Source organism: Semicossyphus pulcher, unplaced genomic scaffold (genome assembly GCF_022749685.1).
Source record: "Semicossyphus pulcher isolate SPU_LCO1_2020_fin unplaced genomic scaffold, fSemPul1.0.p SCAF_2, whole genome shotgun sequence".
NCBI classification, from domain to species: Eukaryota; Metazoa; Chordata; class Actinopteri; order Labriformes; family Labridae; genus Semicossyphus; species Semicossyphus pulcher.
In genome coordinates this window covers 25,616,815-25,750,013 of record NW_027211693.1, presented here as the reverse complement: position 1 = coordinate 25,750,013, position 133,199 = coordinate 25,616,815, and the positions used below count along the sequence as shown (strand labels likewise).

Here is a 133,199-nt window from a genome sequence, read left to right as displayed (position 1 = left end):
AACAACATGACTGGGTGTAACGTGTAGGAACAGGTATCTTAAAGGGAAACAGTTCATTTAATGTTCATTGAAAGCAACTTTTAAGTTAGAGCACCTAAAGCAGCAGATTGGTAAAGAGTTTATGGAAATGCAGCGGAACACTAAGTTGTGTTTGCATGTATGTCCACCTCTGGCATTAGTAACTCAGTGACATCTTGCAACCGCATCGACAGAATACCTCGCGATCACACTATAGGTCTGTTAATAACGCCAGCATCCTCCTTCTCAAGTCCCTCTGCGTTTTCATTACTTTGCAGATCTCTGGGGGTCAAAGTGTAAATCAATGGGAAATTAATTGCTTGCTTTTGTCCTGTTGGAGAGGTTTTCACACATGGCTGATCTGGATAGATAATCAATCCATGGGAAGACTGGACTCCTTGTATAGTGGCCACTTAGCGGACATCGCAGGCCGGAATATTAAACAAACGCAAGCATGTTGCATATGTCAGTGAGTGTATAAATAGTGTGCTGTGGGTGATGAATATATGATCCATATACTGACATTAGCACTGACGTATTGATTATTTTTGCACTTTTATTCCGTCCTATGGGGGAATTCTTTGATGCACTATTGACGTGAGACGTAGGATTTGGCTTTGCGGGTAAAACAGACTGAAAGTTAATTGTTTCATCTTCCAGAGCTTTTTACTAGCCTCACATACACCTGGATATTGTACATGCTTACATTACATGTACTGTACCCTGCGCTGCTATCATCATCCTCACACTTACATACTGACTCATTTCCATTTTAATAAGGCCCACTAGTACATGCAGAGAGCATTACAACTCCGACAGTTTGTATTGAATAAAGCTACTCAACTGTGACCACACCAGAGCAGGAATAAATGAATCTATTTTGCACACGACAATCGCCAAATCAGAATATATTTTCCCAAGACGCAAAACCACCAGGGACTCCCGCGCACACCTAAGTAGACTGCCAGCCAATACACTGTTCAAACAGCGTCCTGACCTCAAAAAGAATATTTACAGAGTCTCACACAAATCCCTTAAACAGTCAAAAGATATGCAGCCGAAAGTGGCTACACACATTTACACATGTTGTTCATTTATGTGGGATTATCCCAATCTAAGAAAATCTGTACTAAATCCTGTCTGCTATCATACTGGACTGGAATTTCAAATGATTACATGAAGAAACTACTAATGAGACAAAACAACAGATACAATATATTTTTCTTCTTCTTCTAATGTTTTAAAACACTTTATACGTTGTCTCTCTGTAGAAAACTACTTTAAAAAACAGTGTTGAGATCATTGTTGTTTTACCAATAGAAAAATGTCACAAAAGATTGAAAATGTAAGCAGAGTTCGTCTTCCTGAACAGCTGCAGAGATCTTTGAAAACCTAATCAGACCACACATATGTGCAGCTGTCAAAGAGAAAATAACGCTGTCAGGGTTAATTCCTGAAAAGCTAGCATTTCGTGAACATGGCGGGGATAATGCATCACCCGAATGACATGGAATTTACATATTCAGCACATTGATGCAGAAGAACCAGCAAGGGAAAATGAATTTGCTCTTTCATCTCTGCGTCCACGGAAAAGGGATAGTGCCCACAAAGGGTTGCACAAAGAGAAAAGGAACCATGCCTGGGACTATTTGAGCTTTAATGTCCATTACCCAGTAATTGGCTATTTAGCTGAAATTCCCTCAAAAGTCATTACACATTGAAGAAACAACCGTGTTCCTAATTATTCTGACTGCAGTGTAACTGTAATGTATGCCAGAGCAAGACGCACAGGCTTGGCCTTCTGAACCTTGATCTCCCCCTTGGGCTTTTATTCAATTCCTGAGTAAATCAACTTGTGCATACTAATTGGTGTCTTTATCCCTGTGGCAATGCATGCATGTGTGCATATGTGTTGGTGTGTAGGAATGGAGAAGTCTCTACTGGACCGTGCAGATGAGTATGGTCCTGCAATTGCAGTAGAAACAAATCCTTCCTTGAAAGCTCATATAGGTACTTCAAGGAAGCCAATCCTATGTTCTTTATTTGGATAAATTCAAACACACTTGCATATCAGTTTTAGTCTACCATGGACAATCAGTTTCCAATAATCAAATAGTATGCTTCACACTTATCATGCCCAGAAAGGATGCACATGGAAGTTTGCATAGCAGTTTAAACAGGAAAAGCCGTTTCTGAGAAATAAAACAAAAAAACTGACACATCATTGTATTGTATCAACCATCCGCCGTCAGTGCAGGTAAACTTGTGCTTGCTAGTAGTTCTGACGAACCAACTTTGAGTGTCTTCCAACTCTCTTTCATCACTTGTATTGTGGTGATGGCAATAAAACAACGCAGGTGTTGCCAAACACATTTCCTTCTCTGTTTTAAATATTATGTCATTGAGTGTCAATTGCAGCAACCTAGAAATTATCAGTAACCGTCAGTTGGAGGTACCGTTTATGATCATGCATCAGGCTATTATCATGGACAGCAGCTGTGTAGCTAGATTGAAACTAAGATGAAGTGATCACAGGGAGAATAAACAATAACACATTTGAAATAAGCTTTACCCTTCAAACCTAGAAAGTGTGTTGTAAGCTTTGTTTTGTTATTCACCCTGTTGAACATTGGAAATGCACATAATTACTTTTATGGCAAGAGTAAAATGAGGACATTGATACCACCCTCATATCCCTCGTACAGCCTACACACTGCAAGGAGGGAACAGCTAGCCTGCCCAAATAAAGGTCACTAATTAACATGTTTTAGTCTATTTTACACTGTTAATAAAGTACAAAAACGTTAATGTTGTATGGCAAACACAGAGTTTTGCTACAAGTTTGCCTATTTCCAGGTTTTATTTTAAGCTAGGCAAACTAGCTAGTGCCTATAACTGCATATCAAAGGGAAAGATAATAGACAAGTATAGGGTTTTTCTCTAGGAAGCAAATTAAGTATTTTTGTTAAGCTGGAGCCATGAGGTAGTTAGCTTAGCATAGGACTGTATGTAGAGGTTAACAGCCTTTCTTTCATCAAAACTTCATTCCAAGTCATTGAACAATTCTAACCACATGTTGTATCTTTACGTTCAGCCAATACACATTCAGATTGCTTTGGGAAGCCTCTTGCCATTATTAATACGCAACAGAAATAAAGACCCATAACCTGACATAAAGACCTGACAATGCACATAAACTACTTTAATCACAGTGTGTTTTTTCCACATTTAACTAACCACATTTTATGTCTCAATTGGTGAGCTGAAAACATGCTGGTATGTTGATTTTGTTACCTTCGACAGAGCAAAGCAAGCTGTTTCCTCTTATTCCATTCTTGGTGTTAAGCTAAGCTAATGCAGGCGGTATGCTAGATAAGCTGTACAGACATGGCAGTTGTCTCAAATCTTCTCTTCCAGTTACCCATCGCAGCAACACCATAAAGAACATTTGCCGAAAAAATAAGTGTTCTGTTGAGCTTAGTTAACACCAAAATCGACACACAGACACAAGACGAAGACACTGACTACGGATCTTTCCGAGCTGGCAGGATGAAGGTGACAGGGGATCGCATTCCCTGTGGAGTTAAAAGAGATACCACCCGGGTCCAGACGATAACCACTCCTGACAATCCACTCATCTGAATTTCAAGTAGAAAGGCAAAAGGGACAGGACTTGCTCCAGGGAAAGGAGGTAATTCTAGCAGGAGAGACTATGGGTCAGTGGGCTGATTTGATAAAGGTAAGAAGTGCCATGATAAGCACAATGCAGCCAGGAAATTACATGAGAGATGCTAATGATAAATGCATATGTAGATTAGGGCCCAAAGAAAATAGAATGTAGAATAAAGTGTTGAGAAAATTAGCCATAACAGTATTTTCCTAGTTGACCTTCTAAACATGTTAATCGATAAGGTGAACACAATACAACAGTTCTTTGTAGCAGACTGGGAGTGTTTGCACGTCCTTACACCCCTGGCCTGTCCTTTCCACAGCTGCTCCGAGGTTCTGACCGATTAGATGACCTGAAGTAGCATGAGATCTCCTGGGATCCGCCAGGCCGGTTAATGGATTCACACTTCAGTTAATCCATAGAACAGAGGGAAGCACTCAGGGCAAAGGGGATAAAACATTCACTTGATAGGCAAAAGGAGGTGCGATGGAAAGACGAACTAAAGAAAGAGACAGCAATAGATGGAATTAGAAATTAAGGTTTGATAAGATGTTTAAAACTAACCTGCAGCTGAGGAGCAACTGTGATGTTGGTTATAGTGGGTTAGCTTAGCGTGGGAAAAACTAGACTGGAAACAACTAACCTGGATCCAACTGAAAATAACACACACTCCAGCCTACTAGCATCTACAACACCCCATGTATTGTCATTTTATCCATCCAAAAACAAAAATCTAAGAAACATTGGCATTAAACAAGATTGGAAAGGTCTTACTTAGACAGTAGTGAGCTTCAGGGGAGCCGGAATGTGAGTTATGTTACAGAGGTATAGACAGAGCCAAATGCTTCACCCAAGATGCTCTGTAATAAAGGATGATGTATGAGAAGCTAGAGTTCAGCCGTATAATGGTACCATTGCCATTGGAAATTACAACCACAAAGCCCTCTACCATCATAGGATCTTAATTGAAACCCCAACCCCCACCGCAACACCTATCTATGGTCCTCTAATTAGTTTGTTTTTATTCTCACCAGCGCACTGAACCCCCTCGTCATCCTTAAAGAGTCTTATGTCTAACCTCATATTTGAACACCTTTCTTTTCTATCTCGCCTGTGACAAATAATATTTACTCACAGTCAGAGTAACTAAAAGTGTCCTGCTCATATTTAGGTGGAAAATCCTGAAGCAACAAGGTGTCTCAGACGGCGGCAGACTCACCACTGTCTGGTTCGAAAATGGGTTTAGCCAATTTAACCGAAAGTAATCTCTGTAGCAGAGTGTCGGAGCAGACGAAAGATTGGAGTCACGCTGCCTTGGCTCCTAATGTTGTGCGTCATGCCACCCTCCATTTCTTCTAAAACTGTTATTGTAGTTTGTGGACATTTTGAGACTAAATTTGAAAGTTTAGCCTGCATGCCGTTACTTCTGCATCGCTCTGTGAAAAACGACTTTGCTAAAAAAGCAAATGCGCATCCCCCAAAACATGGATATCATCTTCCATCGTGATCTTTCACTCACAACATTGTCAGTGTGAGGGGATATGTTAGGCAGCAAGTGAACATTTTATCCTCGAAGTGTTGGGCAAAATGGGCAAGCGTAAGGATGGGAGCTACTTTGACAAAGGCCAAATTGTGATGGCTATTCTACTGGGCCAGAGCATCTCCAAAAATGCAGCTCTTGTGGGGTGTTTCAGGTCTGCAGTGGTCAGTGCCTACCAGGAGTGGTCCAGGGAAGGAAAACCGGCGACAGGGTCATGCACGGCCAAGGCACATTGATGCACGGGGGGAGCGAAGGCGTGCCCATGTGGTCCGATCCAACAGAAGGACAACTGTAGCTCAAATTGCTAAAAAAGTGAATGCTGCTTTTGACAGAAAGGTGTTAGAACACACAGTGCATCACAGTTTGATGCGTTTGGGGCTGTGTCGGCGGTTTGAGGAGCACAACAACGAGTTGAAGGTGTTGACTTGGCTCAATCCAATCGAGCATCTGTGGGATGTGCTGGACAAACAAGTCTGATCCATGGAGGCCTCACCTCGCAACTTACAGGACTTAAAGGATCTGCTGTTAATGTCTTGGTGCTAGAAAGGGCGGCTGTGGCTCAGTGGTAGAGTTGATCGTCTTTCAATCGGAAGGTCAGAAGTTCGATCCCCACCTCCCTCCCTCGCTACATGTCGAAGTGTCCTTGGGCAAGACAGTTGGGCACTTTATGTAGCAGTCTCTGCTACATAAAGTGTAGCAGAGACTGCTACATAAAGACTAAATAATAAGTGTGCCTACACTTTATGTAGCAGTCTCTGCCAGTAGTGTATTAGTTCAATGTGTGTGTGAATGTGACATGTAGTGTAAAAGCAGATTTGAGTGGTCGCAAAGACTAGAAAAGTGCTATATAAGTACAGTCCATTTACCAGATACCTCAGCACACCTTCAGAGGTCTAGTGGAGGCCATGCCTCGACGGCTCAGGGCTGATGGCAAAAGGGGGGTCTACACAATATTAGGCAGGTGGTCATAATGTCATGGCTGACCAGTGTATATCTTATTTCCGGCAAGAGATTGAATCAGCACATTTATAAACAATGATGGTAAAACCAAATGGAAAAATTTAGAGAGAAAAAAAGAGTCAGGATAAAGACCGTTAGGGGTAATGAGGTGTATGTAATGACTTAGATTCCCCAGCGTGGCTAATAAAGATAGACATAATTTTACTCAAGCAGTAGCCTGAATTCATAAAGCTCCCCCACCTTGGCCTTCCATTCCTCAGAATTTAACCTCCCACCATCTCAGCTTCTCCCCTTTTCTACACACTACATCTTGTTGCTGTTAGCCCCTCTAGGTCCATGTATACAAGTGCATTTAAAAGCATTTACCTGCAAACATAGAACTCTATTGGGACATTTTATTTATGTTCTGTTTCATTGCTTGTTGAATTTCCCCCCTGATGGACAAGATTGATGGAATAAATAAAATGCTACTCTAACTGGCACCGTAGGGCCTTATATTCCCCTGTGGCTGGTTAGTGTGATGGCTTCGGGGAATATGGCTGAATAATTCCCACAGCAGTGATAGGTGCGGGAAAAATTTCTGATTTGATTTGATTTCTCTGTCCTGGTGGGTCGTGATACATCCATTTGATATTTTGTGGAAGACACAGTCTTACAGAGCTTTTACTTGAGTAAAAGTAGGGGCAGAAATAATCTTACTAATAATGTCCTGCAATTCACATTTGAATTAGGGATTCAGAAATAACAGTAATCATTCTGCAGAATAGCCCAGCAATGAATAATTGCCAGCGAGTTTCACTCACATCCTTTCCCCAACAGAGGGGCTTCGTTGCGGCACTGTAGCGGAATCTCTGTAAAAAGGGCTAGTGTTGGAAGTATTTGGGGTAATGTACATATTATAAATAGTTACTGATATATTATAAATTGATTTGTTGTTTTTCATTTGAATTTCTGAATCTAGAAAGTAACTAGCAATAAAGGCTAAAGTAACCAAAAATAAATGGTGTCGAGTAGACAAGAAAATGGAAATACTCAAGCCTAGTACAAGTAACTCAAAATGGTATTTGTAGTAGCAATTAGCTACTGATTCAGCAGTAACTTGTTAAATACTTAATTACCTTCCACTACTGCTGTCCACATAGAGAAGCTTTCCTTTTCGGCTGCTGACAGCCTTAATAACAGCCGAGTGGACCTCAGGGCAGAGCACGCAGGAGCTTCAGGGCCAGGAGACACAGACTCATTTTTCTTCCACTGAGCAAGCTCCTGGCCAAATAATTGCAGCGTTAATTAGTGTTGTAAAATAAATATTAATGTTGCATCAACACAGAATTTGGCTATTACAGAATGTGCAAGTTAATCCCTGAGGATAAAGGGATCAATGCAATTCTGACAAAGATATGATTGGAAACAGAGCGGTAAGAGTAAGATTAACAGTCTGTTTAAATCATGCACATTTGATCAGCTCTACCAGCCATCTTCAGATCAAAGACTTTAGACGTACAGGAAGATGCCTGACTTTATAGCCATTCATCACGTCAGTTTGCCTTTCTGATAATGATTAGAATTAGAATTTGCTGAACCCCCCAAAAAGTAAACTAGTTGTTGTCAGTTGTGCCACAAAGTCTTCCAATTTGGGGGATACGGGTTTGAAGCTTAAATAACCTCACAGAAACTTCAAGTTGCAGCCGGCTAAAGACAGATAATAAGATGTTAACATTGGGGGAGTAAGCAGCTTATTTCTCACTGGATTATTCTATTTTTCACTCTCTCTTGACTGAGTTTGAAGTCCCAAAGTCCTTATTGGAAAGCCATGTGGCAGCTGCTCGTCTAATGAACCCAAAAGGATTGTGGAAGGGGTCCAACCACAGGAAAAGTTGGGAAAACTTCTACTCTTCAGTGAACATCCTGCAACATTAGTAATACAATACATAATTCATTATGTGCATGGGGCATGAGAGACAAAAACAAACAGTGACCTTTAATTAATTTATTCTGAATTTCCCCAGCTCTCCTGTTTGTTCCCTTCAGGAACAAAAAGAGGATTTTCATGCTCAGCAGCACACACCTAAACCCTCAGTGTTTTTTGTCTAATCATTTGTAGGTGGAAAATTTATTCTTACTGGTAATTTTAATAAGAATGAATTGGTTGACCTAGAAAAAACATACATCAAACCCCAAATTAAGTTCCAAAACACATATATAACCTGTTTAATTAGGTCATCTCATTGAATTGTCCCTAATCACTAGGCATTTGCATTTGCACACATGATCTCCAGCCTGAAAAAAATACACGAAAAAGGAGGGGAAACTACTGACAGAAACAGAAATGGTGCTGTGTTTGTCATTTTTTAGTATGAATGTCGAGCCATAGTGTATTCACTTATACTAGTTCTTGACACTTACTGATTCATGCGTAACGTGACAGGCAAACTTGCAAGCAAGTGCTAACATAAGATCCATTTTTAATTGCGTAGAGTTTGACTTACCATTTCAAACAGCCAGGAGCTGTATGAAGCAGAAATTTGATCCAGCTTGTCTTCCATCATATTGCGCTTTATCCTCCGGGGGTCTGTACTTTTAATAAAGTACTGAGGCAATACATTTGCAGTTAGACATCCTGTAGGTTTCTGCTCCCAGTCCCAAACAGAATGCTGCTCCATGCTCCACGAACATTGTCTTCAAAGCATTTTAATTATACATGTGTGAATATACAGATCTTGAGGTGCCAGGTGGTTAATGTCACACATGTGATCATTATGCAGGAGAGGGATTAAAAGCAAAACTTTGACAGCAAAGGGAGGAGAAGGGAAGAGGAAGGATGCACACAGGGGTTGATAATAAGAAGTTTATTTAGATATCTTTCCATGGCAGGACCTTCTTCCTTTGAGCAACTCTACGGTGAGAAGGAAGGGAGACAGGAATAAACCAGTTAATAGTGTGATCAACAAGTGCATTAGCAGGAGAATACTGAAACTGAGAAGCTGCACAAGTTTCTTAAGCTCTGCCATTGATAACAAATGACAAATGCACAAGTCAACAGAGTCTGAGTAAGTACACTGTCCCCTAAAAAGATTGGAGAGGACAGACGATTTATAATTCCATTGGCCATTGTAGCCTATCTCAAGAAATAGAACAGAGAACACTTCATCCACTTTAAGTAGATACAACAGTCATGTGAGACATGACAGCTGGCTCAGAGCAGAGGCTAGCGCACAGAGTTCAGAGTCAACGCCACATTAATTCATGCGTGTTCCTCGCGGATATGGCAGCCGTCATAGTCATTTAAGAGAGATTTATCTCTGTCCCTCTCATGGGATGTCCTGTGACATTTCCATTTGTCACATGACAGCAAATCACCCAGGCCAACGCGCGGACAGTGACGTTTCCATTTCCTGCTGCCGGAGACTTCACCTGAAACATGGCGTAGTCACAATGTATATTAAAACTGATAGAGAGGCACAGAAAGAAAATTTGAAATTCAGGTCAAGAGCCAAGAGAGGAAAAGAGATTCAGAAAAAGACGATTATGCAACACGGGATTGGTGGGAAAGAAACCAAAGTGCATGCAGTATTAAATGTTCCTGGCTGAACCGAAGCTGATGTTTTATAGAATTCATGGGTTAGTGGAAGGATGGATGGATGGATGGATGGATGGATGCATGAATGGATGCATGAGTGAGAATCTGAGAGCTATAGCGATGGGAAGATTAGATGTAGGAGGAGCAATCTGGAGGTGAGTGACACGAGTAAAGGAAGGTTAATGGTGGTATTTATGTGGATACAGGTGTCATTGGCCATGGATTGATTGAATTTAAATTGAAAATTAACTGAGGTAAATGTCAAAAGGGGCCAGTAACTGAAGATTGGACTTAAATAAGTGAGCAGTATAGCACTTAACTCACACACATAATAAAGCCGCTTTAGAAAAATACCCCTGTTCCCATTGCTAGTGGAGTATCCTCCTTTGTTCTTTTTTTCTGCTGCGTTACCGTCTGACGTCACAAATGCGCCCGAAACAGGGTTAGTAAACAGTGAATATGTTTTTATTGTATCAATTACTCATTCAGTCTGTGTATCAACTAGGCGCAGACAAATTTGGAACGATGTTCGAGCGCTGCTCGGATGGAGATGGGCGGAATTTGTAGCTGAGACGACAAGGAGTCGCAGAAGTTACCAACAGAGCATAGCATCACACCGGAGAGGGGGCGGAGATTAGCATGTTGACACAGGTTTTGTGTTCCCACCAATGCAGATCGGAGCCGAAGTGAAAATTACCCGGGTCTACTGCAGAGTCATTTGACCCGGTCTGAATACTGATTATATAACCTTTCCCATTAAGCAAAAAAGCTGTGCATTAGCGGGTTTTTTGACCAGTGGGAAAGGGGCTAAAGCTATGTGCATCCACAACACTAGTGAGTAACTGTTAGCTAGTTTTAAGCTAGCAATTAACTAAATTTGGAATACCTTAGCAAGTGAAGGCTTCAACAACAGGTCAATCGATGAAATATATGAAGGGAAAGCAAAAGCTACATGTTTTGGAAAATGTGTTTTATTATTAAATTAGCCTGCAGGCTTTTATAAAAAATACTATCAGCGTCTAGATATATTAGCTTAGAATAAAAACCTACCAGCACCCCTGAAGCTTATTCCTCATTATATCTTATTGGTGATTCTGTTCAAGAACTTCGCATAAAAAGAGGAAACGTTGATGTTTTTACATTATTATGTGCCAGAAGGGCTGTGCTTTTTTGCTTCGCTAAGCTTATGCTATCTAACTATATGCTAGCTGTTAGCTTGTATTCAACAGTCCTCGTCAGAAAAGTAAGAACAATGATTACAAACCAATTTTAACGAGTCCTTAAAACAGCTTTTAGCTTTCTATACATAAAAATGTGTGCACAGACTTCACTAGCATTTTTAGGGGGGAATTCACTAAAGGATTGTGCGTCTTTTGCAAATGCTAAACCTGTGCAAGTGACACAAAAAGACTCATTCTCCTAATTCTCAATGCATAAGAAAAGGGTTAATTGCACCCCAAAGTGCGCTACAGAGCAAACAAACTCTGTGCTCCGGTGCTGTGTGCTGTATTTAATTGAGTCATTATGAAGACATTCAGGGCAAATTTGGCCCCTTTCTATGCTCATGAACCTTGTGGCAAACAGCCCCTAATCCACAAACACCAGTGCTAGTATTATGAGGGCTGTCATGCTCTGAATTTCCACTGATCATGACAACAATTCCACCTTTTTGTGTGATCAAAAAATGCATTTGTCTGTAAATAAAGTCCATTAATTATATATTGTCATTATTATTTTAAGATCACTCGGCCCAGGGCTGTCCGAGGCCCAACCCCGGCACACGGGCACACTTTGCCCACATGTGTGGAGACGGTCTGGAGCCGTTACACAGGACGAGGATTATATGGACGCTGCGTGACAGACAGTTAAGCTAGTCAACACCTGTCGAGTCGAGACTTTACAATAAACTGTTACAAGAGCTGCTCCCTCCTCTCCCTGCTCGTCATCGATCTGTTGATGGAGTTGAGATCCGTCAGCGTGCGCTCGACTAATGCCTCAGAGCGCAGCAGAGAGTGGAGGTGCAGACAGCTTCTCTTCACAATCAGACACAAAACAAGCAAACTGCACGGATCTGCGAAACCTTATGTGTGTTTGCACTTGCATGTCATTTGCTTTGTGAATCAGACCTTGAGAAGGAGCAGATAGCAGGTGCAAATGATGCTTAATTTATGGAGCTATCAGCGGCCGCAATTCATTCTTAGTGAAATCCCCCCTTACTTATTTAACTGTTATCTTTAAAATATCAATGTTTTTAACTGCAAGGCAAATGAGTTTACTAGTTCTTATATTACATTTTATTTTTCATTGCTAATTCTGAATTCTAAAACTAGCAAGCTAACGTTAGCATTGTCAGTTGTTCAGTTGGCTAATCAAACAGTTGCACCTGTAAATAACTAATACCCTGTAAGAACTACTCTCCATGCTAGACTTTTGTGGTGTTACATCTTTTAATCTCGTGATGTATAAATCCCTCTTGAGTAATCACTTAGCTTTGTATAACTAGGCTAAGCTGCATCCTTATCCGGATCCACAGGGCCATTTGTTTGGCATCGAGGAACAAACTGGTGCCAGTTGTGTCTCAGCCAGGCTCAGGCCTCGTTAGCTTTTGGCTCATTAGTAAAGCACTTGGGAGTAGCTGCAGCCACAACAAACTTTCATTATATGGAGCTTCGTGATTTTTACAAGACATAACAGTTGAATTTACCCAGGAAAGCAGCTATAAAGGCACATGAACCTGGCAGATAAATAGTGTGAGTTGGTCGTAAAGAGGCAGAGACGGAGCGAAGAACAAGCGCATATGTCAAGTGAGATTGCTCATATACAAGTAAGACAAATGGACAGGTGGACAGATATGGATATACAAGCGTTTGGTGAAAGAAATAAAAAGGCGAACCCAATCTATCATTGTCAGATGTGGCGGAGACATTAGCATGCAGGCAGGTTGGCAGGGGCAGTCAGGTGGATGCTGAGTAACATTGACTTGTCTGACACTCTGACGTCTCTATAATTATTCATTAGCCCCTTAAGTCACAGATCAAACATTTACATCCTCTCCCTCAGGAGCTTCACAGACGTCTCCATTTGTCAGGGACTGTGCGCACTCCAGTTCGTACGATTCTCTGGGTGGATGCAAATCAGATTATCTTGTGTGCGTTTCATAGGGTTGCCCCCATCATCATTAAGGGTGAAAAGATCAGAGCATGAAATTATTTAGCGGAGCGCATTAGGACTACAGTGAGTTATCGAGCTGCTTAATAACATATCAGCTTGTTAGCAACCAGTAAATAGTCAGTAACGGAGAATGCAGGCTGAAAGCAATACACTGCAGCGAGTCGAGCGCCCGCACTGAAATCTTATCAGGTGTTATTAGGCTGTTTACCCTGAAGGCTTTCTCATATAAACTGGAGCTCCTACCAGTGGGCTCTCAGAGGTCAGGCTTTATAATTAGAGTTGAATCTGTGCTACTGAGCCACAGAACAAAGAGCTAATAGAGATTAATCACAATGTCACTGGTCCTGGGGCTGAAAGATTGACCGTTTAGCTGTAAAAGAGCTTCGGTCTTTCTGCCGTGGGTGACTGCTGCGTGGAGATAAGCCGTCACTATCAGGGGACTGTGGGGGGAAAGGGGCCTGAGTAATCAGGTCCCTCAGGTGAGGAGGGCCCTTAAAGATGCTCGAATGAAAAGCTGTGGATGCAGGGAGGGGCTCAGAGAGAGGGGCAGTGTGCAGGGTCAGGATTTTGTGCTGTAGCAGGATTCTGCTCCGGGTTATTATTTCAAGTAGGCCAGGAAGAAGGTCCAGCCCTCAGGATGTTTTTCTGCTCGTTCTGCTTTTTTAATATTATTTTCTGTTAGCCTTTACTCAGAGGAATCACATGTTAATAACAAAGCCCCAAACTTTGGGTAGTTTGGTCTTGGAGGGTGTTTCTGGCATAACCATGTAATTATATATATTAATTCACTACAATTTCATAAGTAGTAAGTTTTTTTAGATTATTTATTTTTGTTATTTTTTTTATTTTTTTTGGCCTTTATTTAGAGAGGACAGTGGATAGTGTTGGAAACAGGGGAAGAGAAAGTCGACACGCCTCTGGGGGCCGAGGGTGGGAGTTCAGCCCGGAGCTGCCGCATCGAGGATGATAGTCTCTGCACACGGAACACTCAATTTAACCGCTGAGCTAAACCGGCGTCCCATAAATAGTCATATTAGTATACAATTTGGCGGGTAATATGTTGACAGAAAAGGAAAAGTAGTAAATTGGAATTTTTTGGCTTGCTGCCATTTTTTTTTTGGCAAGACCAAAAAATGACAGTTTGCTTCCCAAATTTGCATCGTAAATGATTCTTTTGAGCACTTTATAATGAGTGTCACTGCCTCACTTCGTAAAGATAATCTCGAAGATTGTCATTGGGAGAAAACACTGGAGGTAACACAACGATGATTGAGTCTATGGCCCACTGATGAAAGCCTTTACGTTTGAAGTATTATGGACTGGGTGTCTGTGGCGACATTAGCAGTAAGCGGCGCCCAGTTAGTGACACGTTTTCCATCACCCAGCAGTGGTTGGTCTGACAGAGAGGGTAGGCGGAGCTATGTGGCTGCTTTTCCTGTCTCTGCAAGTGTTGCGAGTAAACAGTAATCTACCATGGCTGAACAAACAAAGAATCTACTATACCAAATAAAGTAGAAAAAAGGTATAACTTAGAGGGCACTTAGAGGGTATTGTTACTTCCATAATGAACACCCGGACCTGGGTACAAAACAGATTAGCATGAAGTGTCAGCAGCAGCATCCTCAAAAAGTTCAGCACGATTTCAACGTCCAAAATAAGGAATTAGCCGCTATTGTATCTATTATAGCAAATGTTCAGAGAGTATCACATCAACTGTGAGCTGCCGTAGGGAAGAAAATGAATTAAATCTTTGATGCAGTTATATGACAGACAAACAAAGGAAAGTAGGTGAAGTGGTCCTTTCATCTCATATGGGAGCCACATGGGTGTTTCACTGAAGTGAAGATAGAGACAGGAACCAAAATGTAGAGGTGACTAATCCACATGGTGACACTGATGCAAAGGAACAGAGTTGGAGGTGAGGGGGAGAGGGCATGAGGGAGCGAGACAGGGGAGCCCAGGAGGAGGTGTGGTGTCAGGGTAAATTGGAGGAGAAGGAAGCAGATAGAGATTAACGGGCAAAAGAATAAGAACGTGTGGGAGGACGAGAATTGAAAAGAAGTGGTTTGGCACATCAAGGTGGATTTATATGCTTGTTTGGGTGTGCATGCAGTATGTAGGTGTGGATGGTGGGCAGTGAGAACAGAGGGGATGGATGCAGTTCAAATGAGAGGGTGAGTGGCAGAAGCAGAGATGGAGAGAGAGAGAGGAAGAGGGAGGGAGGGAGGGGGGTGAACGGAGGCTCTGTGGGGAGATTAATACAGCTGTGCAGAGAGAACGAGGGAGATGCACAAACAGTAGAACAACCAACAGAAGCCTACACACACCAGGATCTAATAACAGAAGCGACTGTGTTTTTTACTATATAGATGGAAGAAACGCCGGGATACAGACATTAATAACCGAGGAAGGAGAGCAACCTCAGCCAGTCACACAAAAACATCTGGGACGGAGAGTGGGGGAGGAAACAAAGGAGAGAGTGGAAGGAGAAGAGGAGTGACCGGAGGTGGAAAAAAAGAGAAGCTGAAGACGGAAACAGGTAGGAGAAAGAGAGCGGCATGATGAGAACAAAGGTGAAAATGTAGAAACAATGGAAAGCTAAAGAGAGAACATTTAAAATGTAAAGAGAAATAGTTGTTTGGATGTGCATGCAGAAACAAAACAAATTTTCTCTCAAAAAAAATCTGTATTTCTATTTTGCGTTTTCGCCAATACATGTCTGAGAGGAGAAGATGAAGTGTGTAGAGGAATGAGAGAATGAGGGGGCGTCGAAAAACAACACAAATAATTAACTGAGACTTTATGTAAGCTTCAAATTCATGAAGAAGAAAGTGAATGAGAACAGGAAAATGTGGTGCCATGTATTAATCATCAAGTGGCACGATGTGTGCAAAAACAAGTAGGACCTAGTAACATCGATGGCTCTTAAATTGTCATTTATTGGACCATTAGCAATGTAGATCAATAGCGTTCATATGCGTCATCATTTACGGTGACAGTGCAGTGTGAATAATACATTGCATATTTAATAGAAGTGCTCTGCAAAGGCTCTGGCTTCATGTCTATAAAGTGTTTGCAAATATTGCTTTGGGAGCCACAGACACATGAGTGTTTGATTGAGTTTAATTTGGATCAAATTAAGAGGGGCCGAAGTCTAGTACTGACAGTGACACTGATCTGCAGGAGGAGAGAAGAGGAAAAGGATGGTGAGAAACAACTAGTGTAGACAACGCAGGGAATCCTAGATGAGTTATCTGTAAGGTTTGTGAATAAACCATGAGGTGGAGGCCACATAAATCAGAAGGTGTCCGACTATAAAACACCTGTGTGCAAAAAAGAAAAAAGCTTATAAAAGTGTAGGTGCACTCATGTCGCCTTATCTAGACGCTGATTCCATCGCTTACTGTGTTCGCAAGTGGGTGAGTGTGAGCAAAATGGAGCACCTACTAATATATTCATGAAACAAGGAGGATCGATGGACGTATCTGCTGCATTTTACAAGTTTGAGGGCAGGGAGGAAGCTCAGTTTTATAACATCAAAGAGGGGTGAGAAGGACTGCTGAGCTGCACATTTCCCCCGAGGTTTGCAATCAGAGTCGTGTAGGCGCTGCCACCTAATGGAGAAAGTGTGTTGTCCCATAAAATGTGAATGTGCAGGAGGATGATTTGTGGTTTTCTGTCGTCATAGTTTGGGTTTGTCACATCTCCCCGCAGGTCCCACCATGTCCGTCCACCTGCAGGCGCTCCTGATCCTCTGCCTGACCTTCACACAGGGGTGAGAGCTGGCCTGAGGTTCACAACACATGTACACGGTTAACACATGCTTATATTGACTTTTTAGATTGATTGAAACTGCTTGCGCCTCATTTGTTTTTCCTCTCTCTTTAATGTTTCCAGCGCTTGCATGTTTTCAAACACGCACTGGGGAGAGTGGAACGACTCTCAGCTTCTGCCAACGATTCAGAAGCTGATGAAAGGGTACAATCGCTACCTCAGACCTAATTTCAATGGTAAGAAGCTTGACAACTAATTGTTAGTCCATGCAAAACTTTAATAAACACTTTGCTTGTGTGTCTCCTTATTAAAAAGTTACTTATTTTCCACATCTCCCTTTGGCAGAGGGTCCAGTGGAGATTGGAATGAGTCTCGATATCGCCAGCATTGATGCCATCTCTGAAATCAACATGGTATACAATTTTTCTTCATGTTTCTTTCTTGCTCAGATGTTGAAATAGTGTGTTAAATTGACATTATATTACATCGTCTTTGCAGGACTACACTGCCACCATCTTCCTGCGCCAGCGGTGGCGTGATTCCCGGCTGGTGTTCCCGGGAAACGAGAGCGTCAGTGTGGACGGACGCCTGGTGTCGCTGCTCTGGATCCCGGACACCTTCATCCCGGACTCCAAGCGCTCCTTCCTGCATGACGTCACGGTGGAAAACCGCCTCATACGCATCTTCAGTAATGGAACTGTTCTCTACGCCCTACGGTATATTAATTTATAAGGTTTAGGTGGTATTGATTTGACATTTAGTGGCGTTTGAGCCTGCATTTATGTGTCATAAAAGAGGTTTTACAGATCCAGCAGAGCTTGCGTGGAGGAAATACGTGTTTTTGCAGATCTTTTTTCTTTAATATCATGCTGTTTTCTTCATTGTCGTGGTAATCAACCGTGAACTGGCCTTGGGATCTACTAAAAAAAGAAGGAAATCCACGATGTATCATCACTCAGTCATATAACTTCAGGGAATGCAGCTGAATTTTCTGTATTTCTCGTGCTCTTCAAATAGTTGTGTAAGTGAAGATTGGCAGATTCCCCCACGGCCAAATAAAAGCATTTGTCCTGACGTCTAATCTGTCATGTCACACTGATACACAACGTCATTATGACTGAACAGCTTCATTTAGGACGGAAAGGCCGGTGTCATGCGCTGCTTCCCTTTTTGTCCTTAGTAGAAGAATATGTTGATTTTATTACCTAACTAATGAATCTGTACTGAATATTCTCTGTTCTGTACATTGTGAAGCAGATCCAGGTCCATGATTGTCAGACAAAAAATCCTCACCGGTCTTATAAAATTAGCATATTTATCTATAACTACATTCAGAAAAAGGACATAATGACGTCCTAAGAGATAATTAGCTCACCTCCAACATGAATTATGCATAACTAATGCCGCAGGTACCCAATCGACTGATGCCGACACCTCACATATAAGTCCTTGTACTTCTGCGTGTTTCTAACGGGGAGACTTCTTTGTGTTCATTAATTAATAATTGCCTCGTCTTACATCAAAGAGTGTTTGAGGGGGAATTTTCTGAAGGTTTCTAATGATCTTGCTCTGAATACTCAACAGCATCACGGCTACGATCGCCTGCAACATGGACCTGACCAAGTACCCCATGGACAGACAGGTGTGCACGCTGCAGCTGGAGAGCTGTGAGTACCTGTGAGCCCCACCCTCACCTCACCATCAAACCTTCATCTCATCATCACCACCATTTTCATCATCGTCAGTGTAGTGAGTATCAGACAAGAGACGGTGTTATCTTTGGCAGGTTAGATTCATGAGATCTTAATTTAAAAAACCTGTGTGTGTATGTGTGGTCAGGGGGCTACAACCTGCAGGATGTGGTGTTTTACTGGACCAGAGGGAACGATTCAGTGAAGGGTTTGAACACACTGCGGCTGGCTCAGTACAGTGTGGAGAGCTACTACACAACAGTGTCAGAGGCTGTGTATGAGACAGGTACAGTTTATTATCAGTAATATTAAAGCGCCTTTTTTGTCTTGAAAACTTTCTATGAAGCTGTGTTGTTTTGTGTTTTTTAACAGGACAATATCCGAAGCTGGTGTTGCATTTTGCCCTGCGCAGAAACGTCTTGTTCTTCATCTTGGAGACGTACGTTCCCTCCGTTCTGCTGGTGGTTCTCTCCTGGGTCTCTTTCTGGATCAGCCAGTCCTCCGTCCCAGCCAGGACCTGCATCGGTCAGTAATCTCTAACTGCATTTTACAATATGTAAATTGTTAAATGGTAAATTGACTGTACTCATATAGCGCTTTTCTAGTCTTCCGACCACTCAAAGCACTTTTACACTACATGTCACATTCACCCTTTCACATGGCAAAGGCCTGAGTACCAATCTGACTGTAGCAGTCAGGGATCGAACCCCCAAACTTTCGATTGAGAGACGACCGACTCTACCTCTGAGCAACAGTACTAACAAAACGTACGCATGTGACGTTGGTAAACTTGAGTGCATCCATTACTAACAAAAAAACCTCTCCAATATTGATTTTCTGTGTGACCACGTCTAACTTTCCACCAGCTTTATGTTGTCAGATGTAAATATATGAAGCAAAAATAATGTCTTTAGATGTATTTAAATATAATCCAGTAATTTACAGCAGAAAACTGACAGGGAAACTAAAAACTAGATCAGGCTCCCAATTTGTGCCTTAACAATTACCACACCTAAATAAACAGCCTAAATCTTCCAATAGATACATACAATGCAAAAATGAAACCCAATTTCATTCAAAATTGAATTTCTATTTTGTTTAGTATTCATGTAAAACTATAGTTACACGTTTTGTTATTTAAGTTTTATTAGAAGTGAGGCGGAGACACTGCCAACGTGATGTTACCCATAGATTTTTGCAGCCTTGAGTTTGCCATCACCATTTTGACATTTTGGAGTCAGAAGTGAACATATGTTACCACTGAGCCACAGCCGCCCCAAAGGCCGACAAAGGCAGAACATCTTTGAGGACAACCAAACATCAGAGTTCGTCACTTTTTCAAAATCAAGGTAGCTAACTGCTACAGCAAACACTGCTTTGTGGTCTATTCTACAGCTAGCTCTACAGCTAGTGCCAGCACCAACTTGGTGAGCAAGTTGGATCTGTAGCAAACTCTCTGCCTGTAATACACAGAAACTGTGATAATGATTGGGAGGCTGATTTCGGCTAGCAAAAAAAGAGGTTTTAAATAAAATTCACCACGTGAACAAATAAAAGGTAAATGGACTGTACTTATGTAGCGCTTCTGTAGTCTTAACGACTCAAGCAGAGGCTGCGACCTAAAGTGCCCAACTGTCATATCATTATCAGTCATCACATGAAAGGACACTTTGACATGTAGCCTGAGGGAGGTGGGCATTGAGCCATCAACCTTCCGACTGAGAGTCGATTGACTCTACCGCTGAGTCACAGCCACCGATTATTTAGAGAATCTTTTAGGATGGCTAAACAACAGAGTTTGTCAAAAACAAAGTAGATATTTCTAAAGCAAGCCTCGCTTTGTGGTCTATTCTAATCTAAATGGGACCATGATTCATAAAATACAACATCATGCTGTGTAGAAAAAGACATGAAACTCGTGACTGAGACCATAAAATCCTTAATGAAATCCAAAATGTTAACTGAGGTGATTCAGACCATTCCGTCTAAATCTTTTTGCAACTATGAAGTCGCCCCCTGCTTGCCACCTAAAGGAATACAGGTTTGTGGCTATTCTGCATTGACTTCACTTTTCAGACCCTGAGACTTTAACCACTTCTTTTATACATTCTATGTGTTAATCACATTTTGTGTTGACATGGTGTTTTAGCTCGTGTCCAATAGGAAGACTCACCTTAGTAACTCCTGCAGTCTTATGTCTACCTATTATCAACAGAAGGAGTGCTCAGCAATGCTTTTGAACTGCAATACATGGTCATCACCTTGACTCCAGCTCAACACGTGTTTTGACCCTTACTATGATTAAGTGACACCGTTCCCCATCAGGTTAAAGGGCATCAGCAAAAGGATCAAGACAGCCAATGAAGAGAAGGAGGGGGGGCCGAGCTGTGGAGGATAAGACGTTAGCATTGATTACCAATATGTGGATGAGGGATTCAGCCACAGTCTGACATTATGGAAATAACAACACTGTGATGTCTTCTCCAGGGGTGACAACAGTCCTGACAATGACCACATTAATGATGGGCGCCCGCACTTCCCTACCCAACGCCAACTGCTTCATTAAGGCCATCGATGTTTATCTGGGGATCTGCTTCACCTTTATCTTCGGGGCACTGCTGGAGTACGCCTGCGCCCACTTCTACACCATGCAGAACCACACCTTAGAGGATCTGCACAGGGTGAGGGAAATATTCACTTTGAATATGTTTTTTTAAACAGAATGAAAACATAGTGATCTCTCTGTGTTTCTCTCAGGAGCTTCTGAAGGAGTTAAATGAATCCAAAGGGAACGGCTCCATCCCTGTCGTCACCTCCACCCAGCCAAACCAGTCTGTGGAGATCGGCTCCTCAGCAGACGAGCCCACGGAGCAGGCGGCCAACAGTGACACTAGGAACAATGCAGAGCCTAAAGAGAAAACAGGCAAGGGCTGCAGCCTGTCTTCTGTGAAGGATGCGTCGCGTAGGGCCGCATCCATCTTCACTGTTGAAAATCCACACAACATTGATCGCCATGCTCGCACCGTTTTCCCCACGGCGTTCCTGTTTGTCAATATCCTCTACTGGCTGTACTACCTCTTCCTCTGAGCGCTGCTTAGAAGCTGCTGCATTGTTCATTTCACCTTCCTGAAGCTACTCTACCTCCTCATTTGAGACCTAAATACCAGTTTCCACTGCCTGGATTTAAACTGATCATACAACCATTTTGTACCACATGTATAAAACCTACAGACAGGGCTATCAAGTGATGAAAAGCAGTTCAGTTAGGAGTCAGAATTCCTTCTTTGTGACACACGCTTTTATTCATCATGTTTGGATGGAACTGCTGCTGACATATTAGCATGTAAGTGACAATAAGAAGCCCCTTTCCGTCTATTTATGGACGATTCCATAGAAAAATGAGGATGAGTTCACTGGTTTAAACAACAGGCTGCCTGAGCTGCAGCACACTATACTGTGCTGCATTGAAATGCCTTCATTAAGTGACTGATGTAGATTTGTTCTTGTTTAGGTTTTCATACATTGTTTGTATGGAATCATGTTTATTTCACAGCATTTCATGTGAAATTAAAATAAATCAAAGACTGTGGATGTGTCGCATCTTTATGGGGGAGATACTGAGTGTGTGCATTGTGATAAATGACTGGAGGTGTAATGCTTGACAATAAGAAACACATTTATTATTCCCTCATCCTTGTAGGAGAACAGTAAAGTGCAAAAGTCGACCACATATTCTGGTGAAAACTTGTTAAAATGACATATAGTGAAGATTTTCCCACCACGAAACACACTGCTTTGTGTCAATGAATAGCACCACTTTGTTAGTTACTTAATTACCTCTTACACATACTGGTTCTGAATGTGTGCCGAACAGGCTCAGGTGGACGTTTGATTTAATTCCAACCAATTATGAAGCAGATGGTTTTGCTGTACAGCACAGATTGAACCTGAGAGGAGGAAGCTGCAGAGCACACTCTGCGCTCCATGGCACGTATACTGTAGCTGAATGATGATGAGAAATGTAACCTGGAACAGTATACAAACATACAAACAGTAGTCATGGCTCACTATGTACAGGCAGGAAAAACTTTATCTTATATAAAAGGCACTTTGTGGCTCTCCCTGCCCCCATCCTCCACCTTTCTCACACCTTAACAATCAAACATTACCCCGTACGCAACACTTCATGACAGCACAATCATGTGTTGCCTTTCTGCATCCCATGCACTCACTGTGATTCTCAATACACTTTTCTTGCATCTTTCTTTCACAAATTTTTCCTTTTTTTTCTGATTGCCACATTTGAATCTGTGTCTTCAAACACAAAAAACACTCATTCACAGTCAGTAAGCGGCTGTGGGATTCCTCACATTTGGCGCAGTCCTTTCTTAGGAAGACAGAAGATTAATTATTCAGACATGTACCTCCACCTAGTGGCAATTTTATTTCATTACAGTTTCCTCCTGGCTTCAGGATGTGGGTGGAAGGTAATCCTTTTGTAAGATTGAATCTCACGATAGTGTTAATAATGGCATCCATTTATTGGTTTTCCAGTGCCTTGATGATAACACTCTTAGGTTCCTTTCTTTGACTCCCATTCCTGCAGAGATAGAGGAACATGTCAGCAAGTTAGAAGATTTTAATGCACTCATTTACTAAATCACATCGACCTGGTGGTATCATTTAGGTTGAAATATTTATTTTTATTATTCTTTTCTCATTTGAAAACTCTGAAAAAATCTCTGCAAGTGACTGCACCAACATACACATACAGTTTATAGTTCATATGTGGACTGTGACTACAATGAATCCTGACGGCAGGATCTGTGCATGACGACAGGCTGAAGAAGTGTTCAGGAGGAGTTACCTTCGCCTTCTGCATGACAGTTCCTGAAGAAGAAGCATACACAGATGGAGGCCTCCTACGCATCTCCAGTGCACAGTTCACTGGCAAAGACTCGCTGTAGATATTCTGCTTCTTCTTGCTGGAGCCCTACACAAGCAGAAAAGTACATAAAAAATGTTAATGCAGGCAAATTTTATCAGGTATTTGTCTTTCCACCTACAACTACAAATCTACCTTAACAGGTGGTTTAGCATCAACAGGGGCACCCAGTGCTCCACCTGCCAGGCTCTTCTTGAGGTTTTCTTGGACCTGAGTGAGTCGGAGCTCCAGGTCCACCCTCTCTGCCTCTTTGGCTCTGCAGGCTTCTTCCAGCTGGGACACACGCTTGTTCAGGAAGGGCTTCCTCCTCTCTGCTCCACAGAAACACACAAAGTTCAACACAGTCAGACAAAGAAGGATTAGAAATATAGATTTTGTAATTTCATGCCCTATTTAAGAGTCTCAAAACGCAGTGTGACATTAACTGCACTACTGTATGGACAGTTTTAGGAACATTTACTTTTCCTGAGAGTTTCTTACTTATGCTACCATCCTACTTTACCACAGCTACAGATACCCTGTCCTTCTGAGTTTAAAATGTTACATTGAGTTTATACATTTTGATATACTTTCATAGTCAAAACTGCCCAAAAATCGTAAAAACAATCAAATAATATTGTGCATAATAATATAACAGAGTCAGGAGCCATTCTGCAGCCCAATGAGTATTTTTACTTGTGATCCATTTTGTTGCTAATGGTTTTATACTTTATATATAAAGTATGTTCATACTTTTTTCCATCTCTGCGTGCAATATGAAACTACAGGAAATTAATAAGATTAAGAAGGAATTTTCACAGACATGCCTTTGCCTTAATAATGAAAGCAATTAGTTTTTTTTATTTATCCCTGTAGGGAAAATCTCCTCTCACATGATCCTCTAATAATGGGGTCTGAGTTCAGAGTCAGATATAGATTAGGGATACAGAATTTGTACTTGACGTGCAAGCAAGTCTGTTCTGCATCTTCTCACCAGAGGCCGTCTTCAGCTCTTCCTTCAGCTCTTTCTTCTCCTGTCGCAGGGTCACCAGTGCATTTCGTATCCCATCCCTCTCTCTTTCCAGCTCCTCCTTTTCGTTCAGGTAACGCTTGGCGTCCTCTTCAGCTCGAGTTTTCCCATACCGTCCGTACTGGTTGGCATCTGGGTGGAGATGTCAGACGAGAACAAAGGTGAGGGTTCAAATGTTCAGAGGTTATGGGAAGGAGACAAAACGTCTCACGGCAATATTTCTTCCAGTCCTTGTCAGCGCCTCATGTGAGAACGATGAAGCCACCTCTACAACTCACCAGAAAGTGCAGCATACAAATATGCATTTTTTCACAATTCACACAAATAATTTAAGGACCAAAGATTGATGTGATGCATGAATAAAAGAAAAACACACACACACTCCTGCAGAGTGAGAGGTCAGGAGGCAAGACAGCGGATCCAATGCAAGTGTCCAATAAATCTCAGGTTACATCCTGAAGCCCTCAGCCCAGCAGAGCACTGCTTCTTTGATGTGTCAGGACGTCCCAGTGACGGCCTGTGAAACAGCTCTGTGGAGAGCTGAGACAACCGACCACACCGATATCACTTTCTTAAACTCAGGATGCTCTTCTTTTTTATTCGTGTGGCAGAGGCCAACAGACACATCGGAGACGATGGAAGAGGGATGAGATTATGAACGGAAAGTGAGAAGATGATGGAGAATAGAGATAAAGAAGAGGAACATTGAGCCGGAGAAAAGCTCCAATTTTATGACCACTGAAAGGATTGTAAGAAGAGTGCACGCTATAAGGGAACTTCAGTCAGACAACTCACGTTTGTGATAGTTTGAAATGTTTATTGCAGCAGCAGAACAGCGTCTCGGCTCTGACCTCATCACTCCTCCCTGATTTATTTTACATGCAGAAATTTGAGAGTGATGAGATAATGTCTTAAACCTCTCTAGGGTGGATGCTGGGGTGGTGGTGGTGTGGCGGACAGTATGAGTGCAGTACTGGTGCAGGGCAGCGGTGGCAATGACAGAGCAGAGGGCGAGTCAGGAATGTTGCAGGTTAAAAAGGCCAACAAATTGGGAGGAAGTGTTTGACAGGTGATTGTGGAGAAAGACGCGTGTCAAGTGTGAAATCAGTGCAGCTTGAGCTAGCTTGCAGGCGTCGCCCCATTTAAGCTTTGGTATCCATCTCTCGTGTGACACATAGCTTTATTAAGGGGGTGCCATGTGTGTTATTTTGGTATTCCTCAAAGGGCATTTTTTTAATGAGTAAAAACGTGCAGTAAAGTATGGTTTACAAAGTGTTACTGAAGTGCATTAAAGATATTGGCTCAGAAATTACTTGCATAACAAATCTTAGTGTAATGTGACCGCTGGTGTGCATTCTACTGGGTACATTTCTCAGCTTTAAAAAATGGGGTTCCACAGGGATCCACTTTGGATCCTCTTCTCTTTACAAACGACAGTTACATGTTGTTTCTATCTGTTTGCAGACTACACTATTTAATGAAAACAATACTGATACAATAGAGATTATTTGTTTGTATACACTGCAGAACAGTTTTGATACTATAGAGAGTCTTAGAGGACTTAGATTGGTTTTACATGAAAAACATTTTTTTTGATTTTATCAACACATTAAGTTATTGGAAAACATTTCCTTGTATATCATCTAATTTGGTTCTTCAGTAAGCTATATTTTTAGGTAAATGTAGGTTCTTTTATCGAAATAGGAAGTGTTGGTCCATCTTCATTTCTCCCAGCTGTCAAAGGGGTACCTCACTAATGTAGCTTTGCACTCATACAGTATAATACTGTAAAATCCAGAATTTAGAGTGTGTGAGTGAGAGATGTAGATGTTTTAATTGGTAGTTCAGTGATTGCTCACACAATAGTTCTCTCTTTAACAGGGTACTTCTACACACACCTTAATCTTAGTGACTTTCCACTGCATAAATAATGATTAAGTTGAATACATCAGAATAGTTTATGAGACAAGACACACTCTCACTGGAGGTACTGCAACGTTACTTTGCAAAACAGTCTGATGCACTTACTTGAGCCTGTTCGTTTGAGGGACACTAAAGGCTTGGTTCTGTCCGAGTCGCTGCTGGAGAAACTCGAGCGCCGCTTCCCCTGATTCCCAGACTGCTGTCTGCAGTTCTCCCCTGACTGGGTGGAGAAAAGAAGGAGGGGTGGGGGACATGACAGATGTGAGAGGATGCAAAAAGAAGGATGAGGACAGAGAGAAAAAAGAAAGCAACGTTTGTATATTAAGGTAAGTAATAAACTTATCTTCAGATTTATTGCTGTGAGACCACTGAGGTGTGTATGTTTGTGGCTGGAGGAGGTTGGAGGTTTGTGTTTAAGTGCATGTCATTGGGGTTAAGAGGGAGGTGTTTACTGGCGGTAAAACCGCCATGACCTCTTGCCTTCCTGTCATCAGTTGATCGCTTTGTCTTTTTTTTGTCTTTTTTTCCCTCCCTCATGCCCACACACTGCTTTTTCTTTGGCCTACAAAAAGCCGTCATTGATAGGCATGAAACAGAGCACTGTCTGTCTGTCTGAGTGAATGATATGGGGTGTCATATTCCCACAGAGACAGTCCCAAACAGCTGCACACACACAGACATGCAGCTTCTAATCTTGTCGCATCAAAGGAAAGCATTACGCGTACGGTTTTACAGAATCAGAAAGCATGAGTGTCTGAGCACATGCGTCCCACCTGCATGTCTTCATTGGGGACCTCATCATATGTTCTGCAGTCTGTAGATGTACCGCTGGAGGAAGTGGCCCACCTAGGATCAGCGAAAAAAGAGGAAAGGAAATCTGCATGAGGTCTAAACATCATCTCATTGGTCAGTGGCCTTGCTCTGACCTCGACCAAATATTCCTGCTCCCCCCGCTCTGTCTCACTCACAGGAAGGAATGCCGTGCAGCGTCGCGGATGTTAGCAATGGTTTCTACGTCAACATAGTCGTAATGCAGCGACTCTGGGTCTGTGGCAGAGCCCGTCTCTGCCAAGAGGACACCCAGCCATCTTCCAAGTTCCACAGAGCTGCTACCCTAGAAAGAGACAGGACAAGTCAGCTTTGAAGTATGAAACAATTAAACAGTACGTATCTATTATTTTAAACTTATTAGCAGCCGAACAAGGAAACAATGATTCTTTTAGCTTGCTTGGTTTCCACGGACTCCTGTGCAAAATATCTTGTTTTTGGTTGCTTAATGTTCACAATGTTAACCAGCTAGCCACTAATTTTGTTGCAGTTGAGAAAGTTGCAGTCTGTAAAATGAAAACATTGCGCTGAAAGACATTTAAAATATCAACAAGTGCAGGCTCAGTATTTTACCTCCAGAGCAGCCACCTCTGTGCTGCTCCGTAGGATTCTGAAGGCAAAGGGATGTTTGGGTCCCAGCCCCGGGACCACATCGCAGCCGTGTAGGGGAAGTGAAGGCAGAGAGGTCCGAGGGTCTCCTTTTTCATGGTAAAAGTGCAGGGAGCCTCTGCACACGCAACACCACTGCTCCCGCCACACCTGGTTCACTAGCACAGACAGGTAGCCTGCATGGCGACAAGGGAGCGAAAGAATTAGGTGCCTGCAATGTTAGAGACGTAAAATGTGACAGTGAAGTGGTTCTGACCTTGTCGGGGGTCGCTGCAGGATGTTCGTGGATCTCCTGGCTGAGGGAGCTTCTTCTTGGAAAAGCTGATGATGCGTGTGATTTTACGACCAGCAGCGAAAGCTCCCCGTTTCACCTTACCTACATCCAAAAAAAAAAAGGATCAAACACTTATGTCCAACTTTATCTTTATCCCATCTGCAATATCCATCCCACATAACACAATATTAAGTCACGTGATGACTTCAGAGCAAACTGTCTCCGCTGAAGACTGCAGCTGAAAAAAGCTGCTAAGTGTGAGCTGCTGTATTGATTTTGAGGCTGTGTGTGTCTCTGTCTCACCGTTCTCTCTGCAGTTCTCTCCAGTCGACACGCCCACACTGTCTGAATCTGATGTGTTCCTCTCTGCGGATAGTCTCTGAGGAAGAAGCACACAAACACAGGTTTAGTCTGCTAGAATCAAACTAGAACAAGGCCCGCTGCTCTTGTCTTTCACAAATTAAGAGCTAAATAACAAAACACGAGACAAGCTGACATATGTATCTGCATCATTCTCCCTGGTGCAATCTCATAACCATGAGATAATGAGATAGACTAATCCTCTGTCATTTCCTTATAAACTCCCCTCTGTCATCATACCGTGCTTTCATTGATGACAGGGCCTTGCTTAGTTTATGTTCTGACAGGTTGGTAAGCTTTAAAGACGATGTGTCTGTTCCAACACTGACTCACTACCTACACTATCATTTCTGTCTTACCATCCAATTACGCTGCTTCCCTTTGTTCTGCAAGCCAAATACAGGCATCACTCCGTGCTGCTTGGAACCAACAACTAGGAAATTCGCATTTGACAACCAACCTTTCCTCACCTCAGCTGAGGCTGTAAAAAATGTTTTCAAGGATAAAACTGACAGAGGCGTGCTGAAACAAACATCCTCTCTTCTGCTCTTACCTTGTCAAGCTCAGTTTTTCTTGGGATGACAGGAGATGCAGATTCCTCAGGCCCGGCGCTCTGACCGCTCACCTCTCTGACAACCTGTGGGGATGATGTCACTCTCAACTTGAACACTTCCTTTTGATGTGTTTTTTCCACACTGTCAAACCCACTTCAAGTGGCTGTCAGTCACAGTCGGTGTGGCCTCCATGTAATAGCAAAATGTAGCTTACCCTGAGCCACCTGTGGGCCTGCTCCTTGCTTTGTACAGCCAGCACCAGAGCGTCTCCATTGGGCAAGGTGAAGCGGAGTTCATGGTGCTTCCTCTTGCTGTCTTTAGGTGCATAGACCACAGTGCACTGGGGCAGCAGCAGGTCCACATAGGGGCATGTATCCTTAGAACTCTTATAGCACTGCAGAGGAGCACATGTGGTAAGCTCAGGAAACATAGCATGTAACCTGAATGTAAGATTGCGTGAAATCCTGAATCAATCAATCAATCAATCATTTAATTGTATCTATATAGTCTACATAGCAGTCTTTTCCTTTTTAAATAATGCTTAATCTGTTGCCGTTTTAAAGCTTGTAAAAGAGTACCATTAAAGTGTGGTTGGTAACATTATTTTCATAGACCCAACATTTATCCATCGTTAATCAATCGTAAGTACCTGTAGTCTGTTCTCCCGTATGACGGTGAGTTGTTTCGCCCACTGGCCAAAACGTTTCTTGCGCAGCAGGAAGGCACAGATGCGACAGTCCCTGGCAGGAGGCATGGAGCTCTCATCCGAGGGCCACTGATGAGTGAGTCTGACGCCCGGGCTCCTCTCTTCCTCGTCCTCCTCGTAGGACTCGTAGGAGCTGCTCAGAGCATCTGAGTCATTGTCTGGGAGAGGAACGACAGAGAGGGTAAAATGTGTTGTGAACAAAAGCTGTGTTTTCAAGTAAAGTTTGGGGGCTGTTTGATACTCACATGAGTTTTTGCGGTGTGAGTTAATGCAGGTGGTGGGGTAGTTGTTTTCAGCATCTTCATATCCATCCTCTATGGAGTTAGGAGGGCTAGGCCTGACTGAAAATGGAAGAAAAATCCTAATAAGTCCTTACAGTATGTTCCAACATGCGCTTTAATACAAGACGTTCTTAGTAATTATGTTTGAAAAAGTGCTGCATGGCTATGTTTGTATAATTAAAGTGCTGAGTACTTAAAGTCAAATGACACTAAGGGCACCGAGTTCAGCACAGCAAGAAGATGCTGACCTCGTGTGATGATGTACTCAGGCATCTTGCCAGGACTGAGCGGCACTGCCTCCTCATAGTACTCCTCAGGAGGAGGCGTTGTGGGCAGAGGGGGAGGCGAGTCAGCTGAGTGCGGGGCAGGGGAGTCTGCACAGTCCTGCTGAGGGAGAGGTACAAACACACGTCTCAAATTTCCTCCATAACCAAGAGAGATTTTAATTCACAGCTTTCAAACTACAACATCAGAGAGATACAGAATTAAACCCTCAAAATAATATCCATAAATTAGACACATGGGCTCTGGGCAGGCCCCAACATCTTAATTCTTCCAACAGCTTGCAGAGTGATGAGCATGTGTGCATGGGAAACCCCCACAACATGCAATACACTCTGTGTTTTTCTTTTTCTCTCTAATTTAGAGGAACAATTGTTCTCTGGAAAGTTGGACTTGGAAATTAAGTGCTATAAAGGACTGCATACAACAACATACATCCCTCACACTGTGTTGACCTACTTTCAGGATTTAAAGCTAATGTTTCATAATGTAGTTTTAATTTCTGGATATAAGGTGAATTTTACTGTAAATTGGCTACTTGCCTGTTTTAAAGTGTCGATCTGTGGGTTCTTTTCTTCTTTTAGATCATCTGTAACATCTTTTAGGTCTCCCAGCTCGCAGTCTGAAACAACAACAACATATATTCATTCATGCAGGTCAGACATAGAGAAAGGTTTTCATTTTACGGCAAAAAGTTTGAGCTCAAACTCACCAAATGTCTCAAAGAGCGACTCTACAAAGCTGGTGCCGTTTCTGTACACTGATGAGTTCATGTAGATGTAGTCTGTTCCTGAAACTGGAGGTGAGGAAGCAGCAAATGTAAACAATTATTGCATGGAAAGAAATATATGATATTTAAACTTCTATCTCACAGCATACACCTAAAATTGAAGTCTTCTGCATGTGTGATAAACTCTAAAGATCAGAGGTGGTAACAAATTACAAGTACTCACGTTATTGTAATTGAGTAGCTTTTTCGTGTACTTGCACTTTCCAAAGTATTTTTCAAAGTCTGTAATATTACTTTTACTTTAGTATGTTTTAAATGAAGTAAAGTAACTAGCTACATTTGTGCAACAATCTGTTACGAAGTAAAATATTAATCTTCGGATATTGCGAGCCAGAAAGAAAAACTGACTTGGACCAGGCGCAAATAAAATGCATCGCATCAAAAACAGGCCAATCAGTTCAAAGTGTCATGCATCGCATCAAATCAGAGGTGCCGAAGTTTATTGAAACCGGCGTTAGATCGCTCTCTTCAAAGCCGCCAGACTCCATTAACAAAAACAGTCATTTTACCTTGCAGAAGAACAAGGGACTTGCTGGTCTACTGCTGACTCGTTACATGTCGTAACACACATTAGTTCAGAACTGAACCAATACTTTAAAACACCACACAACAACACAAACAAACTAACCGATCGAGGCAGCCGTAGACCATCAGCAACTCCCGTGTTCTGCAGGGTAAAATTACTGTTTTTGTCAATGGAGTCTGGTGGCTATGAAGAGAGCGATATAACTGCTGTGTGTGGTTAAACAAAGGATCTTACTCTTTGGCAAAAGGTCCATCTCTCCTTTATAAAGCCATTCATGGCACTAGTTGGAACACCTGTTACTTTAACTACATAAACCCTGACATTGTTCCAACTGTGCAATCGTTTCCTCTCTTCCCTCTCAGTTCATTTGCATAGGGTGCATGTGTGAGGTAACCTTGGCAAAATTAGTTTATTATAAAAATCTGCGGGTACTTTTTAAGTGAGCAACTTAAAAAAGTACTTCTACTTCAGTACAATATTTCAGTACTCTTTACACATCTGCTAAAAACATAAAAAGGTCTCTTCCTCTGTCTTCCTTATCCTCACTGACCTGACGGCTGAATCTGCTGCAGGAGGTTCCACACGGAGGTCTTCTTCTCCTGCGTGGAGGAGCTGAGGTTCTCCTGGTCCAGCATCTTCAGCAGTGCGCCCAGCTCACTCACCAACACCTCCATTGCTAGACAGAGAGGGAGGGCAAAGGTCAGGGGGGGCACGGGTTCAGTATATCAGCGGAGAGGTCAAAGGTCAGACTGACAAGTCCAAACAAACCCGAAGGTGTATGTGAGAGAGGCTCTTTCTATTTAGCTTTGCCTGTGTCTTTCTTTCGTTTTCTGTCACTTTGCTTCACAGTTTGTCTGGATCAATCTGCCACCTTATCACACAGCTGCCCTCCTCTCCTTCTCTCTCTGATACCAGCTAGACTAAACAACAACAAAGGGCTGGACAGACAGGAAACAGGTTTGCTAATTACCAAAAATAACAACTATTACACAGAATAAGAACAGGACATCCTGCACAAGCAACAAAGTAAACCAATGTTCAGTCTTTCTGCAGCCGCTCGGAGATGTTGCTGGCTCACAGGCCGACGGGCACAAACCCAAATTTCAATCAACTGTCACTCTTAATGCTAAGAAGGTAAATTAAGTGCTCTGTAAAGATGTTGGCAGAAATATGAGAACCTGAGAAGAATAATCGAAGGACCACTTAACAGAGGCCAGAGCAGGCCAAATGTACCAGCGAGCATTGGGACCTGATCGTTATCTAACAGTCGGGAGATTCAAGTCATGCGTTCACGTAAGCCAGAGACAGACCTCCAGTAATACTTTCTCCTCACAGGGCTCTACAGGTTCTAAAACACTGTGTGGCTTAATGGGGATATATGCTTCACATCACATGTTGATCTGAGAGGTGGGACTGCTCCACTCCCTGTTTTCAGAGCAGAAATTAAATAAACCGTCTGGCTCCTGCAGCTGCTGGACATCCTGAGAACAGGTCCACAACCTGCTGCTGGGTTTGAGACCCTGGATTTTCTGCCAGACACAAGCAAGTGCCACCAATCCTCTCAGAAGCTTTGGTTTTATATTCTTTCTGTCTGTATTGTTGCATCCTAACACACATTACTCCATCTCAATAATCCTGAAATCCACATCAACTCATGAGAACTGGCTGAGTCACTGCTGGCACACTTGTCTGCCTCCTCCCCCCTCCCCTCCACCACCGCTACTTCTCACTCCCTCCATCTCTTTCACCCACTCGCTCCCCCTCGCCTCATTTTCACAGTCCAGTCACATTAGACCTGCTGAACCGTGCATCTTGCTGGAGGTCAGCCACGGGACAGACGCTGAGCCAGAAAAGTCTTTGTTCTGCAGGTGGTCATAGACCTGCTGCTAAACAAACACAAGATACACAGACACACTGACATGCACAACGTGTAAAGGAAGGCTTGCATGATGTATAGTTAGAGGGCCTGGTCAAACAAGAGGCACACAAGCCAGCCTGTTGTGTTTTCTGTGCTAGCTTGAGGAGCTAATAATCTCTTGGATGTATCACTCGGACACAAAAAGCTTGTACGTAATCACAGCTGACAAGCAGAAAGCGATGAGCTGGGAGATGTATCTGGTGCTTTTCAGTAATGTTTGCTCTACATTAAGTCGGCTGCTCCCACTCCTTAAAGACAGACATACTTTCCTGAGGTGGGTCTTCCTATGGGCCTAACAATGCCCAGCCAAGGCTGCGGTCAAAAGAGCTGCAGTTCAGTAGGTGTGTGTGTTTAACCACTTGGTCTTCTTTACAAGTGTGATTTCCGTCTATTGTATTTAGAGCGCACTCGCACTCTGAGAAGCGGGCATTAAGGACTTTATCCATGGAGGGACTTGGAATGTCTCCTCATTAAAAATCCGATTCACCCCGAGGGAAATGAGGAAGGGGAGGTCAGGGATGAAGAGGAAACTCATGAGAGTGGGAAGTCTTGGCCTGGGGAGAGCTGTCTCTCTGCCAGGGGTTCCAGCTGCTTAGAATGTGGCTCTGGTTTAACGCTGGGCTTCCCCTAATCGAGTGGAAGATAGAGTTTTATCCACTGCGTGACTCATTCACAGCAGAGAGAAAGTGAAATCTATACCAGTCAGCATTAAATCAAATATAGCACAGAAATCACAACGTTGCGTTCAAGGAGTCTGCTTCAGCCAAAAGCAGTATTTGACATGTGAGGCGTATAGGACCATCCTTAATCCCCTGGTCATGCCTTTATAATGCACACCACACTACTAAACATCTAAAGCAGCGTATGATCCTTTAAATCTCTGTGTGTTTGTGTAAGAGTGTGATGTGTCTTTGATGTCGCTAACATCAGATAAGACACTGTTTTAACCCAGAAGCCCAGGGAAGCTACACACAAGCTTGCGTAAGACAATAATGCTGCTTAAAAACAAGTTGGATATGGTTTGATTAAAGCCACACCAGGGCGAAACTGCAATATTTCCAGCTGCAAAAAGCACATACTGGTTACTCTACATCTAAATCCACAAGATGAGGGGTTTTTACAGCTGCACTGTCTGCACAAAAGATGGATGCAGGCAGTGCACCACGCCTGCAGGAATGCGTTGCACACAAACTTTTACCTCCTCACACCAGTCTGACAATTGCTGTTAAACACAGGACACATTCCTCACCTTGTTAATAGTGCCAGAGTCTGCAGAGTTTGTGTGCATTGTGTAGTGACGCAGAGTTTGTTTAACAGTGCAGACTGTTACAAGAGGCTTGCATTAGCAGAGTTTCTGTACAAAGTCTTTGAGGGAGGGAGAGAAAGGGGGAGTAAGGTGGGGGCGAGTTGAGCACCTGTGCTAACATGTCCAACAAACCCTGATATGATCAATAATGTGACCTCAAGAGGGTGCACAGGGTTTTTTTTCTTCTTCATGGTCTGCCACACATTGCACCCTCACCCACAAATAACTTCACATAATGCTGAAATAGGCAAAATTCAGTCATTCGGCACCAATCAGTTTCACAATATTGTTGCAGGCAGACGTTCCAGCTAATCACACAGGAATTTGCACCAAACAACGAGTCTCTATTGGCTTAAAAATTACAATGTTTCATTATTGAGTCTGGGTGGCAAAATGTTGCTTTCCCAACAACTCAACATTTCTGCCTTTCTTGGTATTTCAGCGAGTTGGCATGACGCTGAAGGCATGAAGTAAACATCACCTGATGTCAAAGCTCCTGTGTGATGGCTGCAGCTGTGTGCCTTCACATTGTCCTGTACATTTACATCTCTTTAGGAATCGCTCCCCCTTCTTTACCTTCAGAAAGCCAAAGACTTCCCTTTAACTCTTACCTTCGACAGCAGTGGATGAGAGTCCCACCATTTTCCAAGGTGAAGCAGGAGACAATCCGGTTCTTTCATGTACAATCAGATTCTGAAGGAGATACTCCAGAGTCAAAGGCTGCCCGTGCGCTCTGTGGAGGTGAGCTAAAGTCTGCCTACTGCTGCATTCACACCCCCCTTACCTCTCCTTCCCTCCCTCTGATCTGTTATCTCCCTGTACCTCCCTCCCACTCTGTCTCCCCTCCTCTCTTTTCTTTAAGGGGGGTTAGGTGGTGCTCTGTTTGTGTGTGTGTGTGCTATTGCAGCCCCCTCCGCTGTAATCCTAGGGATCGTATAGCACCTGGGAAAGGCTTGCTGAGTAAACACACACATGTCGACTAATAGCTTACTCACATTCTTTATTCTTTCACATTCTTTCCCTCAACACATTATTAACCTTTAACTGGATCCACATAGGGGCGGCCATACAGGAGATGCCAGTGAACCCATTCACACACCAGATACAGTAAAGCATTACACTTTACATTAGAGCATCTTCAAGACATTGACTAATAAGATACCTGTAAAATGTTTCCAGTAAAGTTCTTCTTGTTTTAACGCCTTTATTTAGAAAATATGAGGTGAAAAATAAAAGGGGGATTAAGTGAAGTCTGACAGAGTGGAGGTGGAGGCGAGTTGAGACAGTTCAGAGTTACACGTGGATGACTCGCCGCCTTGGGGCAAACTCATGTGCCCCAACATGCTGCTTTCAATCACATGGGGCACTTACACTGCACCACGGACACACACAGAACAATACACAACCATATCCACAACAATGGTGAGACTTACATGCACAGACAAAGAAAGTGTATGCTGTAACTTAATGACAGATACAGGATGAAAACACTGTCATCTGGATGCAGGGCTGCAACACGTCAAACACAAGATCACCTGTTATGGATTCTGGTTTGAACCCTTTGACCCCCTTTTTCTAATCTCAATACATTTTAGTTTAAGTACTTCATTTAAGATTTTCTGCTTATTTACTTTTGTTCAGATAGACGATGAAAACCATTCTCATTTGTTTGAAAATGATGGTTAGCTGAGCTTAGCACAGAGACTTGGAGCAAGAGGAAACAGCTAGCATGGTTCTGGTTCAGTAACAAAATCTGACTGCCAGAATTTCGAACGTCCAAAATCAAAGTGGAAACATGGCAGGCTGCAGGTTTTTCATGGGGACTCAAGTCACTGCTACTTCATATAGAGATTACACATGACAATTCTGTTAGTTCTACTCTTAGAAAGCAGACAAGGGCCGATCAAATGTAATGATCTCAATAATTGTATGTCTTTTCATCTGTCTTAATTCAGCCTTTCCTAATTTCCAATCCATACTGACGCTTTGCAACAGCCCAGCTCATAGACTCGCAAGGTGCATGAGACTTATCAGATGTTCAACTCACTCCAAAAAACTGCTCTGAGAGACTCAGTATGAGTGGTGATGATGGATGAACCCGGATGAGGTTTGACTTCTTAGTGAAGGTTTTTCACTTTTCCAAGTACCTTTTGTTGACAATCTCAATGGCTGACACTCATTGACCATGAAGCCTTCTATCACCAGGGTATTTAGAAATCCTGATGGTATGATCTGCAAGTATTATAATTAATGTTAACTTTCATATAATCCTGTGTTGTGTAGCAAGACATGTCCAAGTAAATGCATAACCATCTCATACATGTGTGACAGCGACTTCCCCCTCCAACCAGCTGCTCAGCAGTTTTCCAGCATATTGTTTCTTCACATACCTTCATATACCTTTTATATTATGGCAAAAAGGTATTAAAGTATGAAAAAATGTATACCGCCCAAGCTGATGTCTGATTGGATTTAAGGTTATTGTTTTATTATTAACTAATGTAGATGCACTCAGTGTCACTGTAAGTCTACTGGTTGTAGAAACAGCAGATTTTAGCCATAAAGGTGTATGTCCCTTTAAAATGAGCAATAAAGTGAATAAAAGTAAAGAATGACGAGTGAAATATCTTAATTACAACCTGATGATTTGCACTGAAATTCTAAATGGAAAAGTTGTTGTTTTGTTTCAGTTTAATTAGCATGAGCTAATTAGCATTACAGCAGCTTAGCACCCCTTGGACAGGTGACTTTGAGTCTTGTTTTGGAATAGAAAAAAAAAGACTAAGCAGCTATACCTACCATTTAAAACATTCAAGAGGACAATTCATCAAAAGAACCTATAGTAATAAGTAAGAGGTGATTTCTGTGAAGGACACAAAGGAACAATAAGCGACAGAACATGCACGATGGAGTCGGGGCATTCATAGGAACTGTTCACCCTCCAAAGGATGTGTAGAAAAATGGAAAATGAATGCTCTAACAAAGTGGACCGGAAGTCTTCCTACCAGCTTCCTACCAAAGACCTTCCCGGACGCATTTCTTGGATTTCCTAACATTTCTTTTTTCTTGCTGTGACAAATGTCACAGACACACCCTGTTGGCTTGGGCAAGACTTCCTCACTGTGACTAAACGTGACCTCTGACCTTTTCTGTAAAAGCGCGGATGCCAGAGGAGGGATGAGAAGGCACACTGGGTTGTGAAACACTACACTGGATACAATAGCTCTTAATTAAAACAGACATACCGGTATCCAGGTAATTGCTATAAACTGATGGATTACTTTAAAAAGAAATGCATTTTCCAGATGAGTCCACAAAAGAGGTGACTCCTGCTAGACTAAGCTGCTGTGAGAAACTCACAACGATTGTACCATCTGTGTCTCCACAAGAGATCAGAGTCTAATGAAAACCGCTGGGTTTCTCTTGGAAGTCGCCCCTTCCTTATTGTCTTTGGACATGTTGAATACACAGACATTACCCAACTGCATCCGCTGCAGGTTGAAGACTTTGAGGTGTCCAGAAACACAGTGAGGGAGTCTTTGTCTCATCTCAAAAGCCAGCAGAACAATATGACCCAGCAACTTATGAAAGCAAGAGAAAAGCTGTTTTTTTGTGCGTGAAAAAGCAAAATCTTATCTCATGTTAAGTGAGTCACAGGAGAGGATTTTCAGTAAAGAGACAGTTTGTCATCTTCATGCCGTGTGAGGGTTATCTAAATAACAACATCCAGCTCAGTCATCAAAGCTGGGACATGCATGTTAAGAGAAAGTAGCTGACTCATAATATTCAGAACGCAACATATCACACGCATTTGCTGTCTGTAGATCCAAGAGGCGTGTGCAGCCGACGCACGCTAACAAAGGTGAGGTAAACCATATGACCAGATGTGCTTGGGGTTTTTTAATAGCATTAAGAGCCGTGCCAACAATGACTTCTCTCACCAGCCTGTGTGCCCTATCATGATGAAATCTCCTCCCACTCTACTCCTCAGATTCCAGGCATTTCCCAGGTCTGACGACTCTCCTCTCCCCAGCACAAAACGTGCCTGGGCAGTCACATCTCCTGAGGTAGGATAAGCAAACAGAGACTGTATTGGTCTATCGGGAAAGAGATACAAATCAGTATGATGACTGTAACTGTGACTGTCATAGATGAGATCTACTGATTGGCCTGGGTAGTCGTTATTTCGGGAAGAATTTTCGGAGCATTGTGTCATCTTTTAATGTCATTGTCTCAGTGTTTTTAAATGGAAACGTTACTGTTTCGGTTCACTCTCTTTTCTCATTAATGAGGTTTCAAAGCCCACCACCTTGTCTGCTACTTCCCCAGCACCACACAGCCACTACATGTAACAGCCAGCTTGTAAACATAGTGGTGCATTGAGCAGCTAAAGATGAGACATGTCCCTCACACATGGGGACCAACAGAGTTAAAATGAGAAAGAAAATCTGACCTATATATTAGTCACATCCGAACTCCAACGAATGCAACTGCTTTTATCTGCTTAATACTTTAGTATCAATCTAAACTGTCAGTGTTACCATTACCGAATGTTTCCACTGACCCAAATAACAGTTTACTGGTTTGAGTGCTACTTAATATTATTACTGGCTTCTGTCAGACACACAGGGGAGGACATTAACGTTGATTTCCTTTATTCATTTGAGGGTCAGGAAAATTATATGAGATTCCCAGGATAAGCAACAAAATTAAAGTTCAGCAGAAAATGTAGAACAAACTTAGTCTGGGAACCAGACAAATCTGAGAACTGATCTGTTTTTAGATGCGTCTGGTGTGCCCTCCCATTTGGACAGATTTTAATCCGACATGATTTAGGTCAGGCCAATTATAATGGTTATCTAAGATGGGAAAAGCTTGATGAGATGATTTAGTGCTGTCGGGACATTTTTGTAAACAAGCAAGATGGCCTGCGCTGATGTGGAATGTTCAACTACAGTGGCAGTATTAAACAAATTGGACAGTGTCACGATAGGAAGGGAAGGCAGCAGGGGAAGAACCCAAATGCAGACGGAAATGGGCTAGTGCCAACCCGCTATTTATTGTGCAATAGAGAGCTCACAGGCACGTACTGGCACGAAGGCAGGAAGGCAAACTGGTAACAGATAACAAGTGGGCAGGTAGACAGAGCTGGGCTCAAGTGAACCAAAACTCCAAAGGGGAAAGAAAAAGCAAGACGTCAACAGAGATAATGGTCTGGTATGGAGTTTGGCTGATGAGGGAAGTGGAGACAGGTGAGTGGGGAAGGTCAGGCAACTGCTGGACTGATTAAAAGTGGGAACAGGTGTGTAGATGGGGAAAGGAGGCAAGTCCAAGGGCATCAAGTGGGGAAGGTCGAGTAAAGCAGGTTGAACAGGAGGACAGGCTTTGACCGACAGTATTTCAGTTTAAGTAAAATTGGTGTCAGATACTATATCATGTCATACCAAGCATCAGTGTTGAAGATTAAAATTTAATATTCAAACTAGCTACCGAGCTTTGAAAGATACATTTTTTGTTTTGTGGATTGAGGTACCACACTACTGTGGACATTGTTGTGGCGGTACCATGTTTGCCGAAACCCAGACACTCTGACAGAAGCCGAGATGGCAGGTGAGACAAAGGCCTTTTATAATGCAGAGAGATTAGATCTGAAAATGTATTAAAGCACACAGTCAGAACATGTTGGCTCTGATAAGCGTACAACTGAAGACCCTCTGAGACTGATTTCTCATTCTGCATGCTGCCAACAAAACCCTCTTCCTGTCCTACATTAGTTAATGGTCTCACCAACCGTATTGGGATGCCCCATATGCTCCCCATAGAGATGTACTTCCTCCCTCTACTGATGACATCACTTATCACCTCCGGCCTTCTGTTTCCTCTTCCTGTCAGCTGACCTAGTCCCACTTTTACTGTTCAATCTCTGGTGACCCCATTCTCAATTCACTATCTAGATCCTTCGCTAGATAGGATTGAGTGTGCCTGCTTCTACACTGTATTTCAAAGAATGACAATATAATAGAGCTCCTAATTATGGCATAATAACAAACCTTTATTTAGCTGCTGCAGGTGTCCCCCTGAGACGGAGAAGTCCTTTCTCATGGCTCTGACATGCTCGTTTATAATGTAGGTGGACGGAAAAACAATCAGCATATGCACTCTGCAACACATGCTAGGGTTGAGCAGCAGGTGAGGGGCGCATGTGGAAAAACTTTGGTTTGGCGGAGTCGTAAAGGTGTACTAATTAAGAGGAGAGGGGGGAAAAACATGCTCCCCCCACTGCTTTTATTGTACACAAGGAGATGCCTCAGGGTATCATAAAATACTGCAAGGATCCCATTCCACATGCCATGATAATCACAAATGTGCGCACAAATACAGTAAATACACAAGAGATGGAAATAGTCCAGGGAAATAGATGCTTTGATTTACTTTGTGGATACAGAAGGTATTGTTCTGTCCTAGTTGCTCGCTTTAGAAATAATTGGTTGGTACCTACAGACTGAAACTTAAGCTGACTGCAATACTTAAAATTAAATGTACACTCTCTGCAGGACATATTGGTGGGCAACAGAAAGTTGTCCCTTCCGGCTCCCATACAGTCAAGATGGCACTAAAGTTCACAAATGTGTGGTATGTAATCATGTTGTATTGTGCCTCATTTAAGAGGATCATCACCATGAAGTGTAATCAATGAATACAATTTGTGGTTATGATGATAGAAAGTCAAACATAATCACAGCAATAGTGATCAATTCTACCAAGAGAGGTGGTTGAGCATACGGACACTGGACCATTTGAAACACATACATGAAGTATTAACACTAATGTGTCCTAATGACAACGACAATAACAACATCTGAATACAGATCAGTTCAGATCACCAAAAATATCAGGTGTTAACAACAGCCCCGTTTGCACTTTCAGTTCAAGCCTTGACTGCTGCGCCTCTGTTACGCCTCGTCTTTAATGTAGAACGCACAGAGGCAGAATGTGGGGTGAAGTCGTTACGCCTCTGAGCCAGCGTCGGAGGTAGTAACAGGCGTAACAGAGTGAAACTGCGTCAGTGTAAATGGCGAAGCCGGCAGGGCAGAACAGCGCCATGTGAGTGTCTGTTCACACATTGCATGCCTTTTGCTTCTACAACGCTGGTGCGCAACTTAAAATCAGACACCGGGGTGGTTTTATGCCGCCGTTGCTTGGTTCAATGTAAATTGGTAATGGTGGCGTAATGACAGATTTGCGCTGTGGTGGAATGTAAAAAGACCTTAAGTGTCCCTCCAGGCTTCCTTACAGTCAAGTTGGCACCAAAGAAAAAAAACGTAGGTATGCATTCTTCTTGTATTTTGCCCGTGTTTACTGGATCAAAAACCACGGATTGTATTGAACTAATACAGTTTATTGTTACGTTTAAGTCTATACTATTGATGTGGTTAAGTCTACAGGCAAACATAAGCACTAAAATCACATCTGACCCCTGCTATATCAGTTAAAACACTGTTAACACTTGGTTTTAAAATATGTTTTAGGCAATGGTATCACATGTGAACAGGGCTTTGTGTAAACAATAGGCAAATACATTACGATCCGATCACTCTAACCCACGAACTTACCCACTGTATGAAAGCTAATGTGTTCTTATGACAAGTGTGTTAACAAAAATCTCAATACACGTGGTCAAATGGACTCCTTAGCAGTGCATTAAAGACACAGGTTAAAACGGTTATGTGGCAGCGTCTCGTTAACACTCTCTATACTCTGCAGAAGAGCAAGGTTTTGGTTTAATTCCCTCTATCTTTGCAAATATTTGCAAACATCCTGCAGTCAAGGTCTAACACATTTCTAGCCTGAACATGGTTCCTCACTCCCTCTAACGAGGCCACTCTAATGAGCTCGTCAGAGAGAAAGAAATCTAACTCAAAGTCATAAGGCCTCTTCAGCAGTCGAGACGTTTCCATGGTGATGGAAGGGAGGAATTACGGGTTGGTGCACTCCCACTCACCTGTTTAAGCATTAACTGGCTTTGGAAAGGGCAGCAAAGGAGCACTGAAGCTTTTGAAGTTACACATACACACACACACACACATACATAGCTTACAATGTGTTCACTGCAGCTGAGTAATCTGTGAAGCAGTGGCGATAGCAGGAAGTTGCTATCTCAGCAGTGAGCGAGTCAAGGGCTCCAGTTACAGGTCAGGTTAGTCGAGCCCTGCTGCTCATTTTTAATTCTACTGTTTTTCACTCCGGCTTTGATCCCTTTGAGCAGATTCTCTTATAAACCGCCAAATAAAGGCTGAATCTGTAGTGCATCGAACAAGTAATAATTTCATTGTGTCGTGTGACATGGCAGTAAACAAGCGATAAGAAATGTTTAACAGCTCACAAACTCCTCACACACAGAACAGTCTTTCCATTGTTTTTCTCAGTGTGACAGTATTTCCTCTACCCCCCCAAAATGATTAATGCCAGATTGGTCCATCTTCTAGTCTTTCCTCCCTTCTTTAGATGTCAAATCAATGGTGCCTGGTAACCAATGCAGTTCAACAGCAGATAATCAAATGTGTGTGTTTATAGAGATGTTCCAATACCATTTTATTGTCCCTATACATTTTCCAATATAAACACTTGAGTATTGATGGAGTTCCCCTTCAATATCACTGCAATAATAAAACAGACATTTTTATTTTATTTTTACTAGCTATAAACTACTAACTAGGGCCGGCTGTGGCTCAGTGGTAGAGTCGGTCGTCTCTCAATCGGAAGGTTGGGGGTTAGATCCATGACTGCTACAGTCACATGTCGAATGGGCACAGATCTGATTGGAGATTGGCACTTAGGCCTTTGCCATCAGTGTGTGAATGAATGGGTGAATGTTACATATAGTGTAAAATCGCTTTGAGTGGTTAGAAGACAAGAAAAGTGCTATATAAGTGCAGTCTATTTACAATTTACTACGGAAGTCCTTAGCGGAATACGTTAAACCTGTTTCTATGTTCGTTATGTGCTTTTAAAACTCTGGGGATACGACTTATGATCATCTGACCTTACGGTGGTGCAGCGTTGTTATCTCATGATAAATAAGTCGAGATCTTGAGTAAACGACCAGAAATAACACGGGAAAATGGAGTAAATATAATGTATGGATGCATGTCCGCTAATGGGCTTCCATACTTTACTAACCCTGTATGGATGTAATATTATTGCCACGATTGTTAAATAGCCTGGCTACACTGAAGGAATCCTTACATAAAACCAAGCTGAGCACCTGGAAACAAGGCTAGCTAACGTTAGCAACAGCTGGCCGTGTGTCTCCTCGAGACACTCTGTGTCCCACAGATTTTTACATTACACTGCTTTTAGGTTGTTTTTATATCAATTTCAACTATATCAACCTTAAATAAAAACAATATAGCCTTAATATGTATGTTCGGAACACAGGTTGCTGACATTTAGCTAGCTTTGGCTTACCTGCATTCACCGCTAGCAACACACCTTTGGTTTACACTATTGTCACATGACTCAAACTGTTTTCTTCCAGTATTGCATTGTAGGCTACTGCTTTGACAATGTGTGGGGGGGGGGTAATAAAGTCTGGTAACGGATTGGCTTGTGACTGGCGTACTAACCAACACCCGATACATTTGATGAAACTGATTAATCCGTATTTGTGAGACTGGTAATAGAACAACTCAACCAGTTTAGCGATGTGACAGACTGGCAAACTCTCTAGGGAATTTCCCGGTCTTTTCTCAATGCATCATGGGATTGGATGATCTTTCCACTGACCCTGAATGAAAAAAAATTATGAGAAAACGTGAAAACATCAGGCTACAGGTTGTTAAGTAGTTGCACTGGCCAGGTGGCGACAGATGCACTCGGGTATTTCTCAATATGGAGTCAGGTCAAAGGTTAAGGATCAGAGAACTGACCATGATTTAGGGGATGTCTCATGTCTGCCGAACCTCCTTCCCCTCTCTCATTTTTCATCTTGTGCTCTGTGATTTATTCAGGTCTGAGATGGCACAGAGGGCTTGACTCTGCCTGCTGCCAGACAAAGGCTCTACAGTGCGCTCGGTATTATTCAGATCCCGTATCTGCCCTGAGTCCTATGAGATCACCACAATGCTATGTCTCCCTCACAGAAAAGTATTCACACACTGAGAAAGATGCTATTCTGCAAGTGGAAGCTCTGCTGAACTGATGCTGCACAGACGAGGGTAATATACACAAAACACACATGCACGCCTGAAAACACACACACACACACGCAGAGAATCGCAGTCACACATACACAGAAAGGGAAAAGGAGCTGCTTTGTCTCCATTAGGGATTTTTGTGTTAATGGGATTTTGACCGGGGCAGAGCGCTGTCTTCAGTTGTTCACCAGAAAACTAGGACACACTCTCTGTGTCTTCATGCTGTTGTCTGAATCTAACCAAGATGTAGAGCAAAAGTTCTTATCAAGGATGATCTGAGGTGTCTTTAATGTTGTCTTTGTATTGTGTAGAGTAGTTTACATTTTTAAAGTTTAACAGGTAGATCACTGAGTAATGATATTATTGGTCTTTATTAAACATAATATGTAGCTGCACTGTATCTCAGGAGACTTACGAATGATTAACCCACGTTTATGTAGCTGCTTTGGGATATATGTCTTTTGAATAAGGGCACACCCATTTGTATTTTGGATACTTTTATTACTGGATTAACCTGAATTCTATCTTTATGCAACGTTACAATTTCCAGAATGAATCATCCCTCACATTGTCAATTTGCAAAGGAGCGTGAAGATTGGATTGACAGAGCTAAAGGAGGGTGAAATAATGGAACATTAGTTTGATGAGTAAAAAGGGGTGGCAAGTTCGATGTTTCATAAGTCTTTGTTATCATTACACAGACAGACAAGAACAACAACAGTGTCGAAAGAAAAGATTGTTGTGAAGAAGTTGTGATTGATTCATTTTTGTCATGCATTACTTGATACAAACCAATGGGCCAATCACTGACAGAATAGTCATCTTGTTTAATGAGTGCTTTTTCATGTTACATCAAGGTGTATCTGTCTGCTTTTTAACGAGGTGGCAGACCTGTAATGTGAATGTAGACATTTTCAGGGGGTTTCCATGATGTTTGATGCTCTTCATCAGAGTAATATGAAGGCCTTCCACAGCATAAGGTAAACTTTACTGTTACACGCACACGCACACGCACGCACACACACACACACACACACACACAAACACACACACACACACATATAGAGATAGAGATATGTGCCACAGCTTTCCTTTATTTCTAAAGGTTAAGGTCATAATGTTTCAGAAGCAACATTATTTCTATCATGTTCCACCAAATCCACCAAGACCCCCTCCAGTGAAAATTAAGTGTTTAACCTTGTTAACATATTCATGTGGTGTTCTTCATGTGCTACAAGACATATCAGGGACAACATCAGCAGTCATCTCCATGGCTGGGCCTGTCTGCTCTTAAACTGCAGTGTACCAAGGACAGGCTGAACAACACGTTTTTTAGATTGGCAGGTTTGTGAGGTCACAAACCTAAGGCGCTAATCCCGTTAATGGACGGGGTGACGCTATGCATATTATTGTGTGCAATCTATAGCAACCACTTCGGCGATGCTTGAGCCAGCTGTAACCGTCAATGACATACTACGTTGACGTACTACAACTAATTACTACATTCAAGCTAGCTAGGTTTCAAAGTTTTTTGTTTTTGGCTGTAATTTTACAAAAGGAGAAACGTAGCACATAGTGGGCGGGGCCTATGCAGATTCAGGAATTTTTAATGAGGGAGAAGGAGGAGATGCCTTGGGAGGATTTTTACAAGATAATTAAACATATCAGACTCAATTTATTATTTCAAGAAGAGCATTTTATATGTCTTAAAACATGACTGGAGCTTCAGGTTACTTCACAAATACCAATACTGATGTTTCAGCAGGAAGAAATGATGGCACACTATAGGTTTCTGTAAATCCTGTTCAAACTGGCTGCCTAACAGAACCAGTACTAAGACATCTGTACACTGTGAGCTGTTAGCCTGGGTTTGTCCCTACGGGCAAAACATTGAAATTTATATACCCATATATTAACATAATTCATATTTCAGTGCTCTCATAACATATAGTGACACTGATAACAGGTTAGGCAAGTCTTTCAGTAAGACTCTTATATTCTGCCAAGTTTCTACAATAAACCTGAAATTTCCCTCAGAGTATTTGGCTTGTACCTGTACGCATGCACACCCCGGGCGCTGTCACGTTTTCCCCTCTGCAACAGAAGAAAAAAATTAACTTTTCAAAGTGTGTGTCCGCATAACACACGCAACAGTCCCCTGCCGTAATGTCGTGCAGCATATCTCCATGGAAGCCCCATACAAACAGCTGTGCAGAGACTGACCAGTGCCTATAATGTGCTCGCCCACACATACACTGACATATCTCAGCCATATGATTCACAGTGATCTCCTCATCTTACAAGGGTTAAAGAGGGGAATTCCACTTCTTACAGGGCTGGTCCACAATCATGCATGATTTATAGCTCATGCATGATGGGGCATATATACATATACATATCTTACTATACTGCATGTATGAGCGTCTGCATGTCTGCACACTAACTTTATGTCAAAAGACTTCATAGGCTGATAGAGCAGATAAAAACTTATGAACCTTTCATGTACAGTATAAATAACTATTATATGGAAGGGAGATCCCCTCTCCTTATATCTCATATTATCATAGCTGGTGTTCCAATTAGTTAGAATAACACTGCGTTCATGAAGCAGTGCAGAGACAATAGACAGGAGGGCTACACTGGAAACAGCTTTATAACAGAGTGTAGTGAGGCGAGAAGTATTAAGATGTTTCAATGTAGGTGAACATTAAAACGTGTTGCCAAAACAATAACTTATGACTGTAAAAGTAGTGCTGACATCGCCCTGCACCACAGGATGAGCTTTTATTGCGAGGAAGGCTCCCGTTTCCTCGGTCCCATCGGAAAGCTGCTTCCAACTGAGCATTTGCGTCCAAAAATCAGGACTATGACACGTTATATTTTAGTGCTGATAGCTTAAACTATGAACCAGGGTTGTAAAATGAAGAAATAAACTAATCCCTTAAGAGTGATAGAATCTTTGGAGTACAAGTTACTTCCACAAACTCTGATTCTGCAATGTAAAAATGCAGATTACAGCATGATACATGAGAAAATATGGCACAGATGCACAATGAGGTCACTGACCACTGGCTAGATGACGATAGCAGACTGCATATTAATTATGCTCTTTTGCCCTCTAACCCATACCCTCCATAACCACATTTTAATTTAATTTCTAACAATTCAAACCCTTGTTTATACTCCCACAGACGTCCTCCAAAAGCCAGAAGACTTGTGTCATGACATACACAAGTTGAGACATTAGCGATTTGTACGTGATTAACAAATGTGAGGCACATTCTGACCACACAAATACAGGAAATGCAGGAAAGACATGGATGGAAAAGCAATGTTCTTTTTTTTTTTAAAGGGTCAGTTCGCCAATTTTCAACCTCAGTCCTATCACGCTATTATGAGCTAATTACATTATGGTAGGAAAAAAATGCAAGTTCGCTCTGTGCCTTTGGAGGATGCTATCCGCTTCTCCAATGGGCCCTGGGAAACCTCCGCGTCACCTGGCGGAGGCCAGGGAGCTTGCTAAACTACACTTCCTCAATCTAGAACGCCCACCTTGGATGTCATGTCTCGTTCAAAATCTTCAGGTTTGAAAAGTAGACTGCAGACCTGAAGATTTTTTAGACGATCCACTGGTATATTCTCGTCATATTTTGGATTCTGTACCGCTCTGAGCCATCGCCTGCAGCGAAAACAGTAGTATTTCACTCGAGTGTCGCAATGCACGCTGGGTGTTGTAGGAATGTAGAAGGGGGCGAAACCACGAGCTGTTTGTACAACTTCTCCACAGCTATGGCGCCAATTTGAAATATTATTGCTTCTATCGATTACAGAGAACACCAACTTTGACTGAAAGTGGCTTTTTCCAGGGGCGAACTGCTCCTTTAAGATTATTTTTGGGGCTTTTTGCCTTTATTCATAGGGTAGCTGAAGAGAGACAGAACATTTTGGGAGAAGAGAGTGGGGGATGACATGCAGCAAAGGGTCGAGGGCAGGAGTCGAATCTGTGGCTGCTTCGTCAAGGACTTTAGCCTCTGTATATGGGGCGCCTGCTCTACAGATTGAGCTTAACCCCAGCAGTGTAACATTTAGACTGAGACCAACCATATCACAAGCCCCTTTTACACTGCCAGTTTAGGGCGGGATTATTACGCCTCTGTTACGCCTTGTCTTGTGTGTGAAATGCCTGGAGGCTGAATGATGGAGCGGAGTCGTTTCACCTCTGAGCCGACATCGGCAGTAGTAACAGCGGTGAAACGGTATCAGTTTAAATGGCGGATCTGGCAGAACAGCGCCATACGTGTGTGTGTGAAGCATGCTCTGTCTGTTTGTTTACACCTTGCGCACCTTTTGCTTCCGCAAAGCCGTAACGCATTGCAAAAAGACCCACTGGGGCGGCTTTACACCAGCATTGCTTGGTCCAATGTAAAATGGCAAAGGCGGCATAACGGCGGAGCTTCGTTACGGCGCTGTGGCAGAATTGCGATATAAATGGGTTACTGTTTTGTCCACAACTACTTCCATATGCTCTAACACCACCTCACAATAGCCACGATTCATCCTATCAGCTGGGCTAAATCACAGACAAACCCACCATTTCAGTGCATCTCTGCAGGGACAGCCTCTCCCCTCTCACACCCACCTGATGCTCTGCTTTCTCACAGTGGAGACTAAACCTTTATTACTCTGCTGCTGCTCCAGCTGGCTTGGACCGTGCATATTAAGAAACTCAGAATATTCAAGCCCATACCTGCCTCTCATTAATCTCATCGAGCTTGACATCTGAACTTACATAACTCCACACAGCAACTTTTGGGGTTCAAAAAAGGGACAAAAACAACCTTTGTTGCTTTGTCAATCTCAAATATCAACTCATGGTTGGATCTTTTGGAAGGTAATTTATAGACCCATCACTTACAGCCTTTTATAGGACAAACAAAGGGAAAGTTATTTAGCAGCAGCCAATCAGAGCATTCAAATACAGCACAAACAGCAGGGTGCTCCCCAGGGATCAGTAGCCGTCACCGTGTGTTTTCTCCTGTGGTGTTTACACAAACACAGAGCTCAGACAGAAAGTCAGTCAAGCTAAATTCCTGTGTTTGTATGTTTGTAAGGGTGTGTGTGTGCATGCTGGGAGAGATGGGAGTGACAGGCGTGGATTGCTTCCAACATAGACGAGACCTGAAGACACTTCCTCCTTAAGATAGTCTGTGTACACACCAAACACGCTGGTAACATCCACATAATCCACATAGTGACAAGGTGAGGAAGGATGGAAAAGAAGTAAATCATGAATGGGGATATTTGTGGCTAAAAACAGATCTTTTTCTTGCAGGCGAAACAGCTGTGAAAAGATAGCATCATATGCAGCTTGTCCCATTTCCTTTCACCTCTAGTTAGTGGAGTTAAAGTGTCCATTAATTCTTTAATCACTGTCACATGTTTACCTGCCTGAAGGCTTGCAGCAAGTCTATGTAAACCACTCTAAAAGCAGCATAAGCAACATCAGCTGATGTGTAAAAAAGGATAGCAGAAACATAAACTACGAGCTGGGATAAAAACGTTATATTTGAAATACTGAGTTGGGTCACAACTTGATCTTTTACTGCTGTTTTTGCTGACATTGCACCAAGCCCACAAGGGGGGCTAATGTGTTTGTTTTCAATTACAATGTGGAAAATCTTGTACTGTGCAGGAGGCAACTGCACCCCTCCCAGAGAAAAACACACACAGCCAGAAACACATGCTGTATTTCTGGCTATTTAAATAAAAAGTACTTTATCACTCCAGAGCAGAAGAGCTCTCTGCTGGTGGTGTCCAATATCAAACCATGACTGCCTAATCTCTCAGCACATCCAGATATTTAACTTGACTCAGGATGAGTGAGATTCACTTTCAGTAAAAACAATCAAACTTGAGATGAGAGCTTGGTTTTCTTCCTCTCCAAGCAGCTGGAGGGAGACCAAAGCAACATTATTTGTTTTTAAAGTGAACTGCCATTGTGTCTTCTTAGAGGAACACCAGGAGGGGGAATTACAGGAGGAAAGGGAAGTGTCCCATCTATGTGGGCCTTCTCAAACAATTTACTGTGGCTGAGTCACACAGATTAGAAATTTAAAAAATACTAGCCAGGCTAGTATAGCCAGAAATAAAAACCACAGGTGTCCACAGCCAAAAGTGTGCAGAAATAGATGTGGTGGGAAGAAAACACACAAGGTGGGTAACAGGTTGCCATCGTTTTGAAGCCAATTAACACATAAAACAATCATGCATTAAATCCACTACCTGCACAAAAACACAAAACACTCGGCACTCACCGTAGCAGTCATCTCGTCTGCAGCACTGTTTCAAACTAAAAAGTAAACTTACATTTGGTGCCTTTAGTGTCCATTCCGCTGGTGGTGCTGTCCATGGGAGAGTTTTCAATGTGGGGCCATGAGTGAGTGAGTGTGTGGAGGCGTGTGGGGCCGCTGCTGACAGATACTGTCGCAACATTACAGATCTGCCGGTCAGAAACCTCACGCAGGCTGCTTCTCTGCTGGGTCCTAGCGTCAGCTGCTGCAAGGAACTGTCAATGCATCATAGATAGTTATAGTGATACTTGAAGTTCATTAAGTAGTGTCAAGGGAGGATTCGGGAGGATGCTTGCTTCTGTCGAGTTATACAGGAAGTGAGATACCGCTTTAAGTCCGTAGTTGGCGCACGCTAAATGCATTTGGCGAGCTTCAGTCAGAAGATGTTAAAGCTCCTGTGAGGAGTTTTTCACTGGTTATGAAACAGATTGAAAATAATAACTCTGTATGACCTACAGCAGACCATCAGCAACAACATTGATACTGTATCTATTTTAATGCCTGAAACTGCTGGTCTGACGAAGCGGTTAACTGCAAGCTTCCTTTATTTACATTTTCCGGGGTAAAAATTTAAAGTAAGTGATACATGTGAGTGTTAAAGAAAGCAGGATGAGATTTTTTCTTAAAAACCAACACTTGAGCGTGTAAATCAGCAAAGAGAGAATAGGTACGGCTTTGTCCACAGGGGGCGCCAAAATCAAAACAAACCAAAAGTTCCTCACAGGAGCTTTAAGCTTAGCTTTGAACAAGAGGAAACAAGGGGAAACAGCTGGCTTTGTCCAGAGGTACAAAAAACTATATATATCAAACTAGCTGTTTCCCTAAAGCACATATCAACACATTAAATTTATAAGCGGCTCAATTATACAAAAAAAGGGGGAGAAATAAAAATGTGCTGTTTTATAGGGCTCATGTGAAGAAGACAGTTAGCAGAAGCAGTCTCCACAGATTGCCTGGGAACTACTTCAGACTGAAAACTTCTTAACCTTTTCACACTTCAGTTTTGGTACTTGGTTAACCGAGATTTATAGGTGCTGGCTAAGAGCATTTTGTGTCTTTTTGACAAAGGAGGGTTAGCTGTAACAAGACCTTATGCTAAACCTTTAGCTAACTTGGGTGCTAGCTAATTTAACATTTAGTTGACAAGAAGGTGAAATACGCCTTGTAATTCCCCAAAAGTCACACACATATTTTACAAGCGGTTGATTCCCCAAATAGGCTTCATAGAAAGAAATAGGAGACTTTATTTGTTTCAAGTTGAATTTTTAGTGACAAAATCAAAAATAACAGTATTCAAAAGAAGTAAAGTCTTCAACAACCCTGGATCTTTGTCAGTGTGTTAAATACCTTGCAGAGCATCTCATCGTAAGTGAATATAATCTCTGGAGCTACAAAATTATTGGATTATCATCAAAGAATATAAATAATAGTGAATGTAGTAAATGCATGGATGACTACAGTCCACATCATGAAACATTTGTCATCGTTCTATTGCAATGAGCTGGAAAACATGAAGCTGGAGGACTCAATCTGTGTTTCTTTTATCAAGTTAATCTACTGAATTGCACATTCTTTTAGGTACACCTGCACAGTGAACTGCATCTAGTGGTGACCTTTAAATATTTAACCAGAACATTACATGGAGGTGATCTGCTAATCAGTATATTTGCATTCTCACTTTGGTTTTCATTTGCACACAAATCAATGCAGGTCACACATACAATTGAAAAACGTTCCTGTTTCATTTTGTGTGAGTGTAAACCAGAGGGACACAGTAATTATGTGAAAGAGCAAAAACAGGTAAACAAAATTCAACCTTATGAACCAAAGCAAAGTGACGCTGTATGCTCACCCATTCTTTCTCCTCATCTAATCATTCACACTGATAAAGTGTCATAAATGATATACTGTTTCTACATTCTACTCATTCAGATTGCTGGTGCTGCACACTCATAACTAAGAGAGCATAACAAATAAGGCAAAGCCAAAAATCTCCTCTTTATGTTTAAGTACTGTGGCTCTGGTCACAGACATCCCTACATGTGGCCTTGTAGGTGCACAGTCTCGCCTTCCTCCATCCTTCAGGCTTCAAAAAAGCACAGCACAACTGCACTACGGTCTCTATTGCTTACACTCTACTCCAACAGTTCATCAGTCCATCTGTGCATAATGTCTTTGCAGCCTTCCTTCGGTATCTCAGGAGTCCACAACGGTGTGACCAGAATTTGGTTCGTCTTTGAGGAGATCTAGAACAGGTTCTCAGCCATGGCAGTGAAACTGAGTAGAAGTTTTCTCATGTACCCCTCCTACAGTCAGTTAAGTCTCTTGCTCTAAATATGGCAGTTTTCAACAGACGTCCATATTAAAACAGTCGGGCCTGTTTCTTGAGCTCATTTCTCTTCCACAGAGCCAGACGGTCAAAATCCTCCACAGTCATGCCGAACACTTGGACAAACTCTTCTGGGGACAGGTGACGCTGAGAAGAGACAAAATCCAGGTATAAAATTACAATTTTTTTCAGTAGCAATAAAATCTCAAATACTTTTTTCAATTGGCCTTAGATAAAATTAAAGTCATCAAGGTTATAAAAGAGACAAATTTAGATCCAAACATGCACACAAAGTTCAAATTTTCTGTTTTCCATGAGTGATTATTGTATTTTTTTCTAAGCCAACAAAGTAAACAAATTAAATAATAAAAATGGAAAAGAAATTTCCCCACCAGAATTACATACCTGGAACACAACATAAGGTAAGGTGATAATATTTTAAAAGAAATACAGCTGAACAGTTACATTTACCATTTATTTGGTGCTAAAAAGTGCTAAAAAAATTTCATAGAGTTTGGTTGGTGGTTATTGTAGTTAATAGTCAAATGGATCAGATTCTATTGTGAAACATAGTGAAATCTTGTTAGCACTCCTACTACTTTAGGTGGACCAGGTGAAACCTCCATCTAGCATACTCAGCCTAATTGCCCATTCATAACTTACCTCCAGTCTGGCTCTGTCTACATCTTTGGGCAGCCTGTTGCGACCTCTGGTGGTGACTATGAGCGCTTCATAGGGGTAAACCTTCAGAAGGGTAGAAGCAGAAATTATGAATCAACGCTCAGACAATTACTTACAATAGCATGGGGATAATTCAACATGAAGGCTGCCTAATGTAGAATTAATTATTTAAGCGATTAAATTAAAAGCTTACCTTGTATTCTGCTGGGAGAAAAAAGGGGAGAATTAAGTCAGTACAATAGTAAAAACATTGAATTAATTGCTTCAATCTAATAAGGTACAGGTTTTTTTAAATTTGTATAAAACTACCTCTGCTTCCCCAGTTGACCTCACTGCCAGTGTCATATTGGTACTGGTAGCAGTCTGCACTCTGAGGCTGCGAGTTAAAAGAGGGACATCAACTTAAACATAATCACATCCTGCATGTTTTTAGCCTGATACATGCAAACACATGTTACACATTTGGGAATACAAATAAGCCTAATAATACTCAATTCTAGAGCCTTTTTTTAATGTCAGAACCACAACACAAATACAGGCCTCAAATACAGCAAATCATGCTTTATTGAGTCGTGTGTTCTCACCCTTTGGATGCCATTGCGTCCGTATCCAGGAAGCGACGCAGACTTACAAACAAAATCTAAAAATACAGAAGACAGTGAAAAAAGTAGGACAAGCCAAGAGTTGGTTAAAATTTGGTGCTTGTGCTTTGAAGTTTGGTGCTTTTAAATCAGTGCCAGTATAGCGCCAGAAGATGGCGCTACTGGCTAGCCAATCCTTTCCAGATGTGTGTAAAAAATCCTGGAGCTTTGTTGATGTAAGGTCATCGATTCAAGCACGAACACATCGTTAGTGGCCTAATTTCAACTTGAGTTCAAGAGCTGAATGTAAAAGCAGCTACTATTTAAATCTAACATAACCACAAGCTGAGGTGGTCTGCATTAAGCCTCATTAGAGAATATTCATGAAATAAGAAAGGTAAACTCACCACTGTCAGCACTATACTGAGATCTTGGAGCTGTGAAATAAACAGATTATATTGTTAAATAGCATTTACATGCAGTTAAAAACTGAAATGCTGCAGCATTTTTTAATCTACCCTGCTTTGAATTTCGATTAAACTCTTCAGAAAATATTCAGGGGAAATCACAGTGGAGATTTGACAGCCATCTGTCTAGTTAGAGGCGCAACAAAGAAAGAGAAAAGAAGCAAGTTGGGTACCCATCAAGGCCTGGGAGGCACACAAAACATCAAAGGGGCAAGAAGGCAGAAAGAGGCCAGGCAGGACTGGTTCAGGGAAGAAAGGGGGGAATAAAAAAAATAAAAAACAACACACAAAGACACACTGCGAGCTTCAGCATCTAATCGCTAAACCCAGCTTGTTTGGGTACAAGCCTATGTTGCTTTTCAACCGTAGCCAACGGAGTCCTGTTCAGTTTTGTCCCCTCCCATCAGAGAAACAGCTTTAATGAGAGATCTTACTGCTCATTAATAAACCAGGATATGGGACACCAGCTGTGTGAGCAAGAGAGTGAGATAGATACACAGATAGATGGATGAAAGATGGAGAAATGGAGAGTTAACAGAGTAGAATACAGGGAGGGATATCAGGAGAGAGAGGAGCTGGAATGAAGAGGCAAATTGATGAGGAAGATGGTGAAAGAGATGGAACAGGAAGTGAAAAGAAGAGGGGAATAGCTGGATATTCATGAGGGCAGGCTTGTGTCTGAATATCAGGGGATAAAATAATATTCCTAATACATTGCGTGACCAGTCAACAGAAACAGCTCTGGTAGCTTCAGGTCCGGATTTATCACATCTGGCTCCATGTGCGCCCCCTGGTTCTGAACCAGTGTGATCAGATATGCCCCAAACAACGACAGGCCACATCTGCTGCTGCTGCTGGCCCACAGCTGTTTAACTATATGAGCCTCTTTCCATCTCAATAAACCGCCTCGCCTACAGCAGCCATGACCTCTCCTGACCTGCATCCACACCCTCACTGCCCGCGCCCCAAAGCCCGGCGACAGCAGATATTGAGGCCCATAAAAAGCCCTGATGGCATCACACATGATCACACTGGGAGGGGCAAAGCAAGGCCGCTCATCTGCTTTTAGAACGAGAGACAAAGAGGGAAATGCATAGGGGGCAGGGTGGATCCTTACAGCCGTTGACAGTGTTGTTGTACGCCGTGGTGCCGTAGCCCGTAGTGAGTGTTTCTTTGCTCCCACTACGAGAATTCCTCGCACTGCCCCAGGGGTCGTTGTCATAGGAACCAGATCTGGCTTTCATCTCCTCCTTTAGGATCATCCTCCCGATGCCACTCCCAATCTGAGCGGGAGCAAAAAGGAGGCAGAAGGGAGAGGAGTCATGAGGGAGAACTGCTAATTTAATGTACAGTGAGAGCAAGATGGAGGAAGAAACAAATAAGTACAAGGCGGAGAGCTTAAGCACCATACCATAACAAGTGCATTATTCATGGCTGTTTCTGAGTAGGTGACTTCCTTCAACCAGATGTTGAAGAAGGAGAGAAAGAAGATAATGAAGCTCTTACTCTTTGAAGACTGTGACTCCAACTCTCTTCATCTCCTCCTGTCGAGAAGCGTCTTCTCTGCACCCGATAGGCTGCGAGAGAAAACAGATAAAAGAGATTCCCATGCATGAATATAGATCTCAGAGTGCAGCGCAGTAACAGCGTGGGTGTATGAGTAAATATGACAACACAGAGTTACAAAATATACTGTACTTCTACGAGTGGGCGTGTAAGCAAATATGACAACACAGAGGCACAAAAAAAGCTAAAGCTCTACAGTATGTCTGAGTGTGGCCCAGCCAAAAATGAAGAATTGCGGCTCGCTTTGCAGCTTGCTAATCTATCAATCCATCCTTTATCTATACTGCGTGCTCACCCTGTTCAGGGTCGTGGGGGTCTGGAGCCTATTCCAGCTGTCATTGGGCGAGAGGCGGGGTAAACCCTGGACTGATCGCCAGTCAATCACAGGGCTCATCAATCACACATAGAAACAGACAACCTTTCACGCTCATATTCACACCTATGGGCAATTTTTAGAGCCACCAAAGAACCTAAAGAGCATGTCTTTAGACTGTGTGAGGAAGCCGGAGTACCCAGAGAGAACCCACGCACGCACGGGGAGAACATGCAAACCTCACACAGAAAGGCCCCCTACATCCAAACCAGGATTCGAATCAGGAAACTTCTAGCTGTGAGGCGACAGCGCTAACCACTGCACCACCATGCAGCCCCTTACTAATCCAAATTAAGTTAAAGACATTATTTCCTACCCTTGGGGGAGCTGGTGTAGGGGTAGTAGTCAGACTCTGACTGGGAGTATGGCTCAGGGGAGTAGGTGGACAGTCTGGAGGATCTGAGGATGTCCTCGCTGGTCCGGCTTTTGGTTGCTGCGTCCACATGAATGTCTGTAAGGAGATGGACCAAGTTAGAAGAGAAAGGAAAGTAAGAGGTAGCTTAATCTGTTAACGAGATAGCTTTGGGATATTTTGTGAATATGCTTATGATCAAAAATGTGATGAGAAGATTGATAACACTCTTAGGTTTGTACTTTAAATACAAAGCTACGATCTGAACTCGATTAGCTTAGCGTAGCATACAGAGTTGAAACCTGGAAAACAGCTAGCCTGTTCCTGCTAGAAGGTAAAAAAATATGCCAACCCAACATAGCCCCTACATTAAGATGTAATATGACTTGTTTAATCTATACAAAAAGTGTAAAGCAAACAAGATGCAATTTTACAGGAGGCTACAGTATGTGCTAACTATTTATAGCCTGGTAGTTGTGCCTTTCTGGAGTTGCTAGCTATATGGTAACCTCACTGTCACTATGCCCACATTTTGTATGATTGAAACAATCAAGATAAATGTTGAAACTAATGACCTTTAGAGGTGATGGTAGGCAGGTAGACTATATTTAACTTTGGACGGTGCCAAGTTAACTTTTAGCGTGCCTTTAGTCTTTGTGCTTGGCTAAAGTAAATGTCTCCGGCTCCAGCTTCATCATGACCAGACAGATATGAGAGACGTATCCCATGTTCATTCCGTCCAGAGCCCATAGTGTTAAAAATGTCAGATTGAGCAGTAACTTCCTGGAGCGTCCACTGGCTAACTTGCAACCCCACAATATGATAAAGGATCATACACATAATATGCTAATGCTATGCTAGTAAGTGAGTTTTAGAGGAGCTGGTCGGCACATTTTGTTGCCTTTTTTCAGAGACAGGTTGGCTGTTTCCCCTTGCTTCAATTCTTAATGCTAACTAAGCTAACGGCCTCCTGGCTCCAGCTTTTAATAAAAAGATATGACAGAGGTATTAATCTTCTCCTGTGACTCTTGGCAAGACGTGAATAAGCATATTTGGCTAAAAGCCAAGCTATCTCTGTCGAACAGAGCACTGGGGTGTGCCCCGGGAGGAAATGTGTTATCACAATTATGAACACTGAAAGAGTACATTAGTGCTACACAATAATCATATCCACCATTCCTGTCAGAGGAGATCAATATTTCAGCCAACAGCATGAAAATAACCAGCATCAAAGTGAGTTCAGTTACAGCTCCGCCTGAAGCACGCAGTCGCCTCACGAGCGGCGTGAGGCGATGATATTGATGCCACTCCGCACTAAAGCACAGTCAATGGAAGTCAATGGTGGTGACATGCAGCGTAATGTCAGATAGATCGCTCTTCACTCTGTTAGCCATTAGCCATGCCAGCCCCAATCCATGATCCATTGAATTCCTATACACATGATACATGACTCCAATGGCAGACGTTCTCATCTTTGGGTGACACAAAGTGAGCTGCTAAAACACACATATTCTGAGTGAAATTTGACAGGAGATTGAAACTTCTGGATGATCAGTATTGACACGGGAGGACAAACACAGGCAGAGGGACAAACTGCACAAGAACAGACAGACATAGACAAATGTTATCTATCCACAGTGAGTGGTACAAAGAGAGGAGGGAGATACTTACAGTGGCAAGGTCGCCGGGTAAAGTGGAGCAGAAGGTGGAGGGAAGTGAATAAAAGTGATTGGATGCGATAAGAAAGAGGTGAAAAGAAAAGGGAAACATTATTGGAGCGTCCTCAAGGGAGACGTGAGAGCTTTGCTACCCATACAGAGAACAAGGACGAAGACAAAAAACATGGGTCTGATTCAGCCTGTTTTCTGTACAGGTAGCAAACTTGTTAACTGAATAGTACATAACGGGCCACACGGTAACACAACTTCACATGTTGGGGCTTTGGATTTACATCAATCGTGTTTAGTGCTGAAACAAGAGGAAATGATGATCAATAGCTGTTTAGGAAGACGTAAAGTACGAGGAGGATCAATGTGACTGATGTTGAAGTGTGTGCTGAATGTCAGTATTCTAACAAGGCAAGCGTAAAGGCTTTTGAACTTGTGATCCTAAATTTGCGTCCTTAAATTAAGCAAAAATGTGTCTACATAAGAAAACATTATGGCCAGTGATGTACTAATTATAGGCTAGGTGAGACACATAGGAGCTCAAAGTGTCTATACATAGCTTGGCTAATTACTCCACAAACACACACAGCACAGAGGAACATGCAGAACAAAAACAAAGATAGACTATCCTCCATTAAGAGATCTTGTGACTCTCAGCTGAAAAGCCTTTTTCCAGTCTAATTAGACAAGGGGATAGTGAATCTTTTCTTATGAATGTTAATGCTGGAGCACGCTTTCCAGATGGCTGAAGTGCATCTAAGTTTAATGACTTGTAAAAAAGGCAAAAATAGCATCTTGTGATAACCGCGCTGTCGGGACTGAGCAACCACATAAATCCACACAATTAAGAACTCAGGCCTCCCTCTCACACTCTCCCTGTTTTCACCCAGAAAGACAAGCACACAGCTGTCTCCAGATCCAAACGATTACATCTCTTTAAATCACACTGACCACTGGTTAGCACAGCCATGCTGAGAAATAAAACATGTCTCCCAAGAAAATAGAAATTCAAGCGTTGCTGCTGTGCTCGTTCCATTGCTCTGCTTTGTTCTGGTGAATTGTGTTTCCTTAGAGTCCCGTGTACTCAACGCTCGTCACGCCTGAGCACCCTGCACTTCATTCAAGGTCTATTCCGGCTCTATTTGAGAACCTGTCGTGCTGCAGGAGCTGCACGCAGAAGCAGAAGAGACGTGTGTGCTTGTGGCGTGTACGCTTAACAATTCTCTTTTGCATTCAGCCACTCACTAATGCATTTTGAAAAGAGTTATACAAGTCAACTCTATTTCCATTATGCATTTCAAGTATCTGCAATTGATGGCTTCAATTTCAATGATAATTGGAACATCAATACTGCTAAATCACAAGGGGGCTGGTGTAAAACATCAATAGGTCAGTAAAAAAAACATCTACATCGAGTACTCAAGCACAGCATGACTAAACTGACAAGAGGACAGGCAGGCTAAGGCGGGGCTAACTGCACTGTACCCGCTCTCGTATAGATGGGAGGCTTCCTGTAGATGTTGGGGTCCCCTGTGGCTGAGGAGAGAAAGAGGAGATGGAGAGGTGAAACGTGTAGGAGTAAGAGAGGAAGTGAGTCTGTAGGGATGATCTAACGGGAGTTGGGAGGGTCTAAATGAAGGTAAAAGATGGCATAAATGCAATATGAGGGGAAGAATACGCCAGAGCAATTATGTGCGGTATAAAAATACGACTTAGTCACATTTTCTCACCCCCTCGTTCCCACGAAACTCAAAATGACCTTTCTAAATGAATAACGGCTGATGAAATCCTCCCTACGGGGTAGAAAAGTCTATGAGATAATGAGAAGAGCGATGAGGAGATGAGGAGTCCTACCTGGTACATGAAAATGTTTAGGGGGCTGGTTTGTGGTGGGTGTGCTTGATCGCCCCTCTTGGCCGTAATAAGGTGAACTCCTGCCACTCTCAGAGCCTGCAGCCAGCCACAGCCAATCACAGCAAAGGAAACATGAGCATGAAGGCTTCAAGGCAAGTGTCAGTCATGTTGATGAAAAAATTAATTCAGATCTCAAAGTGACATCGGGTAACTTTTCCACTTGTGTGATGACAGAGGTTATTGACTTGTCTTCTTATGACAGTAATTTCAGTGTCAGTGCACATGTGTAAGAGTTAAATGGAATGAATGCAGAATATGAGAGAGCAAATCAACTTGTCAGGAGTGCAGTGAACGACATCCTGCCCTAAGGTCAAACGTATGTCACCGCTGATGTTCTAGGATGGCATATTAGTTCAAATACAAGAATGGCGATGACATACAAATGGAAATGACAAGCAATTTGATCAATCTTTAGGAAAAGCTTGACATTTCTTGATTTTGTTTTTGTGTAGCTGAGAGTAACGAGATGAGAAAATTGTAGCTGCATTCAGAAGCTGGTTAGCTTAGCTTAGCATAAAGAGTGGAAGCAAGGGGAAACAGCTAGCCTGGCTGGCTGAAAATCCGGCAATCAGCACATATAGAGCTTACTCTGATAAATTTCATATATCTACTTTTTTTTAAAAATTTGTACAAGAACCAAAGTGTAAAAATGAAAATTCAATGGTCTAAGTTATTTTTTTGGCAAGGAGAGTGAGTGAAGATAAGACTTCACAGGTGCTAATACCAAATTTAATGGATTTTAATATCTTCGTCCTGCTCACCCTGTCCGAGTTCCATTCAGCAATGACAACCTGCTCACTATACATTATCCCGCTTATTACACGGCAATTTACTTACAAAATCAATTATCTGACACAATATATTGATTTAGAAATTATTTTATAAACTTAAAAATGATTATATTTCTGTTTTCCGTTTAAAAATAGTCCGTTACACTCACAATGAGAGCTGCATCCATAGCAACGGTTAACTCTAGCCGTCTTAAAATGAGCTAACCTAACTGTTTTTACTCACATTAAAATGAGCTAACCTAGCTGTTTTTACTCACATTAAAATGAGCTAACCTAGCTGTTTTTACTCACATTAAAATGAGCTAACCTAGCTGTTATTACTCACATTAAAATGAGCTAACCTAGCTGTTTTTACTCACATTAAAATGAGCTAACCTAGCTGTTATTACACACTCACAAGAACTCACATTAAACGGAAACATGTTCACTGATGTTGAAGAAAGACATGGTGAGCGGGACCGCATGAATCAGCGCAGCATCTGATTGAGGTTTTCTGTCTCGTCACTGTCAGAGTCTGTTAACATTTTTTTTTCCATTCACCGTCTTTAAACACCACCGTATCCCTTACTGTGTTCTGTTTAATGTTTACTTCATGTGCCATCTTCAGTTTTGAAGATCTCTCTGTTGTAGCCCACTTTTTTTTAATAATTTAACCTTTATTGCTTTCTCTCTGCTGTTTTCATCTTTTGTTTTTTCTCTCTGTAAACAGATCAATGTCAAATTTACCAGACTTCTTTCAGTGGATTGATATGACTACAGTTTGTCCTTTTGATTGTGAGATTACAGCTGCATCCCTAGCAACAGTCTGTTCTTCAAAGCAAAGATCTGTTATCAGGAAATAGCAGGCCTCGGAATGCCGTAATTAACTTATCAGAATCAAGTTTTAATAAACTAAGATGTAGCTGTATCTTTAAACTAAACATACAAATATGAGATTGGTATCAATTATCTCATCTCAACATCAGCAGGAGACCAAATAAGTATATTACTCAAAATGTTGAACTATTCCTTTAAACATAGCTTCAGTAGAACGATTCCGTAATAAAAAAAAATTCAGAAACTAGATATGTGCTTCAACTGTGTTTTAAGTGCATTTCACATTACAGAAAGTGTGAGTGCCCTCACATAAAAGTTTAACAGACTGATGATAAACTGAGGTTACGAGCAGAGGACTTGTGGTTAACACCATCCGACTCACCAGGGTAGCCGAAGTGCTGCGGAGAGCGAGGCATGATGGGTGACATGCCTTGACGACTATATGTCGGCGAGTCAATAAAACCTGGACTGGAGCATCGCCTCTGCTTCATGTCCAGGCTGTCGTAGTCCTGTAATAACAACGTAGAAAGGTAGAGGTGAAAGCGGAGCGGGGAGACAAGCAGCTGAGTGACAGGCCAAAATGACAACTGTTGACTTGTTGTAACTCGTCATGAATGATCTGCTACTTAACGTGGGAGGAGGGATGCTTACCTGAGAATAGGGAGAGAGTGTCCCAAGTGACTGGAGAATCAGCAGGAAAAGAAGAGTTAGTATTTATATATTTATATTTTGTAGCACAAAATTACAGTTCAAACAATATTTCATATGTCATGTATTCACAGGACGATCTAGTCATGTTTGTTTTATCCTTCATGGAGTATTGGTGGGATTTTCTGCAAGGGACAACACAAAGACTTCTTTTAAAGTCAGTAAAAAAAATAACTGATCATTTTGGAAAATATGTTTATTTGGTTTATTTCTAAGAGGTGGATGAGAATGTGGACACCACCCTCATGCATGTCTAAACTCACTAAAACACAGTTTTTCTCTTTTGTTTAACATAAATCAAGACGCAAAATTGCTAAAGTTGCTGTATTACGGGGCTTCAACCATTTCAAAACATTTAAACCTTTAGAGAGCAACAAGCTAGCTGTTTCCCCCTGTTTTCATCCTTTATACTAAGCTAAGCTAATCACTTTCTGGCTCTTCTTATTTCTGAGCAAGAGTAAGATGAAAAACTATCAATTTATGGAGCATTTTATTACACATTTACCCGAAACCGTAGTCTTTATAAAAAGATGGACGACATGACACTCACTAAAAGTGAAGCCATAACATTTCTGGCGCCCCCTGCTGACTGGCTGCGGTATAGGTCATAAAGTCCGCCTCCTCCATGTTAACAGATGGGACATGAGTCAAACTATAAAATCAAAATACACGCCAAATAAATGTTTCTCAAACATGGTTTCTGCCATTATAGTTAGTTTTTATCATGCTGATTTATGAGTAAGTGTTATCTTTTCTGATAAGTTTATTTTTAATTAGTTATTTGATGCTGTAAAAAGGATGATTGACAGCTCTGTTGACAAATACGGCTCCTGCAGCCGATCTGATCTGGATTAGCAGAGTAGAGGAGGAACAGTGAGAGGAAACGTAACTAAAACAATCACTACAGTCATTGAAGTTTCCATATCTGTGAACGTCTGCTTCAGACCAACACAAAGAAGCTGTTCTGCTGTTAAATACGCCGACATGCGGGATCTTTGCTGTTTTTCTTTTGGTAATTTAAGTGTGTGTTTTGGTTAGCAAAAGTGACATTGCAACATGTCAGCGCCATGCATCACGGGGGCTGTTTTGGCATCACTTTTGTATGAGAGCAGATGGAGACGCGTCGTCCATCTTAATATACAGTCATTGCCTGAAACTAATGTGAGTCTGTCGTAAAATCCACAAATCTGTCACTTCAAATAAATACTACTTCAGGCAACATTCTTGCTTTTAACCAAATTTCACTTAAAAGTCCCACAAATTTAAAATCAATCCCTTTTGATTTCAGTTTTAGGATAAACAAGGTTGTCTTGTAATGTTGACATCTCGATAATAATAAAAATAAAAACATGGAAAAAAGGCTTCTGCAGATTTCAAATTCTACATGACAGAGTTGTAATGACACACACTTTATGTCAGTACGGCTCCATCTAAAAGTTAAACACAGTGTTTCTCCTTAAAACAGACCAATGGTGAGTTCAATCCTAAGTCTGGCCTGGCGTGTGTAGCAGCAGTACCTCCCCATAGCTGTAAGTTTCTAGCCTGTCATCAGAGGTGTATCTGTGGTAGGGCTGGTATGAGGAGGAAATGAGGTCTGGCTGCTGGACCTCGTATATGGCCTTGATCTTTGGCAGGGCAGCTAGGTCCTTATAATCTAGGAACTCATTCTTCACTCTGGCCTGGAGAGAGGACACACACATACACCCACCAAAGACAACAGCAACAAGACACGACATCAACCACATAGACGATGCACAGTTACAAAGTAGAATGAAAAACTCCACCAGCAAAAGCAAGCAGATCAGGCAGCGGGGAAAGGAGTGAGAAAGAGCTGATGAGGCACACACAAGCCTGCAACCTGCACATGCGTGTTTGTGTGTGTGTGTGTGAGCTCATCAAAAGTACACATGTACGCTGCACAACCTGTCAGCGGTGTAAGTTGTTGACCTTCAGGAGCTCAGCGTGTGTGAGAAAGAGAGCAGAGGAGCAAGAGAGAGAGAGGGAGGGAGAGGAGACAGTATGGACGACAAGCGTGCTTACACTGCACTTCTCCCTCATCCATCACCTTAAACAGAAAGGTCATTGATTATGAGACGAGAGCAGAGCGGGGCAGGGCTGAGCAGAGAGCGGTGACTCCTGCTTGCATGCAGACAACCCTTGACATGCTAATATAGCCGGCATGCAGCAACACTCAGCAGACTGCCAAGCAGGATGGTTGGACACTGTTCCATATCGGGCTGAGGCCTCGGTTTGAAATGGAACTGGTCCAACTCTGAATGCACAGAGTGACAACCTTCATATAAACTTAGTATGTCCCCCAAGTAGCCTACATAATTCTTTACGTATGTAAAAGTAAAGTATAAGTATAAGTAATTAAGTATAATTTAGGGGTTTTAATCCCAACCTAGGAACCTCTGATTTGGTTGATTTGCACATAATGACATGTTCAGGTGTGCCGATTAAAACTGGATTAATTTGGTTGAAATATAAGACCTCTTTCAAGATTTAGAGAAAGCATGTAACCATTTCTTTCCAATTCTTAAATTAAAGGCACTATGTTTCTCTAAAGTACCAAAATAGAAAAAGCCTGTAGCTTCATTATATAAAACAATAGCTATGTGTAAAGCACATATCTGCTATCCTCAGAATTCCACCCATCAGGGAGACTTGTAAAAGTAAAAGCCCGGGGCAAAACCCCTGAGCAACATCATCCTGCACTCAATGTGTGCTGGGTTCAGTGCGGTGATAATGTGTTTTATATTTTATTCAACCTTTTAGGGTTTTATTCTCTTTCTTAAAAACATATGCATTAGCAATATGCTAGTTGTCTAATCATACTTAGCGCCTACAGTGATACTAGTAGTAGTCGGCTAAAAGCTAACAGGAGCATACTTTCATGCTCACAATTTAATTGCTAACATGTTGATGATCTATGTGTCCGAAAGGCACTGGACAGACTGTGGCAACACATTTCCTGGAAATGACAATGTAAAATCTAATCTGATGTTTAGTTCAGCTGTTTAGCTTAAGATGCTAACTAGGGATGCACGATATTATCGGCACGTTATCGGTATCTGCACACAATGGCTTGAAAATGAAATATCGGCATTGGCAGATATGTCATTTTTCTGATGATATTTTCCTGCCTGCACCACACCTCTTCTGTCAAGCGTGAAGAAGGGTGCAAGATGTCTCGTAATGGAAGTTTATGGCCGCTACTATAAGAGTAGGCATGATATCAATTCCACTACAGGGGAGACTTGATGTTCTCTGCAATTAGGCGGTATCGAAATCGGCAATCTGCAAAAAGGTTTGGAAAATGTCCGCATATCGGATATCGGCAAAAAAATCCAATATTGTGCATCCCTAATGCTAACATTTGCTCAATAGCAGAAATCCCAAAGTACTGCTGATGAGAATGTCATTTGTTTCAGGGATTTGGACAGAAATGGTTGATCACCTGACTCTCTGACACTGCAGTCCCTAGAGCTTCGATGTTGCTGTAAAGTTTTAGTTCTAACCCAAATTTAGGCAACTTTAATCTTCATCTTGACTTGCAAATCACCATATCAGTACTTTCCTGGAGTGATGACTGAGGATAGTCAACACAGATATATCACTTTCATATTTTGTAATCGTTTTTTTAAATGTGACAAAACCATCATTTTCTCTCTTTTATACCTCCTGTCACATCACTGACGACCACAAAGGATGGGACACAGACAAGAAAACAGGCCAAGGGAGTGAGCAGCCTCTCTGGTTGGTGCTAAATCATTCAAGCTTTTGGGTAGTGCTTGTGTTTCTGGTGTAGCGACTGTGCTTTTAGGGGAAGTGTGTTAGCAGTGGTAGCTTACTGTGATTACATAATTACGGGCTACTCACACATATGACTCTACTGGGAGAGCCTATGGAGGAGCCGGGCGGAGAGATGGAGGCCTCCGACAGGCGTCTGTGCTGTGAGGTCCAAACACACAAAGACACAAGCAGAGGGGAGAAATTCACACAGAGATGAAATGACAGATTTCATTTTACTTGAACATTTTCATTTCAAACTCAATCTCACCCTGAGTCTCCTCTCTGCCCTCGCCGCCTGCTTGCATAATGGGTGCCACACCTCACAACCTGAGGAAGAGCGAGAGATGACAGATTGGGTGTTTCCACATGCCACGCTTTCATCTACATGGACTCTACAGTATGTGTGGACTGATTGGCATCCAGTGTTACCTGTCAGGTACATCTCCTCTCCCTCTTTGAACATCATGTTACAGCGGGAGCATCGAGCGCAGGTGGGATGGTAGTGTTTTCCTCCGGCCTGTGAGAAGAAAGGAGGTGTGACTGAACATAAATTATCATCATAAACAGCTTCACACAGGGTGGGCTAATCTACAAATTGCGCCCCCACCTTGAGCAGGTCATTACCTCCGTATGTTTTCTACTGTATATCCCCTGACCACCGTTGGCCTCTGAATGTATTAAGACATCATTGCATAGCCTGTAGTTGTTTTACCAGCTCATAATAACCAACACCTATTCTCCTGCATGCCATAATTAGAGCAAAGATCCCTGTAGGTCAGTCACATGAAGAAAAAGTGTGTGTATACAATACTGATGGAGAGAGGGAAGTAGGTGGCCATGTAAGTGAAGGACACAAGAGTGCGACACATGTCCTTGGACTGTCAGAGAGGCCCCGAGGGAACACATCCAAACACATGTGTTGCAGGTGAAACGGACACATGAAATGATGCAGGATGATGTCACTGTGTCCATTTACCCAGCCCAGTTCACACTCATGATGTTTCTCACATGTGTCCCTCTGCTGGGGTGTAGCCTGGTCATGTCACCTCCGCCTTCCTGACACACCATTAGAGAATTTCTATTTATAGCTGCATGTGAGCGTTTCACCTGAACACACCCAGCATGTGTGTTTGAGTGTGTGTGGTAGTGATTTCCCCTGCTTTCATAAAACTGATATTTTCATGTGACCAGGCCTCTTTGATGAATATGTTCTGTCCTTCCAATGAACAGTGTGCGTCTTAATCATATCCAAGCTGCATTTTAAGCAATCCCGTCTCTGCCCGTCTGTCTCAGGTTTCTCTGAAAGGAAAAGCCAGCGGAGGATGCAGCCTTTCAGTCTTGTGCCTTCCAAGCAGCAGAGCGTTTACCGTCTGTGTTCCTGAGGTATCAGTTAAACAGCTGCTGTTACCGTTTCTAATGAGGCCCCCCATCCTCTCTGGTGGCATTAATAGGCTGCTATATTTATTGGTGAACTAAGACGCTGAGGAAGGAAGCAGGAGGAAAGAAGTGAAACTAAAGAAAGGAGGTTTTATGATCCCTTTCTTCCACTTCCTGTTTTTTATTTCTTGCCTTCTCTATATTCTCTGAAACGTCTCATTAAGCTAACAACCACGGCTCGGGAAAGTTGGACTGAAGAGGGGCTCTGTGGAGCAAGCCTGGTTATTAACACAGACAGATTAGTCTGGGTTTTCACTGTAGGAGAGGAGAGAAATAAGTATGACAAAGGTGTTAAGCAACTCCTCTTTTCACATCTGGTCAACAAAAACTTAGGAAGAAAAAAACTGATGAGTCTAATAGTAAATAAAATGTAGAAAATAATCAAAATTTGACTAAATGTTTATTGTAGACATATAAACACTTGAAGATAAAAAATTACCATTGTACAAATGACCTGATTCTTGCACTAAAGTAAAGTCTAATTCACCAGCATTCTGAGCATTCTTGGAATCACATCTTTCTGGGGTTTTAATGTTTTCTTAGAAAACAGAATAACAGCAGTAAAAGGCAGCTTCACACATTTCAGCAAACCAGGATGCGGGGTGGAAAATGTTGGGTTGTTAGGTCAGCCGGCAAGTTGCGCCACATGTACAGCTTCGGAAAAATTTAAGAGACCGCTGCAAAAATGTGTTTTTCTCTGGTTCTACTATTAATAGGTTTGTGTAAAATTAACTTTTGTTTTATTGTAAACAACATTCCTCCCAACTTCCAATTAAAATGTTGAGGTATTTTATTTGCAGAAAATGACGACTGGTTAAGAGAAACAAAAGATGCTTTTCAGACCTCCATTAATGCAAAGAAAAGTTCTTGTTAATTTTTAAACAACAGAATACTAATGTTTTAAGTTACAAGAGTTCACAAATCAATATTTGGTGGAATAACCTGGTTTTCAATTACAGCTTTCATGCATCTTGGGATGCTCTCCACCAGTCTTTCACATTGCTGTTTGTTGATGTTATGCCACTCTTGGCGCAAAAACACTAGCAGCTTGGCTTCATTCAATGGCTTCTGACCATCCATCTTCCTCTCGTACCCCATTTTCGACCGAGGCAGTTTCAGGGCAGGTTTGGAGCCAGTGCTCAGTTGAGAACCATATTTTTGTGTTTTGACAGCGAAAGAAACGGCTCTCGGCCAGGAAAACAGGTTCCAGAGTGGCACCAACTCTTTGCTGGTCTAGAACCACGAACCGCTTATGTCAGGGGCGAGGTTGCTGTGACCATTGATCACATTCAGGAGGGGTTCAGATCTGGATTGGGCTGACCATGACATGTAGAGAGAGAGGCTGATTTAAGAAACATTTGGAGTGGTCTCTTATTTTTTTCCACAGCTGGAGATCCCCATGCTATTAGCCAACATGGCTAACCAAGGAGCTACTGTCTGTGTTTACTTTTAGATACACTCATAGACAAATGTTTAAAATGATTCAAATAAAGACCAAGTTCTCATTTCCCAAAATACACATAATGGAACCACACAATGGAAATGATTGTGCAAAGATAGCTCAACCCTTACTGAAGGGCATCAACTGCCACATTTTTGGTAAATATGCAAAGAAGACAAATATGGAATTTTACTTTAATCTTTTATACCTCAACAAAAAACAAACCCCTAAAATGTGATATTTTAGAACTGAATAAAAATCGACTGCCAAATGAACCCAGCATCTGTGAAAGTGAACTGATGGCACTGACTGATGTTATTCTTTTCCTGAACTTATAGCGTGTGTTTGCAGAGTTAGTATTTCTGATCCTGACTGTCTCTGAGTCGACTCAGCTGCCTTCTGCATCTCAAATAGGAAAAACATTATGATATCAAAATCTGACAGGAGAAAAAAATGTGACGGGAGAGAAGAATGAATGTCATGCGTGTAGGCACACACAAATGCTAAGAGAGAGACGTAAGAGAGAGAGAGAGAGAGAGAGAGATTCACAGATAAAGGCTGACATGTCCCCATGTCTATAAATAGCCCAGAGAGGCTGATAGTCAGGAACAAAGCACTTTACACCAGCCCTTCTGACAGGCAAAGGAGCACAGGGACAACAAGGCCCCATGTGTGTGGGTGTACGTGCGCATGTGTGTGTCTGACCAAGTTTCACCACATCTGCTCCCTCTCCTCAGGTCCCCACAGACAACACAGACCCTCCAGAGACTCCTCCAAAACATTTAATTAACATCTGCACTTTATCACTTTCATTCGTTTTAACCCCGCTCCCTTCATCGTTTCCCCTTCACTTCATCCTCCTCTGTCTGCCTCTGCTCCCTCTCCTCTCCGCTCTGTTTACTCCTGCCGTCTGTTTTCTAAACTGCTTCAGCGTAAGATCACGCACAGAGCAAAATGTGCTTTTCCATCACTGCCGAGTTAGCTTTCTTCATCTCTCCTCCTTCCATCTTTTCCCTTCACTCTTTCCCCTCTGATCTTTTTATATCTCCCTCTTCCTCTCAACTCCTTTCTCGTTGTTATGATTCAATCTAGCTTTCTACCTCCTGTCACTGCTTCCTGCTCATCTGTGCTTCTGGAATAAACACTGAAAAAGTGGATATACAACAATGTGTGAGCAGGCTTACACGCTGCAGCTGATTTTGTTTTGGTGTTAGTTTCGCAGGACTAAATTTTTATCACCCCCTGATCTTAAGTCGCTCTCTCCCTAAAGCACAGCGGGGCTTACAGGGAGGCGAGGATAAAATGCAACTGCTCAATTCTGATAACGATGATTACACTCAGTTAGCACAGTCGACTCCCAATTCAGATTTCTATACTGCTGCAGGAGTATGTGCCGCTAAATCTCCATTAACTCCATCCTGTGTTGAAATCTCGTCCACATCTCACCTCCAGAACTCTTCCACTGATGTATCTGCTGCAGGTCTCGCATTTCACCCCGTACTGGGCGTGGTAATCTGCCTCACAGTACGGCACTCCATCCCTGCAACATACACAATACAGTATGTCTTTTTGTATGTTTTTATCCCAGACGTGAAATATTGTGTGTTTGTGCTGAAACACTCACTTGCTGATGTACTCTCCCGTGAGGACCATGTTGCAGGTCCGACATCTGAAGCAGCTGACGTGCCACTGTTTCTCCAACGCCAGGAGAGACTGCCCCTGCTTGATCTCGGCTCCACATCCGGCACAGTCTGGAGAATAATCATGTGTTTAAGAGAAAGAAAGAAGAAAGGGAAAAGAGAAAGGATGATGAGAGAGAAGAATAGACAGAGAAAGACAAAGTGAGCCGATGTGTAACAGTACATCTTTACAGACCTCCTAAGTGTAGCTTTAAATCCCTGTGGCACAGCCACCTCCTTAATCAATAGCCGCACTAATGCGGGATATTGCAGTGCTCTGAGGCTAGTTCTCTCGACTGACTGTAAGCACTGTTAAACATGATTGAATGCAGGCAGGAGGCAGATATCACTAAAACAGCCTCAGGGCTGAGACAGTTGCATAAAATCCCTCTCACATGAGGCATGTATGAATCTCCCTGTCTGTTTCTGTCTCGCACACACAGCCTAAAGCTGTGTACAAGAAGACTGTACATTCCACTTCCCTCACACTGACGCCCCAGCAGGCGTTATTGACCAGCACTAAGAAGCAGAACAGCGCAGAGGCTACGAATGATGCATGGCAGCAGAGTGTCAAAATGCTGGAAAAAGGTCAGTGCTCGATTTGTTTCTATTTGGAAGATGTTTGGCTTAGCTTAACCTTTTCTGACCCGGTCTGCTGCCCCTGAGAGAAGCCTGCAGTCACAAGGGACTACTTCACTCAGCCTGTCAGCCAAGACAAACTGGGTTTTGCAGTAAAAACTGCAGTGTATTGAGTTGGGTTTCTGCAGTCCAAATAAATCTTAACTGTCACTCTGTGTTGATAGTGCTGAGTCTATAGAGCCAGGATTCAGTCCCAGACTGTTACTGTGCACAGCTGATTTTCCTCTGAGTCATGGTACAGTTCCCATTTTAGCAACCGAAGGAAATGTGTATCAGATCATCTAAAAATGATGTAACAGAGCTTGAGACAAGAAATCATAAGGTGTGGCTGCATAAACACACTGAAATACTGAGAAAAGAAAAAAGCTTCTGCAGGGTTTTTCACTTTTGGAAATGTGGTGTCACAGCATTTGTTTTAATCAACTGTAAAAAGCAAAATATGATTTAGCCTATATTTAACTGTGTGGGATAAAGCTCTATGATTTCAAGTGTAATCCTTAAATATTAATGCTTCAATAGTTTCAATGGGACATAAACTTATAGGCCTAATTGATAGAGTCAGGCGAGAGTCATACTATCACTGTCAAATCTTTATGTTCAATATGAAGCTACAGCTGGCACGGGTTTGCTTAGCTTAGCAAGAGTGGAATGAGCAAAATAGATACCCTGTTTCTGTGTGAATATCTACCTGCACTTTTTAAGCTCTCCCCCTTACTTCAAATATGCTCAATATATAAAAAAACAACTGCTATGAAAGATTTTATTATCTTTGAACAGAGCTAGCAAATTAGCTAGGTCAAGCTAGCAGCCTAACTATTAGCCTGCTGCCGAAAGTACGACTTTAAGTACAAAATGTGTAACTAAAACTTAAATTGAGATTGATATCTGATTAACAGTGCTGGTGGTAACGCGTTACAAAGTAATCCGTTAGAGTAGTCATATCACTTTTTTGTTGTAACGAGTAACGTAACACTTTACTTCTGCAAGTAATATTACTTTGTTACTTTTTCATAAACAGTCAGTTACTGGAAAAAAACTGCTGTAGTTCCCTTTTCCTTTTGTCGCCACAAAAATAGAAAATCCCTGAAGCACTGTTTCTGTTTCTCTCCTACTTCTGGCAGATAGCTGTGTACCAGCGGAAGGTAAACATCATTCGAGAGTATAGCTTCCTTATTGTGACGTATTTCCGAGTGAAACAGGACGTGCAGACGGGACATATCATCAGAGGTATTTGATTTGATCGTTGAGAAGTGGGCGTAGACAGACGTTCTCCACAGCGCAGTAGCTAGCTAACTGACCGAGCGTTCATGGTGCTCTGCGGCTAAATGTTGCAGATTGATTGGTTGAAATTGGTTGGTCCTAGCTTACGTGAGCACACGTGAATTTTTTTTTTCCAGGAAGAAAAAATGATCTGATTTTGATATAAGAATATGAAGAAATTGATTTTCTGTAATTTTTTGGCCTATATTGTCAAACAGATGCACAATATTACCGGGGATGTGATCTAAAAGGATTAAAATGACATTTTTCATTTCACCTCAACTTTAATGTTGCCTGTGAAACAGCTGTGCCTCATACTGCATGCCTCTGCCCAGTTCACTGTCAGATTGTTAGCATAATAAAGAGCTGTAAAGGTTATATTGCGTCTGTCATTCCTGTTTTTAGGCCGCAGAGTTACAGATTATGGCCGTAAATGAGGCTATGTAATGACGGCAGAGTCAATTCAGTCAAAGACAGACGTACAGTAGGCTACACACACGCTGTCCTGACAAAACCAACATGAGTAACAAGTCGGTTTTAACATGATCTATTAATTTTTGGTAAAGAAAAGTACTCTATAGCGTTACTTTTCTCAGTAGGTAACGCAGTAAGTTACTTGTAAAAGTAATGTTACACAACACTGCTAATTAGGCAGACACCCACTGACTTACTTTCTGTCATTAAGTCCCTGCTCCTAGCCTAAAGTAATCATTTTGTACAAGCTTAATATATTACTACCACACTTGCAAGAGGAGCATGTGTTGGCATTGTTCAACTTAAAAATTACAGAGGAACAATCACATTAAAGTCGGTGCATTACATTTAGTGTCTGCACTCTGTGTGCCGTCTCACAGACTGCCTCCTCATAAGAGTGATGAACACGTACCTGGGGAGCCGTTTGGGTTTTATTCTCCTGAATGGAGCGATCTGGAGAGGACAGTTACTCACTGCCTCTCCAGCATCTGTTTTTACTGCACAGCCAGCAAGCAGCAGTCTGCTGTCTGTACGCCACACTTAACAAACGATTCACTATCAATCACTACTGCCCTTTTTAGGATCATAATTCTTGCTTCATACTGAGGAAGGAGAGGGCTGTGCCTGGCCAATAACACACAGGACATTCAGGTCATTATTCACTTATGTACACAACTAAGTAGAAGATGTGTTTGCTCATGCAGGAATATGCGACCAGATGTGCAGGGGACAGATAAAATCATCTATTCTCTGCATGTTGACTGTAATGAATGAATTATGTGCCTGTTTGTGTTGCGTAATCCTCGGCTGGCAGATCAGAGCGACAGGTCAAACCACTGATTTGACAGACACTTGATTAGCTAAATGAGCTAAACAGGCCTCATGGAGACATCGCATTAGACTCAGAGAGAGAAGTAGAACGTGGTGGCCGTAAAAAGATCGAGGTGGACCCCGGACTTACGGCTGGGCCCGTGGATCTTGATGGGTTCATTTGGCTTGCCGAGTGTGCGAGAGCAGTGCTGGCACACGCAGTCCTTTCCACTGAACGTCACTCTGTCTCCGATGGGGAAGGGTTTACTGAGGAGGAAATAAATAACAGGCAGACAGAGAGAGAGTGAGAGTCAGAAAACAAGCGCATAATAGGAGATTACAATGCCTGCAGTCAGCCTGTGTGTTTACATCACATCCAAGTGTGCACATGGTAATAACAAATGGGTGCTGGCAGATACATGATTGGGTGACAGACAGGCCATAATCCTGCTGACACAAGCTAAACACAGTCTGACGTCCTCTGTGAACCTGAAAATACGTTTCCAAACAGTTGTTGCTGCGGGTTAATAGGACGTTATTTGTTGCAGGAGCACCTGGCTGCTCTGTGATTAAAGAGCCGATAATGTGACGCTGCCACAGGCTTCTGAAAGGCAAACTGGCTCTCTCATTGAGAATGAAAACTTATTAGGGAGACCGTGTGGAGTGCATACTGATTCTAACTGCCTCTTTCTCTCAAGTCTGTCCGCCCAGTTCACTGCAGTGCAATTCGTTGAACAGCCACACGTTAAAAATACCCAACTCACACTGGAATATAACATACTTACAGCCTGGTTGAAAAGATGGTTCTGGTCTCTAGCTAGTTACCATATTCATGACAACTGTAGAGGCGATAAACTTTTATAATAAAGCTTAGATTCATTCAGAATTTGGGGCCTTGAGTTGGCATTAATTGAGTGACAAGTTAGAGCTGAGCTGTCTGCTTGGAGCCACCACAGTTATTTCTTGTCACTAAAACTAAGATCAAAGCCCTCCCTCTCTCTGAGATGTTTTAGTCTTAACAACTCTGGTCAGCTGTCACCACAAATGCAATCTCATTCTGTGGGAAACACTGTGGTAAACGATTGAATTAGCCAGCTAATGAATTAGCCTTGAGCAAAGACTGTTTGCTTTGATAAATGAGCGTTTTACAACCCCTTACTGCTATGGGACGCTGGGCGTTTAGATAGAAAGAACCAGGGTCTAAATTTAGTTCCTGGGTAATTGATTTACCCCCTGAAAAGTCCCTGCTCGGGGGTAGTACTTTCCAAAGGTCCAGGAACTTTCAGGGCGGGGCCTGCAGTGCTGATCGTTTCTGATTGGTTGAATACTACGTTTTATTTAACCCACCATGTTGAAAAGACCGCAGCTACAAGCTCACTGTAATCACCGTGCTTTGAGATGGAGTCAGAGAAGAAAGCCTACGACAGATGGACCGACGACGAGGTGCAGGCCTTGCTGAGCATTTATGTAAAAGAGGACATTGGCCTGATTTGCAAAATCTTCCTGGGACTTTAGGCCGCTGTGGAAAAGCAGACAACAGCGGGTCACAAGAACCACTTCACCTTAAAAGCACCTTAAATGTGGTCACTTTTGGCTCCCGAAGCCCAACAAGGCAACAGCCACAATGCCAAACTTAAGGCATCGAAACACCAGTCCATAAACAAATGGTGTCTACCACTTTTATATGCTGTCTATAGACACACGTGCTGACAAGCAGAGTACATGACAGCAAGACAGTGTCTACAAAATTAAATTCAGAATATCATGATTGCACCGTTTTGTCTCTTTCCTCTTCTGTAGCATTTCTTTCAAAGAGACAGATTGATTTTTATGACTGGGGAGGATGTGAGAATGAATGGGGGAGCTAAAAGGCTTAGGGAAGGCTGTTTAAAAGACATAGACGGCAGTAATCCCTTTTTACTCCCCCGCCGAGGCCTGGAGCCGGAGCCAAGACCCAGAGGGAGGCTAGAGTCTCCGGCAGAGCTCGCAGTCAGCACACAGGAGTGCAGCACATCCATGTACGCACTCAGATGTAAAGATGCAAGCATGAAGAAAGCTTTGGAGGTTGTGAGCCTGAGAAAGGTGTTTCTAGGGAGCTGGGAGTACTTTACAAGTGTTTCTGTCTGAATATGTGTGTGTGTGAGGAGGGACATGGCACATACAGTATTCTAGGTTTGCTCCTTTGTGCTTTTATATTATTTAAAGGAGACTACGTCCATACATAAAACAGAAAGGAAGGGCAAGTAAAGCCAGCAAGACGTGTCTCCACTTAAATTATACAGACAAAGGTACATATTTAAAACAGTAAATACAAACAGGGACACAAGTCGATGAAAGCTCCTCAAGTTAATCATCTGTTCGCAAACTGAGGCAATGTTTTTAGATCTAATTTAACAGACCTGCCACACCGAGCTAAACAGAGAAAACCACAGACATCTTATTTGACGCATTAAGCATGTTTTCGAGGTTCGTATCTGTGTCCACTTCCTGGCACGGGTAACTAAATCTTTTACATGTACAACCAAAGCTATCCAGTCCGTATTAAGCCCAGGAAACGCTGCGATGGTGCAGAAGCGTGTGTTATCTTGACCTTGTCTTTACCTGTGTGTTGCTCTCACTCCCTCGAGACACTCTTGCCTTGTCAGCCTTTCTCAGCCCTTTAAAAATTTACTGTGTTTACATATTTAATGCATGTTTTTTTTTCCTCTTTTTTTGGGGGGGATAAAAACTGGCCGAAGAAGTAAAAGCTATTTCTGGCTTTAGCGGTGTGCCCTCTGGCTTTGATCACCGCTGTTTTAAAAAAAACATCCGCCTGGATAGTTGCAATCTGCCTTCATTAGGATGACAAGAGAATGAGGGACGATGATGAAGACGTAAAGGAAGATGATGTGATGCGAATGATGATTAAGAGCGGGATGGAGGATGATGACGGTGATGATGATGACAGAGGAGGAGGTGGAGGGGTGTGGAGAAGACAGACAGGAGGGGAGAAATAGAGGAGGCACAAGAAAGGACTTTAAGCAATGTGACAGAGGGCAGACGGAGCAGGAAAGAAGAGATTCACCCTTCGGCTTCTTGCTGTCTCTTCCAGTTGACTCCACATACGCTGACACACACACACACATGCAGACATCCCTATCACTGCCAGGACTGCTCCTCTGGCTGTCTCCGGCCAGTTGGTGTCGGTTCAGTTTTTTTTGCCCCTCGGCTGCTGGGCATGACTGCATGTTTATTAGCCAATGTCAAGCAGATACAAAGCAAGCAGACAAACACTGCTCCTCCTGGATGGAGGAGTGGAAAGATCGCTCTTATTTACACCTTATAATAGGATAAAATGAGACGGATGTTCCCACATATCATGCATGTACAAGAGGGCTTTTAAAGATGCAACATGAAAGCCAAAGAGGAGACTGAAATGGTTAAATAAAGAGAGGAAAAGAGCCAACAGGGGATGCTGAGTTTTCAGGAGCTTAAGATGAACACTGATGGAGGTCAGAAGAGAGATGGCCTACTTTTACAAAAACCTAACAGCCTGAAACACCAGGTCAGCTTTCTTGATGGAATCGTGTCTCGACTAAGCAAAACGACAGACTGCCTGAGCTTTAATCAGACATTTATTGACTTTCAGCAGCTGAGATAAGACTGAATCATGAGCTCAATATCTGCTATTACAACACGCCCTGTAAAGGAATGAATCACATTTTTTTGTGCATGTCTTATTTTGAAAGATGCAACTTATGTAGCTTTTTATGAGAAAGAACTGCGTGGTCTTGGGGCAGAAAACAGTGAGTCATGGCAGAGAAAGAAAACATTCATACATTTATTTTTTATCTCAGTGACTCCACAGTTGATCGCCTGTTTTTCTGTCCTTGCCTCTGTCATGCTGTTCTCAGGCTGCTTTCACTAATAATTCAGCTTTTGTGCTTCATCACAGTGCAGATCAGATACAGATTAGTCTGGAAAATAAGTGATGAAGTCATATGTATAATATCTAAAATAAACACAGTGTTATCCTTAAGTGAAATATATCATACATATATATAATATATTGCAATATTAGAACATATTGTGATAGAAGCTGCGTCTCAATTCAGGGGCTGCATCCTTGGGACGCAGCCTATGGGGAATGAGTAGCCTGTGTAGACAACTATGGCCAGATTGAAAAGACACCTAACCTTATGTCGCCAAACGCGGCTCCTGTCGCCTAGCAACAGGTAGCTAGTGGGCTAACTAGGTATCATAACTAACTAAACTAACTAACTAAACGTAATGTATTATTTTAAAGATCATTTGTTTCAAGGCTCCTTTCGTTTTTGTATCACTAGCTATTCGACTGAGTTGAAACCAAAAACCTGTTGTTGTTGCCGTTTAAGAGTCCGCCATCTCGTTTGAATTGGGGCACAATGAATCTCGGGATACGTTGGGCAGCGAACGATGTACCTAATGGATGGACGCATTTGTGGGCCACATCTGAAGCAGCCTTCGAAATAGGACAGCCTTCGACACGACGCTGTGATGCCATCGGCCTTCAAATACGTCCTCCAAAGGATGCAGCCCCTGAATTGGGACACAGCTATAGTGTATGTTCATTTTTGACTAATCCTGCATTATAAGGTTGTACTAGTCAATATTTTCATATGAGTTATTGATAATATGACTGTACAAAATATGAAAAGGTCATTCACAGAAAATTATTACCCAGATGCAGTTCCTCTCAAAAATTGTGTCCGTTGAAAATTGTGAAAACCCATAGTAAGCTAACTGCCCAACACCAAACAGTACATGACAAAGATCGGGACGAGCTGGTGAATATAGAATCAGTATCAGCTTTATTGGCCTAGTATGTGTACTCATATGTACAAGGAATTTGACTCTGTCTACAGGGCTCTCTATGATCGATGTATCGTTTCGTATAGCACTGTAACGTAGAGTATCGTATCATATCGTATCACATCATATTGTATTGCATTGTATGACGATGTATCGTTTTGTATCGCATTGTATCGCATTGTATCGCATTGTATCGTGATGTATCGTATCATATCGTATCGTATTGTATCTTAATGTATCGTTTCGTATTGCATTGTATCGTTTCGTATCGCATTGTATCGTTTCGTATCGCATTGTATCGCATTGTATCGTTTCGTATCGTATTGTATGGTAATGTATCGTATCTTGTCGTACCGTATCGTACCGTATCGTACCGTATCGTGCCGTATCATGTCGTATCGTATCTATTTACCCAGGTGGCCAAAAAAAGTAGTACTTACTGGACAGTAAATTTACAGTGTCCAATGGTTTATACTGACTTATACCAAAAAGCAGGCAAAAACAAGCTGGTTAACTATGTAGAGAATTAAGCAGCTAAAAGGACAGATATTCTTGTCAGGGGTTGGTGGAGAACCAAACAAAGCAAAAACTGGAGTGAACATTGTACTTTCTTTTGCCAGGCGATCCAAAACACAGCTCCAAACTAAACCATGTTTCTGTATTACTGACATAAGTACCAAAATGGTGATATCCTTGTATGTTATAAGTCTGCGTGTGTGTTTAGTGCGTGTGTGTGTGTGTGTGTGGGGGGGGGGGGGGGGTTGGTGTGTGTGTGTGTCTGTGTGTGTACAAACCTGCAGATGCTGCAGACAAAGCACTTGGGGTGGTACGTGCGTCCCAGAGCAGAGACCACCTCTCCTGTGATGAAGCTGTCACAGCGGTCGCAGCGTGTCCCGTACAGACGCTGATAGTCGGCCGTACAGATGTATTCACCCTTCTTCTGGAAGAAGCCGGATCGCGCCAGATCACAGTTACACACTGCAGAGAGAACGTGAGAGCATAAAGAGATGTTTACAAAGGCACAAAAGCTATTTTTGGCTTTCATTTTGAAAAATAGATTGGGGTTTATATTTTCTGCCATGTGCTGTTTAAATCTAATCAAATAAGGAAACACTCAGCGGCAGTAAGCAATTTAAAGTCCTGTTTTTCTGTTTTGCTCCATTAACCATGTTTGTTGTGGCTTTTTTTTCTGTCCGAGCCCCCTCTCTTTTTTATACCTGTTTGTGTTTTTGTGTGAGTGTGTTTGTGGTGTGTATATGTTTGTCTTCACACATGACTGCTTGGGAAGTTATTCAGCTCCAGACAGTGGTGAGCCAATTTGCTCTGATGGGAATATAATGATATAATCAGAGGAAAAGTCATTTTGTGCTAAACAATGTGAAGAAGGAGACAAAACAACGCACCGCAAGTTCCCAGCATCATCACAAAATCGACAACAGACTCATTAAATACCAATGGAGAAGACAGGGAAATCATTTGCAATGTATGCACAAGGTGAGTGCTCAGTCTGTGCATGTGTGTGTGTCTCTATATTTTGTATCCTAAGTAGACAATATGCGCTACAGCACTTTGCCATGTAACAGAGAGAATTCCAGTGGGTGTAACAGTAGAGCTGAGAGGCGTTTTCACAGATCAGTGGCCAGTGTGGTCGCTGGTCTCTGGTTTCTCCCAGACTATGCGGTTTACCAACAGGAAGAGTTGACAGTTATTGTAAACTCAGCTGGAAAAAAATACCGTGACCTGAAACACATGGTGCCGATGAAGGTCACATGTTGTGTAAAAGAAAAGACAGACATTTGTGCATAATCAGTCACGTTTCTTCAATTTAAAGAATCTTGTAAAGCTAGGAATGCCTCTCGCACCAATTGACCAGTCCAGCCCAACTTTGGGTAACATTTTGGGATACAGATCCCAGAACTGGTTAGCTTAGCTTCGCATAAAGGCTGGCTTTTATGTGAGGCTAGCTGTTTCTGCTTTTTTCATAATGTTGCAACTACAGTAGTACCTCATTCGTCTGTCCCTCTGCTCTGTCATTGCGCTCTTACTATCAGCCCCACCACCACCCCAGCATCCACCTGCAGGCTCCGGCTAAGGGGGTTTAAGAAATTATCCCATCACTCCTCAAATGTATGCATGTAAAATAAATCTGCCACGAGTGATGAGGTCGGAGCTGAGACGTCGAACACAAGCTATGTTCAGCTGCTGCAATAAACATTTCAAACTGTTATAAATGTGAGTTGTCGGACTGAAATGCTGTACAGTTGTACATTCTGGACCAGATACTGCCTGAGCCAGTTAGCAGGCAAACAGCAGTGACTCCAGGACGTCATTACTTTCAGTCTTAATCAAGTGGCAACGTCAACGCAGAAGTTAGCGTGGAGTTCCTTAAATGGCCACTTGAGGCTGCCTCCGAAAGAGAGTCATTCCTTAATGACCCCCATAATGTACACTACCAGTTAAAAGTTTGGACACACTTTCCCATGCACTTGTATGAGAAAATGTTTCCAAACGTTTGACTGGTAGTGTACATACACAGTACATGACATTCAAACAGAAGTCCACAAACCAGTTGGTATTGTCAAGGTGGCTACGTCAAATTTTGAGTCACAGCTATTCCCAAACTTAAGAAAATATTCTGGCTTACCCAAGCCTTTAATCACACAACTCGTATTAACACATCAGACAAAGAGGAAGTATTTCCCAGAATGTATTGACTTCATAAATAGAAAAATATTACGTGAAAATCGGCCTAAGACAATGCAAAGCAAATAGATCTATTTCAAGGGCCACCGGCGGGAATCTTTGGTAGCATAGATAGTGTTAAACTATTCCTTTAATGCCACTTCCCGTATCAATATCGACAACAGGATGATAAAAGAATAGTGGTAAAGAATCCCAACACAACACACAGTACAGAACAAAAGACTTTCGCCTAAATGGTTTGTAAAAGAAGAATGGGCTTTGGTTTTCTTCTTCAGATTCTACAAGACCTCAGATCCTCCCGACAGGCCTGCAACTCAGGTGAAACAGTAGGTCAATGTTGCTCACATTCTTGTAACAGAGCATGCGTGTACTCTAACACCAAAAATAGAAGAAACCAATGTTGAGTCTGTTTTAGTTTTTTTCCCTGATATTGGTCATCGATGTGGCTGCACAGGACTGTAAATCTAGAAACAAATACCCCTGTAGACGTGTATTGTTTCTACCACAAAGGCAAACCACTGACCATAATCGCAGCATACAGAAAACTGGGAATACAATATATGTGAAAAAAAACTGCTTATAGTGACATTAACAATACCAAGACTTCCTGACAAAGCTAAAACCTGCATGCAACACACTACAGAAAATGAACGGGGGCTGTGCGACTGTAAATAAAGCTGTAGACATTTTAAAGTTAACAAACATCCCTCAGCTTGTGGTGGAATGAAACGCCTCCTATACCAACTACTTCCTGCTGATAAATGACTTCATCCTGGCCGTGCTATAGAGTCTGGAGTTGCTCTATTTGTCTCCCTATAGCGACCAGTTTTCAGTGACTGCTGGCAGGCTGAGGGTTCACAGACACACGGACGGACACACACACACGCACATAAACCCTTCAAAGGGGCTCATTTAATCTCAAGCTGTTTATGAGTGGAGCGTATTGACTTAATGGTGTAATAAAAGATCAATGGGCCCTCACTTAAAAACAAAACAATCTCGGCTCCCACAGGAGGATGGAAACACATAAATCCATCCCCGATGAGATGGCAGCGGCTGTGTGTGTGCCGAGCCGCCATGATGAAATGGGACGGTGTGTACGCTGAGATATGATGATGGATCTTTATCATTGCGACAGGTCACTGGCATCAAGGCGAGCTGCTGCAGAAGTGTAGAAGAAGGGAGGATGCATGAGGAAAAAGTTAAGCTAAGATTTAAAATATATGTTTAGAAAAATGTGTGTGTGCATGCTTTGCAGACCACATTTCCAGAACCGCTGAACAATGGCACAGAGCATCAAAAAGTGTCCCTGCTGCCTTTAAACCAGACTAACTCTGACCAGAAACCAAAATCACAGGCTATATGATGCCTTCATGGAACGGGGCAATGGAAGAGTAAATATTTCCACATCTCTGAAAGTCTTTGCAATGGAAGAAAACAATCTTGAAATGATCTGTTGTATTAATTTGTTAAAAGCGTTTTTAATCTTCCAGAGCTAAATTGAAGTAAATATCTGCACTATTATTTTCTCTCTCTCTTTTTCGCCTCTCTTTATCCCCCTCACTGCTCCACCGCTCTCTCTCTTTTTAAATGACTCGCTTTTCAATCTGCGCCCAGATTGATTTTCAAATTACTAGAATCTGCTCAATTAGCCTAATGCACTTCATTAGCATACGGATGCCTGACCAAATCACAGCCAGCCGAATGGGTCTGCTCGCACTGGATTGGACGGTCTGGCTGGATGGTTCACCTGTTCTGGCTAATCAAACAGTTTTCTTCTGACCGGACGATTGGCTGGATTCACTGAAAAGGACGTCCCCCTTCCTCAGTTGCCATAGGAGACGTAAACCTTCCACAGTTGCCCTAGAGACAGCCAGGTCCCCAGACTGAGTGATGTGGTGATGCTGGTGGCACATTTGTTTTGTTTGGTGTCTGAACTGGTGGCTCTAAATACCAAATGTGATCAGTGAGGAAACTGTGACTTCGGTTTAGTTTGAATCCTTCTGTGATGGGAGAAACATTGGGATGGAATATTAGAGTCTAGTTTTCACTTAAATGTGACAAAATTTAAATGTTCATTCACATTTCATTTTAATGTTAACACCCAAAGAAAAGTATATTCATATGTGCTCTATATTCATTTAAAAGCAAATGTGGCAGAATTTGAGTCCAAGACAAATTTCTCTACTGAGACAATCGTATCGTATTGTACTGTATCGTATCGTATCGTATCGTATCGTATCGTATCGTATTGCATCGTATCACATTGTATCGTATATACCTTAAGTAAATTAATATATAGCCTCAATATACTTTTGTGTTCGTGTAATAACATAAACACACTCTTTACAGCTGAAAGTCACATACTGGCCCTTTAACTAAGATGATATCAAAGCCATTTTTGCCTTGAAGACGCCAAACCATCTTAAAATTTCAACAATAAACTTGACGGCCTCTTGCGAGAGGCAGGGTACATTCAGGACTGATCACCAGGTAGTCACAGGGCTGACACAAAAAGACAGACAACCATTCATGCTCACAAACACACCTAAGGGAATTTTTGGAATCACCGATTAACCCAACAAGCGTGTCTTTGGACTGCGGGAGGAAGCCGGAGTACCCAGAGGGAACCCACACATGCACGGGGCGAACATGCAAACTCTGCATTGAAAGGCCCTCTATGTTCGAACAGAATTCGATTCAGGAACCTTCGAGCTGTGAGGCGACAGCGCTAACCACTGCACCACCGTGCAGCCTTGACAATTTTCACATATTTGAAAAGGAATCACTCCACAACAAACCTCCCTTATTTTTTGCAGCCTATTTGCAAGGTTGCCCTTTTCATTTCGAGTTCTCTCATTTTTTACTGTAACCATTAGTTTTATACTTATCCCTCCAAATGTTGCGGTTGGAGGCAAAGTGGGTGGAGTTGGGTCGGAGTTTGGTGTCTCTGCAGCTGTGCGGCTCAGCTTGGCGCTGAGAAGAAAGGCTTTGGTCAGAGCCTCAAACCGGCACCACATGCTGTGGATACCTACCCATAAAAACAGCAGCCTGACACAACCGACGCAGAACCAGATCGGTCTGTTTCTCTGTCCTATGAATGGCCTTTGGGGATTTATACTGTAGTCTCTCACAGGAAAGTGAACTCACATGTGATTATGTAGAATTCCTAATTTAATCCAAAGTTTTGTTTACATAAAAAGTACACATTATATTATGGAGACAAAGTCAAAGTTATCATTAATTAGCTTCCTCTACCAACATAATCAGTCTTGAAAGACTAAACTACATCAAAGACTTCATGTAATCTTTTTCCTGAATGATGCTCTAATGAGGAAAGTCGAAGATGCTGCTTGTTTCGTTCATATTTCTCATTTTTGGCAACGTAAGAAGTTTGCATCCAGAGATCATAAGTCTGGTGATTAGAGGTTAGCATGTAGGCTGGCCTCTGCAGCTGCGGTCATTAGAACGGCGCTGATTAGACACCCACAGGGGGTCCGCATGATTGGGTATTTATCTCCAGCCAACAGACGCAATTAAAATTCCCTTCTCAAAGTCGGCCCGGGCCGGAACCCCAAAATAGTGCAGACACCCCCCCTGCCCCCTCCCCTTCTCTTTCTCTGTCTTTCCGTTTCAAGACAGCTTCCAAATCTTTGTGGCTCAGAGCACAAGGTCTCCACTTTATCTCCATTTGCACCTTCTATTCTCTCTCCCGGGCTGCAACCCTCCCCTTTTTCCTCAATGTGACTCCTCTCTGAGCTCATTATGCTACTGATAGGTCTTCATAATGTGCCATTAAGTAAATTAACATGCTTTGTACAGTGCATCAAAGTAGCCGACTGCACATTCTTATTGTTTTATTGCTGTCCACATTATGCTAATTCCCAAGTCTTTCTTTAGGATAATAAGCAGCAGCCACAGTTTAGCAGAGAGGCATGTATGTAGCAGGGCAGTGACAGGCTCCAGCAGGGGAGGTAATCACCTACTCACCCCCGCATCTGTGCTACCAACGTGGGGCCCAGCCTCTTCTGCCCTCCCCCTGTCCCCTGGATCAGAGCCCCGGTGACAGGAGGAAACACTTCAAGAGTAAATAATGTGTTTTCTCAAGTTGTGCCAAATCACAGGGTGGGAATAGAGGCAGTCAGAAAGACAGGAAGAGGAGCGAACAAAAGTCTAAAAGCACACTAGCAGCTTTGTGAGGCTGTACACAGGCATGGTGTTTTCAGCTAAATGCTAATATTAGCATGCTCACAGTGACAGTGCTTACAATTTTAGGTTAGCAGGTGCACTGTGTACGATGACACTATTTTAGTTTAACAAGTTAGCATGCAAACAGTCACTTATTAGTGCTAATTACATCTGAGTCACATAGGAACGTCATTCATTTTATAAAACCACCATAATGACACATTTTGAAGTGAATAGTCAATCGAGATGGCAGTTATGGGTCTGATTCAGATCTTCAAATCTCGTTCAGCTGCAAGATTAGTTCATGAGACTCGTTCACTAAGTGACATTTCCAGTTTAAACGCCAAACGACAAAGAAACAACTCACTCGCTAATTACAGCCCTCCTCCAAAAGGCTTCTGGTGCGTGCTAACATCAATCAGTCTGGTTCTCTAAAAGGAAGAAGGAAGGGATTGGGAAGCCGTGAGTCAGAGTCTGACGCAATTCTGTTAGACATCAACATCAAGCGAGAGAGAATTTAATGAACGGCAGGAACGAATCAATGCATGGAATTGAACAGATCGTTCAATTCATGAAAAAGATGTGTTCTTTTTGAATGAATCGTTCATGAACGAAACATCTCATCATAGTCGGGGAACTACAGTTTTGGGCACTTGACTTTTCAGCCTCGGAGGTTGACACTTTTTCTATTTTTTTTGACTTGATGATGAATAAAAAAAGTCATTGGATCGGGGCGCTGGTTTAGCTCAGTTGGTTGAGCAGGCGCCCCATGTACAGAGGCTACAGCCCTCGACGCACTGATCGCAATTTCGTCTGCCGATCATTTGGTGCATGTCATCCCCTTCTCTCTACCCCACACATTTCCTGTCTCTCTTCAGCCTCCTATAAAATTAAGACAAAAAGCCAAAAAAAGACTATAAAAAATAAAAAGAAGTCATTGGATAACTAAAAAGGAATCAAATGTTGTCGTTCTCACAACACAATTTATCATCAGGGGAACATGAATGACGGCTCCTGCTTCCAAAGACAAGCCATCATATAGCTGTTGAGACAAATAACTCGGTACCAAGCTGTCGACGTGCTGGTGTCACTTACAGAAAATTCTGGTGAACACTAAGTCAAATGCGCAGTGAAACTTTAAATTGCTGGGATTAAAGGAATGGGGCATCAAAGCCACTATGTATCCTCTGGGAACATCGTACCAAACGTGTATCTGTACTAAATTTCATGCCGAAACAACCTCATAGTTGGTTGGCTATATCACTTAAAAACAAAAACCTCATGGTGGTGCTTGAAGTGAAGTTAGCCTGTGTCTGTACAACATGAAATGGCGATCCATAGTCAAATAGTTGTGCAGGATTTTCAGTCTGGACTTAACCACCAACATTGCGTCCTAGAGCCATATTGCTCGATTGGCAAAAAAAAGGGGAAAAATAACAGAAAACAGACGGAGATGTGGTTATAGAAAAGGGCAAGAAGAGAGAGAGAGAGACAGCTGAAGGCTACAGCAGAGAGAAATCATGCATGAGTGACAGGGTTCCCCTAGATTTTGGCTGCGGTGGTTGATGGAGACAGATGGCTACCCAGCGGAGTCCCTTCATACCAGCAGACCGGTCCTGCTGCTGAGGCCTTCAGCTTTTAACCCTCCCAGGGCTGATAAGACGCTCAGCTGAGGGGAAAAGAGGCGTGAACGGGATCACAGAGGGATAACTAAACTGCAAGAGATCATAATAAGCATCATAAACACTCAAAGCATGTCAGGGTGTACTGTTTATATGTGTGTTTTTGTCCAACACAGTGGGGTTGGTCACTTAATGATCCTCTTTATCATTCAAAAATCACTCCTTCACTGAGCCAGGCACTTGCACACTTAAGCAGCTCCACCTCAGTGCAGTACACACACACACACACAATTTTTCACACGCATACACACACTTAAAGACAATAAGCAGGGCGTCGGAGTGTGGAAATCCCATCGGACGGTGACGCTTCAGAGAGACAAGCTGAGGAATAATCCCTGACATCCATCCCAGATCCTGGAGAGCCGTCGGGGGAAAGCGCCGCTGCCTTCGCCTGAATCTCTCCCTAGCAACCAGGCAGTGGCGTGGTGATTGGACCAGCGTACCAGCGGTTGCTATAGCTACAGGAAGCTCCCCTTTCTCTGTAACCCCCCATTTTTTCTGTCCTGTGTGTCTCTTTTTCTGTTTCTCCTCATAACCTCTCTTTGTTTTTCCTCTTTATCCCATATGCTATATGTCTTCCCCTCTCCCTCCGTCCACTCCACTCTCTCTATCCGTCGCCCTCAGAGAGCAGGTCGGCTGTACAGTACAGTGGGTTGATGTTATTAACACAGAGGTTGAGTGATGGGGGCTAATGGCATCCAAAGGGAGGCTGAACTGACTGAAACAGGTCTGCAGAGAGAAAGACAAAGATGCAGCGATTTTTACAAGAGGCCTGGTGGTTTTACAACAGCGGCTAGAAACGGAGCCTAAGCAGAGCAGTCAAGTATTTATCTGACCTGTCTGTGTAAATCTGTTATTCCCTTTAGCGCTGTTTTATGAGGAAAATCTGTTTTGTCTGGGAAAATAAATAACTACTGGGAGCAGCCTGGCAGTTTATGTGCGAATGTGTCAGTGTTTGCATCTGTCTCTGTCTGCGCTTGTGTGTTTGTGCCTGTGCCTCTGTGCTCTTCAGCGAGCGGCTGCACAGGAAACACAAGCACATTTAGCCCTTTTTTGCGTGTGATTTATGTGCGTGTTAACTTTGCAATCGTGCCACTGACAGGCCCCGCTGTTACTGCTGGAATATTGGAGTGCCAATTACGCTTCACAGGCGGGTAAATGTGGTCAGTATGTCATTAGGCCAGTATGCACGAGTCAGCCCGTCTGCTGGTAATACAACACCATATCATCCATACAGTATAGACCGCTGCTACACCGAGAAGTGTTACAGGATCCACACACACACACACTCTCATCTCTGTGAAGTTGATGCATCAATCTGCGAGCTGGCTTCTGTCTCCAGCATTTTCCACACACTTCTTTCTTTAGCTGATTACGTGGCGGCTCCTTCATGCTATAATCAGCTGCTGTATAATGGGTTCAAATGAGAGGTTAAATGCACATGATTAGTGATCTGATCTGCTCCTGACTAATGCATGAGAGAGGAATTATGATAAGGCAGCTTCCAGAAAGTAATGTGGCTTGTTAAAGTGATGGAGAGGGGGGGATGTATGTTTTGCTACATGCTAAGTGAAAGTGTGTCTGACTGTATTGTCATCATCTCTTCAGCGGGGCACAGTCAGCCCTTTTCAGGAAAAAGGACACAGAGAATGAAAAGGAGGAGGAGAAGGAAAAAGGGGGAAATGTCTATGATTTTATGTCATGGTTTTGCGGTGGAAACAAATGGGCTGAAGCACACGCAATATCATTTGGTCAAGGTCAATAACCCGAGTACACACGTTAATTGCTAAGAAAAGAATCAAATCAAGTGTTGAAACACGCCCCAGTCGCAGAGTTCATAAACACATCCGACAGATAAGCCAATTGGCTGCTGGTGGCGGATTGTCACTCTATCAGATGGAATAATACAGTTTAGCCATTAGCCTCCAAATCGCACGCCCCGCATGCCAATGTCATCCTGTCCCAAGATGAGAAATTGATTTCATGCTTGGGTGAGTGTCATCAGAAAAAAAAAGAAAAGGGGGGGAGCGAGGGAAAGAAACAGAGGAGGGGAAAAAACAAGAAAAAAAGGCAGGAAATATAGAAATTCGATCTTGAATCCTGCTTCTGCATTCAGTCTCTAAAAACAGAGGAGCAAATGAAACGCAGAGAATAGAAACACAGACAATGGGCCGAGTTATAGTTCAAAAGAACATGCAACATGTTTGCGTGTGAGGGGGGATGTTACACACAGAACAATAAAAAGCTTTAGAAACTGCTGGCTGTGCAGAGGCCCGTACAGGAGAGCATATTATGGGCAGGGATGTGGCAGAGCCTGGCTGCACAATAGTGCCCCGCTGCCTCCTGGGATGTGGAGAGCTCTCTGGAACATGAGAGGGGAGGGCTGCCTGATAGGTGTATTTAACATGATGCTCCTCCATGACAGTTTTCCATTACTGTACTGCTGCTCTGACTGAGAGAGGAAATGAAAAGCAAGAGGAGTGAGTGAGGATCAGATTGGCATTACACTCAAGTGATGATGTAATGTTTAGGCGACACACAAAAACATCCCCCCTTCTTCTTCCCTTTTCTCCTCGCTTCCTGTGTTCACCCCCCTTTTTTCTCTGGGGCACAGAAAAGAGCCTTCTGATTGGTTAATAGCACCATAGAGATGCTGAGAATATCCACCAACCAGGGCCTGGGTGCCCCTTCACACCGTTACCACAGCAACCCCTCACAACCACAGCGAGCGTGCACACACATATGGTTGTGCACGCTCGTATGCTTGAGTGCATGTGCGTATGTGTGCACTGTATATGTGTGTGTTTCATGTGTGTGACGGCTACACGTCAGAAGCATGTAACAACAAGCCTCCAATGAATAGCCTTCAGTGAGTTTCTGTACTGTAGAAGATATTTGTGCTGCTCATAAAGAAACACAACTTACTCAGACTCTCCTCAACAACAGCTGCTGGAGACCAGACTTATATAGAAATACAGCTTTGGAAGAATGCCAGGGGAAGTTTGTACTGTTAAATAAATGTCTTACTGAGTCATTTTAAGAACTGGGCTGGCTATGAAAAGTTTGTCTTAAAACTGTGTGAAAACTGCCAGTGGGGCGGACTTATTTGCCACTGGCAGTGACATTTTAATCTAAAATAGATTCAACCTTTCGGATTCTAACATTTAAGATATTTTCATGGAGGAAATAGATGTATTTGAGCGGATTGGTGCTGCTGTGGTTAGCACTATCGCCTCACAGCCAGAGGGTTCCTGGTTCTCTCCGGATACTTCAGCTTCCTCCCACACCTCCCACAGTTAAAGACGTTCATCAGGTAAATTGGTGACTCTAAAATTGCCCGTCGGAGTGTGAGCATGAAAGGTTGTCTGTCTCTATCTAAAGCCGATTTCCCACTGGTAAAAAAACCCACTAACAGCCTTTAACACCCAGTTTTTTTTGCTTCGTGGGAAAGGTTACAATTGGCATTCAGACCCGTGTCAAATGACTCTGCAGTAGATCGGCAATGATTGGAACACAAAACCCGGGTCGACACGCTAATCTCCACCACCTTGCCGGTGCAATGCTGCCGCCCGTCTCCATCTGAGCAGCGCTCGAACATCGTTCCAAATTTGTCGCCCCCGAGTTTGATAAATAGGCTGAATGAGTAATAGATACGATAAAGACCTAACCACCGTAACATCTTCACTGTTTACCAACAGTGTTTAGGGCGCATTTGTGACTTCAGACGGTGACGCAGCAGAAAAGAGGCCAAGTATACTTCACTGGCAATGGGAAAAGAGACAATCGGCATTTATTAGCGGGTCTTCGCGGGTTTAAAAAACCTGCGTCAACGCGCTAATTTTGGTGGAAAAGGGGTATATCAGCCCTGTGATTGACTGGCAATCAGTCCAGGTCGTACCCCGCCTATCACCAAATGGGATAGGCTCCAGCCTCATGCAAGCTTGATCAGGATACGTGGTATAGATAATAGATGTATGGAAATACATGTATTTAAGTACAGAGATATGTTGGAAATTATGTCTGATAAGTCCATAGCTATACAGAAACAGACCTGACTGTTGTGTGCAAATTTCCTCTATCTATCTCTATGCTCTTCTGTGTCATCCGCAAATAGCAAAAAGTAACCCATGACAGACTGTGTTTGCTTTAAAAATGGCATTATTAACATAACACTGAGCACAAAGCTCCAGGCTGTACAGCAGCATGACAAATAACATTGCTCGGTTCTTTGATTTAATTTGCACACGCACAGATATTTAACTGTCATCAGATCCTTTCAGGGCCTGAATCGTCTGACTACATGCCTCCAGTTCTACATGCTGGCGTCATGTTCGAAAAGAACACAGAGTCCTTATTTTACCAGATAAGTTGTTATCGCAATCAACAAAACATCTCATTCATCGGCTCATCAGCCTCCTGAGTTTTTAGTCATGCAAACAGCTTCCAGCATAACATGCATGATGTTTTACCTCCACAGTACACAACATGTGAGCAAAAAAAGCTAAATCTGAAGTTTGACTTGTTTTTTTCTTGCGCCTTGGGCTGTTAAGAAAAATATTCTTAGAATGAATCAATTTGTAATGAATTATTTATAATTGGCCAATATTCTTTCGAGCTACTTGTTTTGCCTTGTGTATTACTCAAAATGTTAAACTAGGCTTTTCCTTTATAGAGATAAATAAGCAGTATTGTGGAATACATGTTTAGGGCTACTATAACACACAAGCTAATGCCTTTAACAACATCAAAACATCACACAAGAGAAACACATGTCGCACCATTTCAGTTGTAAGAGCATGTCATGTTATGTCACCACTGTATCTTTGTAGGTCAGCAGTGCTCACTTGTAGCGCGGCAAAGCCTGTTGAGATAGTCTCATTAGACCACAGCGTACAACCGAGGGAAAATCCTCTCCAAGTTGGCAGCGCAATAACAAGCTACCTTAGCAGGAGCCTAAGTCCCCTGCAAGGCACCGTCTCTGATCCGATCCAATCCCCACCACAGGCTAATAGTAGCACTCAGCATGTGCACTCGGAGATGGATGAACGAGGGAATACAGTATATATTTGTCAATGTGTGTGTGTGTGTGTGTGTGTGTGTATTGAGGGCAGTGACCAAGATAGATGACTTGTTTGTAGTCTACTCCTGGAATCTGATTCCCATCTTGTGTAACTTTAACAACATTTATGACCAGCACCACCTATGCCCAAAGACTCTGTAAAACTTTGGTGCTCTAACACCTGTCGTGTTGTGTTGTTATGGATCAGGTTTCCATGTCTTACCGGTGCAGGTGAAACACTTGACGTGAAAGTGGGTGTCTTGTACTCGTACCACCTCTCCTTTGCATACTTCCCGACATCGCTGGCACCGGATTGGTCCAGAACTTCGCTCAGCACTTGGAGAGCCTTGGTGATAAGCTGCTGAAGACAAGAACACACACACACTTAATATTGTATTTACATTTCGCAAGATAACTATGGCTAATCCCTGCTCAGTTACTGTTGCTACACTTAAGCTTTCCTATGCAGTTCCAAATGATAACATTATCTCTCCACCTCTCTGATCATGACGACAATTCCACCTTTTGTGTGAGTAAAAACTGTGTTTGTCTGTAAAAACAATCTGATAATAATATATTGTCATTATTATAATAACCAACAAGTCTGGGTCTGTGCGAGGCTCAACCCCGGCACATGGGCACAGTCTGGAGTCGTTACACGTGACGGGGATTATTATATGGACGAGCTGCTATTGCTCGCTCGTTTAAAAAATGATATTGCGTTACAGACAGTTAAACTAGTAAAGTCTGGTTGAGTCTGGACTGTTAAAAGAGCTGCCCCCTCCTCTCCCTGCTGCTCGTCGATCTGTGCATGGAGTTGAGATCCGTCAGTGTGTGCTCAACTGCCTGAGAGCGCAGCACAGAGCAACAGAAAGTGGAGGTACAGACAGCTTCTCTCCACAAAACAAGAGCAAACTGCACGGATCTGCTAAACTTTATGGGCGTGTTTGTGCAATTTGCTTTGTGAATCGGACCTTGAGACGGAGCAGATAGCAGATAGCAAATGATGCGCAATTTATGGTGCTATCAGCGGCCGCAATTCATTCTTAGTGAATTCCCCCTGAATTCCTTCTGACAGTGGTGGACGAAAGTTAAAGCTTCTTGTTTCTAGCCAGCAGCATTCGATTTTGCCCACGGCAAAGTATCGTAGGCAGATGTTATTAGCACAATAGCTAGCAAGTTGCCAGTTGTGCTTACCTTAGCTTGCAAATAATATCTTTGGTCTATTTAAGACTATTTAATGTTTCAAGTATAATGATCTGACACTTCATGGCTAATCTCTTCTAAAAGCATGAAGCTAAAGCTAACAAGTCCCCTGTTTTCTTGCAGTAGCTGCTTTGCTAACATACTAAAACAAGTTAAACTTAAAAGTTGAGATATATAGTTATTGTAATTTACACTGCGTTTTACATTTACAGTTATAAGAACAGTAGGAGGTGGGCAGTTACCAGTTTGTTAGGCAAACATAACGCCACATAAATGTCTTGCAAATGCTCAAACCAACAAAATCATCCAGATAGCCTATTGGAACGTTAACTCTGATATAGAGGCATCCGTGACTAGGACTAAATATAGGCCTACTCGCCATGAAAAAGTCTTATTTTAAACACAACCTATTATTTTACCAAATACTTTAGAAACCAAGACAGCCTCTAACCTCCTACTGATGTTGGCTTTTCTTAACAAATAGTTCCGACTAACTATAATCAGTATTTCTTGATAGCACAAAATGGAGTGTCTCCATCTCCACAGAAAGTACACTTTAACGACATAATAACGTTGTATTAATTAAACATCATAATGACTTTCAGCATTATTCTCAGGTAACTGCTTTTCATATTGAAAGTTCCTCTAATGTACCCAGTAATCCATCACCAGAACTGGGGCTCCGACTACACTCCAGACTGAGCTGTGTGCAGTTCACACAATAAGATCAGTGTGTAGCTCTGTCAACACTCGTCGTTCTGAAGCTGTGAGGTCTGACACCTATGTAAGCTGGGTAAGCTCCAGGCTTTCTCTCCCACTGTCTGTATTTTTCACACACTCATACGGGCTGACGCACACACACAGGCGCACTCACACTGCTGCATCAGGTTAGAAAGTGGAAGGATCCTCTTACCTCATCATGCATTCGCTTACATGTCAGACTCCTTTAAGCCTGGTGGCTATTTCCCAGAGCCAGGAAAGCAAGTTCTTACACACAGACCTAACAGTAATGTTGTAAATGCTTTTGCAAGCTCAAAGGTCAAAATAATAAATGAATTAGATCTTGAATGAGTTAGGAAAATTAATTTATATAAGACCTCTCAGGCTATTACAGGCTCTTTAAAAGTCCATCTGGCTATAAACAGATTCTCTTGCATCCTAATGCAGAGACAACCACCCTCCCAATATGAAGACTGTGCCAGAACAGCTGGGTTCACACTCTCTCATTTTGCTCCATCTTCCTTAAGGAGCATCTGAGTGGCCCTACACTCTGTGGAGGGTATAATGGCGGGGTAACCAGCTGGCCTCACTGCCTACCTGAATAGCTGAAGGACTTTGCTGCTTCAGTCAGAGCATATGGGCTGGCGTGACAGAGCTACTGATTCCATTTCACTGGATGAATCCCGAAGGACTCGCAGCACTTAAAAAGTCTAACAGACTTGCACGCTTCATAACCTGAGCAGCGTTTGCATGCAGCAAGTTTGACGACAGTGTATGCATAGTGTATGCTGCAGCAGTTTGTGTGAGGGCATACATTCATCCATGGGTGCAAGACATAATGTATGCATGACTGTAGTTTCTTTGCCTTCTCAGGGCAAGAGTGTGGGCACTGGAAATATGCAAGCATGATTAATTCTCACTCCCAGTCTCCCACACTCAAGTCTCTGTTAGTTCATTGTTTCTTTCACAATGCTGGCAGCACCACTGGGACCCAGTGCCCTGACTGATAAGTGCCCAGCCACTGGTTCAAATAATGACACTCCCTTGAAAGTGGGTTATTCAGCATGTATGTTGGCGTCAGGCAAAGGAAAGCAGCGGGTTCTTTTGTCATAAAACCAAATTAGCAACACTGATCGCATCAGGTGTGAATGGAAGATAATGGTACCTAATGGCAGTACATGCAAGCCTGTGCCAGCATCTACTGGAAAAACACACAGGGCATTTATTTGCACTGCTGACCTTCTGAAATCGTGCCAAAACAAACCTCTGGCACAGTCAGGCAAAGTGGTGAGAGAAACCCAATTATACAGGGGTGCATTGTTTCAGGCGGAGGCGAGGTAAAAAAGATTCCTGCCTAGTATGTTTTAATAAATGGTAAGCTAATTAAAGGTTTTTAGTGTGTGCCAAAAAGCCGCACCTCACAAGACAACCCAGGTGAACAATCAGCTCAGGAGCTGAAGCGTTATTATGCAACTCCATCAAACTGTGTCAGAGCGTTCATTCTCATTGAACAAAGCCAAGCTGTCCCCATCTAAACCCATTACAGAGCTCTCAAACAGCCCTCCATCCTCTCCCATGCTGAGGACTTGAGTCATTCTTCTAATGATAGCCACCAGACTACAGGTGTAATCCACTGACTCCAAATCAGTGGCCAGTGGCCCCGGGAGAATACGGCCTCCAGCAGACAGGTGATAAGAACAGGGCCAGGGTCAGAGAGGCCGACAGCATCCCCCTGGGACTGAGGGGCTGCTGCTATTTCTGCCGCTGACCTGACAGCCCCGCGGGAAACAACACTCTGGGAGCTCAGTCACGAGGAATGCTGGGAGATCAGTGGTGACGAGGGCGGAGGAGTGAGGAGTGAGGCGAGTAATCAAAGTCGATTTTTGATAAATTATTAAAGGGAAGATGTGTTGTTTCTCCACTGAAATGTAATTTTTTTTAATACTTTTATGTCGGTTTTTTTACTCGTTTCTCGTTTATTTTCCACTGAATGTCCACAGGCATATGTATGTTTAAACATGTCTAATTCAGCTCATTTAAACTGAGCCACTTATATGTTCATGTCAGCTTAAATGGTCTTCAGCTTCTATCCACAAACCAAAGTAAAGTAATTCTGCTGCACAGGCAAAGTTTTTATGGGACTATTACAAAGACGTGAATTACATGAGGGATGGTTGTGACAACAAAAAAGTGGGGATCAACTCAGTTTAGCAAAAGCTCAGCGTTTCTTTGTAGGTTGGCCGTGTTATAAACAAACTCTCAATATCCGTACACGTCTCGACTATGACTGTTCCCAGGCTTTATTCTGTGCAAACAGTTTGTAGCCATTCGTCAGCAGAAATTCCCACAGACAATGCTGATGAGTTTTTCTAAGAAATGTTTTTGGCATGTTAAAATAAATCCTGTGATAGAAGTTTCTCGCTGAAGCAGACATGTCAACCAGCAAGGCCAAAGTTTGGCTAATGGGCAAACGGATGGCAGCTTCAAGAAACTGTTGTGTTGAAATGACTGGGAAAACCTCCAACGAGATCTTAAAAGCTAAACGCCGGTTTAGCTCAGCGGTTAATTCTGCAGCCCATGTACAGAGGCTACAGTCCTCGATGCGGCAGCCCAAGGCTCGACTCCCACCCACGGCCCCATGCCAAGTGTCATGCCCCACTCTCTCCTCCCCTGCGTTCATCACAATCCACTCTATAAACAAAGGCACAAAAGGCAAAAGCTAATGTCACTCATGTGCCTTGATGGCAAGTTTTCTACGGTTCAAATGAAGTGAAATGATCTGAAATAAAAATGATTTTTTAAGGTGAACATTGACTATCAAATTATACTCTGTCACAAGCAAGCAACAACACTGCTTCCCTGTAAGCAATCTAACGCAGCCACCGATCAGGTGTCTCCCTGCCTCCCCCCTAATCTCCTCCCTTTATCACCCTTCGTCTCTGTCAGGACCTTGGCCTGGAGCATCCATCAGAGCAATGATAGTGTCCAGTGGTATCACAAACATAGAGCCACTCTACGGAGAGAGAGAGAGAGGGGTCAGACCGCTGCTGACACTCTGAATGATCACTCAATCCAACCAGAAGCCAAGGTCATGGAGACAGGAACCTTGAGCATGCAACGTACAATAAAGCCACCATGTGTAGCTATGAGCAGAATAAGACTTCTCCCATAAATTTAACTTTGATTTAAAAAAGCTTTCAGATTAATGGCAACTGAATGTTTTTTTGTTCCCCTTGCAGTCTATAATTTATTTCCCACAATGGTTTAATCAGTAAAGAAGTCAAACTGAATACCAGCGCAGCAACCACAACACCCGAAGCTGCAAATGAACAAGAACAACATGTGCCTAATTTCGGCGTTAGCCTGTAAATACAGACCAGTTGTACATGACTGTGAACCTATTTGAATATTCATGTGTGCATCCCAGCATCTGTGTTTGCATCTGTGCATCTTTGTCTCCAACCTTTGTTCTCTGTGTTATTGAACTGAGGCGTCTGGCAGCAGCAGTGATAAATGGTATTTGGCTCAGGTTTGGACTGCGCACCAGATGAGGCAGAGGAGCAGGAATCATATATGATGCTGCTCCCCTCCCTGTGTACCCATGGTCGGACTCACTGCTGCCAGAGAAGAGGAAAAACACAACTGACATCGAAACAGCACAGAAAACATCCATCATTTAATCTGGTGCTGTATGTATTTGTAGATCTGGTCCCTTATGGAGGTGGTGCCTTGGGAGGACACAATCTATCTGTAGGTCATTGGATCTTTCCGTCCATGCACACACACATTCACACTGATGCAGACTAAATCCAGTGTAAAAAGTAATCCGTTTGATTCAGGACTTTTTAAAACAAAGTTCCTTTTTACATGTGGTTCAACCTGCTCCATTCTACTGCAGAGCAATATATTTCTAGAAAGCTCTCAAACAAGTGAATTTACATTCAAATAAAACAGTCAAAGGTAACCCAGTGCTATAAGCTAACATCAGCATATTAACATGCTCATATTTAGCAGGGAATGTTAACATTTTATCTTAGCATGTTAGAATGCTAACTTTAATTAAATGGTAAATGGACTGCACTTATATAGCGCTTTTGTAGTTTTTGCAACCACTCAAACCTGCTTTTGCACTATGTCACATGTCACATTCACACACTGATAGCAGAGGCTGCTACCTAAAGTGCCCAACTGTCAATCAGTCCTCACATTCATACCCGATGGCTATGCCACCAGGAGCAATTTGGGGTTCAGTGTCTTGCCCAAGGACACTTTGACATGTAGACTGAGGGAGCTGGGTGATCGAACCTCCGACCTTCCGACTGAAAGACGACCGACTCTACCACTGAGCCACAGCCACCCAATTAGCACTTAACAAAATGCAGCTGAGGCTGAAGTGAATTTGAATTAGTTCTGTAGGTATTTGGAGCTGCATGGTGGTACAGTGGTTAGCGCTGATGCCTCACAGCTAGAAGGTTTCTAGTTCGAACCCCAGTATTAACCCTGGTTCGGACAAGGTGGACCTTTCTGTGTTCTCCCTTTACATGCTTGTTCAGTTCATTGGTGACTCTAAATTGCCTGCAGGTGTGACTGTTGCTGTGTCCGAAACCGCATACTAACGTACTGCCTACTACATACTCAAACAGTATGTACTGCATACCGCCTACTAACCTGACTATTAGGATGCCGTTGGCATCATACTCAGAGCCGTGTTCTCCGTATCACGTGACTTAATCGTTTACGTATGTCCGGTCTGATCTCCGGTCCATCTCCGCCATAGTAGAAGCTGAATAGCCGCAATGCATTTTGGGGAGGTTGAGTACAACCAGTGAGCTCCCGTCTCATACTCAAATATCCGGGCCGATCTAGTATAGATCCCGGCATTTCTCGCATACACACAATTGCATACTATGAGATGGGAACGCATGACATACTCAATTTTACGTCACGGTTAGTATGATAGTATGCGGTTTTGAACACACCGTGTGAGTATGAAAGGTTGTCTGTCTGTATGTGTCAGCCCTGTGATTGGCGTACCCCGCCTCTCGCCCAATGACAGCTGGGATATGCTCCAGCCCCCCGTGACCCTGAACAGGATAGGCGGTAAAGAAAATGGATGGATGCACATATATGGTAATTAACACATATTGGACAATCAAAGTGGTGCTAGAGGAAAAGTCTGGGCACCACCCAAGTGATAACGATCGCTCCTCTGGTATGATGATCCATGAATGCCCGTACAAAATTTGTGCCAATCCATCCAAAAGATGTTAAGATTATCATATGTAATATTTGAAAACTTTGACTAGCTTTAAATGAAGTCATCCCCAAGGGAGGATCACCAAGCTCATTAGGATTCATCTTCTGGGTGCAATGAATATCTGTTGCAGATTTCAGAGCAATCAATCAAACCTATGTTGAGATATTTCAGCCTGGACCAACAGAATGAAAGCATTGCCGTCCAACAAAGACTTTTCATGAGACTAACAAAATGGATAAAACTTCAATGGAGTAGCTGCCTTAATTTCCATACTTTGATCCATTTAAATTAGATTAAGCATGTCCTTTCAAAGTTAAAACACCTAAAGGATGTATTTCTTTTGATACTTAAGAACTCTCAGCTATAGAGAGAGAAAGAAAGAGGCGAGGGGAGGCGTCAGTGCTGTCTGTGATGTATGGCTCTGCAGATCCCCTCAGGTCCCTGAGCTCAATGATCAGTTTATTGATCAACATGTGTTTTATCACTCCCTGGAAACACACAGACTCTGCTTACACATGATCTCAGAAACTGCCTGGTATTTCAGTAAGGAGTACATTTTGTAAAACTCCAACTTTAACCTCAAGGATTTTTTTATATTTCTCAGTATGTCTAAATGTGGATATATCGAAGTAAAACCAAGGTCCTTCCCACCAGCAACTAACCTGCTGCACCCACAGTCCTGACTCGGCCGCCAGCCAGGCAGAAAATAGGAGTCTGCCCGGGCACACTCGCACAGAGCAACACACACACACACCAAACCCAGTGACCATGAGAGATATAAGGCCCAGAAGATGAAGACAGACAGTCAGAGCTGTGTGTAATTACTCCGTGTGTGTCGATGGCCTCTGGGCTATCACACCCAATGCAGCGGAAACACTGCGCACAGCCCGGCCTAACAGGCCCGTTCATGTCCGAGACCTTGTGAGTGTATAGAGTGGAGGAGAGCATATGTTTGACTGACTGGAGGGATGAGAGGAAGAAGAGGAGAGGAGGAGGAGGGATGTTCTTCCCTCAGCTCTGAAGCCTGCTGTGTTTTTATGCCTGAAGCCAGACTACTGACACATGTCACACCACCATCTGCCTGCTGTAACACACGCACGGTTAGACGCACACACAGGTTCTCTCACACGCAAACCACAGGTTGACATGTTGTTGATGTTTGTGTGTTTGTGTGCCCACTCCTGTTTGGCCACATGCTTTTTAAATCACAAGCGCTTGTGACAGCTCTCCACACGTGCTCCTCCCCCTCCCTGTCAGCTGAGAAAGGGCATTTCGAAGCTTAACAAAGGAATTCTACTAATTTCTTAGCAAGGGAGATGCTGTGACACCACTCCCGGCACGCACTGCACGCCACGAGAACTGGCAGTCAGGCAAGGCTCGGTACCAGAGGGTTAAGAGCACTGGATGAATAATGTAGAGCCACACAATGACAGGCTGGATTATGAATGATGCAGTAATACCCGGTTCCTCCTGTAGACACGGAGGACAGGGGAGGGAGGACAGGAAGCACATGACACCTTTAGCTCACGGAGCACCTGGTGCACGTCAGCTCCAACAGGCCTCACTGACAGCTCAGGGAAAGGAGAGTTAGCCTCGGAAAGTCTTCCCAAGTGATCTGCTTTGTGAATCAACCAGTGCTAACTTGTAAACACAGCTCAAGCTCGCACATGCTCACACGCACGCGTGCAGCTGACCCGCCAGCCCTAAAGGGAAAGCCCTGATTCAGCTGACACAGGATCAGGGTCACAGTCAGCTGATACAAGGTCAGCTTAGCATCATAGCAGCCCCAGAGCCGGTCTAGTGTAAGTATGACACGAGCCCTCAGGCTGTCAGACTTATTCGTCATGTGATGCATCACAGTAACTCCATGAGACCAGCCCGGCGGTCAGGGCGCAAAACCTGCGGCTCCAGGGGTTTCCTGCCCCTACGATGAAAGTGTGAGAAGACAGGTGGACTTTAATCCAGGGGAGACAGCTGAGAGCCTGGGTGGGCTCCCAGGAGAGGTCAAACTTACAAGAGGTGGTGGAGGCGGTGAAGTAGATGAGGAAGGAGAGATTAAAAGAGGTGTGACAGAGGAGAGAAGAAGGCATTGGGAGGGCCTTAGCAACAGCTGTTGTGTGGATGAAGAATTTCAGAAATGCTCCTGTAAGGATGAACTCTGGGCAGATGCTACTTTGACCTCTAGATATAATTAGCTCACCCATCCTCTTTAAACCTGCTGCTAGTCTATTAGCAGAGCATGGGAAACACTGTTTACAGAGGCATTAACACATCATTTTCCCACTGCACTGACATTAATAATACATTAAATATAGCTATTAAAATTAACATTGTGTTATATTGAGTTGCCATCAGTCAAACATTGATTTTCTATTTAGACACTTTATGTTGTCTCTTCCATTAAATACACTGTACTGTTGTTGAATAGTACTTCTGTTCTTTCCTGTGTATTGTCCTCGCGCTGCAAGTGTAAAGATAAAGCGCGCAAGAAAGGACTTACCACTGGAACTCATGATGCCCAATGTGCTTTTATCTAAAACAAAGCGCCTTCGTCGAGAATAATCCCATAAAGCGAGAGGAAATCTTCACACGGAACACTTTACTCCATCCAAGTGGTGTCATTAAAAATGAATATCCAATGAAAATAAAATGATGCTCCTCACTCTCCGCAACACTGCTTCCAGTCAATTTCTGACCAGGTGGACAGAGCCAGAAATAGAGATAGAAAATATGGAAGAAAAGAAAAATAAAGCGAGGATATTTCCAGTAATATTCAATTTAAAAATAAAGCTCCTGTTTTTCCTGTGCGTGAATGTCCGTTGTGTTTTGTTTCCTCTCTCCAGAGAAACAGGCGTCAGTCACAACACAATGCTGCTCACTCGGATTCCACCTTCACATTTTCGCTCCTCGCTCATTCCAGCTCCCCCGCGCTCTCCCTGCGCGTGTACTGCTACTGTCACCGCGCGCCTCGCACACTGTCAACACAGCCACAGCCCTCCTGTTCCGGTCTACACTTTCAAAATAAAGTAAATGTCCTTACTTTTTTTTTTTTTCTCCGTTAAGCAGCGTTCCAATTATACTTCTTAACAGAGTAAAAAAATGCCTTAAAATGTATTCCTGGTTAAGAAAAGGTTATTAGATGTTTGATTTGCTGTGATTGTTAATAAAACATTAATGTGCCAATCAATCTGAAACGGGATTAACAAGGCAATTAAACACATAGTAAACAATGACACTTTAAATATGTATCACGACAAGATGAAGTTTACCTTTGATTGGGTGACAGATTTATTTGATATATTTGTTTTTTGGTCTTTTAGGGACCAAAACCAATTCCTAAAAAAAACAAAAAAACAAAACTTGATTTCATTAGCTTTTAAAAAGGAGGTTTTAAGGCTTACATAATTTTCACCGATTCAACTCATTAATTTAAAATATTTTATATTAATAATAAACTAAAAGTATTATTAAGGTATGTGAGTTGTTCTCGATACACGTCTTACAACGGTCATATAAATTAGGTAAACATGCGGAAGTATGTGACATCTCTCTAATTAACTTGCAGATTATCAATTTGAACACACGCTTCTATTGAAAGCTTTCTGTGAAATATATAGCTTACAGCATTTCGGTGTAATAAACCTCGAAACATTTTATGGAATTAGTATTTGGGTGTAATAAACGTTTTATAGTAGTATTTGCGTGTAAATTTCCTACGTGCACACACACACATGCTATTATCTGCTAAATCTTTCCTGAAGCTCCCACGGCAGCGAGCTGTAGATCTATTCATAAAAGCAACAGTAAGCAGCCTTGCCTATTTGTCACTTGAATCTGTAGGCCAAACAAGCATTTACTATTTAGGGGGGTTTTACTGTGGAAGTTGAATCGCCAAATATCCGGTATCGCTCTGCCTCTCTGCGGGTGACTTGACTGCTCTTGCTTTCATCCTGGGTTAAGCGACGTCACTCTGAGCTGCTGTGAAGGCTCGGGGGACACTGTAGCCTACATCACACTGCGAGAAGAGGTAAATGTTTAAAAGTCAGTAGTGTCAGCCTGAATTCATTTTTCACACGAGTTCATTGCTAAGATAGAGATTTTATATGTCTGAAACCTTTCGTATTAATTAAATAATTAGTCAAGATAAATACGAATCACCAACTTTTTAACGGAAAATAAAACCAGTACATTTAAAGTCTCTGGAGAGGCTGTAGGGCTTGTGTGACTTGTTGGTTGCAGCGTTAGGCTGGGCTTGTTGCTAAAACTGTCATGACACCGCCCCCTTCTGGAAAGTCGACGTAAGCAAATTAGTTAATTGGATTATTTACGGTGGAGCTGGTGTGCAGGACGAGAGGTTAATTGTGAAACTGCTGACAGAGATGCACCGCTGTGTTTGGTTGTAGAAACACAGTAATTGCCTTATCTGGCCTGTGAAGTAATGTCAGACATTACAGCTTACTGAACAATACACTTTGCTTGATAAATATTAGAACTGCCTCTGATTCAGTGTTTTGTTTGCATTCAATAGGTTCAGTGGTATCAGTGTGGAAAGATCTCCATCTAATGGTGAAAGATCCATCCCAAGCAGGGTCAGCAATAAGACAGAGTAAACCACCTTTGAGTGCATCTGAAGTCTGTGAAATGAAACTTAAAGTCAATGACACCACAATTGAAATTACTTTAACACTTATTACACATAAAAACAGGAGAGTTGTATATTATACTTGTTTATTGTACATGTGTGTGATAGAGGGCCAGGTTGTGTGAGCACACTTGATAATATTTTGACATGGTGAGGGTCTACCCATAGCGCTATGTGTGAGTGTGTTATTATTAAGCTGCGTGTGTTCTGTTTTTATTAAAGTAACAGTCTGCCTTGTCCCGTGTCCAGAGGAAGCCCTGGTTCTGGAGCCTGGAGGAAGCTGGACAATGCCGGGATGTGAGAGGCGCCTCATTTTCTCCCTCTCTCTGCTCAGGCTTACCGCTTTGGTTCTGGAGCTCAATGGTTGTACGAGACGTTCGCTCTTTGTCCTTCAGTCTACTTCAGTCCATCATATAGTTTGATCCCCAGTTTTATAAGGGAGCTTTAAAACTTCAGAGAAATGGTTTATGTATTACAGGAAATTCATCTTCATCATTATGGCCTAGTGGCAAAGAGGGCAAACACTTGTACCCATCTATTAACAATCAAAAATCTTTTAATCATAATCTAAAGCTGTATGTGGCATTTTTTGTGTTGATATTTCTATAAAGAAATAATATGGCTTAAATTGTAAATCAAACACAACACTACATTCCTGGCCTGCAGTGATTTCACATGTTTACTTCCGGATGTTTACGTGCCCAGGTCAAAGCTTAACGTTATCAGTTTTAGTGTGATGAGGGATAATGATTTACCTTAATCTACCATCCCTATCAGGGTGTGTCTATATGTGTGTTTATTTGTGTGACACTATGTAGGTGGGTGCCCTGTGGGCCTGAAGTGTGCCGGGTGCCGATTGTGCTGCTGTGTCAATCCCGCGACCTGCTTTTGTCCTCCAAACTGACGGAGCGGAAAAACAGGAAGCTGGCCTTCCCGTGCAGTGAAGGCAGCGGGGCAGGAGGCCGGCAGGTCAACACGATGTTGTCACTGACTGCAAAGATGCCAGGGCCCTCTGATCGACAATAAAGGCAGACATCCTCTGGTATGTGTCATTACTGGAATAAACCTGCACGCTGATGACATCACTTTTATTCCCTCTGATGGAAACAGTTCCTCAAGCCCGCAGAGCGGTAAAAAACACCAACATGGAGCATAAGTTCTGCTTTTTATGTGCTGCTGAACACATGGCGGCGACATGATTGTGTGTTTTTTTTTTTGCTGTCTGAATGTATTACCTCATTGTTTGTCCGAATCATCCACTCAGTGTTTTTCTATCGGAGGTAATGTGTCCTTTGTTTGTCAATCACTCTCAGGGCACGTGCCTACTATCAGTAACACTGATCAGCAGTGTGCTGCATTCTTCACTAACCCTCACAATCCTTGCCCTTTGTCCGACCACACGGCCAGGGGAAACACACACACACACACACACACACACACACTACCATCCACTCTGTAATGCTACGCTGCTGTCTCCACCCATTCCTGTCTATTTCTAATTCGTTGCTATTTAATACACCCACACTCCCCCTCTTTATCTACCTCACACACATACACACACACACACACACACTTTTTTTTCAAACAGAGCAGAATAAATGGCCTGTGTCCTGCAGCCTTGCATAGCCAATTGCATGATCACATGTGCAGCGCAGGGCTGATATTCTGTGTTCAGGGTGACTTTGTCATGGTGCACTGGGGGCTGGGGATACACAATCAGTTGCAGAGTTTATATTTAACTAAGCAGGCGGGAAAAAAACACAAGAAACCAAAGCAATGCAGGCCCGGGGATTGTTATCTCCACTCACACAGATTGGAACGGACATGACCCAGAAAGTGGAAAAGTGTCAGTAATAAAAAGGTCACTGATATTGTTGCCTGTTTTTGCGCAGTCATGTAGCACATGCGGGTAAATACTTCACACTGTCAGTGCACTTAGAGGAATGCAGGAAGTGTGTTTAAAATGATGGGCAGGTCTGTGAAGGCTCTAAGCCTCTGGAATGAAGACGACTGGTTTTCAGGTATGGGCTCAGCTATTATTCAAACCAGCTGATGGCTTTGATCGTCTGTCATCTTCTGACAGCGGGTGCAGTCAGACCAAACTGGTGCGACTGGTGTTGTAGAATGAGGAAATAAACTGAGCTCATAGTGTCACATAATATAAAAGGTTAATAGCTTTTAAAAGAGAGATTAAAATGTAATTATTACCTGACCTCTTTTCACAACTTCAACCCTCTTTTAGGGTCATGTTTCCTAATGTGGACAGAAAGAGGAAGTGTGTGTGTTTAAGGGGAAAAGGGTGAGTTAGAAAGAGAGAGAGAAGGGGGAGGTTGTGCCCTTGTCCCACAGAAATGATGGGAGGAGTTAGCAGCAAAACTTCCTCAGTCAGTGACATGCTGTCTGGGAAAGCCTCTGTAGCGCTCGCAGGCACACACACACACACACTCACTAACTTATACACACTTTCTTTTTCTGTTTTTGCTCTGCTGTGCTGTTAGAGAATGACGGCAGATCTGGCAGCTGTCAGAAGAAGCAACTCACCGGTTAAATGGTGAAAACGTATCCATACATATATATGCAGATGCAGACATTCTTCCACTCACATGAGGAATGAATTGAGAGGGGAGAGCTGGCAGCAACACAGAGGTAAGAGATGTTTTTTCTTCGCTTTTAACACATCCAATTGCTTTCAAGTCTTATGTTTGTAAGGCTGAACACTGCTGTACTTTACACTTAGCTACATAAATATAAAGTTACTGTCAGTGTACGGGTAACAGGACGGGCAGTGGAGCTTTAAATTGAATGTACGTGCCATACAGGGATTTCAGTTCCTTATTTTGTGCACTGTTTGCTTGATAATGTAATGCACTGCTTCTAAAGTTCACTAAAGAGCAGAAAAACAAAGTAGCCATGAAAAATAAGAGTATTTTTCATGTCTCTCTTTAATTTCTTAATAATAAAAAGTTTGTCAGATTGTGGAAATACACTTTGTCTTGTTGGAAATTGTTATAACACTTGCACAATGTTTGTTCCAGTGTTGTAAAATGCCGCTATGCAACAGTGTGGGAATCTCCCTGCAGGGATCTCTGTCCTAGACACACAGGCATGAGAGTGAGCTAACGGGGGGTTATGCTAAACTTAGAGCCCCTGTCTCATATTACTCTCACTCTGCTAACTCCTGTACCACATTTTCCAAATCTACAAACCAAGACGGTATAAGTGCACACAGACACACACAAACACCCCAAACAACCCCTGCTTGTAATGCATTTGAGCACAGCCAGACACTGCTGACACCATATGTTTCACATTAGGCTCAATGCTATTGTCATGGACCGCCGAGTGTCACAATGGCAGCTCAGGCTTTCGCTGTGGTTTCAGACTGCGTGGGGAGTAAAGGGTCATTTATGGTATGTGGTCGCTGGACTTGATAACCCCTGTCATTACACATGAAGTGCTGTGTTTGTGGCTTAACATGTCTTTAATCATGCGCATTGTTTAGAGACTTCAGTAATGTCTCTGCAGTGTGTGGTCTCAGAGGAGGATGATTATCCACAGCTGCCAGGAAACAACAGCTACACCAACAGGTGTTCAGCAAAGAGGATATTGATGCTAACTGTACATAGCATCATCAGAAATCAGATTTTAATGCCCGCCTCTACGTGTTTAAAGTGGATGTCACCGGAGACAACTGCCACCCTTGTGAATAAACTAACAAAGGCCTAGCATGTGACCGCACAGATCAGCCTTGAGCAGCCTGTGTTTATTAGATTAGACAGAATCTGTATGAGAAACAAGCAGGGGAGTCTAAAGAGTATCAGGATATGCCCTGACACGCCTTCGGCCTGTTTACAGCTTTCTGCCTCATAAGATACACACGCACAGATTCAGTCGTGACCATTCAGCCGACAGATAAACAAGATGAAGGGTCAGGTCTCAGACAGGGATATCAGCTGCTTTGTCTACGAGCAGTGAAACGATCAGGGCAGAAAGGAGGAAGAAGCTTTGTGCATTTGTTTTCAGTGAGAGGTAATTACATGCAGAGGCTCTTGTTTTGTCTGATTAGTATTCTCAGACCAAACTTTTTACTCACAGACAGCCTTTAGGCTAATAAGTTTTCCAATGTTGGGTAAGCATTAAAACAACTTCTCCTAAAAGTTAAAGTGATTAAGCTTGGGAGGTATGTAGGTATCCAGCCCACTAGCTTAAGGGTAGTGCTATACTAAATCTCTGCTCAACCCTTTTAAAGGTTTTTCAGATCAGTGTGACATCATCAGAAAGAGAGAGACAAGGTCTTGTTGTCTCATTTACACAGGTTTAGCGGGCGTAAAAGCAACGCAATCCTTAAGTGCATCAGGCCCTCAGCGTGCAAAGAAGTAGAAGACATGTTCTCATGTTCTTTTATTTTATCATCAATAAACTGTAAACTTGATAAATAAACTGTATAACATTATTTTTCTATTTCAAAACACACATTTTCCACTAATTGATGGATTCAAGATGAATAATATTCTGATACTGATCCAATACAGGGCTGCACGGTGGTGCAGTAGTTAGCGCCTGTGATTACCTCACAGCTAGAAGGATCCAGGTTCAAATCCTGGCTCAGACATAGGGGGCCTTTCTGTGTGGAGTTTGCAGTTCTCTCCGGGTACTCTGGCTTCCTCCCACAGTCCAAAGACATACTCATTAGATTAACTGGTGACTCTAAAATTGACCTTAGGTGTGAGTGTGAGCCTGAAGGTTGTCTGTCTTTGTGTGTCAGCCCTGTGATTGACTGGAGATCAGTCCAGGGTGTACCCCGCCTGTCGCCCAATGACGGCTGGGATAGGCTCCAGCCCCCTGGCAACCCTGAACAGGATAAGCGGTACAAAAAAATGTATGGATACAGCAGAAAAAATTAAGAGACCAACTGGTTAAGATAACCAAAAGATGCAAAGACCTCATATAATGCAAAGAAAACAAGTTCAAAAAAATTTAAATCAAAAGAATACCAATGTTTTAACTGAGGAAGAGTTCACAAACACATTTTTTGGTGGAATAACCTGTTTTTTTTAGTTACAGCTTTCATGCGTCTTTAAAGACTTATTCCACTCTTTGCGCAGAAATTCAAGCAGCTCGGCTTTGTTTGCTGGCTTGTGACCGTCCCTCTTCCTCTTGATCACATTCAGGAAGTGTTCAATGTGGTTCAGATCTGGATTGGGCTGACAAGCATGACATGAAGAGAGAGATGCTGACTTTGGAATTTGGAGTAGTCTCTTAATTTTTTCCAGAGCGGTATATATAGGTCACAATGGTCATAATAGGTCAGTGGCCATGTTGTAATGGCTGTATAGATAAAGTTTTGTAGCAATGAGGCTAGGCTAACGCTGTATTAGCCGATTCGTTCATGAACTATTCTCGTAACTAGATTATTACAGTTTACAACATTTCCACATTAAACTCACTCTGTGAGTGTAATTTGATTTATGAAGTATTTTATTTATATCTTGTGATTCAGCTTAATCTCTTATCCTATTAGAGTGAGTTCATAGTTCAGTGCTGAGCACTGTCAGTAACCCAGATCAGGGGCACCGCACCAAACACAGCTTAATAATCTGGCACTATTTAGGCCTTTTGTTATCCCTAAACACATTGTGTCGAGCATTACAGGCACATTTTACATTGAGAAAATGTGAGAATAGTGTAGAGAAATTCACTCCAAATGGAACCATTGCTGCATTATCCACCCTCGGATGGTGAAGGGTCACATGAGGTCAATGATTCTGACCTTTCCATTAATAGACACATCTGTCTTCATTAACTCTCTCACCCTCAAATCTCCATTATCTGATCCTGTTCTCTTCTTCATGGTGACCGCACTTTGCAGGATGATGTTATCAAGGTGTGTTCATGTCGTATCAGCTGCCTGTGACCCATCTGATGTTAGAGAGCAGAGTTGTGTTGAACTGCGTTGTGTATAAGGTGATCCTCGATCTATGCCACCGGGCCACTCTCGCCCCCCTCTCTGTGACCTTGCAGCCCGTCCCTGTGTGGCATTGCCTTACAGTGGCTCAGCAAACCATCCTCCCAGCAACGCACACACAAAAGAGACACACATTGTCTTTGTGGCACACATTCTGTGCATATTTTCACACACACATACTATAGGGAAACTCTCACTGAGGCCTGCATCCCCCCCACACACTCATACCAATCGCAGAGAGTGCTTTGTGCATTCACGGACTGACTGGGCAGCAACCGAAGAGAGAGAGGGAGAGGCTGGTGGGAGGAGGGAGATGTAGACAGCAAGAGACAGAGGGATTAAAAGAGGAGCAGTCCCAGACAGATAGAGAAGAAGAAGAGATAAAGCTTGCACAGGGGGGCACAGGAGACACATCCAGTGAACACAAACTGGTGGAAAGACGGAGTGAGAGAGGCAGGAAAGGGACCACAGGAATAGGACGGGAAGCAGGGCTTGTCCAGCAGAGAGGAAGAGAGTGAGTTGTTGTTAAAGAGGCTGGAGGGGAACTGATGGGATGGCATTGATCTCTGGGAGTTGCCGGCTCCTGGGCCAGATGGCGTCTTGTTGCTGCAGACCGCTGCTCAACTCCTGCTGCTGTGGACCGTTCATCAAAGTCTGCCTCTCCTCCTTCACAGGTCTGTCCCAGCTCGCTCTCTGTGCTACTACTACTACTGCACCGTCATGAGACATACCGCTACTCTCATGTAGACAGGAGTATAGGTGGTCTAGACACAACATGGGTAACACACTTAGGCATGAAGGTAAAAAGGGCATGGAGTGTTTTTGTTTTGTAGCAGCATGACTGTGCTCGTGTTGACTCAAGCAGTCCTGCTGGTTGCTAACTGTGCTCAGTGTTGTAGGATGGAAAAGAAAAGGCTTTTGTCCTCTTTGGCCTAATGTCATATTGCATTGTGTTCCTAAGTTGTTGCCCCAGTGTTGTTGTGAATGTTTTGCATCAAGATAATACTGTTTTTTTGTGTGTTGTTGAACTGACAAAGCATGGAAGAGAAGATGTGTTTTATTCCGACTTGTTACTGTTTTTATTGTTGTTTATATAAAGTGGTGTCTGACTGTTGGTCTGACAACATGTGGCCATGCTGACAGAGTCAAGGGCAGGGCAGCTGTGTGAGCCTGGAGGGTTTTCTGATGTCAGTGCAGCTGTGTCTGTGTCTGTCCAACGTCACTGTACTCCCCCCAAACCCCCCTGTAACTCCCTCACTAACCAATTGCTTCAACTTGGCTGTTTCAGTATAAACTCCCCCAGTGACATTAACTATCCCCCAAACCTAAAGGCCTATTTTTGACATTTTGAGTGATTTTCTTAAGTTGCTTTCTTCCCGAGATACCACTTTAAGTTAAACTACTTTCAGTACACAGCTAGCTAACCTAGCTAAAGACTACAGCTAGCATAGTATTTAGCAAAACAAGCCCCTCTTTAGCTCACTAACTTTTTGGTTTATATCTTTATTTTTAAACTGACCAACATACTAAGTATAAAAGTTACAACCGCTGTTTTGTAATGGACTATTGCTGGACTATATCTGGCTAGGAGCAGTAACTTCATGTAGTCTCTAGTGCATTGCCTGGAAATGCCTCCCAGACAAGTAATAATTTGTCACATAACCCCCAATAAAATGTCTTTGGTTTTATAGTATAGTGCGTTAGTTTGTGAGCTTTAGAAGTGCTGCTAGCCTTTTCCTTTACTTACAGATAGAGCAAGACTAGCTGTTTCCAATGCTTCAGGTGTTTCGCTAAGCTAACTAGCTGCTAGTGCCCGCTATACTTGAGAGTGGTATCAATCTTCACGTCTCGGCAAGAAAGCATGTGTGTATTTCTCAAAATGAAAGCTTTTCTTTTTAGATACAATGATATGAAACTTTTCAAGAAGTTTATGATTAAAAGGCAGCATAAATGGGACAAAAACATTTTTCGAATTGAGGTTTGATTAATTTCTCTTTTTCTAGACATCTCCCCTGCTGAGCTGGATGCTCTTTGGAGGGAACCACCCTACACTCTTGGGGGTGAACACTTCTCAGGAAATGACATCATGACTCAAGGTAGACTACTGTACACCAAACTTTTATCAATGTGCAATCATGTTATTTTAGCTTGCTTTATAAGTTTGTAGCCGAGGCTATTTCAGAGCAGTGCTCCTGTCTGTGTGGTCACAAACTGAGGAAGTGTTTGGGACATCCTCTCTGCACAATGGAACAAACCAGGGGAAGCCCGTCACCACTATTATGCACAAGCCAAGTTTTATATGAATCCATCTGGCTGATGGTCAAAGGGTTTCTAAACTATGTTTAAAGCTGACTTTCAAACTACTCCAAGTCAGTCAGTGATCCCAAACAAAGGGTACTTTTGGAGTTACAAGGAGGGTACCTGGCAAGATTATAGACTAACTAAACTATTCAGATAATATAGATGCATGTTGAGACTAAAAGTATAAACAGTAGCCTATATGATAACTTAGATGGGCAGGTGAAATATAGTGCTAAATGGTGGAAAAGCTAAAAGTAGTAAATAGGTAGATATTTGGCTAAAAGTTGGATGAAAAGAAATTAAAAGTTAAGTGAAAAGGGCTGTTAATAGTAAACTTAAAGTGAGGGATATACCTCATAAGAGATTGAGAGTGAATAAGCCTAAAATAACGGATAAGTGGCAGAAACTTCTGCCAGTCCAAGTGCAGTACAAAGTTCACCTAATCCGCTTAAACTGAAAGTTTAGTGAAACATCTGTGATTACTTCAGCCTCTCAGAGTATCTGAGCTGCTAACGGTTCCCAGAGGACAAACTGAACCTGTAGATGCAGCATTTTGTTCACATGCATCACAGAGCTGGAACAAAGAGGCATTAACTTTGAACACCTTTAAATTCAGGTTGTAAACTTTAACGGTCTGCACTGACTCAACCTTAATTACTCATCATGAACCATCTTGACCTCTTTTCCTGTACTTATGTCCCCGTTCTTAACTTTTTACATTTCCTTTAAAAAGGTTTCCCTTTTGTTAAATTGCATTTTTCCATTTATTTTAATAGATAATGGAGCTTTAAATTGGTTTTTTGTATGAAATGTGCATAAATATGAATAAACTAGTTGTGGAAAAACATCCAGTTTACAATGAAATAGAATGGCATTATGATGGGTGTCAAAAAAGGAATGTTTGAGTTCAGCAGGTTGTGAACCACTTCTCTTATTTAAATATTCAACCTGTACAACATAACTACATACTGTCCCTAGATGTGCTTTTAAATGGCAAAACAGTGATTACCATCTTGTGTCATCTGGTAACACTTCCAGTTAAATCCCCACGACTATTCTGGACTTGCAGCTTGCTCGAACCGACCTTTTTATGACCCTTTTTAAAATTGTTTCCACACTCATCTGTCTTTATCACACACAAAAACCCAAACACAATATGCTGTGTTGGAAACATATGATTAACCAGCACTGGTTTGAGTTTTCTACTTTTACGTTCTCCTTCTGGCGCCGAATCAGACCAACAACGATGACAATCTTATCTTAATGTCCTGACTGTTTTTCCTTTTTCAGGCGCAGGTGAGGAGGATGGTCCTCTGGTGGAATCAGGTGAAGGAGGGGTGGAGCCTGACAGCTACTGGAAGAAGAAAGAGGCCTTCCTGAGAGGAAGTAAAGTGTCACTGGGAGAGAAATTCTCCTCAGGTATATTCAACGTAGCTTTTCCAAAACAGTCCCCTGCCTGTCATGTATATTTCAACTGAGCCAGTCTAAACTAGTTATCTTAAACACGCAGAAGCATTTCCCCCTGCATATTATAGATTCATGCATACTGATGAGGCACAATTCCCTGTCTACTAATGTTTTACTCACTCAGCAGTTTGGCTCCATCCATCACGTTCCCCAGGTTCTTCCTCTCAAATGGATTTAAAAGGCCACACTGAGAGTCCATAAGAGGTCGTAATAGCTTTGTTGTTCCTCCGGGGAATAACATCGTGCTCACGGAGCGTCTCACTGAAATATTAGCTCATGTAGGAAAATCTTTAATGAAGTCTCGGAAGTTTCGTCTCTTTCAGACCGTTTTATTTCAGTCTCAGTTTTCCCTCTTTACTCACTTAATTCTGAAAACTACGAGTCATTTGTGCAAGTGTGATGAATTAGCAGAAGGATTGTAAACGCATTAGCCATTCATTCATTTACTGACTCATTCTGGCAGACAATGCTGGATGCTAAGTCCTCTTTCTGTTCTTTGAGCCAATTTTTCCTCTCAGCTTATTTGCATTGGATTTATTTATCGTCCATATTATTCCTCTGGAAGAAACACTTGAATCTTAGAGTGATTAATCACAGCATTCGACTTGTCTTTTGCCTAGAAATTGCGCTGTTGTTCACTGGGAGGAGGCGCTCCAGCGTGGATCCTGACCGGGCTCTGCAGGAAGCACTGCGCACACGACTCCGAGTGGTGGAGAGCAACAGCCAGGACGTCATCCAACTCTTTAAAGTGAGTGACAGTCAGACCTGACAGTGCAAGATTTACATGGCTGTACTGAAACCTTCTGATATGATAACCAACAGTAAGGTGCATTAAGATGCGTAAAGAGTCCTTTTAATGCAATATGATATGTTATAATGTGTGTATATTGTGCACTTTAAGGGTGTTCTGTTACTAAATATGACTCTGTCTCTGCAGGACTTGTCTGCACGTCTGGTGTCCGTCCACGCTGAGAAGGACAGCTTCGTACTCACGTTCAAGACAGTGGAGGAGATCTGGAAGTTTTCAACGTACCTAGCATTAGGTAGAACACTTAAAGTTTTTTCTGCCGTAAAGGCCCTGAAAATATGTTTTTCCAAAAGGTCCTTTATTTGCTTGGACTTGGAGAGGTCAAACCTCTTGTGGTCAACGTTTTGGGGAGGCTTCACTGGGGATCCACCGTAGCGCCCGGGCACGACAAACCCCTTCAGGGCCCAACGGATAGGAGGACAGAGAGGAGGGGTGGGACGGAGGGGTGCAGAATGTGAGAGCAAAAGAGGAGGAGAGGTGTGGTCCTGCTCCTGAAACTTTGCTATTAGTAGATGAACACAACATCTTCGTCCAAAGCTTGGGAAGAAGATGATGTGTTTTGGTGATTTTTGGTTATTTTGTCTTCGGTCACCTCACTGTTTTTAAGTAGATCAGAGAAATTAAATGTTCTTTTGGCACCAATTAGCATTTAGCAACATTTTAATCAGAGTCTAATGACAGTTGCTGGGTTTTTTGGTTATATATTTTGGGTCTTTTTTAATCCTAGTTGCATATTGAGGTTTTGTTATAGAGGATGCAGTCTTGTTAGCATAGCATTATTATAGCATTTGTATCTGAGATTCATGTGCTCGGCTGCAGGTTACGTGGCTCGCTGCTTGGAGAACTTCCTGTGTGATCAGTCCGTGTGGCTGGACCCGGAGCTGCTCAGCGACCTGGAGATCAATGTGACTGTGGACGAGGAACATCTGGCCACCCTGTACCTGGGCCTGTTACTCCAGGAGGGTCAGTGATGTTGTGTTCTGTCATTTAATGCAAACTCATTAAGACATATGAGTACAGTTATTGACAACTATGACTAATATATTCTCTAAAAGTAGCAGGTTTTCAGGGTGAATATTTGAAGTACAGAAGTGCCTTCAATCTTGTCAGTAATTATACAGCAGCTGACTGCAGCTGCCATTTGATCCCATTATTTCTTAATCCATTTTGAGTGACCTCAATTAACCGTATAAAAGCCTAAGGAATTTTATTGCCACACGTGACTTCATTAAAGTTATAGAAACAGGCGCTGTATTATGAGTAGAAGTGCTTATGTGCATCACTGTACACGATATCTAAAGTGTAATGGACTTTTAATTACAAGTTAGACTTTAACTGAACACATTTATATTCATGTCCACAGCTGGCCTTTTTTCATTGAACACAGCAATTTAGTTAAAACTTGTTATAACTGAGTTTTAGCACTTTGCTCTAAATGTTCTGCACCGTAAAATAATCTGCAAAGTAAAACTAATGTTCCACTTCCCTCCAGGAATGCATATTGATTCCTCTGGCTAAGCCTGCACTACATTCTCCACAACATTTCCCCTAGGCAGAAAGCTTCATGGAATTATATAATAGGACTGCAGTGCTGGCAAATAGTGATGAGAATTACATTAACTTAATAGAGGAGGATATAAAACATCCATCATTTACCAGTGACTGAATGAGAGCGCACTAGCTGTAGCACTTTTGCTGATCTTAAACTTAAGTGTGTTGATTTTCACCAACACTAAAATGCTGACTATAACACTTCGCATGTCTGGATTCACACACTTAATTATACTCTCTGTACATGTCTGTGTGGCGAGCTGTAGTGCTTGACTCTGTCTACTAATACTTTGCAGGATCCTTCTTTGCTAAGGCCCTTTTCACAAGGAGTGATCAGGACGAGGATGATGAAGAACAGCTGTCCTTTAAAAAGAACGACCTTCTGATGGTGAGGGACACGGGGCAGGACAACATGTGGGAGGGCACCATGCTCGCCACAGGAAGCCACGGTCTGGTGCCAGTCAACGCCATGCAGCCGCTGCCGTACCCTTTCTATCAGTGAGTCACTCTGTGTTCCTCAAATGAGCCACTTCTCATACAGATACCATGTTTACTCTGTAAGCAGCAGGATTAACACTTTCTATTGTCAAAACATTTGGACACATAAACAGAACATGGCTCGTGGACATTTTTACACATGAGGTTTCATAATTAAATTTAACTTACTTCCTGTTTGGTCAGGTGGTTCCTGAGGAAGTTCCCGGGCAATGCTGGATGCACGCCGACAGAAAAGGAACTATTTGAACACTCTATAGGTAAAGTCACTCTGCATATATCATCGTTTGACACATACAACATGCTGTACAGTGTACTATACTCAGGAACAGATACTTAAAACTTTAGCCGTACTGATATATCAGTCAGACGAAGTTATCAGGCCGATACTGGCTTAGCACAGATTTATTGCTTAGTACAAGCAAATATGTTTTCAGAGATTGTATAAAACTTTTTTTTAATGAACAGTTTTGTTGTTTCACAGATAATATGAACATGTAGTTTAGCTAGCGGAACATGCTCTAACGCCGATTTTCAACCTCAGTCCTGTCATGCTATCATGAGGAGCTAATGTCATTATGGTAGAAAAGAAGCAATTTGGCTCTGTGCCTTTGGAGGATGCTATCGACTTCTCCAATGGGCCCTGGAAAACCTCCACCAGACTACGTAAAATGCGTCATCTGGCAGAGGCCAGGGAGCTTGCTAAACTACACTTCCTCAATCTAGGACGCTCACCTCCGATGTCATGCCTCGTTCAAAATCATCAGGTTTGAAATGTAGACTGCAGACCTGAAGATTTTTTAGACGTTCCACCGGTATATTCTCGTCTTATGTCGGATTCTGTACCGCTCTGAGCCTGTTTGTACAACTTTCACAGCTATGGCGCCAATTTCAAACATAATTGCTTCTATTGATTACAGAGAACACCAGCTTTGACTGAAAGTGGCTTTTTCCAGGGACGAACTGCTCCTTTAAGCACTTTAAGTCTGCAGCACATGCAGCAACGCATCACTGCTGAGCAGACAGTCTTTGCACTCTGATTTAGCATATTTTATTTGTGGCTTGCTAAGGTCAACCTAACTAGTTCAATTCCTGGATGTCTATTGTATGAAAACAAGTTTAAGTTCCTCTCAAACAGCGGGAAATACATTGTGATTAGTCTGAATGCCGAGCATCACTTACATATTGTGTTTGTGCAGTCAGCAATTTGACTGTTTACAAAGACGGAGGGTTATATCAAACTATTCCACTTCCTGCTCAGAGGAACACCAAGCAGTGCACAGCCAAAGTGAATCAATACTTATATGCTTAGGTATATACTAGTAGCTCCGACCTGTATGCACTCATGAAAAGCACTTAAACTTTACACTTCCCATATCCTGTCCATTCCTTGGCAGGATATAAAGAATACAACAAATTTAGACTGTGTAAAGTATTATCCTGACCTCTTTTTTTCAGTGACCGGCTCCTGTGTAGCAGCGGTTGACTACAGTCCAGAGGGCCCGGATGAGCTTCAGCTAAGTCAAGGTGACGTCGTGGAGATCCAGGGTCTGCTAGTCCGAGGCCTGGGCGTGTTTATTGGCACACACACCTCAACGGGTCACACTGGATTCGTACACAAGGCCCATGTCAAACCCCTGGACACCAAACCCTTGTAAGAAGTTAACTTTTTTTAGTTGTATAATGTAAGGCGTGGCTTTAGCTTGTGTAATCTCACAGCTCTTTATCTCAATCAAATCCGCATGAGTTACTGCCGTGCTAATGCTTTATGAAATCTTCTGAGGAAGCTGGAGAGACAGCAGACGAGATAATGCTGCCTTTGTTTTGACCACACAGAGACAGACAATTGGTCTTTCTGACTGAGGAGGAGAGGGCCGGCCTGGCTCAGGTCAACCCCTGCAGCTCTGAGCCAAGTGACGGCGGCCTGCTGGAAAGACTCTTCTCGTCTGACATCAGCTCTGTGTACAGGCTAGGTAACTGGATGACCGGGCTGATAGAGCGATATCATTCTTTTCGACTGTTAGGGACCATAATTGTAATCTAGGTCATGTTTGGTTTGATGTGCGGAGCCAGTTTGTTTGTTAAATAGTGGTACTGCGTCATTCTGGCAAACAAAAGGGCTCTGTCTTTCTCCTGATCTGGAAAAATGACGCTTAAATTGATTTACTTGTGTGTTTGCAGACAGACTGGATAAGACTGATTTCATGTACATCAGGAATCGGCCAAAACATGGTAATGCCTTGCAATATAACGAGGAAATCAGCTGTTTTGCATTCAAACAGCTTGAAAAATTGCCTTTATCCACCTCTCTGTTCTGCTCTGATAGACTACTTACCGTATCTGTCTTCATCACAGATCATAAAGTCTCTACAAGCACCCGTCTGAGCGTCATGTCAGAGGCAAGCGGAGGGACGCCCCCGTACCAGTCCTCTCCTCGCACCTCCGTCTCTCACTCCCATCCTCGTCTGTCCCTCTATCAATCCCACAATCCTTTGCCAGAGGAGGGAGAGCGCCTGTCCTTCACTCTGGACGACACATTCAGGGAACTGGACGAGTTCCAGGAAGACCCGCCTCTCTTCCTTGAGGACAACAGCTGGGAGGGGGACGACTCCGAGCTCAGTGACCCCACGCTGACCCTGCTCAACCAGGAACACTTCCAGGTCAGCAGAGACCAAGTGTAATCATTTATGTACTTATTACAGGGCCAAGCAAGCACGGTGCATTAGCACCACTAATATTCCTTATGTTATTTATGCATTGGCTTAAAACTCCTAAAACTTTTCATGTGTCAAAAAATGGGTCAGCAGAAGTAGTTAAACAAATATGTAGGGGCCAGAAGAGAACAGCCTGTGAAGAGACTTCTCCTAATTCTTTTGTTTGTTGTTTCCTCCAGGAGGACTTCCTCCCGCTGTACGACCTGCAGTACTCCTTCCTGTGGGTGACCTTCAGCGGTAAGACCGAGGACGAGCTGTCAGGGCACCTAGAGAGCGTCAGGGAGTGTGCCAAGAGAATGGGCATGCACTGGGCTCATCGACGGGCGTGCTTCCTGCTGGGAAGACTCTGTGCACGGAAGGTTAAGTTCTCCCAGGTTGGTACTTCTTTTCTAGCATTATTGTGTGTGTTGTGTACATGTACATAAAGTCAGACTTTATTGGCAGATTTGTGTTTCCTACTCGTCCCACAAAGCTTTTTAACAATGACAGTATAAAGAGATGGATGACACATCTTCACCTCGTCACAAAAGTTTTTACGAATTGTGTTATTAGTAAAAACAAAGATGTCGACTGTGTTTGCTCCTCTCCTCAGGCCCGTGTGTACTATGAGGAGGCCCTCAGTGTTCGAGTGGACAGTTTCTCCGACACGCCACTCCTCGTCGCTCTCTTCACAAACCTCACCGCTGTCTACCTGAAGCAGAAGATGACGGACAAGCTGCCTCAGACTCTGGAGAAGGCCACTGCCCTGCTCCTCTGCCTCCCCTGCCACACCTTCACCTCTACGGATGAGTTTGAACTGCTCCAGCTGCTCCTGAGGAGATCTGTGGTGAATGGGGACAAACATTTGGAGGCTCGTGTCTGCTACCTCATCTCCAGCCTCTTCTTGCTTCTCAGGAAGACTGATGACGCTCTTCCCTTTGTTGAGCGTCTCCAGTTCCTCTCAGCGACTTTCTCTGCTGCCGATGGACATCCCATAGCTCCTCTGGACCTCAACTGGCTCTTGAGCTGGCTCTATCACCGTAAATACATGCCTTATTTAGCGCTGGCCGCTCTTAGCCTGGACTCAAGACAAGACCACTCTCTCCACGATGCCTTCCAAAGAATCGAGCTGTTTATCAAGAACTCTGTTCGTCTGAACCCGTTCTGGAAGGAAGGAACCTCGCTGCTCCCTGCTCAGATTGTGGTTTACCTTCAGCAGGCCCTGGCTATAGCTGAGCGAGGGGAGGACATGAAGACGCAGAGGGACCTGTGTCAGGGCTTGGCTTCTGTCTACCAGCAGTATGATGCTCTGGATAAGGCAGTACGCTGTGCTCAGCAAGCTGTGGAAACAGGAGGCAACATCAATGAGGAGGAGGGGTTTGAGGCCTCGGTGCTGCTCGGGTGGCTGCTGGTGTTGACAGGCCAGGCTGAGAGGGCCCAGAGTGTGTTACAACCACTGCTCACATCACTACAGGTACTTTGATAAATGCACAACAAATTTTAGAGGCTACTGGTTAAAAATACCTGTATTGGAGTATCATATATAATCTGTGCGTCTGTACACATCTCTCTCCAGGGCACAGACAGTCCCACACAACGAGGCGTGATCCACAACCTCTTGGCTTTGTGTCTGAGACGGCAGGGTCGAATCCCAGAGGCCGGCTGGCACCTCCACTCAGCCTTGCTAATCTCTAGAGAAAGTGGAAACCAGAGGAACCAGGCGCTGGCACTGGCCAACCTGGGCTGCTTGGCTCTGGATGCTGGGGCGTCTTTGGTAGCAGAACGCTTCCTGGTCAGGTCAGATATCTGTCTCATTGTTTAAAATTTCCACCTAAGCTAGCTCTTACTCGACAAACATAGAACATGTTATTCATTGTAATGCAATTGTATTTTCAGATCCCTGCATCTTTTTCTGGATCTTGGTGAAAGCCCCACAGATGAGGAGCATGTGCAAACGTACCTTTGGCTGGGGCGGAGCTACAAAGACAGGGGGAGGAGTCATGACATCAGAGCGTGTTATGAAATGGGGCTTCTAATTGCACTACATGCCAGAAACTTGCACAGTGAGTACAAGTTTGCACACTTTATTGTAGTCCTATATTTTGGGGGATACTGTCATTCTTTTTATTAACAAAATGTAAGATGAAGAGTAGAAGATTGACTCTGACAACTACTAACAGCAGCCAGCTAGCTTAGCTTAGCTCATAAGCAGGAAATGGGTGAAAAGAGGCTAGTCTAAATCTGCAAGATGGTACAAAAATATGCCTACGACCACATCTGTGCTCATTTTATTTCTTCCTTATGTAATCCACACAAAAAAACGTCAGCGTAAAAACAACAGGATGCAGTTTTGGACAGAGTCAGGCTAGCTGTTACCCCGTTTCCAGTCTGTAAGCAAAGCTAAGATAACTGGCTTCTTGTTGAAGACATGAGTGGTTATCAATCTTTCATCTTAGTCTTCGCAAAAAAAAGAGAATACGTATTTTTTTCAAGATGTTAAACTATGCCTTTGAATGTGTGCACATTAGTCTATGTAAAATGAGTTATAAGCTATCATGTTTACCATGAAAAACATTAGGTATGATACATGCTGAGCAGGACATTGCTGGGCAGAAACATTTGAAAACTGAACTTTCCAGTGCCCCTGCTGGATACATAATGTAACGACAACACTGCTTGTAAACAATGTAAAATATATCTTATTACTCTTAATTATTCACAAATACCAGTATATCTGTGATAAGCTAGAATTGGTTTATAATATCAGCAACACAGCAAAGGCCAGCCTCAAATTACAGAGTATAGTAGTTCTTAATCAATATCATGATCACGTATCCCAGCGTATTAAGTCACAGTAGGAGGTAACACATCCGCTTTGTTTCCTCTCAGGTCAGATGGTGGTGGCCAAGGTGCTGAGTCGGCTGTATGCCGACATACTGCTGTACGGTCAGAGCATCGTCTACTACGAGCACTGTGTGTCCGTGTCCAGAGAGCTGAAGGACAAGAGGTTGGAGGGAGAGTATCTGGAAATCCTCAGCAGCCTCTACCTCTCACTCAACACTGAAAAGTCAGTCTCTCACTTTCCTCCAAATGCAGTTTTATTCCACGTCAATTTTTTACATTTCTGGTTTAAATCTAAACTCTGCCTCGTGGTTTGCAGATCATCTCGTAAATCTCTGGACTACACTAAACAGAGCCTGAGGATTTCTATTGATTTGGGCAAGAGGGAGGAGGAGTCAGAGACCTGGCTGCAGGTGGGACGCATCTATTACCTCATCCAGGAGGACGAGCTGGCTGACATGTACCTGCAAGTGAGGAGAAAAAAGCTGCCTGTTTTCACTTTCATGTTGTATCAAGTAATTTATCAGCCCCTTTACTCAGTAACAATACACTTTCCTTAAAAATAGCCAGGTTTCGCATTCTAATTTTAGATATCACTATTAATTGACAATATATTTTGATTGACAGGCAGCAGTGAAGACGGCCCTCAGGATGAATGACCCTCACTTTGCCATGAGCATCTACGAGGAGGCAGGAGACGTCTACTTTAAAGGCCACAGGAACAGGATGGCTTCACTTCCTTTCTTCAGGGTAAGAGGTCGCAAAATGTTAACACACTTAAGTAGTTTTATTTAAATTAATTTAAAGCGTCTGGAAACCCAAATCCACACGAGCTCTCTAACTAATTCAGGGATTATGTACAAAGTAGTAAGCACCTAGAAAGTATACAAAAGTTATTTCAATTCAAAATTGAAATATTGTCATTTAAGTTTCTTTAAACGCTCCTGATATTGGGTTTTAGTTTGGCGTTGTAATGCTCAGACATTTAATACAAAAATTACTGACACTCGCCGATCTCTACTGCGCAACTCTGGCTCCAAATGATGTCACCATCGCAAGACGGCAGCGCCCGTCATAGTGGGTATTTTGTACAATGAGAGCAGATGGAAACATGTCGTCCATTTATATATACAGCCATTGGACTACGCGCACACATTCGTGAGAAATGTACTTGACAGCAAAATGAGCTGTGTTTGAAACATTTATTTTCACTCAGATTTTTGTGGACACTTTATGAAACTCAACTTTGATATCATTTTCACTCTTTCCAGCCAAATTTACAGAGGCTCTAAATTAATATTTATCATCTGATCTAAATTAAACTATTCACTGTTTGTCTTCAGGATGGCAGTCTGCCATTTGCACGGAGCATCAAGGACATCCACTCAGAGTTCCGTTTGTTGAGTAAACTGACGGAGCTGTTAATGAACCAGGATGAGCAGGAGGAGGCTCTGCAGTACGCAACACTGGCAGTTCAGATTGCCAGCAAGACAGGTACCGAGTATGAGCATGACTTATCACAGAATCCGTGCCGTTAAACTGTCTTTAATAGTAATATAAAGCCAGCTTAGTTCTGCTGTCTTAGAAATACCAAAGCAGACAGCATTGTTATTTGTCTGCAGGCGTGCATGTGAACGAGAGGACGGCCTACCATCGTCTGGCTACAGTCTACTACAGCCTGCAGCAGTACGAGATGGCAGAAAACTACTACCTCAAGTCACTGTCCCTGTGTCCGCCCGTCCTGGAGCATCCTACAGAGGCTCGCTACTACACCAAGGTCTACTGCAGGCTGGGCAATCTCACGCTACACAATCTGAAGGTACAGCAGCAAACAGAATATATACATTAAAGTTTCGCTTAAATAAACATGAATGACAAGTTAGCCTTAAATGTGAACATGTTATGTTTAAGTTAGATGATACCTGTGCTGACCTCTGCTCTGTGATATCTGTAGGATGCGTTTGATGCAATGAGCTACTTCCAGTTGGCTCTAGCGGCGGCTCTGGAGGATCAGGCTAACCCCGAGGCTCTTTACGTGGTGTACATGAAGCTGGCCGAGATCCACGGCAACCACATGCCCGACGCTCAGCTGTGCCAAGTTTACAGAGACAGAGCCCGGAGTCTGAAGAGAGTTCTGGCTGGAGAGGACGGCGCTGCTGTTGGAAAGGAAAACCTGGACGATGCAGACGCAGAGCCGGGCCAAAGGAAGGAAACAGACTGTGATGTGGGATGTACAGAAAGTTTGGTTGAGAGAAACAGAATTTTTACATCTACAGCCGGAAATGAAAAATGTGAAGAAGAGTCATTTTCAAGAACTTGTTTAATCCATGGAGACACAGAAGATGGATCTACAGACACTAATGGAGGAGATGATGATGGGAAAGGAGATCCTGATACGGACGGACAGTTTGTGGACGCCTACGAGACGGAAACCATCGGCAGTCATTCATACAGTGACAGTATTTTTACCGAGTCCTTCGACACGGCGAAGGAGCAGATCTCAGACTCCAGCAGCTCCACTGACACTTTGCAGACTCACCAGGATCCAAGAGATGGTAAAAACTTACCTGTCAATCACAAAAGTGACACCACAAGGCTCGCAGGAAACACAGACTCTGATATTCAGGACGAACAAAACACCCTAACTAGAGAAAAAGATGTCAGTCTTAAGGACGATCAGTGCGATGCTGACCGAGCAGAGACTGTTAGTGTGAACCCTGATAACACCTGTGAGCACACAGAGAAAGAGAACAGTGAACACAGGTTTTAGATGACACATAGTCTCGTCCAGATGCACTTAATATTCTTCACCGACATTTCCTTTGTCTGGTCACATGTTTGTCGACCAGCAAACTGACTCCAACGTTCCAGCCACATGGCACCTATTGTAGGACACACATGATGTTAATAATGAGGTTTAGAGCATGTGCCTTTTGTATAGTATGTTCAGAGGTTATTACACTGTTGGCTCATCATTGCATTGTGCTCTTAATATATGTTTTTTAAATGTATTTTTTGTATCTCTGGCAGATATGACCTCAAAATAAAGAATGCTATTTTATATTCTGAGTGTTTGTTTGTTACTTAGGGGTCAAACACGCTGGTTTCTGGGTGCAAAGAAAGCACAAAACAAGCGAACAGAACCACACCACACATACACACAGGGCGGCTGTGGCTCAGAGGTAGAGTCCTTGTCTGCAAGCCGAAGCATCCCCGGGTAAGACAGAGAACCCCACCTGGAGACAGAGCCTGCTGTGTGTGACTGTGATTAGCTGATTAGTGACCTTGTATGGCGCTAAATTAGTGTACGAAAGGGTGAATGCTGACATGTGGTGTAAAGAGCTTTGAGTCATCAGAAGACGAGAAAGGCGCTTTAATAGTGCAGTCTATTTACCATTGGCCATGAATCAGAGAGACCAGCATTAACCAACCAACCAAACTTGCATTTTAGGAAGAAAAATTGTGTTAACAGCAAAAAAAACGACATATTTCAAGATTTTTCTTTTTAGAAATATGTCAGTAATTTCCTAAAACAGCTGCCCACCATAATGTTTAGCACTTTTACTCAAACATGTGGAGACGCAGCATTTATTGGGACTATATTCTCCTGCGGATTTATACACATTTGATGAGCTCTCATGTTCACAAGGCAGCAGGGCCGTGTATGTAGGACTGACTAAAAATAAACTACAGAAATGCAGACAAATGCATTTGGTTGCATCTTTGGAAGACATGACTTTAAAAGAAATAAAGCTGTTTTGTTTGCAGTGTTTGTGATATTTGGGAAATAAGGTGTTTTTTGGTTGCAGAGAAAGCTCAACAACAAACAGGTTAACACATTAGAACAAATAATTAATCAGAGGAAACAATGTTTAAGAAGAAAAAAGCATTTCAGGAGCAATAATTTCTGTTAAAGCAAATTTTCTCTGCATCTACTAATGTAATAAAAAACAACAGTTTTATTCTCTCTGCACTTTCCAGCCTCCTCAGGTGGAGGGCAGAAATAAGTAGTTTAATTTTTCAGACTCTAATTTCCAACAGTGTTGTTTTTAGTACCATAACTCAAACAGAAAGAAGTGATGCATTTACTGGGGACTATTTTCTTCTGTGGATTAATACACATTTGATGAGCATAAGTACATAAGGAAGCAGGGCCACATAAACCACAGTCCCTGTGCTCACTTAAGAAACATGTGAACCCGTACAACATTGTGGCTCACTGGTTTGTTTCAGAAGTTTTTAGACGTTAAAACGAGAAATTATGTTTGATCATGTTTAGTCCTGGACAGTGTAACTTCATGATGTCAGTGTCTGCTTCTCCTGTATAAAGTCCTGTGTTGAGAAAAACTACTTCACACTGAATAATGAATCCCTAGGATGAGGCCTTTGTTCTGCTTTGAAAAATCACACCTTAACCCATCTCATTCATTGTCCCATCTCTAGTCCTTTGACTTTACAACAGCAACTCAGGTAACTTTGAGTTGTAACTTGTCCCATGTCTTTTGTCCCTTTGTCACAGACGTGTATGAGAACGTGTTGATTGCACATCTTTGTTGAGCTCAGCCAGAGAGGCAGGACTGAGCCGAGGTATAAAGGGACAGAACAGCTCTCTATCTGGGTGCAGATCACAAGCCAACCTTTGTCTTATGTACCACGCTCGAGCATTACATGTGTGACAGTACTGTAAGAGATGCTTTTAACAGGATTGATCTAAAATAGCCTCGTTGTAACAAAAAGCAGGTGTATGCAGCTTTTTAGAGTAGTGACTTAATGGTGATTATATACTTTGCATTTTATACAATAACAGGTCAGATGCAGTAAGTGTTGCCCTGGTGACCAGCCAGAGATTGACATGATGAGTTCCGTTCTATAAGTGTGACCTCAGCGCCAGCACTCTACTGCAGAGAGTTTAAAAGACACCACCCTGAGCTCAGTCTGCTCTTTCCTGCCTGAAGCATCGATCGTGTGGCTGCTCTCGAGTTTTCTCTTGAACAAGATATTTGGAAAGTTTTCACTGTTGTTTTTATTGTATTGTTTGTTCTGTATTGTGATATACAGCAACACACGCGTTGTCTTTTGTCCTGTATTGTAATACAGCAACAAAGTATCAATGGCTTTCTCTGAAGGAAGTGGAGCAGTCTACAGACCCATCAGGGTAAGTTGAAGAGTTTCATGTCTTGTTTTTTTGGAGTAACACTTTAAACCTTTTCAGACTCTTTTAGAAAAACTCCTGAACGGTAAAAGTAACATGTTATTTCCTTTAAAGGTGTTGTTTGGCACATCCATCTATAATCGGGCTCTGCAGATCTGCTGGCATGAAAGCAGTTACAAATCTCAGGTACGTACGCTCATCTTTCCAGGCCCACACGTTTATTAAATGTCATTTATGTTGGACTCGGTCTCATGCTTGAAGATGAACCTTCTTTATATATTTAGATTGCAGTGGTGACTGAACTCCTCAAGCTTCAGCAGAAACACCAGATCCCATCTCAGGTGACTGCTGAAGACATGACCAGCTTGATTTTTGAGCGGAGCGCCAGTTCGCTGAGAGAGCGGTAAGTATCTGAGACTCATGCAGACACCCTGAACTCTGTTCATGTCACACTAAGATCACTCTAATGATGTAGACGGGAACAGCAAAGATAACGCTTCTGTTTGTGTCTGTTTGAAGCCTTTGGGAGTTTGAAGTGGAGGATTTCGATGAGGAGGAGGCCAAGCCTCTGCTGTCACTGGTAAGACTAAAATCCTGACAAGACTTAAAGTGACTTTGAGTAAATTGTTTCATTTATTGTGGAAATATTTCAAAACTAAACTCAATATCTGATTTTGTGTTTCAGGCCTGGTCAGTGAACAACAACAACAAAATGAGGGATGTTGCGTTTCAAGCTAAAATGCTCCTCCAATCCCCCGAGGCCTCGCCTCCTGGTTTTCAGTAAGTCACATTTGACACATAGCTGTTAAAGTACACTGGTTTTAATATCTCTGTGAAACTCTAAAGGTTTCATTTTTACAACTCTAACCCACAGAAATCCTAAAGTGCTCAGCGCAGCTAAAGACTATGCAAAGATCCTGCGAGAGAGGCAGCAGCAGACCCCCAGCGTCAAACTGCTCCGTCCACAAGAGGTGGTGCTGGAGGTTGTTCCCAGAGTCCTGCAGGGCTTCTGGGTGCTTCCACCCCGCCCTCTCCTAAACATGGCTTCCCAGCGGCTCAGCAAAATGTCTGTCAGTGTGACACAGGCCGTTATGGACGGGGTCTCCAAAGCCCTCACCACCATGGAGCGTCAGGCCACCTTCTCCGGCTCCCTCCGGGATGAAATGGTCGAGTCCATCCTAACAATGATCAGACAGGCGTGTCCACTTGACGTCTTGAAGAACAGGATCCAAAGTTTTTCATCAGTGCTGCTGAATGACATTGTTGAGGTCGCAGTGGAACAGATTTGTGGGATCTTTCAATCCAAGAGTCCTGAAGGTCCGGCTCGTCTGACCTCCACTGCTGAACCAGAACCAGAGGAGGAACCTGAGCTCGCCAGAGAACAAGACTCTACTGCGGGTCCAGCTCTTCCTGCTCCTCCTGCTCCGCCTGCTCCGCCTGCTCCTCCTGCTCCTCCAGCTCTTCCTGCTCCGGCTGCTCCGCCTGCTCCGATTGCTCAGTCTGACGTCAGCACAGCAGTTCAGGAGGACGTGCCTGATCCAAATGCACTGCCTGTCCTGAAGAAGCGTCCAGCTTCGCCTGCTCTGCCTGCTCAGTCCGACGTAAGCACAGCAGTTCAGGAGGACGTGCCTGATCCATATGCACTGCCTGTCCTGAAGAAACATCCAGCTCTTCCTGCTCCGCCTGCTCAGTCTTACATCAGCACAGCAGTTCAAGAGGACGTGCCTGATCCATATGCACTTCCTGTCCGAAAGAAGCGCCCAGTTCTCCCAGCTTATCCTGTTGTGCCACGACCATCAGCTCCACTGATCCCCCCTGATGAGCCCTGGCCTATAACAAAGGCTCAGGCCCTGAAGGATCCTTATGCACTGCCCATCTTTAAGAAGCGTCCAGCCCTTCCAGCTCGCCTGAACAATTACGTTGCAGAGCTTAATGCCTTCAACAACACCAACTCCTCTGAAAGAGAGCAGCAAACCTGCAGACCACCCTTTCCTGTGTCGTCACCTCCACCAGACGCTTACTTGCCAGGAGTAAAATCCACCAGAGGGCTAACACAGCTGGAGTTCCTGCTGTTAAACCTCCAAAACCTCTCCTGATGAACCTGCTCTCACTGCTGCAGCGGACTCACAGGTCAAGACTTTGACCACTGAGATGTGCTGTTGTTTATTGTGTGTTTAATGAACTTAATAAATTCAAATGCAAAATATAAAAAGAATCAATTTAAGCAACATTTCTTAAATGGTCCACCACCTCGGTCTGTTCAGATTACAAAATGTTGTTTTCATTCACTCTTTAATGCTCAGGTGTAAAAGAAATAGATCCACAGATACACAGGGAACAACAAATATTATTCTGGGGTTACACAAAATATCACACCTATTATTATGAGTATAATACAGGCTGTGTATAAAAGGTGTATGTGTGCAAGATTGTGATATGTTCAGAACATTTCCTCAGTAAAAACACTGACAATTAAAAGTAGAAATGCTACATTAAAGATTACAAATAAATAAATATATTAGAAGTATTATCAGCAAAATGTATTTCACAAAACTTTAAAGGTAATAAATAGCTAAGGTTAAAAAAAAGGTATTTGATGACTGACATGAAAAGTGTGCAGAGCGAATGGTGACAGCTAACATTAGCCAACTAGCTTAAGCTGCTAACCTGCAGACAAACTGGCTAAGTTAAAATACCTGCAAACTTGTTGAATACATTTAATCAAAGACAAATCCTCAGACAGCAGAGAGAAAATGGCAGAAATGGTTGGTAAGTTGGAGTCGTAGTTGGAGTTGATCATGTTTAAATGAGTGAACTCTTTCCTGCCTCCAAAAAGTCTGAACTTTAAAGTCGGCCAACTTTCCCAACCTACGGCACGTCCAACAGCTCCAGCTATAAGAAGTGTTATTCAGGAGATCTAACAGGTTTGTGTATTTTCATTTAGGATCTGAATCAATAATCAAAGAACCTAAAACATAAAATAGAAAGAAAAATGTGCATTTGTTAGGACTATAATGTGTCACAGATTAATATATATTAGGTGCGTTAGTGAGCATTATGGAACGAGGATGGTGTGCGTGTCTTAAGTCACTGACGATGTTTCCTGACAACAACAGAGGAATGAGCTGTATCAACTATACATCAGCTTCAGATACTTAGACAATGCTTGTTACTTACAAGAGTATTAGGATGACAAAAATGTTTGTTTTGGTCTTTTCATGGGATTCATGAAACTTATAAATGTTTGTACATTTGACACATCTGTAGATAGCGAGAAGAAAGCAGGTTGGTTGCTCACATTTTAACATTTGGTTCTATTTTAATGGCTAGGTGGTGATTTTATTATTTTATTTATGTCTTATTTTTACTGATGTGCAACTACATGGACAATGTTTGCAAAGGTTTCAGACTTAGATAATGTTAGTTAAAGGTGCATCAAAGAGATGGATTATTGACAGCAGGTAGACACACTGAAAGGTCGAGGTATCACTTTACATTTCTTCCAATGAAAGGCCTCCAGCAGGCATCACAGAAATGTGACAGAGATAACGAGAGGAGACGGTGAATTACTCAAAAGGCTTTTTGATTTTTTTGGGTGATTTGTGCTTTATTTATTTTGTTCAGTTCAGAGCATCGCAACTGTGATCAACTGAAAGGAAGAAGCAGAAGATTTGTGTGCACAGTGATGCTGTCTCCTGTAGGACCACCGGAGGGAGCTATCACGTTGATGTTACGCTTTCCTGTATGTATTTACAGTTTTGAGAAGCGCAAGTATTTTAACTTGCGCAGCTTTTTTGTCTTTGCGGTAGTGATTTGGGGGTCCTAGAAACTCGCAGACCAATGCATTCGTTGTAAATCACACGTAACGCTACTCAGCCAATCAAATCTGTCACTCAGATTAAAATCGCGACTGAAGAGCCAGCCGACAGGAGAGTTACAGAGACACAGAGGGAGAAAATAAGTGAGTTAGGGAAAAGTAGACATGGCGTGCTCTAACATGAGGGCAGTAGAGAAAACCGAGCTTTTAAGACTGGACAGACTCATATATGTCCCGTGACTGTGGTGATTATTAAACGCGGACACTGTCTGACACTGTCACTCCGTTTGTCTCTGTTAACAGAGACTCCAGGCTGCAGTTTAGTTCCACCACTTTATTCAATCAATCAATCAATCAATCAATCAAATTTTATTTGTATAGCGCCAAATCATAACCAGGGTTATCTCGAGACACTTTACAGAAAGAGCAGGTCTAGACCGACTCTTTGTTAAGTTATTTAAAGAGAGGCCCAACATAAATCCACCATGAGTAGCACTTAGCAATTATTGATAAACCTGAGAGTTACAGAGAGCTACATCAGGCTTCATCTTCATGACTAATTTTCCACTTATTTCCACAGTTCTGTTCTTATATGTACCGGTATGTGCCCTCTCTCTCTACCTCTCGCTCTCTCCAGCAGTCCGTCTGTGTACAGTGCGTTTAAATATTATTTATTTCATAGTCATTGCCTGTTTTAAAACTCAACATGACACACCATGAGAAAAAGTCTAATGCAACAGCATTTCGGCAAAACATGAAATAAAATGTAATAATTAATAAATTA

The 133,199-nt window shown here is 42.7% G+C and overlaps 4 protein-coding genes across 6 annotated transcripts; 2 read left to right on the top strand and 2 right to left on the bottom strand.

The window, feature by feature from the left end:
* Positions 1-15,217: 15,217 nt before the first annotated feature.
* On the top strand, positions 15,218-21,968 carry gabrp (gamma-aminobutyric acid type A receptor subunit pi). Its single transcript, XM_069669490.1, has 10 exons — positions 15,218-15,475; positions 16,651-16,711; positions 16,834-16,946; positions 17,056-17,123; positions 17,209-17,426; positions 18,295-18,377; positions 18,550-18,687; positions 18,774-18,926; positions 20,889-21,082; positions 21,159-21,968. The coding sequence occupies exons 2-10, from the start codon at positions 16,659-16,661 to the stop codon at positions 21,486-21,488; spliced, it is 1,350 nt and encodes a 449-aa protein (XP_069525591.1). The 5' UTR covers positions 15,218-15,475; positions 16,651-16,658; the 3' UTR covers positions 21,489-21,968.
* An 88-nt stretch (positions 21,969-22,056) lies between these two features.
* On the bottom strand, positions 22,057-51,352 carry afap1l1a (actin filament associated protein 1-like 1a). Of its 3 annotated transcripts, none has more exons than XM_069669486.1 (19): positions 51,275-51,352; positions 32,039-32,164; positions 30,885-30,968; positions 30,715-30,794; positions 30,139-30,277; positions 29,855-29,950; positions 29,553-29,767; positions 29,118-29,297; positions 28,903-28,986; positions 28,293-28,368; positions 27,972-28,091; positions 27,680-27,891; positions 27,247-27,392; positions 27,052-27,124; positions 26,384-26,498; positions 24,320-24,487; positions 23,482-23,657; positions 23,269-23,394; positions 22,057-23,001 (listed from the first exon to the last, which is right to left on the bottom strand). In XM_069669486.1, the coding sequence occupies exons 1-19, from the start codon at positions 51,315-51,317 to the stop codon at positions 22,975-22,977; spliced, it is 2,286 nt and encodes a 761-aa protein (XP_069525587.1). In that variant the 5' UTR covers positions 51,318-51,352; the 3' UTR covers positions 22,057-22,974. The 3 variants fall into 3 exon arrangements, with proteins under 3 accessions (XP_069525587.1, XP_069525588.1, XP_069525590.1); XM_069669487.1 differs by having other exon boundaries at positions 30,139-30,274; XM_069669489.1 differs by lacking the exon at positions 51,275-51,352 and adding an exon at positions 35,324-35,447.
* A 1,163-nt stretch (positions 51,353-52,515) lies between these two features.
* ablim3 (actin binding LIM protein family, member 3) lies at positions 52,516-103,598 on the bottom strand. The gene is made up of 23 exons (XM_069669840.1): positions 103,184-103,598; positions 93,724-93,861; positions 80,663-80,846; positions 75,190-75,305; positions 71,801-71,927; positions 71,623-71,716; positions 67,728-67,815; positions 67,567-67,625; positions 67,386-67,457; positions 65,021-65,182; positions 63,447-63,476; positions 63,178-63,304; positions 61,129-61,224; positions 60,760-60,810; positions 57,572-57,688; positions 56,823-56,893; positions 56,434-56,599; positions 55,257-55,286; positions 54,853-54,908; positions 54,578-54,644; positions 54,462-54,472; positions 54,251-54,331; positions 52,516-53,734 (listed from the first exon to the last, which is right to left on the bottom strand). The coding sequence occupies exons 1-23, from the start codon at positions 103,194-103,196 to the stop codon at positions 53,621-53,623; spliced, it is 2,070 nt and encodes a 689-aa protein (XP_069525941.1). The 5' UTR covers positions 103,197-103,598; the 3' UTR covers positions 52,516-53,620.
* Positions 103,599-107,745: 4,147 nt separating this feature from the next.
* On the top strand, positions 107,746-126,494 carry sh3tc2 (SH3 domain and tetratricopeptide repeats 2). Its single transcript, XM_069670448.1, has 22 exons — positions 107,746-107,971; positions 113,294-113,386; positions 114,882-115,010; positions 115,679-115,806; positions 115,996-116,101; positions 116,686-116,829; positions 117,714-117,915; positions 118,099-118,172; positions 119,371-119,566; positions 119,749-119,885; positions 120,094-120,144; positions 120,268-120,572; positions 120,806-121,000; positions 121,219-122,079; positions 122,182-122,402; positions 122,502-122,668; positions 123,495-123,672; positions 123,766-123,916; positions 124,074-124,196; positions 124,790-124,940; positions 125,069-125,265; positions 125,401-126,494. The coding sequence occupies exons 1-22, from the start codon at positions 107,929-107,931 to the stop codon at positions 126,214-126,216; spliced, it is 4,668 nt and encodes a 1,555-aa protein (XP_069526549.1). The 5' UTR covers positions 107,746-107,928; the 3' UTR covers positions 126,217-126,494.
* Positions 126,495-133,199: the final 6,705 nt, after the last annotated feature.

Coding starts and splice junctions, on each gene's coding strand:
- gabrp (XM_069669490.1), top strand. CDS start 16,659: ATGTCCGTCCACCTGCAGGCGCTCCTGATCCTCTGCCTGACCTTCACA. Junction 16,947..17,055: donor CCTCAGACCTAATTTCAATG/GTAAGAAGCTTG, acceptor TCCCTTTGGCAG/AGGGTCCAGTGGAGATTGGA. Junction 17,427..18,294: donor ACTGTTCTCTACGCCCTACG/GTATATTAATTT, acceptor AATACTCAACAG/CATCACGGCTACGATCGCCT.
- afap1l1a (XM_069669486.1), bottom strand. CDS start 51,317: ATGGACAGCACCACCAGCGGAATGGACACTAAAGGCACCAAAT. Junction 28,987..29,117: donor AGGCCCACAGGTGGCTCAGG/GTAAGCTACATT, acceptor TCATCCCCACAG/GTTGTCAGAGAGGTGAGCGG. Junction 23,002..23,268: donor CTGTCATGCAGAAGGCGAAG/GTAACTCCTCCT, acceptor CTATCTCTGCAG/GAATGGGAGTCAAAGAAAGG.
- ablim3 (XM_069669840.1), bottom strand. Junction 75,306..80,662: donor TTTGTCTGCAGCATCTGCAG/GTTTGTACACAC, acceptor TTTCCTCCTCAG/TAAACCCTTCCCCATCGGAG. Junction 60,811..61,128: donor TAAACATTTTCATGTACCAG/GTAGGACTCCTC, acceptor TTCTCTCCTCAG/CCACAGGGGACCCCAACATC.
- sh3tc2 (XM_069670448.1), top strand. CDS start 107,929: ATGAGGAATGAATTGAGAGGGGAGAGCTGGCAGCAACACAGAG. Junction 119,567..119,748: donor CCCCTGGACACCAAACCCTT/GTAAGAAGTTAA, acceptor TTGACCACACAG/AGACAGACAATTGGTCTTTC. Junction 123,917..124,073: donor TGGCTGACATGTACCTGCAA/GTGAGGAGAAAA, acceptor TTTGATTGACAG/GCAGCAGTGAAGACGGCCCT.